The 110,000-nt window shown below is 36.5% G+C and overlaps 1 protein-coding gene across 1 annotated transcript; it reads right to left on the bottom strand.

Annotated features, from left to right (window-relative positions):
• Window positions 1-4,078: 4,078 nt before the first annotated feature.
• Window positions 4,079-101,755, bottom strand: GPD2 (glycerol-3-phosphate dehydrogenase 2 (mitochondrial)). The gene is made up of 16 exons (XM_008567581.1): window positions 101,644-101,755; window positions 83,058-83,229; window positions 69,279-69,403; window positions 67,909-68,006; window positions 66,812-66,975; window positions 36,690-36,854; window positions 35,713-35,857; window positions 29,000-29,193; window positions 17,557-17,691; window positions 17,116-17,291; window positions 16,435-16,566; window positions 15,354-15,512; window positions 7,959-8,071; window positions 7,803-7,881; window positions 7,321-7,419; window positions 4,079-4,316 (listed from the first exon to the last, which is right to left on the bottom strand). The coding sequence occupies exons 1-16, from the start codon at window positions 101,743-101,745 to the stop codon at window positions 4,191-4,193; spliced, it is 2,184 nt and encodes a 727-aa protein (XP_008565803.1). The 5' UTR covers window positions 101,746-101,755; the 3' UTR covers window positions 4,079-4,190.
• Between the last annotated feature and the right edge of the window lie 8,245 nt (window positions 101,756-110,000).

The raw sequence follows: 110,000 nt of genomic DNA, 5'->3' as shown, positions 1-110,000 counted from the left end.
ACAAACAGTTCATTGTTCCAAGTCTGTCTGGGAGCCATCGCTTTGGGGTATTCTATATAATTTCAAAGAACCTTCAGAAGCTCACACATGCCTTTGAGCATGCAGAACCAGGAAGCGGCACATCTAAAACACAAGCAGAGAATATGCTTCATATACATGTGTAAATTAAAACCTATGAAATAACAGGAGAATTATAAAATTTGTGTTAAAACTGATAACAGCTTTACTGATTTACTGACAATGAAAATATATAGCGATTTCTTCTGTCAGAGCATTTATCAACACTTGGCAACCCTGCACTAACTTGACATGTAAGATGATCAAAATGGATTATGTAATCTTTCCCATTCATTTCTATTGATTTTAGTTATGATAAAATTCATCAGTGTGCCTGGGAACGTTTAGGCTGAAAGGCTCTGGTTGACAAAACAAAAAAAAAAGGGAGGGGGGGAATTCAACTGAGTTGTAACAGGATGAATGTAATTTTAGAATAAGATTGTACAAATGCAGAAGTCATGCCCTAAAGGCTGCAACAACAAATTAATACAAATAATTCTGACAGTCTCATAAAATTAAATCTGTCTATGCAGATATTTCACTTTCGAGATAAAATTATAAAATTCCAAGCTAAAAGAATTAACATGTAAGTTTCATTAAAACATAGGTTGTGAAAACATTTTCAAACTTTTTTTGAACTTCAACAGTAATCAAAATTATTTGCCTGACTGCAAGTAACATCAAAATGCCAGCAAATGGACCGTTTTAATCAGTTTTATTGATTCATGCTTTCAGTCTTATTCAGTTAAAAAGAAGGCACATTAAATACATCCTCTTATTGCTCTATAAATGCATGCAGCTCATTCCGTATATCAAAAGTAATAAATAATAGCAATAAAACACCAAGACAGTTATAAAAATGACAACCCAGCCTCAAACATAGTATTTAACAGCCCAATCTAGAACAATAACCCAACACAATACATAAAAGTGCCACATATGAAAACATGCAGTGTGTATATTCACTCCAGTAGTGGTCTTATACTTGATATTCTTTAAAAACATGATAGGGCTTTTTATACTCCCTAAAAAAGTTTGACATAATGCAAAACAGTGCAAGTTATAGAGTCACTGACTTCAATATCATTACATTCATATGCCAAAAATGTTTAGAAATACATAAAAAAGAGGGAAATAAAATCAGTGATGACCCTTACACTATCTATATTAAGTAGAAGTCAGAATAAAATTTTTTATACAAAAGAGGAAGCTGCAGATTTTGAAACAGACAAAACAAACCCCAAAACTAAAGCAGAATAGGGAGCATGCTTTTAATAGTAGAAATCCTAAAGTTACACTCAGCGTAAATTGGTTGAAAGCAAGGATATTGCAATATTGCACAGACAAAACAAACCCCAAAACTAAAGCAGAATAGGGAGCATGCTTTTAATACTAGAAATCCTAAAGTTACACTCAGCGTAAATTGGTTGAAAGCAAGGATATTGCAATATTGCAAACAGCATGATGGATATGAGGCAGACAACCCTGGCTTAACAAATAATCCAGCATTATCACTGTTTTTATGACTTTGGTGGGGGCTATTTCAAGGAGTATCCAACTCTCCAGCAGAGAAGGAGGGGTTCCTTCACCTGAATCTGCTTAAAGGCTCTTGAAATAAATCACTTAATGATAAAAGGCAATCCCTGCACACCCACACCTACCCCAACAGAATCAAGTAATATCATGTTTATAAAAAAAGAAAAAAAAATTCATTTGTTTTTGGAATGGGTTTGAAGGAGCTTATTCCCTATTTCTTCTCCCCTTTTCCTGAATCAGATAAAGAAGCTGTACAGGTTTAATTAAGAACTTACACAAAAATGCTGGGGTGCTTTATTCACAGTAATGGCTTGAAACCGGTTCATTACCAAAACAAGTCTCTGGGATTGGTGAAGGAGTGTATGTTTTAGAATTTGCAGATTTTAAGCAAATGCAGATATATTCAAAAGAAGAAAAGTGCACTTTTCTTTGTCTTTAAAGGAACTTCACTCATAGCAAAACATGCACGCACAAGGCCTGTTTACAAACACAGATTTGCCCAGGCCAGTCACGTTCTAATCCCGGACCCTACTGTAATGGAATCAGGGAGGATACAAGTCATCGTTTCTTGATCTAACTAGAGAGAGAGAGAGAGAGAGAAAAGGAGAGAGCACAAATGTACAATATTGTGGCATATCATCTGGATGTTTTAAAGGACAGCTCTTCTACCTATTAAGTATCACTTGCTCTAAACAAACAAATTCATTATCTTGATAGAAAAACACTAAATTGCAAAGCCACATTTCCATTATTCAAAAAAAAAAAAAAAAAGAAAGAAAGAAAGAAAGAAAAAGCCGGGGTAAAAATTCAAACCTTGAAAGAAAAAGTTCACAGTGATACCTGGGAGCATCTCTTATTTGCTCTGTTTTAGGTTTTCTTTTAGGAAGTGGCAAGCATCTAAACTTCATTTAAAAACAAACTAGGATACTGTCTTTCCTTGTGGTTTTTGTTTGCATTGGTGTGGTGGGTGGAGGCTTAGGTGAATGAACCTCCAGTGTTCATATTATGACACACAGGTTCATAACCCACTTGAGTGAGGTATGAAGATATTCTACAATGTTGACATAAATAGAAATAACAGCACAAAACTGTTTTATGAACCAGTTTAAAAAACTGACTTCAAGGGCCGGCCCGGTGGCGCACTGGAGAAGGAAATAAAGTGTTATGCTTACTATTACAAACAGAACCTGATCTTAAAAAACGAAAAATAGGCAGTTAACTTCATAAAAATTCTGATGACGATTAAAATGCCAACAAAATATAGCAAAAACATCCCAAACTAGTCTTTTAAATTCAATGCATTACTTATAAATTTAATGCACACTGATTTTTGCTTGTTGGGTGTGTGTGTGTGTGTGTGTGTGTGTGTGTGGTTTTAGTTTATTTTGGTTGGCTGAGAATTTTCCCACTGAGTACAGCAGGGGAAAGGCTTTAAGTAACAAAAATGACCTTGGATACTGAAGTATTGTACCTTGCTTTACGTATAATTATAATTAAATTAACTTAAGTCTATTCTATGCTCTTTTACTATCTGTTGGCACATACCCCAAAAAATGATAGGCCAGGTTTGACAATATCACATACTCCAAAATTTAGGATTTGGGGATTGAAAATTATGTTATTATATGCCGCTATATAACCACAGGTTTTTAACCCTTAAATATATTACTGCTGTAAAGGTTGGAGAAATTTTTACATTACATCCAACTTGCCACTTACATGCTGGTTTTAAAGTAAGAAAAGCAAGGATCTTCCTGGCAAGTATAATAGTCAAAGAAAACCAGCAGTGACTAGGGAAAAAAATGAACTGCTGAGATGAAACCATCACTGTAACTCCCAGCAAATGTCAATGCTATCCTTGTCTTATACCTGTGATTCTGCAAGCTTTCAGTGTTTCTCTTTGAGACTTACTCCTGTAACCAGATTTAAACTTTTCTTGCCTTTCCAGTTTTGCCGGTCATGTTCTAGATATAAAATTGTGCAATACCTAGGTACTTCAAAAAGTTCATGGAAAGATTCATATTATCTTTTAATTCCGTCTTTCCATGAACTTTCTGAAGTACCACTGTATTGTCTGGTTGAGGAAGAAAGCCAAGCTGAAGGAGAAAGAGGCTGAGAAATCTCCAGAAAGACTATCATTTCAATAGGTCACCTTTTTTAACAATAAATGCAATCTTTAAGCTTAAAGTCCAGAGCTTTGTGCATATCACAATATTTTTCCAGTTTCTCTTTTCAATTTCTGCCAAAATATTCTGCCTCTAGAATTGATTCAGAATAAATGAATAAACAAAAAGGGAGCATGTCAAGTCTAACAGGTCACAAAATGGATGCAAAACATTAAATCAATGTGCATTGAAAATGAGAAAAAAAATGTCTAAAAACACTTTTTAGAAGCTACATTGAACAGCAAATACAAATAAATTATCAACAAAGAAAGTTGGTAAGTACACCAACATCCTAAAGTTTTGGAATGCTTTCCAGTGTCAAAAAAGGCAGCTCTCCTTATCCATTATTTTAGGGTGGTTTAAGTCATCTCTGTTTGTTGCATGGTGATTTGTTGTTCCTATGTTTGTTGACTGTGGATTTACTGCTCAGACTCACAATCCTCCACAGCTACGGTCCACTGGAATTGGGACTCTTCTGTCAAGGTTCTCCTCTGCAGTTTTCATTAGTATAGCAAGCCGACTTCCAGACACCCTTCCTTTTTGAATAGCACTCATCAGCTAAAGAGAAAACACACAACAGATTCAGAAGGCAGGCCAGCTTACTCCTTTCTCCATGGCATTTAAATAGTTACCTTTGTGACAGGCAGAAGAAATTAAGTGCTCCATCAAAAACCATAGCAAGTACTGCAGCTCAAATAAGAAGAGTAAAATTTTTGAACATCTCAAAAAGAGGGGAAGGGGCAGGTATTTTGACCACTGCTGCAAAAACTCCATCTATCTAGCAAATCAGCCGGCCTTTAAAAGCAAATCTTATGCACCACTTTTTGCCCCTTAATGTGCTCAGGACACTTTTTTTTTTCTTTTTCCTTTTGAGCAAAAACTCCATCTATCTAGCAAATCAGCCGGCCTTTAAAAGCAAATCTGATGCACCACTTTTTGCCCCTTAATGTGCTCAGGACACTTTTTTTTTTCTTTTTCCTTTTGAGCAACTTCAAATATTGGATTTTCAATTCCATTTAAAAATCTTAAAAAGGAATCTCAGAGACTGAACAAAGACAAACCATGACCTATATTTATCTACCATTTTTTAGTGTTACTGTACTTAATAACTTCAAGTCCCCTAAATCCAAATTCCTTAAAGACTTTTTAAAGTAATTTACATTTAAGTCCTTGAAAATGGACCCAGAGATCTACCTTAAGAATTAAAAGCACTCCACAGCCCAGATTTTAGCTAATTCATTTTTATCCAATGGATAAAATCTGAATTAGTCTCAAAATTACATGCAGTCAGCGGGCAAAGGCCTTTAATCTGGAAGGCACTTTGCAATTATGAGCATGGGGATTTTTTTCCTTTTCAAGTTGACATGGTTTTAACTATTTGCTTTTCTTGATCTCGCTTCCCCAATCTTTTTTATTTATTTACTTCAAAAAGAACAGATTTAGCCATTCATCAGAAAAAATATGTATGAAAATGCTTAAAGTATTTTTAGGGTTACAATTTTTAGCTTATAGAGATATATTTCTTAAAAACAACTATGAATAACAGTCAGAGGCATCTGCCAAGAGGCTGGATCAGAATTTCATGACCTTATTAAAAGCTGTTTCACAAGCTATTGCTTATTAGAGATGGACTCCTACATGCAAAAGTGTCATTAAAGCCCAAACCTAGAAATAAAGTCATGTAACCATGCAAAATCTATAGTGATCCTTCCAGAAGAATTATTTTTAAAACATATCTATATTGAGAAAAGATGCTTATCAGGATAAACATGGGCTCTTAATCTTCAGAAAAGAAAAATATTTTATTAAAAAAAAATCTGAAAACAGAATTTACATCTGAGGCATAGTATAACATAAGGAATGCCGACACCTGAAGACAAAACAATTTATTGCTCATTGTTTTGTCTCTGATTCCAGGAAGACCTGAAAAGTTTATCAGAGCTAACAAAACTGACAGAGCTAGAGGTTTGTCTTTTTTGTTTTGCTTTCTTTTTTTTCTAGCCATAAACAGTATACAATGTATCAACCTCTAAAACTCAAAATTTTCCTTTAAACATTACATGTATCTAGAAACCATATTTCAAGGAAAAAAATAACATTTGGGTGTGAATATATTTCATAAAAAATACAGTCAGTATTTTTTAAGTTGAAAATTACACTCTGCATTTGCACTTAGTAGAAGCATGAATAGTCTCTTTCATTTAAAATTGGACAAGAAAACTCAATTATTAAAAAAATACAAGAAAATCTGCAGATGGTTTAAATTATTTTCTATGTGTTTTACTCTACCTCATTCAAGAAAATTACTTAGAAGCCAAACCACATAGCATATCCATAAATATAATGTTTCTAAAATCCCAGGTTTTTCAACCCTAAATGCTGTTGTTTATTTACAACACACATGAAATGAAGCATAAGCCATTTCCTTGAAGAAAAGTTTTCGAAAATTCTGAGACAATAAAATATTCTCCAAAAAAGCCACACAAAAAATGCATTAAATGTGTTCCAATTCCCAAGCATAAATTTTAAATTCAATTTAAAATGTGCATTTAGTTAAACAGTAAGCTAAAGAGCTAAACATTCTTTTTTGTAATGCTGGACACAACCTGTGAAAATTTTCTGCATTTAGATTCAACAATGCTCTTATCTGCAGCTCATCTCCAGAGAGACAATTACCATTTCCTTTGCCTTGATCTTGTTTGTTTAACTTGACACAGTGAAGAAAGGGCTGACATTGACCAAAATCCCAGCATTAATTTATTTCATGTTCAGCATTCATCATTGCCATGGTGCAAGCAAGACCTGGCATTCATTTGAAATACCTGCCCAAGATGCATGCAGAAAAAAAACGAGGCTGCTTGGAAACTAATACATTCTTCATATGATCAGAGTCATATGGACAGCTACAAATAATGTATGGGTTTGTTCAATGTCTTTATTTTAAGGAACTTTTAAGGAATGATGTGTACCATGCAGTTTACAGTTAATGTAACAAAATTTATTTACTTCATAGTTATAAATACTAAACAACTGAGCCCTGTGTGAGTTAAAAATTGGAAATGGAAATGTGTAAAATATATGGTCTTGACCCCCGAGTATAGGTTTCCTTCCTTTTGATTTTCTGGTTCTTTACGATGTAAGAATCTAATAATTATGTTCTCAAATGAATATGATTTGTAAATGAACACAACTATGATTTTTTAAAATTTCCTCCATAAAAAATTACTTTCAACATTAGATATATTGTGTTGCTTCTTTTGATGTAGGTAGAGAATGGTCCAACAGTGATATTCCATGGCATACTTCTTTAAAAAGCATGCTTCTTATTCAACCCATTAAGCCACAATTAACTTGGATTTCATCTAAATTGCCCAATATAACAGAATGTTTCTTACAAAAATACAGAAAATGCACCAAGCATAGCCTTATCCTTGAGTGCAGATACATCAATCTTTGCTGGCTTCAAGCTTTATTCTTTTTCAGAATAAAGTGACAACTCTGTGTAGTAACGACAACTAAAAGATAAAAGCAAATACATTTCTCTCTTTTCACCACAACTCACCTGCAAAAATTCATTGAGCTCAACCTGTCCATTTTTGTTCAAATCTACTTCATTCAGAATTTCATGGAGTGTATTTTCATCCATTTGGACACTGATACTCTAAGTGAAAGAAAAGCACAGAATAATGAGATTCAATTAAAAATTTTGCATTTTCTGGGCCGGCCCCATGGTTCACTCGGGAGAGTGTGGCACTGGTAGCGCGAAGGCTGCGGGTTCAGATCCTATATAGGGATGGCTGGTGCACTCACTGGCTGAGCGTGGTGCAGACCACACCATGCCAAGGGTTGCGATCCCCTTACCGGTCAGAAACAAAACAAAACAAAACAAAAAAAATATGCATATTCTTTTACTAATGTTATCAAGCTTTCAAATAGTAAAACAAAAATATTACTTGTAGAAAATAGTAGTTCATAAAAAATTATCTAATATTATCTTTATATTCTTCTGCTATCAAAGACTCATACTGAACCAAAAAAAATTACCTCTAATACACGCTGAACATCAACAATGGTAATGAAGCCTTTTTGGTCTGCATCAAACTTATGAAATCTCTTCTTGTACCTAGAATTGAATAAAAGAAAAACATACTTACATAGGCCAAGAAAAAAGAGAGAGAGACAGAAACTTATTAAAAGTACCTGTCAATGTCTGAAGGCAGTAGGCTAATTTCAGTGCGATCTGTTAACTGTTCTGATCGAGATTTATAGCCCATTTCATAATAAAGAAACTTCTTGGCTCTTTCAAGTTCTTCCTAAAACAGATACACACAAAGTTCAAAGATTTATGGAACGAATTACTGATTTTTTTCCTTTTTTTTTTTTCCTTTTGGTCTTTGAAAAAGAAGCTGATCCTCACTTATCTGACCATAACAATTTTTTATTTCATCCTGTTTTATTGAAGCATAATTTACATTCAATAAAATGTACACTCTACCATGATCAAGGTAAAGATTTCCATCACACCGAAAAAGCTTCCTCTTGTCCATTTGCAGTTGATCCTTCCCCTGAACTCTAGTCCCAGGCAACCAATGATCTGCTTTCTGTCACCAGAATGTGCCTTTCTGGAATTTCATATAAAAGGTTTCATATAGTATACAGTCCTTTACATTTGACTATTTTTACAGAGCATTATGATTCATAGATTGATTCACGTTGCTGCATGTTTTATTATTTTGTTTCTTTTTACTGCTGAGTATTCTTGCACAGTATTGACCAGCAAAATCTATTGGACCGAATTCTTGTAGTTTGGTAACAAAAAAGTCAATTAAAAGTGAAGATATCTGGGACTTGAACTACAACTATGATGCAACATGCAGTGCCAAAGCAGACATTATGAGACCGGCTATGCTGAAATTTTGTGACTGGGATTCTGATAGTTGGGTGGAAGTTACAGAATCATGGGAAGAAATAAGCTGTCCTCAATAGTTACTCTTCCTTTTTTCAATGTCACCAGTCTCAATGGATACTATTGCTTCAAAAACTGTTTTTCTTAGTTTTCATCATGCCACTCACTCTCCCATGTATGAACCTCTAAAATGGCTCTATTGTAGTGTATGTTGTCTACAAATATCTCCCTTTCTTCATTTATACACACACATATATACGAGGTTACTTTGAAAAGTTCTTGGAAAGGTTTGTATTATTTCAATTCCAATTTTCCATAAACTTTTTGAAGTACCCTTGTGTGTGTGTGTGTGTGTGTGCGTGCATGTGTGCGTGTGTGTATGGGGGAGAAGTATTATATAATTCTATTTTTCCATGCACTTTTTCAAGTACCCTCATATCTCTCAACTCCATTGATATGAGCTGGCCACATGACTTACTTTGGCCAACGGAACATGAATGGGTATAATACATGTCACTTTTAAGTAAAAGCTTTAAAAGTAACTTCACAGTTTTGCTTAGCCACTCCTGCTCCTTTGCCATGAGAACGGCCTGTCTCAGATGAGATCTGATGCCAACCTGGAATACGGAGAAGAACCACAGAGCTAACATGCAGCCTTCGTGTAATATAAGTGAAAAGTAGTGAACAATAAATGCTTGCTGTGATAAACCACTGAGATTTTGAAATTGCTTGTTATAAAGAATAACCTAGCAAAAACTAATCCAAGTCTTAAATTCCCCAACTTCCCATCAGAGGATCTTACTATCTCCATGGTTCCCAAATTCTGGTCTGAACAAAGTGCCAGTGTGCAGTAAAATGAGGAAAATAAAACAATGGTACATATACTTGCATGAAATGAATTTACATATGTTCGCTTATGTCAGTGATAAAACCTGTATTCTTTTCTTGGGGAGACAAACCTTTTTTCTGAGATTCTTCCTTTCCTACTTTCCTTTCTCTTAGGAAATAGAGACTAGAAAGGTTCTTCTTTAATGTTATTACATAGCAAAATAAAAAGCCGTCAATGTTAAATATTTCTCTTAGTTTAAAAAATAAATTTAAAATGTGTATGTATAACATATACACAAACATGCACACACACATAAAATACATAAAACTTGTCTGTGAAGTCTCCATCTCCAAGTGCATTCTTTCCTGGAAGATTTCTCCACATAACAAAATCTACCAGTTGTCATAAATAAAATTATTTTGCTATTCTGCCGATTTTGCTCAGCCATTTTCTAAAAAACTGGCTTAAAACTCATCTCCTTGGAAATGCCATCTCTGGTGCTTCCCTCCAACAACAATCTCTTCCTCTGTTCACGGCCCTTCATTGCCTATGGAATTTGTCCACACTCCATCAAGCAAGGAATCACTGAATTTCAAACTGGAAGAGATTTTTCCCTAGAGGTCACCCAATGCTCCTACCTAAACCCCACACTTTATAACATTCCAAAAATGGAAGCATGATGCTTCTTCTATCTAAAGAGCTCATAGGGAGGTAACAATACCACTGAAAAAAAGTCCATAAAAGAATGGCTCCAATTGTTAGAAAGTTTTATGTTGAGATTAAATCCATCTCCTTGCAATTCTTCCAATTTATTTGGAATTTACAAAACTTTCCTATCTAATTTTTTTTTCTGTATCACAGAACAACATGTATTTGAATATAGTATCATGTACTTAGAGTTTTCTTTTAGTCAATAACTACTTTTCTGCACAAAACATGATTTCAAATCCCTATACCATGCTGGATAATTTCTTCCAGACTATAACTGGTCTGTCATAAAATACAATTATCAGAACAAAGCACAATACTCCAACAGAGATCTGGCATGTACCTAGAAGGGAATAACTATCAGCTTCATCAATCTAGATATATGATTTCTATTAATGCAGTTTAAGATCGCAATTGGATTTGGGGGCAGCTACGGTCCACTGTTAACTGCTATGCATTCACAGTTAACTAAAACCATATTTCTTTTTCACATGTGCTACTGTTAAGCCTTGTCAAATCTATCTTTAATGAATGAAAGTTGTTTTTCTACCTAATGCAAGATCTTCCATTTATCTCTATTAAATTATATCTAATATAATTTCACCTGTTATTTCAATTTGTCATCAAACATTCACTCTCCTTCCAGTTTCTTGTTATTGGTACACCAAAGTGCATGCCATCAACACTGTAGTCTAAGAACTTGAACCAAGGTAGACTAGGTCAAGACTGAGAACAGAGTGCTTATGATCTGCTACCAGAGAACTCTTCTGAGGCCAACATTGGTCATTTGACTAGTTACAAATCTACCAATTTTACAAAGATATGACAGGGAGCTGTATAGAATTCTTTATGAAATCCAAATACATTATATATCTGCAACATATCCCTGATCTAACAATCACCTTGCTCTATACAAAACAAAAAGAAGCCTGAAATGACTTTTCCTAAGTAATTCCTTATTAGCTTCCAGTGATCACTACTTCTTGCTAAGTGATGATAAAACAAATTTAAAATGCCATAATCTAGAAAATCACCCAAGACCAATGCCAAGACCGCTAGTTTCTAGGTTGCAAACTATATTTTCTTTCCTCCCCTTTTTGAAATTTGGTACCACATTTGCTCGCCTTCTGTCTACTGGTCCCGTTCCTATTTGCTACAGTATTTTAAAGATCAACAGTATTTAAATAATCCCAACTGCAAATTCTCTGAGAACTCTGAGGTAGAATTTTTCTGAACTGGCATAAAACTCATTTAGAGTAGCTTCCTATTTGAATACATATTCCCTCTAACCAATATTTATTTTGCTCTTTTCACATGAAAACCAGAGAGAGAAAGAGAGAAAAGGGAAAAAAAACCAAAACAAAACATACTGGTATTTAATTATAAGTTAAATAGGTCTCCCTTCTTTCCAGCATTCAAGATTATGGTGCCTGACACCTTAAGCAACAATCTAGGTTAGGCCTTACTTGCATATTTTTCAATTTTTAAGAGCTATTTTTGGTGCCCTTGGCATTTTCCCCCACACCCAGCCAGTTCCTGACACTATGCACGCACATCCATATTAGCACTGACATCCCTCCTTTCGTTGTTGAGCATTTGTCTGCCATCTGTTCTAAATTTGGTGTTTATCAGCTTGCTTTGTCCAGTCATTCGATTTCTTCACTTGCTTCCCCCTTTTCCTCATCATTGGAATCAATTTTGAAAAAAATTACTTTTGTGTGAGCCTCTCTCAATCCACTTAAGTGGTTTTCTCTTTACAGTCTCTCACTGAAAAAATGTTCCTTTTGTCTAACTGATATCAAATCTACCTTACCAAATCATACAGGGCAGCATTTTCCAAAGAGCAACTCTAGTCCCTTCCTGCCCAGCTCTCCCAAAAAGTGAGAGTTCAATTTATCTCCAGATAAGTTCCCTTTTGGAAATTGAAACACACATAAGCATTTTAAAGGTTCTAAATTATCTGCACTAAAGAAAAGAGTTTCATTTATTTAACTCAGAATTTCCCAAACTCTTTTGATCATAAAAGTAATATTTTCACATATATTAATTTATACCCGGTGGCAACAATTTGGCAATGTTACTTTCTCTAAATGTCCCTACCAACTCCTCTATCAATTCCAACTCCCCCAGACATTACCTTCCTCTGTCATCAGTTCTTCCAAATTGGTTGGATTTTGGTCCTGAGTAACAGTTCCTCTAAGTATTTATCCAAACCTTGGAAAATATACATACATTTCTGAGGTATACATGTGTTGTAGCCACCCAATTAGATTTCAAGATCCTTGAAACTATGAGCTATTTATTATTCTCTTAAAATATTTGGTACAATGTTCAGTATACAAGTCACTCATTAAGTATTGACCAGTAAAAGCAACCACGATTCATCTACAGAGAGTTATTTATCACCTTGTTCCTCTTTCACTTCTGCAGGTTAAATAATCCCAATGCTTTTAACCTTTTCTCAGAAGTCCAACTTTCTAACCTTTTCTTTTTTTCCCTTTTCCTTTGTTCTCTCCAGACTGTCCACAGTCCTCATTAATACTCCTGTGTCTTTAGGTCTTTTATTTGTGTTAGTTTGTTGAGGGGGATGGGAGAGTATTTCTGAGCATATACATCTGCTCATAAAATCTGAACTGAAATTAAATCTAGCTTCTCCGGGAGAACCGAACACACCAGTTTACAGAATTTCCTTCCTCCTTCCTACTTCCTACAGCCTGAATTCCTAACACAAAATATGTTTCTGCATATTGAAATCATTCCAATGACAATTTTTGGAAGAACACAGTATCCCCAAACATTCTATACGGTAAAAATGATTGGCAGTAGCACAGGAGTAAGTTTCATTATTGTGTTGCCTCTGTGTAGAGCTTCAGCTGACCAAACTAGAACTGAAAACTGGAATAGCTAATGCAGAGGCAAAAGGGCATGGTGGGGAAAGCTTTTGCTCTGGGATGAGAATACCTGGTTTCAATTCCTGTTCCATAATTTACTACTTGCATGAACTCTGACAGAGACTTACTCTATCAGCCTGTTTCTTCAGCTATAAAAGGCGGGTAAAGGTTATTCCCGACAGGGGTATGATCAGGATTAAGGAACTCTTTTTGACCAGTGACTTCCACCATTAGTGCACTACAGTCCACTGCATTAAAATTATTGGAGAATTTTTAAAATACAGGGGTCATGGTCTTCCCCTTGAAGACCCTGACTCTGATAGTCATAAATCAAGTTTCAAAATCTGCCCTTTTCCCCTACATTTCCCAAGTGACTCTGATACATAACCATCTTTGGAATCTACACCAGAATGAGAATACTTTAAGGACAGGCCTCACGCCCAGTCATTCCTGGCACCTTCAGCATATGACATAGATGCTCAATAATGTTCATTCACTTATGCCATGTAAGGACACAAAAAGAAGATGTCTGTCTATGCACCAGGAAGCAGGCCTCCATCAGACCCTAAATCTGCTGGTGCGTTGAGCTCGGAATTCCCAACTTCTAGATGATGAGAAATAAATGTTTGCTGTTTAAGCCTATGCTATACTACTCTATGGTATTCTGTTGTAACAGCTCAACTAGAAAAAGACATACTTTTTTCCTTATCTTCTGTGTCACAACTCCCTCTTGAGTCTTCTTTTACCTCCTCCAACCTCACTAGTTCTTTCTCCTGGATTTTTCCTTATCTCCCCAACTTCTAAACTTTGGAGTGTTCCAGAGTTCAGTCTTCAGATCATTTTCATCAGCTAACTACACTAACTCCCTACACGAGCTCATCCAGTCTGATGGCTTAAATGTCGACTTGAATTTATATCTCCAGCCCTAGCCACCCCTCTGAATTTCAGACTGACATATCTAATGATCTGGATAATGTTTTAATAGAATCACTGAAATCGGTAAAGCAGGGACACTGGTTTGGGGGATGGAAGCTATCACAATAATCCATATGAGAGATGCTGGTAGCCTGAATCAGGGTGACGGTGGCTGAATGTGTTAAGAAAGGGTTGAATCTAAACCATTATTTGAAGATAAATATGTTAAAATTTGGGGATGGATTTAAACAAGGTGTGAGAGAATGCATAAAGTATGATATTAATGCTTAGGCCTGAGCAACCAAAGGGAAGAATAGCTATTTACGACATGGAGAAGTCTGTAGGAGTAGTAGTGGGGGAGGCAAGAGCAGATCCAAGAGAGGTGGCATTCCAGAAAGTAAAAAAGTAGTTCAAGAAGGAGGGAGAAATCACTGTGTCAGATGTTGCTAACGGGCAAGTAAAATGAGGACTGAGAGCTGAAAAGTATGTTGAGCAACTCAATATATTTGTCAAGTATGTGGAGGTTATTCCCGAGTTTGACCAGAGATAATACAGCAAAGCAGGGTGAAAAGAGCCTAAATGGAATGCATTTGAGAGAGACTCGGGGAAAGAAACTGAACCCAATGATTCCAGACAGTACTTTTTAAAATAAATGTATGAAAATCCTTCATTAGCCTCTGTATAGCAGTATAATTTGGTTCAGTGCAAAAGCATGAAGATCTTTTGCTTATTGCAAGACCAGGACTCTATATAGATGAGGGATCTCCGAAAAGTTCACGGAAAGATTCATATTAACTATTAATCTATTTTTCCACAAACTTTTTGAAATACCCTTGTGTGTACGTGTGTGGGTGTGTGTGTGTGTGTGTGTGTGTGTGTGTGTGTGTGTGCATCTGAGCATCACTGGATTTCTTTTTTTAATTTGGATATAAATATAAAATCTCAAATGACTCAAATGATAAGGACTTGGTGGTCAGGCATGAAACCACTATTTCTTATCAATGGCAAATTAGCAGGAGTGTGAATTTCAGTGAATACATTCTAAGAGTGATTTCAATGAAAACCAGAAAAGGTTCTACCCCACAATCATTATTATCTTTCTTTTTCAGGAATTGCGACCACAAATTTCAGAGAATGTTTTATAAAAGATTTTCCAGGAACGATTAAATTTTAGTACAAGAATATCTTTCATCTCCCTAAGGCTTAGCAATATTAAACACACACACACATAGAAATTGGCAAGAAATCTAAGATCACCATGAAAAACTATGTTAGCCTCTACTAACAGATCACATCATTAGATGTTTGTAATGGGAACTGTGGTTTTAAAGACTTCAATATAATACCTCTTTCTTATAATCATCCCAATTCAGTTCTCTGCCCATCAGTTCAACAATCCTGGGTAGGGCTTCCTCTGCTGCCTGGACATTTAGAAATGCCAGGCGAGTGCGACGTGAAATCATATCCACCGCAGTGCAGGCATACTCCTTAATCCCATATTTCACCTGAGTTCAAATTTTTAAAAAAATTATTAGTTTAGACCTTCCTTAAAAAAGAAGAAATAAAGTTTTGCTTAAAGAAATAAATTCATGCTTCAGAAAGGCGACATTTTTCTTGATACTCTTTCGTTCTCTAGCAGACATGAGACAAATAGTGGCCTCATACAAGTCCTCCATCTGCCTGCCAAGGGAGGTTTGGAAAATGGGATAAATTGGACAAGAGTTAATGCCTTCTTCCTGAACAGAATCTGTTATAAACATGCAAATTGCATCACTTCTCATTAACCATCCACAGTAATCACTCACCTTTCTTTGCTTATACATAATGTGGATGTAAATTTACAGAGCTGAATAGGCAAAGGATGAGTATTAAAAAGTTAGGGTCTATCTCTTTAGGCTATACAGTTTCCTCTCATAGAGAAACCAGATGACAAAAACCCTGAATTCAATCAACAAATAAATGTTTACTGAACACCGAGATTTTAAGGCACAGTGAATTACAAATAAATATAAAACATGGTCTCTAGTTTCATAAAATTTGAAAACTTGATGAGAAACAAGACTTAACTCTTTAAGAAACTGTCACATCAATGTATATCATCAGGAAGGACATGAGTGGTACAAACTTAAAGAGCTACATATTCACAAAAAGGACAAACAACTGGGAATTAACAAGACTTGAGGGAGTTCCATGGAGAAAAAAAAATCCATATTTTATATTATCATTATTACCACTATCAACATCAGTTCAGAATTAAAATGAAAGTTTTGTAAATAAAAGGATCTGCACTAGAAAAACATTTTACTCCAGGTTTTAACTGACACAGGTACATTCAAACTAAGCTACATATAGTTTTAAGGAAGATAAAAAAGGAACAGATGAACGGTATCCCACAGACAAGAAATTCCTCTGTGACCATTCACATACCTCCGCTTCAATATATGGAAATTCTGACACAAGACGCACTCCAACAATAGGCCACCTTTTCCCAGTCACACTTGCCATTTTGGCCACCTCGAAAGCCTTGTCACCATAGGTGGCGGCAAGATGTTGTGCCACCTGGAGAAACAAAATTACATTAGGCAAGTACTTTGAATATCAATACCTGTAGGTACAAAGCAAAAAATGTACACGCTGATCTTGCCCGTTTTCTTACAGCCTGTAACTAATAGTTCTCAAAGAGTGCTAGATTTTTACTTTGTGGGGAGGAAACCATTCTGGCTTCAAATGCTGAGGCCAGCACTAACTCTACTACACATGCATCACTGTATCAGTGAATGATGAAGCTGCAGCTTCATTCTGCTCCTGATATCACTTCTGAAGAACAGCCTTCCTCATGCTTGAGATGGAAAAAAATTGTTCCTGTATACTAGGAACAAACCAAACAAAGTCCAGATTTTAAAATAGAAACTAAAAGGTACATTCTTTTTTTAGGCAACTCAAGCAAAGTAGGATCATCTATTTTCTTAGTTTAATTGTACAGTATACAGAAATGTACCCAGGAAAAAAAACTAAATTGGGGGGGCCATATCATGGTTGCCAATTCTGTTACTGGCAAAAATGAGATTAGGTAAACAGTAAAACAATGACAAGACAACACACACCCACCTCACTTTCAAGTCCATAATCCTGGACAAGCCTAATATAGAGCGTGGGGCTCCAATCTTTACCCCCCTGAAGGAAAAGCCCAGCTGTTCTACTTGGCCCTGCTTTCAAATTGTGAGTCTTGACAGCAGCATTGATGGTATCTTCTGCCATAGATCGATAAGTTGTCCACTTCCCACCTACAAAGAAGTTGATAAACAATTTGTTGATAAACAATTCATTAGGATGCCAGCCCTTATTTTTCTTATAATTGACCATTTATCAACTTATTAATAACAAAATTCACCTGTTATTTATAACAAACAGAGCAAGTCAAGGTATGGAACTTTACTCAATCATAAAAAGAAAATCCTTGTTCATCAGAGTTCAAAGAGATTCTGAGGGGATAATTTAAATCAAACCTGTACCTAAAGCACATCCAAGTAACGGGGTAATATCTCATACCTGCTATGGTGATAAGGCCACTCTCACTGATATCAACAACATGATTTCGGGAGATGGACTGGGTATCTGCAGAGTTTGGATCTGTAACAAGGGGACGGATACCACTCCATGCTGCCAGAACATCACCTCTTCTCACTGGGAAGGATCAATGCCAAAAGTTATGAGGATTACTCAAAAACATTTTAACAAAAGTGTAAAATAGTTAATAAGGAAAGAGTGTAGTAAGTGGAATACATGAGTGCGCACTTTAAAAGGGAGAGAAAACCCTAAATAGAAGAACTCAGAGAGTGGATAGGTGCAAGAAAAACTCATAAAGAATTAATTATTTTGTTACAAATATAATCTCCGTGAAAAAAGCAAAGAACTTGAAAATCACTGAGACTTGTATGAAAGAGGAAGCAAAATGACAAATATGTTAGCAACCCTCCAGCTGTGGCAAGTGGAGCAGTTGTAAGAAGAGAAAAGAAAAAAAAAAAAAAAAAAAAAACCCAAACAGACACAAAAACAATCCAAGAGACTTATGAACTGTTAAATTTCCTTCTAGAATATATCGTGCTATCTTTTCTCAAGAAAGACAAAGATCCTTATTAAATTAAACAAATGAGCCTTTAACAGGATATTTTCTCCCATCATCAATACCTTCCTCTTACTGAGCATTCACAGCAGGCCTAGCACTGTGCACAGCACTTGACATATACATCTCATCTCATTTAATCTTTCAAGGCCCCATAGCATTGGTTATTATTATTCTCACCATATGGATGAGAAAACAGATTGAAAAAGTTTAACCAAGTAGGGCAACCTACTTGCCCAAGGCTAACATCTTATATCTGATGGAATAGCATCAGAACCTAGTTCTTTCTGAATTTAAAGTCCATGCTCTTACCAACGAATATTCTGAACAACTAAGCTGTCTGTCAACTGTTTACAATTTCCAAACTCCACCTTTTTTTCTTTTCTCATCCCATTATCTTTATAACTGACACAGAAACAGGTATACTGGCTCCTCCCAGTAGGGTACATAACAATTGTGTTATACTGTATGGAAGTTCAAGATGCCATGAAATTATTTTTACTACAGGTTGAGCATCCCTAATCTGAGCATCCAAAATCCACAATGCTCCAAAATCTGAAACTTTTTGAGCACTCAAAGGTCATGCTCAGAGGAAACACTCATTGGAGCATTTCAGATTTCAGGTTTTTGAATTAGAGATGTTCAACCAATATGTATATGCAAGTATTCCAAAATCTGAAACACTCCTGGTCCCAAGCATCTAGGGTAAGGGATAGTCAATCTGCATATTCACCAAAATACAATTACCCATCTATACCAAGATGAGGTTTATGTTAGAATTAGACAGCTGCTGAATAACACTCACTACTAACCTCAAAATGGCTGAGGGAAGCAGATCTGCTGTGGTTCTGGTCTGCCATTAGGGGCCAGGGCAAGACCCGAAAGGGTGGGGTTTTCAGAATCTACTCTTTTTCATCTAGATTAGCTTCAGGGATGGCTTAGCTCATTTCCTCTCTATATCAGGGAGCTGACTATGTGCACCAATCCACCAGCTGCTTAACAATGTAGACTACGGGGAAGTGAATGCCAACTAGGTCCTGTTGTACTTATTATGCTAAGTCAGTTCATCCACCTGACTTGGGTTAATGTCCCCCCAAAACTTAGTCCCCACTGTGACAGGGTAAAGAGGATGGAAAGTCCTATTATGATAAATGAAAGGTGGAGCCTTGAAGAGGTAATTAGAATGTAGGACCATGCCGTAGTGAATGGATTAATAATGGCAGTCAGAGCATCGTTCTGAGGGCTTTAAAAGAAGAGTACATGAGAAGTTCTCTCTCTCTCTCTCTGCTCTAACATTTTCAGCCCTGTGAGACCCCTGGGTCACTGTCAACACCACCCAGACCCTCACCAGATGTGTTCCCTAAACTCTGGACTTCCCAGCCTCCAAAACTTGATGCAATCAATTTTGTTTTCTTTATAAATAACCCAGTTTCAGGTATTTTGTTATAAGCAGCAGAAACGGACGGATGCACCATCCCTGTATGCTAGAGATGTAGTGTAATCATGCTTCAACTGTGATTTGGGGTCATGTGTGACCTCCTTCTCAATAATACTCTCAACCATCACCCAGATTGATTAAAAAAAAATGACTGTATATAGTATTGAAAACTTCAAGACAATGGGAAAACTGGATCATGAAAAGGATGAAGTTGTACCCTTACCTTACACCATTTATAAAAATTAAATCAAAATGAGTCAAAGACATAAACCTAAGAGCCAAAACTATAAAACTCATAGAAGAAAACATACAGGAAAAGCTTTATGATGTTGGATTTGGCAATGATTTCTTGGATATGACATTAAAAGCACAAGCAACAAAAGAAAAAAAATAAAACAGACCATCAAAATCAAAAGCTTTTGTGCATCAATGGATACAATTAACAGAATGAAAAGGCATCCCATGGAATAGGAGAAAATATTTACTAATTATATATTCGATAGGAGGTTAAGATCCAGAATACATAAGGAACTCCCAAAACTGAACATCAACCAACCTGAATTAAAAATGGACAAAGGACTTGAATAGATAATTCTCCAAAGAAGATATATAAACGGCCAGTAAACACATGAAAAAATGGTAAACAGCACTAATCATTATGGAAATGTAAATGAAAACCACAAGATACCACTTCACACCCATTAGAATGGCTATTATCAAAACAAACAAACAAACAAAAACAAAAAACAAAAATAGTGAGTATAGGTGAGGATGTGGAGAAATTGGAACCCTTGTGCATTGCTGCTGAGAAGATAAAATGTTGCACTGAAATGAAAAATGTATGTCGGTTCTTCAAAAAATTAAACATCTAGAATTACCATATGATCAAGCAATCACACCCTGAATATACATCCAAAAGACCTGAAAGCAGAGAAAATGTGTACAACCATGTTCATGGCATTATTCACGGCAGTCAAAACGTGGAAGCAACCAAATGTTCATCAACAGATGAACAGATTTTTAAAAATATGTTATAACATATAATGGAATATTATTCAGCCTTAAAAAATAAGGAAATTCTGACACACGCAACAACATGGATAAATCTTGAAGGCACTATGCTAAATGAATAAACCAGTCACAAAAGGACAAATATAATTCCAATTACATGAGGTACTTAAAGTGCTCAAGCTCATAGAGGCAGAAAGAATGGTGTTTGTCAGGGGGCAGGGGTAGGGGGAATGGGGAGTTAGTATTTAATGGGCACAGAATTTCAGTTGAGGATGATGAAAAAGTTCTGGAGGTGGATGGTAGTTATGGCTGTACAACAATGTGAATGTGCTGAATGCCACAGAACTGCACATTTAAAAATGGCGAAAATGGTAAATTTTATGTTATGTATATTTAACCACAGTTTTTAAAAAATCAAGACAAAATGATAAGCTGATATTATCCAAGTCTCAAAATATGAAAAGATTAAGGAAATATTTTACATTTACTACAGAAATATCAGGACCTCTACAAGCACATACCATGCCCATGCTTTAGTACAAATTAACAAATCCCATGCAGAGAGCACAGTTTTGTGAGCAGAGAGCATATTGGATTGCAGCTCTCTTGCACCCCTTGGTCATGCACCCTTGCATAGTAAACATCGTGTATATCTATACACAGCACCACCTGAAAAGTATGTAGGTATACACCTAGCAGTCTCTGTCTAAGGAGTCACAAAAACTCCTTGAGATGATTGAAATAGTCCTAAAAAAAAAAAGTACCTTGCCAAGGATAGGGAAAAACCCTACAAAGACCCTGAAAACAAGTTATATTGGATATGACAGATAATCCCTCCATCTTGATCATAAATGAAAAATAGATTTCTGATAAAGATAAATTAACTAAAGTAAATCTGGCATATTTTAATGTAGCTCCTTAAAGCTACAGTCTTAACATGACTGTAATCTGAAAAAAGAGGTTCCTGTAGACCTCTGTGAGGGTGTTCTGTCAAACCCATATCTAAACATTGTAACTAAAACAAAGGAAGAAGGAACATTAATTAACTGGTGAGGAATGTTTAAGTCTTCCCAGTCTTGTTAACTGGAGACCATATGGGATCTCGGATGCTGGGATTCCATTCCCAGATCTGCCCCTCTGATATGTGCATTCCCTTAAATAGGTTTCATCCTGATGGCTTCCACGTAAAGGGGTTAATTCTTGCTTCACACAATTCTACAGGTCTTGTAAAGCCTCAAAACAAATCGTGCAAAGGGTCTTAATCTTTATAAAAAACCTAACCAGGAAATTACCACTATTTTCCATTAGAGTTCACATCACCCTTTGAGATAAAAATAAAACTTAGCCAACCCACTTACAACGTCATTGTGGTCACCACACAGTCCCTCAAGTGTCTGTAAAATTCCTTAGGTAGCCACACTGATCAGGAATTTGGTTTCAACTCTTGTAGCCCTCTGACTAATTTTTAAATTATCTGATGGAAAATTAGACTTTTCAGAGTAAATTTGAAGCATATGCAAATAATCTGTTGCAAATGCCTTACCTTTTTGGTTACAGCAGGCAGAAAAACACATGAAGTTGTATTACCTGAAACAAAATGCCTAAAGCATTCAAGTTTTTCACTCACAGAGGAATATTAAGTAAAACAATGTGTATATTGATACCATTTAATGCTTACTCCTGGAATTAATACTCAAAAAAAAAAAAAAAAAAAAGGAACTGAAAAGAAAATACTACTGGGAAGAAAGAGTTCATAATGTGTTAAGAACTTTAATTTATTTTGTTAAGATCTTTTTAGCCTGAGAATTACAATAGATGAATATTGGGATTGTATTTATTTACAAAGATAAATAAAGATTTAAGATTTAAGGATCACTACATTTTCTTATTTAAAATATGAACTAGTCTTCATGGCCTGCAGGATTTTTGTACTGTTAAATGAGAAGGTGGCTAGATCACGTTACCTATCAGTTCACTCCCGACCTTGAGATTTAATGGCTTTTATGGATTATTCAAAATACTATTTGCTGCTGAAGTATAAAGAGCTTGTACTTCCCCACCACCCAAATTTAGTAATGACTGGTCAGGGTCACAGGTATAATCTATGTCAGTGAAGCACAAAATAGCTACACGCCTGAGACATTAAATTTAACCTTTTGAATAAAGAAAAGCAACTAACTGAGCAAACAGATTTCTCTCCTTATCACCTATTTACCCACAATGGAAACCTTATACACTGTTAAACAAACCCTAATTAAAGTTTTCTCAAGAAAAAGATTCAAAAGAAGTAGATGGGTAGTCAGAATAAAGAATTATTAAGATATCTTCTACTCCTGCCTGGAGCTGTTGCAGCCCTGTTGCAACCATGGGGGAAACAACCCTAGGAAGAAACCTACTTGGAAAGTAGTGGAGTCCCCCAGAGAAACAGGGGCCACATATCTTAGACACTGCTGAATCACTAAATTAATCCAGTTTTACAAGATAATCAATTTCTTTATGTTATTTAACAACAACAAAACCCAAATTCAACGACTCTGCCAAATTGAGCATTTCCTTCTCTAGATTCTGAAGAGCAGCACTGTCCCATAGACTTTTCTCAGTCATGGAAAAGTTCCATACTGCACTGTCCTACTTGCTAGCCATTAGCAGCATGTGGCTATCAAGCACTTGAAATGTGGTTCACCTAATTAATGAACTGAATTTCAAATTTTATTTAAAATTTTAACTGATTTAAACTTAAATGGCCATAAGTGGCTAATGGCTACCATATTGCCCAGGGCAGCTCTAGAATAAAAAGCCTCCAAGCAGATCTCAGATTTGTTCTGGGAGATCATCAAGCTGGTTCCTTCCACCAAGACAACTTTGCCCACATCTCTAATGGGCCATCCTTTCCTTGAAATTTGACTATACTTCCTTAGCTCATGAGAATAAAATCTACTGTAATAGCCACTAAACATTGTCATCCAGGTTCCATGTTCATCATTTCAAACTATCCTCCTCTCTCTCTAATCTTATGAGTTCAAAGAAATAAAAAAAATTATTTTTACTCAATTAAGTATTCCTACCCTCAAGTACTTACTTAGAAACCAGTTATATCACACAGGTTGCAGCCAGGAGTAAGTAGTGAACATCACCTACTTTAATTTATGGTACAACGTGAAGAAGAGTAACTCAGGGCTTCCATGTTTCAGAGCTCAAGATTCATCTTGATTTTCCTGGTTCTCATACCACCAGGATAGCTACAGAAGATTTCATTACTGTTTCATCTCTTCCTCACCATGTTGAAAGTCTTCGGCAGTGTGAATTCTAGTATTTCTCAATGACCCAAATATTGTATAAAGTAAAACATCACATATAGTTATCAATTAATATTATGTGAAATATTAAAGCATTCTCTGAACTTTTTATATCAGACTATAATAGTTGATATTATAAAATCAAAAGCCTCTGAGCCAATAAGCTAGGCTTTACATAAGAATTCTAACAACTAAAAATTTAAAACTTCAGATATTCCCTTCCAAAATAAGTGGATGTTTTAAATAAAACAAAATGAAAGAAAACAAAACTACTATTAACTAAAGTTTAGTAAAATCCATCATTAAGGACCACTTATTAGAGTGGCTCACCCATATGGCACCAAGCTGATTTTTTAGGTGGTGTCAACTTCCCAGATGTTTAAAAAAAAAAACTATGGAATATCTCCAGTGTATATAAAAGCACTTGGCAATGTTTTCAAAAGGTAACGAGAACATAAAATAGTCCTTCTACCATCATGTGTAAGAATTATTTTTATTGAATCCCCAATAAATAACTCATTTAGGTTTTTGTATATGTAATATATGAAGAATAAAATGTATATAGTAAACAGACATTTTTCACAGCCGGTTGAAAAAACTTTGTATGATGTGAATGTTTCAAATTATAATTAATATTTTAATCTTACATACTTGGCAAGAAAAGTGTTTGTTTTAAAAAATTAATAGAATATGAAGCCCATAGGAAATGACAATTAAGAGCTAAATGTGTGCTGTTGCTTCACATTAGTTATTTAGGCATGTGTTTTGGGGTGTTCTTTCTCATGTTTGCCACGTTCACAAAAATCAATAAAACGCATGTGAAAATACCTAAATGAACACAGGGGAAATAGTGTCAGAAATCAATACTTCTCTACCAGCATGTTTAACCTGCTGAAATGAAGTGTTAATCACAGAAATAAGATACCATGTTACATTTATAAACTAATGAAACTAGAAAAAGCAAAGCGCATGACACTATAATTAAACAGCTGGAAGACATCCAAGCCTGTGTAAGTTGATAACCCTGGTACAATCTCTGGCAGTGAAAAGGCAGGTCTGCAGTGAGTTGATATGGCCAGCTCAGTTGTTAATTGAATAACAGGCAATCTATAAACACTACTAATTGCATATGTGAAAACCTGTGTATAAGAAGAGAAGCTGCCCAGAGAAGCACTCCAGAAAAACTACATGAATAAAGCACTGGGCAAATCTTCTGTCTCTCTCAATACCGTTAAGTCATGGCTTAGTTTCACCGCTGCATCCTTCTGATTAACCTCTACACAGCAGACTTAATGATACATTTTTCAAAAGATCATTTTTCTTCCTAACTCAATACGAACCGCAGAACTATCAATTACCCATTTCAGAAAAGAACAAACAAGTAATCTAGAAAATTCAGTCTGTGAATGGAAAGCTTTCTAAATTGTAAAAGAAGACATGGTCATATTCCCAACAGGCAAAATGCTTTTCAGAATTGTTCTGACGCTTTTTGCAGAAGTGTGGCAGCTGCTGTGAACAGCATGGAGTGTTAAGATTTGACACTTTTTTTTTTCTTAAGGATATAGCCATTTGGGGAGGCTAAGAAACTGTCAGAATTTTACTTCTCCATTTAATAAATCCTTTTAGAATGATTATTTCAACCCTGGTGAATGTAAAACATTTCAAAACTATTGCTCTAGGATCTAAACCAAACTTTTTATTTTTTAAATCTGTGGAGAAGACTGGCTGGCCCAAGGGATTAGTTATGAGATATGAAACCTCCTCTAGTTTAACATTCAAATTCAAATAAGGCCAGTAGAGAGCAAAGGTCACTGTCATTCTGAAGGTGTCTAGCAGTTTCCATGAAATGAATTGATAGACTTAATTCACTCCCTGGTGAATATAATATCACATCATGAAACCCTGAACCACCAATCAGAGTACTGAACGGTATTTAGAAGCACAAGTATAAAAACCAGCAGACTTACTTATACTCACATTATGGCTCCAACACCATCTAGTTATAAGCAGGAAACATAACATCACTCTGCCTCAGTTTCTCCAACTATAAAATGGGAATTACAAACTGAACCTCATAAGATTATTAACAGGAATCAGAGATAAAATAGGCAATATGCTTGCTTAGCAGAGTGTCTAACATAAAAGTGCTCCATAATGGTATGGTTTTAAAAAATAAAGCATACAAATGTAAATATTAAAATATGTGTAGCAACAGCATGTAATTAAATGACTGAATGGTACCTGAAGCTGACCTTGTCTCTCACATTTAATCAGTATAGAAAAGAAAATTGGGTTTCACCAACATCCCTTGGGGAAAAAATGTATTTGAATGTCCTCACTTTAAGATATAGATATACGTCAGCTAAGTGACACTCTTTATTCAAGATCAAAGGTAATTCCTCACTTACAAGAACGTGAAGAAGTTACAAAGAATCACTGTTAATTATTTTCAAAAGGATAAGTTTATAAGTAGAAAAGATGTGATAGATGGTACACACAGGCAAATAAATGAAGTCTATAACAGAGCTGTCATCTCTGCTTTTACCCTGGATATTGGCTACCTGGAGAACACAGAATCTCAAGACATCCACAGACCACCAGGAGAAAAGACCTGATTTTCAATGTTTAGATATTAAGGTCAACCACTTTTACCAAACACAAGAATTAACAATTAGTTTCACCAGTTCCCTGATGACAAAAAGGTTTGTTCATTGAAAAAAGCCTTTATGTACCAACCAGGTATTGCCAACTATTCTATCTACTTATAGGCAGAATGAAAGTGATCCAGTCTATGTTACAGCCCAAGGCTCATTTCACTGGTGGAGATCCCAACCTAAAATATGGGCACAGCAGCCTTCCAGAACCTATACCTGCTTCCAGCACATCCAGACTCACAGCAGTCAAAGCAGTTAGATTTCTCATCCTTACTGCATTTGAACCTTAAGATTTTGGAAACTGTCAACATAGAGCTCTCTGCTTTTCAATTGATTTTATGTCTTGCTCTAACAATCTAAATTCCTGATCTTAAGGCCCTAATATACATGTTCTTTTAACAAGTATTATACCCCTGTAAATGTGAAATAAAGCAGGATTCATTAAAAATAATACATTGAAATACAATCATACCCAGATGTTGAAGCTCCTCCTAGACTGCAAAAGGAAAAAAAAAAAAGCATCAGGCTAGAACTGCAATGCAGTTTGAGTATTTAAATATGGGTGTTAAATAGGGCATGACTATTTCCCAAATAACTGTGTGTCAGGGTGTGTGTGTGTGTGAGTATAAGCATTAGCCATACAGATTACAATTACAAGTATTTAATACATTTATACAATTATTGTAGATATCCAAAGAAACTCCATTGAGAGTGAAATTACATCCTTTACTTTAGATTAGAAGCAACTAAAACTACACAACATAGATTAACTAATTAAACTAGGAGAATCACCTAAGCTATTTCTTAAAGCAGTTTATTTTGTTTGTAAATATGTGACCACACAATGAAAAAAAAACCTTTAGGGAAAAAGCATTCATCTGCTAGTGAGTTTTATCCAGACTAAAATAGTGTCTGTATGCCCTTCCCTGAAGCCAACATTATAAGAAGATTCCTGATACAAACAGATGAAGACTATTTTTCAAAAATCTTGAACTTGTCTACTTTAACATAGGATTTTCAAACTGCTCCCAGTATCAAAAACACTGAGAGCACCTATAACTAACTCATTTTAATTCCAAACAATTATGAGTAGCACACTTATCTAATGATAAGCTTTGTAGTTGAACAAAGAATTCTTACCCTCAAGGAGTTCCAAGTAAGAATACAACTTAAGACTATTACATATGTAATATAATGTGATTTACTAGCAGTATGACCAATGTCCCATGGAAGTACAAAGCAAAGGTGCTTTCTGGAGTATAAATATTTTTCCAAGATGATAAGTTGGGAGAAAGGGCACCCCACAGCAAGGCTTCAACCTACAGAGGCAAGAAGGTTTAAAAGTTATGACCTGACTTGGAAATGATAAGTAATATAATAAGATTAAACCACAGAATGCATGGAAGGGGAGCAGTTGAATATAAACCTGCAAAGACAAGTTGTGAAAAGCCTTATACTCCATGTGAAAGAACTTAGAATTTTCCCTAAAGTCAATGAGGAGATATCCAGGGGGTATTTTTGTGCAGGGAAGTGATAATCACAATCACATTTTAGAAAGAGAGTTCTGATGGAGGGATCAGTCTTGGTGATGACAGAGACCTGACATAGGGAGGCAATGCACCTGTTCAAGTGAGAAATGGCACAGGTATGAATCAGAGCAATTAAGTGGGAAGGAACCTGCATGGTATTCACAGTGAGCATAGATAGGAGTTAGACTGGACATGGAAAGACAAAGGAGCATCAAAGATAAGCATGCTGTTTCTAGCGTGGGTGACTAGATGGATGGTGAGGCTATTAACTGAGATAGAAGATACAGAAGGATAATGTTGGGGAACTTCTGGGACCAACCTGGCTAAAAATTTCATTCTATAAGTTCATCGGAGAAAATGCTAAGATAGCCAAGTTAAAATGCCCACGTAAGCATAAAAAAGAAGTAAATTTTGGCTTCTTTCATTAAAACAAGCATATTTATCCTCCTTTGCTAAATCCACTGTTCAACACTGTACTTTACTTTCCGCATAGTAACAAACCATTAAGCTTCTTAGAATATGTACCTCTATCCTCCCATTTCTGTGCTATATTATTTCCTGTGAATATCCTGTACCTGTAAATCAGACCTTCTCAAGCTGTAGAAATTAGACAGTGATGTAAACATTTCATACTCTTCTAGAAGCTCGTGAATACTTAAGCTCATGGGTGGCACTCCAATCTCGCCATTAAAGATTATCAGAAAAGGATCACATGAGTTTCATGTGGCTGTAGAAAGTAGAGAAGAAAAGGCAATTTCTTTCCGTTGTGTTATAATTTAGTCCTCACACATTTTCTAAGAGAAGTGGGCAGCACATAAGCATTGCACGAGGCCAGGTGTGAAGATGAGTCAGACTGGAGATGTGCGGTTACCCAGGGAGAGCTGGAAGGGTTTGAGAGACATAAAGAGGAAGGGAAAAACTTGAAGAAATGCTTAAGTTACCTTCAACATCACAACTCAAGTAGTTACGCACTTCATTCAAAATAAAGTTGATATCTTCTTCTGAAGGAATAGGATGGTGTGTAATATCAGTTGGAGTATCCGTAGTGCCAGCTATAGTCATCTTTTGCCAGGGTAAGAAGAAAATAACTCTCCCATCACTGGTGGCTGGGTCAAGAAGTCCCATGCTCTCTGGGCTGAGGTGAAAAGAAGGGTTATTATTCATTTCTGAAATTAGCAGAAGTTTAATATTAATCTGCATTCTAAAAACTATTTTATTCACTTATTCTCAAATAAGCACACAAGCAAGACATGAACTATTACTTTTACTTCTCGTTACCTAATCTGGAAATTCCTAAAGAAAAAAAAAATTTGAAAACAAAAAGGAATGGAGCAAATGTGATGATGATAATATTCCACAGCAGAACCACCCCTCCCCACCTCAGCAATGCAAGGTTAATTACGAAAGTGAACTTCAACTTCCAGTTGTTTTGGTTTTTATACTCTTTGGACCATTCACATAGGATAATGTCAGCGAGATAAGTGTCTATAATTTCTTCTATAATGGTCAGTTAAGAATAGTTCTTCAACCTTTTTTCAAGTCTATGAAAAGTATTTTCCTGGGACATTTGACATTTGGCACATCTTTCAGTAGAAGTACTCAGAAATACATGAGAAAGTGAAGGGTCTAACTTCCTAGAAACTAAAATATAATCATAAAGTTCCTTACTCCTTTATGCCTAGACGAACTCATGCCACTTCACCAAATATGAGATTTCTTACTTTATTTCAAGGTTACAGAAATCTTAACAGGTGTATCCAGAAGAAAAGGGCTCACCTCAGTTTTCTACTACTACCTAAATAACAATGTCCTAGTTTAAGGTCAAAAGGGAGAGGAACGCCTTAGCAATGAAAGTCTTTTAAAAAGCCAGAAGACACTAGTGTATTATGCTATTAAATCAAGTTTCAAAGCTGTCTCTTCCTGACAGATTATATAAAATCTTCCAAAATATTAGTCAAGAATTTTCACTGACATATATTGAATATTCTAAAATCAAGTTATAAAACACATTTGAAGGATAGATAACTGTAAATAAACATTAACAAGACCCATCAGGTTTTGTTTTTAAATCACTAGAAATTGTTCTTTTAATGCATTTCATCAGCCATTCAAAGAAATTTGGAGAAGTTGTTAAGCAGTGGAAGGAATCCGAAAACGTCATATTCACTACACATCTTCAGATAGCTGTTTCAATTTGACTAAATTATCACACCAAGCCAGTGTTAAAGGTATGTTCTGTAAATATATTTTGGCTTCTATTAATGCAATTTCTTATACAAGAAACACAATTCTATTTGGTTTGACCAAATTTCAAGAAATTTACTCACACAAATTTAAAAAGGGCATAACTCAACTTCTCATGTTTATCATTCCCTTAATTTTTTTTAAATTATTCAAATGCATGAGGATGAGAGGCTAACAACTGTTTAAAAGCAAACCAAAATGATTTTTTTTTTTATAAAAAAATAAATCTACAGTCAGCTTAGCTAATGCATCTCCTTTATTTAAACCACAAGGAGTACTAGTCTTCTCTGCAAGGAACGCCCAGCCCCATGAAATGCCTGCCATGTCCACTCAGCCTTTGCAGAAAGAAATCATCGTTCATAGGCTACTTCAGAGACAAAGGAGAGAGTGGACCACAGTTCTACTAAATCCAAAAAGCACCACAGAAGTGTGTCAGTCATTTAGACCTTCAGCTAAGATTGCCACTTTCACTCAGGGTCACCAAGAGGAAATAATTTTACTTTTACTCTAGTTAAAAACTACGAGTATAGAGACGTTTTGGTCTCTAAATATGACTGTTTTTTCTGTGTATTTGTCCTGAAGCTACCTGAAAATCTTTGTAAAAAACTAGATAATCACATGTTTTGTAAACACTGTTTTTGATCCTGGGTTTATATGCCCTTAGATTAAATCAGTCACTTTGGGGCCCGCCCCCGTGGCTCACTCGGGAGACTGCAGTGCTGGTAGCACGGAGGCTGCGGGTTGGGATCCTATATAGGGCTGGCCGGTGCGCTCACTGGCTGAGCGTAGTGCAGACCACACGTGCCGAGGGTTGCGATCCCCTTACTGGTCAAAAAATTCACTTTGGAATTGGAAATGAACTCATTCAGAGTTCAAGCATTCAATTTGATAAACAGTACAGTACTATATTGAAATAAAAGGATAAACTCCATATTCTAACATTTGAGAAACATATGTTGATATATTTTATATACAGCCATCTCATAGACCAGATATCATATGATGTGCCTAAAATAATAAACCTGACCAATTTAAGCATAAAATTATAATATTTAGCAAACTAGATAGGAAATGTTAGAAAACCACAACTACTGAATCTTTAAAACCTTTCACTGCAATAAAGCAGTTTAAAAGGTGAAGGTGATGGTTACCAACACACACATAACTGGAACCTGTAGAGAATCAACTGCTTAAGTGAAGACATATGTGTCAAATATAAAATTAACAAGCACAGAGGGCAGACAAAGCTATTAAGGAATGGTATAAAAATTTAAGAATCCACTTGGAAATATCTTTCATCAGTTCTAAATTACCTAATTCACCCTCTCCCTTAGGGAAAAGTTTGTTTTCTTAAGAAGGATTAATTCTGCAAGGTCACATTGAAGTTTGAAAATGGATATCAACTAGATAGTATACACAATGAAGCAAGGCATAGGTCTTTTTTCAATATGTATGATTCATTTGACATCAGGGAAAAAAGCTTGCTGCTAATTTATGTGCGTGTCTAGGATTAAATATAATGAACATTTTTCTCATGCAGGCCATTGCTTTCCTGAAGAACCCTTAGTTAAACTGAAATCAATTTATTGTTAACTACTTAGCAATCAGTGTTAGAGCTAACAGTATGTACACGTGTTATAGAAAAAAAAAAATTGACTTTTGTCAGAAGTAAAAAGCATCAGTAGGCTAGAAGGAGGAGATGATTATTATCAAGTATTTTGGTCATTCAGTGCATTATTGCTGTTTTTGGAAAAGCATCTAGCCACAACTCTGATGGAAATTCCAGATTTGTTCTTAACATAATCTGAAGATTGGCTCTAAAAAATAATTTCTGTGTGTTGGGTTTTCTGAAGTTAAAACAATTTCTCCTCCCTACCCCCTAAAAAAAGCTGCTATCATGGTGTGAGATAATTCCACATGTGGAACATTATTTAGGGACATAACAAACTTAATAAGTGCCATAAAGATTCTTCTGAAAACTGCCCAATAAGGTACACAGCACACATGGTCTTCATTCTTCATTTCACAGCCTTCACTCAATAAATCAATGGCTACTGCACTTCCAAACTGATCAGGTTCTCACTAAAATGCTTGGTCTTAAGTCATTATCAGGCAGTTTTAGGGCAGCCCTAGAAGGTACAGACAAGTTCTGGTTCATCCCTGAAGACTTAGTCAAAACCCTTGAGTTACAACTGCTAAGTGTGTTTGACTAACGAGGCCAGAGAGTCATTTCAGTCTGAGATCTCCAGACTCCACCCAAGAAAATGACTTAATATGAAGAGGAAAACCATCTCTATGGGATGCCAGTGTTATCACTGCCTCAAGGACAATGCTATCATTGCCGCAAAGTCAGTGCTAACCCAGGCCACAATCCAACACCATCGGGCTTCTCTGCAACAGAGCCTGAATGGGAATTAAGCTGTAGACCATTGCTTTAAGGTTTCCAACAGAACATATAGTGGTGTAGTTTATGGTGCTAAAAATGGGGATATTAATTTCTCCCCAAGTAGAATGAGATCATTTACTGCATATGAGACTGAGACAGACCTAGCTGTTACCAACACCTTCATGATTTATGGTGAGGCTCATAGCTAATGCTAAATTCTTAGGATTAAGAAAGGTATTCTGTTTTGGAAACATTACATCTGGGTGACAAATATTTTTTATATCACACCTATCTACTCTGCTATTAAGTGTGCAAAGCATAGTACAGAACAATATATGTAGCATGAACACTTTCATACAAAATTTTTAAGAGGATATATATATTTGTGCAAATAAAAACATAAAATTTTATCAAAGAAATTAGAAGGGTTACCAATTACCAGGGAAGAACTGGGTGTGTGTGTGTGGTAGCAGGGCCCCTTTTCATTTCTTTCTATTCTTCTATAGTGACTGAAATGTCTGATCACACACCTAACATTATTTTCCTTTATTTACTTTGTCTATGGGGTTATCTGGGCAGTAAGATAAAGAATCATAACTTGTTTTATTATTTTAAATTCTCTACATTAAAAAATCTCTTATAAATGTTATATTAAAATTTTAATATTAAAAAAAGCAACAATCTCAATTTGGGCAAGTTATCACCAAAAAAAAAGTCAGTAGGATTCATCCAAAAACTATGCACTGGGCACTATTAAGTGCCAGACACTGTACTAAGAGCTGGAGATATAGTAATCAACAAAACAGAAAAAAGGTAATCAAAGGATCATTGTTAAACTTTATACAAGTTAGGTACTACCATGAGAAAAGGAATCAGAAGCTGAAAGAAGTAGCGTGCCCAAGGTCACACAGTTAGTTTTAGCAAAAGTCAAAGTGATGAATAAACCCAGGAAGTTCTATACCAACGTATCACCTTAACTTACTTTCATAATGTCTGTCTCCACACTCTGAATGAGAATGTTTTCCCATTTTAATGATGGAAAAACTAGGATTCACAAAATAAAATGGTTTGTTCCAAAGGATGTGACTACTAAGTGATAGAATTAACACGAGGCCTCTGGGGAATGATGGAGAGGAACGTGTTCTCTGACGTCATAGAACAATAGTGAACAATACACATGAGAATATGGTGAATTTAGTAAAATCTAAACAAACATAGAGATTATGATGATTACATATGTACTCTTATTACAGGTGTTAGAAAACAAACAAGCAAAACACTTAGGAACTTTCTAGCCTTGGATATTTTCCATCCAACACAAAATAAGCATATACAATTGTGATTAGAACTATTGTTGAAAACTTCTCTATAAACAAGAAACATATGGGACATTTACATATATTCACTTCTCTCCTTTCCTTTGAGCTAAGCTTTTGATTAACAGTTTCTAACCCTCAGTTAGGTACCGCTGCATAAATCTGTATTATAAAGACTAAAGGCACCATGTTGTCTCCAGTACAAAGTAAGAATACTGAAGACTGTCTACTCGTACACATCTCACGAAGACATTGAGAAAACGAGAAGGAAGACGTGGAACTTGGTGGACAAGAAATTCTCTAACAGTTTTCTCAGTAGAAGTGTGTTTGTTGCAAATTACATGTATCTTGGACTCTCTTTAGGAAGACTTAGTTATGAGAAGACCAATAATTAGTAAGGCAGTATCATCTTTAACATAGTAGGAAAGCATTCTAGCAGAATACAGGTATTAAAATATCATGGTTTCTGCACATCTATTTTATCAAATATTAAAAGCCTTTATTTCCTTTATGGAAAATTACTAACATACGAAAGGAAATAACTCTCAACTGTAATCACTTATTAATAGTGATAATCACCATTAATATTTAACATCTTTTCTTCCAGCCTTTTTCTGCATATTATTCAGATCATACTGCACATATCGTCTTGTGTCCTACATTCTAAACAAACATTGTATCATTACTGTTTTTGTAGGACATTAAAGTTATTTATAATTATAATTCTTAATGATTATATAATATTCCCTTGTGTGGATATGCCATAATTTATTTATCTATTTTCCTAAGGTGAGGAACCAAAGTGGTTTCTAATCTTTTTCAACTACAAATAATGTCATAATGAATACCACTGTACTTATATCATTATTTCATACAGAATTACCAGTTTGCCTATTTGATTTACCACATATGAAAATAGAAACAGTATACATGTTCTGTACTCTTAGCATGACCATACTGATTTTTTTCTACAGATGTCTTGAAATATACATTACGGGTAACCATTATTTAATTTTTAGCTAGAAGTGCACAAATTTTTTTTTAAACTTTGTTAAACATTTCAAACATATACGAAAACAGAGAGTTTAATGAACCCCCATGTACCCATCAACCAGCTTAAGTGATTTTCAATTACACTATTCTGGTCTCTACCCCTACCCATTCTTCCATCCCCAATTATCTTTGTTAATTTAATAGATTAAAAATTATATCTGATTTTGACATGTTATAATATTTTTAAAAACATAGTTCAAAAGTTATAAACCTAAGAATACCTGAGTGGCCCATGTTTTCAGATGCTTCATAAGCAAATTTGAGTATTTTGCGAAATTTATTTTTAATGTTTTAATTAAAATGGGCTTTATGAAAATTTTTGCAAAATTAATTTATTAAGTGTTTTATTAAAACTATAACTCAAAAATACTAATGCTTAGTCTCTGAAGGTGACTATACTGAACAAAGTACAAAAATAGACAGATCCCAAATCATTAACTCTTAGAAACAAGTCTTGGCTTAAGTGGTTAAGAAATTCCCAAGTATGGCTCGCATTTTGTGTTTTGGAAGAGTTTATTTATTTTTCCTCATTCTGAACAGCAAATTAGACCATGTATTATTAAGAAAGGTGTGCTACTACAAGAAGGAATTAAATACAGACCCTCTCTTGTGACCCTCTTTCTGGGGTGATGACCACCACGTTGGAACACAGTACCTGTAATAGCCAGGCATCACGATGTGGACACCAGCACTCGGCTGGCAGATAGCAGCAGAGCTCTTATCATCCATTTTGCGCACAGAGTCTGTGAAAGGTCCCGTAGCATTGATAACACATTTGGCTCTCACATCAAATTCCTTCCCTGTGAGAGAAAGCAGCATCAATCACACACCCCATTTGTCTCTCTGTTTACTGATGCTGTGGATTATTAATTCATCTATTAACTTAACCTATGGCAAAGTATATTGCAGACCACACTAAGTGACATGAGCAACCAGAGTTATTGAACAGCCAAACAAAAGGCTGGCATCTGAGTAAATTTACCAGAAACAAGTCCAAATCAAAGAAAGAAAAGCATGCCACTTTCTCGTTGGGGTTCTCAGTCGATTTTATAAAGTGCCCAGCATCAAGACACCAAACATGAAGTGGAATGAGTAAATAAGCCACTTTCCCCTTAAAACTCAAATGTGTAAAAAGCATTGCTGTGAGACAACATATTTCACAGTGCTGGTTTTGTTCAAGAAATGACGCAATTTTAAAACTGCATACACTGCCAAAGAACCAGGGTAAGAATGAAAATCTAACCAAAGTTAAAGGTGATTGATTTTAACAACATGCAAATGCACTGCCTGTGTCACCTAAATGATACTTTGAAACTTGGCTCATTCATTTAATCTTATTAATAACATGTTTTTGTAAAGAAAACTAAATGCATTCATAGCTGTGGAAATTTTGTGGGCCTTTATTATTATCATTATCATTATTGTTATTTAACACAAACAGAAAAAATTGCCAAGTCCCACAAGGGAAAATTTTCATGTTAAACTAGTCATTGTTGACAATAAGGAATATAATTAATATGACTCTGAAGTCTGTCTTAAATGAAGGAAAAAGGGCAGAAAAATCGTAATTCAGTCATTATATAAGCAAGGCGAGATGCTAAGAAATACCTCCTGCCCGGAGACGTGGCCTACCTGTGAGGACATCCTTGCACCGTGCACCGCTCACGCGCTCTTTGCCTGTTTCGGGGTCTGTCTTCTTGAGCAAGCTCACAACCTCCATGTAATTGGCTGTGGCAGCCCCATACCTGGCAGCAGTGAGAGCAATGGCAAGGTTCATCCGTGCATCATTGTGTTGTCCTGCAGGGGGAAAGCATCAGGGGAGGGACAGGAGTCACCTCGAGCCACAGACTGGTGGTACAGAAGTGTGTCACAACAGATATGTCACATCTGTCCCTGTCACCCAGAATATACATGATGGCTGGGCTCTATAGGGCACGATTTAAAAATACATGGTCATTCTCAGTCAGGCATTTACCTGCCACTTCAGCAAGTGCATTTTGTATACTGCAAAAGTAGTGAAAAATGTCTCTTTCCTACAGAGCTGACATCAATTATCTGAAAGTTAAGGAATAAGTAATTATTCTCTCAGTGTTGAAACATATGTATATGTCAGACTTTTCCTAATACAGACAAACGATAAGCATGAAAGTGAAGCAATTCAAAACTTGAGAATATTTGACACCCCAACTGGTGTTGATGAACAATTTTTATGAGTATGTGCTCTATCTAATATTCAAAATCAAAAGCTTAATCTTCCATAGAGAATCTCTCAGTATTCTACAAAAGGATTTTTCCTGGTTTGAATTTTGATCAGGGCTCCTTAAAATGTAACATTTTTTTTTAATCACACATAAAAGGTAAGAAATTAAGCAGGGCAAAATTTAATTACAGAACAATCCCTATCTGTATTGTTAAAGATTTATTGCTGAAAAATCCTAGTTAAAGAAAACTAAGGGGGAGGAGAAGGGGGGGGTAGATGATTAATCACTTTAAAATACTGGCATCACTAGAGACTTTTTCTATTTATTATTGCCAGTGGAGTTAACGCTGACCAGGAAGAATTACTCTACATTGCAGGGGCCAGGTTCTCTGTGCCCTGAATAATTAATTATCCAAGGCCAGATGTATTGAAGCAGAGTTCAAATTCCCACACATTGGGATCAGTTCTATCAAGATAATACTGATAAAGGGATGAATTTGTAATGGATATTGTTGTTGATTTATGTTGCCAGCATACCAAGCATTTAGTATAAATGGTTTATGTAAAGTTTCTTCCTTGTGATTCAGTCTGTGTGGGGCTAGCAGCACTACAGAAGTAATCTGTTCCAGCTAAAAGGGCAAAGTTATAAAGAGAGAATCAATGACTGAAGATTCTGCTGCCCCTCCCCACTAACATCTTATTCTAAAACCGCTGAACTAATACAAGCGGCCAAGAACATTTCCCCCCAAATTAGACATTCTATCAAGTAGAGAAAATACATTAAACCTCAAAATACATTATTTTACCCAGAAATTAATGAAATAAAAGTAGGAGAAGAAAGACAACAATGACAACAGCAGCAGTTGAGCTATAAGTGGGAAGAAAGGGTAGTGATGCTATCGGTTTCAACTTAGCATGAACCTAAAGTTGCTTTACATAGTCAGTACATATACTTAAAGTTCTAGAAACCAACTTTTATTAATGTAGGGCCCCTTGTTTAAAATTGGAATATGCTCTCCAAAGTTAAATGCACACAAACATACCAAATAAAATAATAAAAAATCCATTATAGATCTTCTCTTTAAACTAAGAAGATTACAAAGTGTCCATGCCACCCAATCATTCTAGTAGATTTATTTATACAGCAATGAAACACCCTGCCCAACAGAGGTAAGTATTCAGTACTATAAGAAATCCAAGTCATATTTGCTCTTACCATAGGCATATGGTAGGGAAACTCTCGCCCACTCAGTTGTGCCTTGATTTACAGACAGAAAAAAATCTCTGGAAAGCTATGTGTAAATCAAACTATTTTAAATCCTAAATGAAGTCACTGTTCAAAGAAACGAGGCAGAAATTCCATTAACTAAATGATAGATTCCTTTGTAAAGTGTTATATTCATTACATAAGCATCTGACTCTAAGCTGACTTTGAAAATACAAAATTTCCTTTTAATATATTTTTAAAATATAAAATTTCATTGGAGCAGTATCAGTATAGTTAGTTCATTGAGCTCTGTTGCTTCCATATCAAGAAATGTCTCCCTAATTAGCTTCTAAGTCCCAATACTACTGAAGATAAACAAGATCAACCTCCGTTAAAAATGCAAGGTGGAAACAAGTTCCTTTGGTCCTTGTTTTTCCACATCCACCTCCACTACCCATACCACCCACCTTGACTAGAGTCAGGCATGTCACTTACTGACAAAGGGCCTTCACGCTATGATCCTCACTGTCACAATCTTCTACTCCCACTGATCTTACCACCTAGTATTGCCAAATTATTTGCAGCTCCTTGAACATCCAAGTCATTTTGCAACTTCTTGCCTTTGCCCACACTTATTCTTCTGGCTGGAAGCTCTAGAAAAACCTCTGTTCTAGAAGCTCTAGAAAACCTCTGTTCATCTCTCATAATCTGATTCAAATAGCTCCCCATGAAGTCACCCATTATCCACATCCCTGCAAGGCAAAATTGTTCACTCCTTCCCCTGGGTCAATTTTAGATCTTGTACATACCTTTTCTATAGCCTTTATGATATTATATTCATCCATGTACCCACCTACTTACAAAAACAATAAGATTTTGTTGAGTCAGGAACTGTGACAAATGTAAGGAAGATATAAGACAATCTCTACCCTCATGAACCTCCATCCCATTGTAATTGCTGTATGATTCCTGAGACTCAGGGAAAGGCAGGAAGACATACTTGTTCATCTTTTTTTCTTTCTCTCATAGTACCAGGCACAGAATTGGTATCCCAAGTGTTGAGTTTGGCCAAATTTCATTCAATGTGTTAAATAAACAGGTACTGAAAGCCTTACCTCTAACTATGGAATGGAATGCTTTATCTCATTTAAGAAATTTTAGACAGAAGTAAGTTGGTGGCAGGAAATTAGAGGGGGACAAGGAAACCACAGACAATGTGTAAAATCTTAACCTCAACCTAGCCTTTATATTTAAGTTGAATAAGTGGAAAGAAAGGAGAGATGGCTATGAATAATTCCCTCAGGACTTATCGCACAAGTTTCCCCTTGCTCTGCAGAGGAATGTAAATACAGCTATCATTAGCTCTTAAAACGTAGGAGCAAGTGATTTGACTTCCCCCTAAGCCCCAGAGCTCACACCTCTACCCAACAAGCTTCTTCTTTCCAGACATTCAGCTTAATCCATTTACCTCCCTGGATTCAGGGTAAACCTCCTCTCCTACTCACATTATATTCACTCTTTACCAGAAGATACCCAGATGCTCGCAGTGTATGCTTCCTGGGATATAAGTAATATATTTTCATTACTCTTAACTAAATTTCTCCAACTCTCTTTCCTGACATTTTGAAAGGTATCTCTATGCCTCCTATAATGTTATTTCCGCAGAAAAAAAGTCTTTGACAACACTGCCTGTCATGGGAATGTGATACAATAATCTCAAATCCACACCTAATTGATCTGCTTATTAAGTTTAGATTTTCAAATTCATTTCCTTAGAGCCAGGCAACATTATACCGTGTTTCACTGATCATTGAATAGCTTTACATTGGCACAAACACAGGGACCCAGACGGGGACTGTGAAAATCTGTTTCCTCCTCTGTTCTCTTTTGCACTTGAAATCTTACATATGTGCGCATACTGAGCTTACAATTTGTAGGAGAGGAAGCACATGAGAGGTGGAATTATAACTGTTTTCCCTTGTTTAGAAAAACAAAATATAAAATCTACACACCAAAATGAATGAAGGTTGGTGGTGGTAGAAAAGATTTTGTCTTAATCCTCAATGGTCTCACACACAGAATAGTGGCAGAGATTTCAAATGAAAAGTGTGTGGCCATACATATTTTAGGATGTAACCATCTAAAAGATAAGCCTTAAATATACATATTTTGGAGACATAGCAATATTGCTCTCTTTGGAGTCAAAGTTTCACAACTAAGTTAAAATACAAAACAGATGAAAAATAAATAATAATTGAATGTATAAAAAGTATGAAAAATAAATAAATATTTAAAAAATCCAGGTAACAAATTATCTGGCATTCTCCTGTTCCTTCAATTCTAAAATTCTGATGCTTTGAAAGTCTACACACAATCTACCTTTAATAGAGCATCCTTTCAAATGGTCCTTTACTATGCACAGACCTAGATATGCACAAACCTACCCAATCTGATATGTATGTACCAGAATAGAAAGTCTAATAATCAGAAAAAAAATTAGATGTTAATCAAAATAACACATTCTCCATAAAACCTCTTCATCAGTAAAAACTGCTACTGTTGAAATGTTGAGAATATTTCCTAACCTAGATATGCACAAACCTACCCAATCTGATATGTATGTACCAGAATAGAAAGTCTAATCATCAGAAAAAAAATTAGATGTTAATCAAAATAACACCTTCTCCATAAAACCTCTTCATCAGTAAAAACTGCTACTGTTGAAATGTTGAGAATATTTCCTTCCATCTCCCTGTGCTTTGACCTGATTCTTGCTAGCACGGCAGAAAAGGATGCTTGAAAGCAGGAATACCTTCTCTAAAGCTTTAAACCCATTTCTAACAAAATCCACATAGCATTCTTCATTGTCTCAGACTGACTGTGTCACAATGACCACTCTGGCAGCTTCCCCTTCACAGTCTGGCAAAGGTAATTCAAAAGCTAACCTACCAAACTCAAGGTGATTTAATATAATCATAATATTTAAATTCCCTTTCCCTGATGGGAAGAAGACAGGTAGAGGCAGAGCAAAATAGGTGCGTGTGTGTGCATACGGGGATTATTAATTGTGCTTTAAGGCTTAAAAAGGAGAACTTGACATGAGAATATACTCTTCAAGGTGAATTGTAACAATAATACAATTTCCAAAAGTAAGTCATTTATAGGAGTGATTATTTGTGTGAGGAGTGACAGGGATCAGGGAGGCACATGGGGCAGTAGAGGGAGAAAGCACCTTACCAGATATGGTGGAGAAGGGCTCTGGGCAGTCTGGCAAAGGTAATTCAAAAGCTAACCTACCAAACTCAAGGTGATTTAATATAATCATAATATTTAAATTCCCTTTCCCTGATGGGAAGAGGACTGGTAGAGGCAGAGCAAAATAGGTGCGTGTGTGTGCATACGGGGATTATTAATTGTGCTTTAAGGCTTAAAAAGGAGAACTTGACATGAGAATATACTCTTCAAGGTGAATTGTAACAATAATACAATTTCCAAAAGTAAGTCATTTATAGGAGTGATTATTTGTGTGAGGAGTGACAGGGATCAGGGAGGCACATGGGGCAGTAGAGGGAGAAAGCACCTTACCAGATATGGTGGAGAAGGGCTCTGGGCTTGGAAAGACTGGGTTGCAACTTTTGGGTATGTCACTACCCTGGTTGGGGGAATGTGAGTGACACACTGTACTCCTCTGGGCTTCAGTGTCCTGCAAAAGGAGAGGACTGGGTATCTCTGGAATTATATAGTGCATGTGACAGATAATCTTTAATTGTTACCTATCTCTTTCAAGACTAAACTTCCACCTTTTCCCCATTTCTGGCTTTTCTGACTTTGACCCAGCATATCTAAAAGAGACTGGGCATTAATAAAGACCAAAAGACAGGTGCTTCATGAAGGAAATCAGAAACCATACTCTTCCATTAGATCTAGAATTGTAATTAAATTTAGATTTGATTAGCTTTTATAGGCTGTAATAGTATATTGCAAAAATTGCCCCAATTCTTCACCTCTCCCTGTAGACATGCCCTTTGCCATGAGTCTTCAGGGTCCTCTCCCATTCTGACTCTGGAATCAGCCATGTGAAATTGTTTCGGTCAATGGAATGTTAGTAGACAAGATAAAAACAGAGGCTCAAAAGAGCACTTGAGTGTTTCTGCTTGTGCTGCTGCCCTCTGCAAATGCCATGAAAAGGACATGCCCAGTCTAACCTGCTGGTACTAGGAAAAGGATGAGATGCAAATGGCAAGTCCCCCCAGTCATCCCAGCCAAGGCCATCCTACATCAGCTGACAGCCAGCCAGCAGCTCCACACAGGAGAGTGAGCTCAGCAGAGACCAGGGAATCACCCAGCCAACACCAGATGAGATCAGAAGAGCCACTGAGATGACCACTCTAATACATATGCAATAAACCCTAATGATTTTTATGCTACTGAGATTTTGTGATTGGGTGTTAGGCAGAACTATGGCAATAGATAAGCTGCACAGTCAATACAGCCAATCTTCTATTAAAGTTAGTCCCAACTTACAAGCAGGTTCTATCTTGAAAACTGTACTCCAAAATGGTTGTTTAGAACTCAATTTATTTTCCTATAGAAATGCTATAAATAAAGAACTATTAGTTATTCAGTGCACAGGGTACCTGAATAAGGGAACTGATAATGATTCCAACAGCCTCAATGCCCACCACCCCTTCACACTCATTCTGAATTTCCAGGCTGGCCACAGTGCCCAACCTCATACAAAACTTTGCTTTTCCACATCTATGATCTTTCCTTATGTTGTCACTACTCCATGGCACATTTTACCCAAACTGGTAAACTATTCAACTTTTAATCATTCTTTCATGAAATCTTCCCTGACTCCTTATAGGCACGATAGCCTTCCCTCTTTTCTGTGTTTGCATGACACTTTGTAGATACATCTATTACAGCATGATTTTCTAAATACTTGCATTCAACACTCATTTATGGAGCAAATATGTACCGAGTGCTTTTAACATGCCAGAAATTGTGCTAGCAACTGGGTTTATAATGGACACCTGAATAGACATAGTTGCAAGCCTAAGGAACCTCAATTCTAATAACACATTCCTAAAAGAACAAAGTGCATCTTATTCAAATTTGCTTTGTCAGCACCTACCATAGCACTTGCTACCTAATAGATATTCAACTATGAATGAAAGAATGTACATGACTATAAGCATAATCACAGGTCACAGACTGCTCGAATAAAAAAAAAATGTGTTCAAGGCTTAAAAATTCCAGAAACAGTCCCAAACCCCTCAACCCCCATTCCCACTATAGCTATGGTATCTCTGGGATCAGGGGAATTATTCTCTTTCTACCTAGCTAGCTACCTAGCAGACAATGGAAATAGGATGTCTTCTATCACAAAATCTTTGGTGAATACACAAGCAAAAAGAGGATGCCAGTGATAAAGCTAAAGCAAACAAGGGTTTGATGTATGATTAAGACAGCAAGTGGAAGATGCATTACTCCCTTTAAAAAATATTTATTGAGCACATATTATGAGCCAAGTGCAGCATAATTCTAGATATGAAGGAGCCACTGAGTAGGGAGAATAAGGCTACCTTGGTCTCCACTTTATGGAACCTCATTTTAGTGGCAAAGATAGATAATATCAAGTAAATAAATTAGTAAGACAATTAAAAATTGCAATAATGGCAATAGAGGAGAAAAGGAAGACAGGGAGAGCCAATCCCCAGAGCAAAAGCTATACTTTAGACTGGGCAGTTAGGAAATGGGTTAAGACAAGCAAGTGGAGAAAATGCATACAGGAGGCAACTAACAGCAAGACCACTATAAACTTAAATCATTGCTAATTTGCAATTACATCCAAAGCTTACATGAAGCATAAAGTAACAGATATGCGTCTACGGTATTAGTACAACCTAATGTGTTAAGTAGTGTTTGCAAAGTGATTTTTCTCTTTCCTTTATACTTTTAAGTATTTGCCTATGTTTTACATATAGAACATATTTATCGGGAACTAAGTTTAAAAATCTTCCTGAATTGAGGAACATTTTTGCAAGAAATGTCTTCTAGTATAGACTGGTAAAATTCAAAATAAAAGCATAATATTCCCAGTTTATGAATTGGAGTAATTTGCTGTCACCTATCTGCACTAGAGTTCTCAAGAAGGGACACCTGTTAGTACTGAGCATGTAATCATTTTTATTATTAAATACAAAGGTACAATTAAATGCAAGCACAGGATGTGACCTGCATCATAATTCTGCCTGGCCTTTGTCTTCACAATATCTTTTTCATTATTGTGCGCCTTTTATTCCTTTACGTTTCTTTTGTCTCACCCTAAGTTCTCAAATGAGCTATTTACAATCTGAATAATTAGCAATCAGGGTGTATCTGTGGTCTTTGGCCCTATGTAAACGAAACATTGTGAAATGCCTTAACATGACATATCTAAGTACATAAAGTTTCTATACCCTCAGGAGTTTCCTTTCTTGAAAAAGTTTTAAATGAACCTAATGAGTAAATTTTCTACTTTTCAGACACTGAGGAATCTAGCTAGAGTTGAACAAAAATAAAACCACGTTTAAACTGCAATGCTTTGGGTGTTCATTAGCTATTTTTGTACAAAAACTGTTCTGTACATTAGTTTACAATGAAGTCTCCCTATGCCTACTCCAGGACAATCGCTTCTCTCTAGCACAAGACAGAAATAATTTTTTGGTTTCTTTATATATAGATATAGATATAGATATAGATATAGATATAGATATAGATATAGATATACTTTTAAGGAAGAAAAAGGGAAAGGGAATAATGTGACAAAAATTAATTGAAATGAAGTTGGAAAGTCAGGAAGCAAGACATTCTATAGATTCTTTTATGGACCATACAATTATGTGGCCTAAAAACCCTGGGTAAGCTTCCTTGCTTGTGAAATGCTCTGAATTCACTGATAAACCTTCTTGGAATGTCTGACTTTGGGGGTAAAGGTCTTTCCTTATGAGATCTGCAGTCTAAACAGCATGATATCTATCCTACCCTGTGAAAACTGTCCTGAGAATATTTGATTTGTATTTCTTTTGCAAATATTTATTGAACACCTACTATGTGCTGGGCACCGAGCTAAGTATCACTGTGAGGAGCAGAAGTACCCTGGACACTGAGGTACAAGAGCAAGTTTGTAGTTTAACTTGGAGAAGTCACATGCTCCCCACAGTCTTTCCTAATACACTTCTTTTCTCTTTCCTCTGCAGTTTTCCTAAAATATCACCAAATGCTGTGCTTGAGACATAACCTTCTTTTCTCTCAAGTTACAGGAAGATGTGCAAAAGCTTCTTTCACCGGCATGTGTGCTCAAGTTCAAGGTCCATCTCTGCCAGCTGTGAAACATCATGATAGTTGCTTCACCTGAGATTCTACTCCCTCATCTACTCAATGGGAATGATCATGGGACTGACACAATCATCATCGTGAGGAATAGCGTGATAGGTAATGCATGCTATGACATAATATTTCTCAATAAGTATTAACTTTATAAAAAGGTAAAAAAAAAATTACCGAAAATCCAAGACTACTTTGTACTTTTAATTGCAAGATATGGTTATTGCCTAAAATACTTAAAAAACAAAGAGAAAAAAAGCCATAAATATTTTCCAGTTTTAAATGGTTTTAGTGCTCATTAGTTTGGCAAACTTTCCCTGAAATGTGTAACAACTAATCTCCAATCCCTCTCTACTTTTTACAACTGACTATATATATGTGTGTGTGTATATATATATATATATGTGTGTGTATATATATATATACACACGTATATATATGTGTGTGTGTATATATATATACACATACACATCATTTTTTTCTGTACATCACAAACGATAGGAAGACAGGAGAATGGTTTTCAATTCAGAGGAAAACAGTGTTGGCAGGACAATAGATTGCTTCAAAATACTAGAATTTTCAAATTTTAATCCAGAAGACTTCATTTTCTCTTAAAAACTAGGGAGCCTCTGTCAATTTTTACAAAGGAAATCAAAACTAGCTACAAATTTCGTATCCTGGGAAAAATCAGAAAACCCAAATTCTAATCCCTTAAACAGCTACTAACTAGGTATGCTTCCCTAGGAAATAAATGTCTGGTGTTTTGTTTTGCTTTGGTTTTGATTACTAGCATATCAAGACCTTTCCCCATCTTACAGGCCTTGCAGAGAGGCAGTCTACCCTACTACAGGAGAGGAAGCAAGGCCCACTGGAACACAGGCCCCTGACCCGCCTCCACCAAGCAGATGCTCTCAATACAGACTTCTGTCTAGATCTAACGCCTCAAAACACCTCCAATCTGGAGGTGGAGGCCGTGGCAGCAGTACCATCCCATTTCTAGAAGCAGCAATGATAGAGATGTCAGAGTGGGGGCAGAGCAAGATGCAACGTGCAGTAATCAGCAATAGTCTCTGAGGCACTGGTTCTAGGACAGGATTCTGCCTGTGGCTCTGGTTGCTGCAAATCGTTTTGGGTCCCTTATTTTTGAAGCTAGGTCTTTCTTCTCAGCATTTCTGCCTGCTGCTCAATGTCCTCTCAAAAAATTCCTTTTCTCCTTAAGTCTGCCAGATTTATTTTCTTTGTCTGCCACTAAAAACCTGGGCAAGTCCCAACTCCTGGGCCTCAGTTTCCTCATCGCTTGGGCCGCAGAGTAGAATGTGATGATTTCCCAGGTCCTTCCCAGCTCTACTAATTTCATAAACTGCAATCACAAAATTTCAAATAAACCAATCGAAAACTCAAGAATCTAACTGTAAAGCAAGTTGGAAGAAGCCCTTTGATGTAACTAACCCACCTTTCATAAAAAGACTGGCAAAGTAAGTGGATCCTTGCACCTGCACAAACCCATCCTTTCAGCCCCTCCTCTCCTCATTTGTGTGTGAGGATGTGCACACAACTTTTAGAAAATGCTGAAATGGCTCCAGCTGCCTCGGGTGATTCCGAGCGTGAGCTATACATGGAAGCATGTGCTAGGGACCAGCTGGGGAATTCTAACTGGAAGCAGTCTTTTGAGAACCTTTATCTTTTTCATGGAGAGTCCTGTATCTTATCAGATTTCTCTCTCTAATCACATAAAGATTCCATACGTTATCAAATTGTTATCAAATGAGTCTGACCCAACGTCCTGATTGTCTGAAAAGAATGTGTACTAGGGCATTACATGAACAGCAGGCTAACTCTCAGCCGCCCAGGGAGAGCACTGGGCCTGAAGACCCAGAATAGAGTTCAAGACCCAGCCAACCACTGACTAACTTGGGTTCTGGGCACATTCATTTCCTCATCAGAGTCTGTTTTTTCAGCTGTAAAGTAGGGCTAACACCAACTTCTCTGCCAATCTTCTAGGACCACTGAAATGAGCAGATGTGAGCATATGTAAAAACATTTATAAACTGCAAAGCATTATAGGAATGAAGCAATTATTCTTAACAAAGACTGCCCTCTACTAAATTTACCTTCTCCACCAACTTCTCTGCCAATCTTCTAGGACCACTGAAATGAGCAGATGTGAGCATATGTAAAAGCATTTATAAACTGCAAAGCATTATAGGAATGAAGCAATTATTCTTAACAAAGACTGCCCTCTACTAAATTTACCTTCTTTCTCCTTTTGTTGGAGATAGCCTTTTATTTAATATCCAAATCATAACAATTCCTCAGTTATCTGAGGAATAATATCTCTCAGCAACCCAGATTTAATGTTTATTGGGAAACTTTATTTGGGGATTGAAACTCTAAAAGAAGACAAAATGGAAAGTCAGAATTCAATTATCTTTTTAACTACAAAAGCAAAACATTCAGATTCACTTGACGAATATATCTTTTAACAGATATTGTTTCAAGCTCTAGTAAGAACAGCCAATTGCTTCTGCTTGAACTGTATAGTAACTAAGCAAAATACTGATCTTCATTTGATTATTCAAATAGGTTTGCCCTACTGGATTTTTTTCTGAACAGCAATCTGAGTCATCTGATTTACATGGTTGTTTCACTTCTCATGGGAATAAGTAAATTAAGGGCAAAAACTTAGTTCTATCCCCCATCATGATCTCCACAAGTTTATCTCTAGCAAGAACAACAATATCTGGCATGTAGAAAGGTGTTAAACTATTTGTCATCTAAAGTAATCAATTTATAATTCAATAGGCTATGAGTTGGGCTAGTGCCAATCAATTGACCACAGGCTGATCACCCTAAGAGAAATGCTAAAATAGCTATTCTGAACATTTACAGTCAAGGTCACGTGCTGAGGCAGAAGGTTGAGGTGCAAATACCATGAGAATCAGCTTAATATCACTACCTCCTAACAGCTAGTAGAATATCTGATATCTCCCAGATAAAAAGACATGAATAGGAAGTTTATATATAATTTGTTATCAATAAAATTATGCCAATATTGCAGCCACATATATCAAACACTACGCCAGATGCTATAGCCATATTTTTTAAGGCAATGAATTTGTCAATTTAAAACATGAAAACAGAACTTACCTTCTGGAGAGTGGGCAATGAGGGGGAAAGGGAAATTAACTATAGATGTAATCAATGCCCCCTGTACTTAAGACATTTCCAGTATCCTAGACAGTATGATTTGAATTTGCACATGATAAATATAGAAGAGCTTAAAAATGAAATAATTTAATAAATAGGCTACAGACTCATTTCTGGTAAACTATTATATAAATTAAAATTAAATAGTACCACAAAAATAGCTCCTTCACCAAAAAGATTTCAATGAATGTCAAAAATTTTCCCTTTGTCTCTGAAATGCTGGAGCATGGTAACACGCAGCAAGACTCAAACGTAAAAAACAACCAACCAAAAACTAACCACACTCTCATACTTTTACTCATTTCCTATAATTAAAAAAAAAGAAACAAATAATAAATTTAGAAATTAAACAATGTCACACCAAATTGAAAATATTTCAATTACATTCAACTTTTAAATACAAGTCTGGGACATATCATGACCATTACTTTTGTTTTGTAATGAAAAGTAAAAAGAATCAAATACCATGCTTCAGTGAGAAGAGTCTTGCCCATATTCCCAGAAACTCTCAAAGTCTTCCTGGAAATTCTGGTCAGTGGTTATTGTCAAAGAAAGATCCTATTAGTTTCTGAGACAGTCAAGGTGCCCTTGCCCTGTTGTAATTACTGGCAGCCTTCAAACTGCAGGCTCAGCCCCGCACAGTCCCTGAGTCAATCCTGAGTCAATCCTGACTGCACCTGGCAGTACAGAAGGAGTCCCATCCCTCCAGAAACCGTTATCTGTCCACAGACTTATCTGCCTTGAGAGAACCTAGACAAGGGAATCCCTGGTGCTCACCAGGCTGCAGTCCCTTCCACCATATGCACCAAGCATCAGAGTCCCTTCCCCTACATCTAGTTTGCACTCTGTGTCCCTACTAGGACTAGAACTCTGCTGTCATCTCAGCTTGCTTGGCCAGAGCTCTGAAATTCTGCCTAGCCTTTCCCTCAAGGACTGGCTTCTACTGTTCTATTTCTAGGGTATGGCTTGTGTCCTCCATAGACCCTCCCCTTCTCCCAAAGAATCCCCAAGATACTGTCACGTATTTGATTCCATGGATCACTTCACTATGAAAACTGCTGCCCTGCCTCAAAGCCACGGTCAGATACCTGCAATCTGATGAGAAGTGGGATGGGTATTAAGGCTGCCAAATCAGCTGGACCCTCCCCTTCTCCCAAAGAATCCCCAAGATACTGTCACGTATTTGATTCCATGGATCACATCACTATGAAAACTGCTGCCCTGCCTCAAAGCCACGGTCAGATACCTGCAATCTGATGAGAAGTGGGATGGGTATTAAGGCTGCCAAATCAGCTGAGACAGGTGGTTTGGACGGCTAGCTACCCTCCTTGGATGACTGCTCAAAGACAGGCTAGACCTTCAGCTCTACTTGTTTCTGGCTCTCTTCTCTGACTCTACCAACCTGCCTTAGGAGAGCCCTACCTTCTAAAGTTATTGAAGGGTGTCCACATTTTAAGGACAAGAACCTTTTAGCATACATAGTCAAGGTTTAGTGTTGACACATAGAGCTATATAAATAGATTCTGTGAATGTCTTACTCTCTACAGAAAATAAGAAAAAGAGTCATTCATCTACTCTTTATCAATATCATAGCTCAGGATACATATTCAATGTCAGTTTTACTTTCTGAGTTTTCAATTCTTCTGGTCACAAATAAAAAATTTAAGTGTCAAAGTGTTGAATTCTAATTTAAAAAGTAAGCCTAAGAATCAAAGATTCAAACAGACTATAACAGTCTATTCACATTAAGGAGAGAGCAAAATTATAATATATTACTCTATTAAAATACAACTTAAAATGCAGCATATTAGTCTTCAACTTAACACACGCCTCAAAACTTCTGAGGAGCACTACACAAAGATGCTTTTGTAAAACAACCTCACAGCACTTTGATGTGACCGTATGTTCATTAAAAGGAAGTATTACTACTTACATACATAAGGTACATAATGAATTCAGTATGTGTCTAGAATTGGCTAATGCCATTAAAGCACATGCCAAAAGCACAGACTATAAATCAAAATGCGTTTTGTCAAAGTAAGATCTTAATATGATACTGGTTAAAAATAAATAAATAAACCACTAATGTCCCAATATGGGATTGGTGAGGGGAACTAAGCCCAAACTGAGACCAGGTTGCAATTGACATGCCTTTGTTCTATCTATAACTTTGGCTATTCCTCTCCCTCTTCCACCTGGATAAGTACAAAATTAGCATGCACCAGGCATTCTTCACTCCCCAGAGGGTTTATATCTCTAACACCGCTTTAGAGACTGATATTCTTTCCAAAATGCTGACATAAACCAGTTGGGCAATCACAGATTTTCTTAAAGCCCACATGACTGAAGTTTTAAACAATCTACATTATTCTTAAACAGGATTTGAAAACACTTGACATTAGTTTATTAATTCACTTCCAAACTGAAGATTTAACAAAAGACCAAAAAGGGCAGACATACAAATAAACAGGCAAGCCACAAAGACAACCATCAAAAAAACAGGAAAATCTAGGTAGTGGATACCGGAGTTGTCCAGGAAATGTAACAACATATATTGCTCCATGTATTATATCTTCTCTTTCTTATGTCTTCACTGCTCTCTCTGGCATGGGTTTCCTTCACATCAGCATAAAGTCTCATCCAAGACTCTCCCATTAATCATTCACATACATTTCCTGGATACTGAATTCCCTGTATCAAATGCTGTTCTCACTCGTTGGATGCCCACTGCCTACAGAACTCCCACTAAACTCCTTAGCATGGCATACCTGGTCCTCCATGATCCAGGCCCTTTACACTCCTCCTTTACTTACCCTACTGTCAAGCTCTAAACAACTGCTCCCTGTATTCCACATGCCTGCATGCCTTTGGCCACAATGTCCCCTTCAGTGTACTCCCCCACTGACTTTATCTTGATGTACTACACTTCCTTAAAATTTAGCATGTTACTTACTTAAAGCAGTTTTCCTAGATCCCCACACACCCACCTAGGTACATACCTCTCATAGAACTTCTCAGACGCTACTGCAAATCATTGGTTATCTTGTCTGTCCCTCTACTGTCAAAGAGTTTTTTGAGGAAAGGCAACATTTTGTGTTATTCTGTGTATCTATAGTCCCTCTCATATTGCCTGACTTATAGATGGTGCTAACATATTATTGCTGACTAGATACATAAATAAATAAAATTACTAGTCATAGAAAAAGAAACAAAAAACTAAGAATACTATCCTATCTGGAAAGATGAATCTACACATGATTAAAACTTACTACGTAAAATGTTGCTTCCTCTGCAGTCATTCCAAGCATCCCAAGATTAATACATTAAAGTCAATCTTGAAGAAGAATAGAGTACAGAATTAAACAAAAGAAAATCTTAGAAAGTGTTTATATTCATTTTTAACATTTACACAGATGTAGCAATGATACAACATAAGGCTAGACCTATAGTGGGCACACTTCAGTTCAGAAGTATCACAAGTCACCATTCAGTCAAAACTTCAGGAAGTTCAGTGGTGTATACATGAAAGCTGTTTTTTTCCCCATCTTGAGACTTTTCACAAATTTCTGGATGGCAGATTATCAAAATCAACTAGGAATGATAGTATCCAAGCCTGAGGCCCTGTTGACAGAATCAGATTCTTTAAAGAACTAAACAGCAGCTGGATGTTGAGGCGCCGGTTAGTCAAGAAGCCCTGCAATTTTGGGAGCTGCAGCTTCAGCAGTGGCAACGTGAGGCTAAAATTCAAATATTGTTTTCAAGGTGTTCTACATTTCTCCAGAAAATCTCACAGCTCATGAGTTGATGGGGATGAAAAAGTCTGACCAGCTTTTCATTATTTCCCTTTAAAAGATTAACTGAAGTACATATAGAGAACACCACGATCTAGGAAAGAGCTCCTCAGGGGTGCAATGGTACAGAATTTTCTGGACATTGCTTGTTTTACTTTGGACACAAAGAAAACTGAAAGCAATGAGAGTGGTTACAACCTACCGAATAGGAAAGAAGCACTCCATGCTCAGTGGCTGCTGCCTCCTTCAGCCTTTGGAAACTCCCCTTTCATGGAGGGTGAGGATCATTTCAAAAGTCTGGGGTAACGTAAGGCCCTGGAGGCAGATTAGGCCTCACACGCTGTGTTTGCTCATTTATGACGCAAAGCCCTTCCAGCTCCTTCTTTGCATGAGTTAGGAAAACCTTTCTGGCAACTTGCTATATTTGTGACTGTCCAATACTAGACAAAACATGATTTTTATTAGAAATACAGGTCTTAGAGGTGGAAATTAGGGATTTTCTTTTTCCCAAGCCCTCTACTACTCAATGGCCTTCTAATTTCTTTTTACTTTGCAGCTTATGCTTGGAATTTCTACTTGGTTTCATCTGGTTTCTGGGTGGCACTGCTCTCAACTAACTCCTGTTGCAGCTAGCAGAATAATTTCAATGAAAGAGATGCTAGGTAGGATCAGCCCCTCCTGATGTCTCTAAAATTTCAAGTTCACTAAATATATATTTTTTTAATTTCTAGTTCTATGTTTGTGAAAAACAGCAAAAAATGTCATAATTCAAAGGAATTTAAGAGGGGTAAATAGTCTGAAATTTGTAGCTGAAAAAAACCTGATGGTGGAGGACCAGTTGGGGAGAAGAGTAGGGAAAGTCAATCATAGACAACACCTGGCACACAGAAGGCCTCAATTATACCTAGGTGCAATCAAAGGCTGTTGAACTAAGATATGAAATAATAAAAAGGGGAGAAGATAAGTCTAAATTAAAATGTACAAAGTGAATTAATTCTATTCACATTTGGGGTGGAGTAGGGAAAAGAGAGGGACCAAGGTTACATTAAACAGCAAATGTAGCAAATTAAAATAATTAAACTTTAGTGAGTGAGGTGTTTAATTGCATCTAGGTATTTATATTACTTTAAATATTACTCTAAATTATGTGTGTTTCATTATGCTTGTGTTAATAATGTTTATGCTTAGCTTTTTAAAAATAGGGTCTTTTGCTACTTTAAAAAAAAGGACATAATTGAGTGGAGAAATATGTTTCTATTTATTCATAGTTAAGAATAATGATGACACCAGTTTTACCCAAAGGTGTGATGAGAAAAAGAAATACACAAGTAGAGGATAAAGGGAAAAGGTAAAAATACATACTAATATTGCTTTACAGGAAAACATATCTTTTACAACTAGCATGCACTATTATCTCTTTTTTAAAATGCTGTTGGAAGAGGCAATTACTAAAAGAGATAATTTAGGCTTATCTTATTCCATTACAGAAGAGTAGTGAATTAATACAATTTGTAAATCCTGACTGTATTCAGATTATTTTTTAATGACAATGTATTTATGCCTCCTCTTTTACCAAAATGGATTTGAGGTAACTATTGAGGTAGTGCTTTGCACACAGAGAATTACTGAGAGAGAACTGAGAGCCTCTTCGCAGTTACCTTTCAGTAAGACTTCGACCTTCTTAAGGTAAAGTAAAACATGAATCACCAAGTCCACCCATTATAGTATGCTTCAAGTTAAAAGTTAAGAAAATGTGAAGCTCTTGGCCTAATAGATTTACTGATAGGCTTTGGCATTACCTATCCCCAGCTAATTTACAATCATACGTGGGTGCTTCAAAAAGTTGGGGAAAAATACAATTAAAAGATAAATTTGAATCTTTCCATGATTTTTTTGAAGTCTCCCTCATATGTTAATCATTTTTGACATAAAATGCTACAGTAGAAGTCATTGGATTTTGTTCTTAATCTGGTAGTTGCTTTCATCTAATTATTGTGTACTTTTATAACTTTCTTCTGAATAGACAGCAAATTATTTATTAGTAATACTTTTCCAATGAATGCAAGAACACATATTTGGTTTTAGAAAGAAAAGGAGCAATAGTTATATAAGTTACGTGGGAAGTTAGTTGCATGTGTATGTGTTTTTTAATGTGCAGCGCTGAGCTTTTTTTAAAAAATAGGTATGTGGTTCACCACTTTCTGTGGGTGGATTTACTAATGTAAAGTGTGACATGAGTAAGTATTAATAGTAATAATGAAACTAGCTTGAAAATTCACATTCTAAAATAGTAATCTATTTGGCTGCAGAGAATATAATCTACCAAGGTGTTAGTTATATTTATACGAACTATATACAGTTTTTCTACTACATTTCCAGGGTTTAGTTGTAGAATTGGTAACTGAAACTAAGGTATGGGGCTTTTTAAATGAAAGGATATTTTTATTAATGCTATTTCTTGTGAGGGTAGAGGCACAGACAGACCAGACTGGCTTTCCGTTAACTAAGAAAACTGCTGTGCATCATCTACAAAACAACTCCAAAAATACATTTAATTATCATTTTTTCTCTTCCTTCCTTTTTCTAAACAATTTATCTGGGCAGACTCTTGATCGCCTTGAAAGAATACCAGAAAACATGTTAAGAGTGGGTAGAGTGGAGGGCACCTAGGGACCCTCCCAATACGTACATGAAGCATTATACTGTTGTACAATAAAGTAGCAAAAAATTTAACTCCTGAAGATCAATCGTAGAGCCTTTTATCCTATGTATTTCCCCATATTCCCATGTCAATTATTTTCTTCTCCCCTTCTTTGCAAATATGACCTAAGATTTTATTTCTGAAGAACTATGTTGAGATGAATTTATTGGATAGTTACTTTAAGCTTCAAAATGCAGCATTTTTAAACATGGCTTATCCTTCTTAGCCATGTGTTTTCCCAATGTCACTAAAACAAAAGCAGAATGTCCCTCAGACCTTTAAATCTTAACCTTAAACTACAATTAATTAGCTTCATATCTAAATTTTTTTAAAATGCACCTTTAATATGAAGCATACCAAAATAAAATTTTATCAAGAGTATATAATTTCACATATAAGACAGACCCATCTATTTAAAAGAATATAATTAACATGAGCATTTAGTCTGACTAAGCAGATCGATATTTGGTGCAACCAGATGATATCAACTAGGTTTTACAAATTTTATCAAGAGTATATAATTTCACATATAAGACAGACCCATCTATTTAAAAGAATATACTTAACATGAGCATTTAGTCTGACTAAGCAGATCGATATTTGGTGCAACCAGATGATATCAACTAGGTTTTACCAAATTTAAACAAATCAAGGAATATTTTACACAATGATAATAACAGCATTTGAAATTCACAGACTAATTTTAAGCTCTCTATATGGATAAAACTAGTGGATGTGCCATTGTTTGGTGGTGCCCAAAGAAAACAAGTAAGATTTTGCTTTCACTTATAAAAAGAAAAATAACTTAAAATTGTGGTTTATCGATGGCTAAGGCTGTACTTGTGGGTATATTTTGATCTAATCAGTTAACATTGCTATAAAATTTAATTCTGTGAAATTTGGTTCCCGAATGCTTTTTTAAATTCCCCTTTTTTTTTTTTTTTTTTTCTTTTTTCGTGTCCGGCAACAGATCGCAACCCTCAGTGTTGCTCCCACACCTCGCTCAGCCAGTGAGCGGGAACCAGTCTGTATATGGGATCCGACCCCTCGGCGGGAGCGCCACCGCGCTCCCAAGCGGCGCACTGTAGCAGTGCGCCACCGGGCCGGCCCTAAATTCACCTTTTAAAACTCTGTGGAGTCTTATACTTATGGAAAGCAATACCCACTCTCTTAGGTGAAAAAAGCAAGGCATTACTACTATCTAAGAAATAACAGGGAGAGCAAAAACAAGGGTACATATAATATACCCATATGCATACACATCATGAAAGGATATACCAAAATTCTAAAAATTTTTAAAAAGCCATTACCTTTATTTTTATTTTTTTTTTTTTGTAAAAAGCCATTACCTTTAAAGGGAAGGATATAATAGGGTGGAAGGAACAGGGAGAGCAACTAACCTTGTTTGATAGTCTTTGTTTTTACTTTTTACTCTGAAACCCTGTATTTTACACAATTATAAAACAAAAGCACAGCTTTTAAAAATAAATCCTTAATGATCTAAAGCAAAATGAAATTGATATACTGTATTAAGTTGGTGGAATAACCACACTTATAGGAAGTATTTCAAGCAGCTTTAAAAGACAGTAATTTGTCTATATATCCCCACTGGCATATATCCTAAGAACAACAAAACAGAAAAAAAAAAAAATAAACCATTTTTAGTAATAATATCTTGAAAGTATGACTGGTGAAGTTAAATAAAAAGCATGTACTCCTGAATTTGAAGTGGAATTATGTCTAAGAACTCATGTTTTTCTTTTTTTACACAAAATTTTTCCTAATTCTTTACACAGAAAGGCCTAGAAATAATGACTAACCAGTAGCAACAAACAACAAGACAAATAGATTATGGTCTCTAATTACCATTTTCCATGCAAGGGAGTCAATGTTTATTAGAGAAATGGCTGCTTCCTGGGCTGGGGCAAAAATGTTTCAAAATAAGCCCAGAATATCTTGTCATAGCAGATAATGAAGTAACCATAGACTACTGACAGAATATCAAAAGAGCTCAGGAGCCAACTTGAGGAGGTGCCCATGGGCTAGAGATGGAGCAATTTGAACATCAATGACTTTAAAAGATTGACACACATAAAATGCATTTAAATTTATGAGTTTATGTTGATAATTCAAAAAATCTCATTAATTTGGAGGATACTAGAAAACTAATTTATTATTTTTGAAAACTAGTAAAGAAATGGAAAGAAGCATTAATCCAGACTTTCCTATATACAATGTGTGCCTTAAGGTAGGCAAAGAGTTGATACAAGAAAATTATAAGTAGCCCAAGCAATAAGTGAAGAAGGAAAAATAGAATCAGAAAACTATCATTTTGTGATCCCTTAACCTCTAATGAAATACTGTAATTATCTAGGCAATGATCATAATGAGTAATTTTTTTAAAAGGTAAAATCACTTCTGATGGAAATTCACACCACCACCAATAAAGTATTTTTGACAGACAATTTCATACAGCCTCCTTGTACCTAGTCACCAAAGATGTCTCAGCTCTCCCCAATAAACTATGCTTCCTATTTTTCTTACTGTTCTGATGTGCTGTCCCTTAAATCTAGATGCCTCTGTGATTCACTTTAATTAATAGAATGTGGTGAAAGTGACACTGTGTGACCTCCAAGGCTAGGTTGCAAGAAGCCTTGCATTTCTGCCTTGGTCTCTTGGTGCGTTCATTGGGGTAAGCCAGCCACCACACAAGAAGTCTGATTACCCTGTGAAAAAGTTCAAGGTAGCCATACAGATAAGGCACAGGGAGAGACAGATGCCAGACCAAGTCCCAGCCACTCCAGCCTGCCCAGCCTACGCACCAGACATGTAAGGAAAAATGCCTTCAGGAGACTCCAGCCTCAGCTGCCATCTCACTGCAATCACGTGAGGTATCCCCAGTGAGAAACACCCAGCTGAGCCCATCCATCCTCAGAACAATGAGAAATGATCGACTGTTTTAAACCACTGAGTTTGGGTATCGTTTTTTATGCAACAACAGATTAATGAAACAAGTCTAACTACCAATGTACAGGAAATACAGAGGCCCCGTTAACTGAAACCATGAGGAAACAAAGGAAGGAATGGGAACCCTATCAGTTAAAAAGAATGAATCAACTTTTATGAACCTTAACTAGGGTTGATTTTTGAAGCAGGAGCATATTGAGATTATAAGACTACAGGGGACATGTGAACATGACCAAATATTTGATTTTAAGAAATTATTGATAAATGATTAGGTGTGGTTGCTTTTAAAAGAGAGTCCTTAACTTTAAAAGACACAGACTAAATATTCATGGATGTTCATGGATGGAAGTTTGTTATAGGGTGAGGGGGGTGAAGGAGATAGGAGTACAGATGAAGTTTGACCATGAGTTTATAAGTATTAAAATCAGAAGTTCATTTTATAATTCTCATTCCTTCCGCATATGTTTGAATTTCCCATGATATAAATGTGCATACTTTGTTGAACTTAGCTAGTTTTGTCTTAAGTGAGTGGTAGACTTAAAAATCAATGGTAGCTGAAAAATGTTATAAACATCATCTTGTAAAGTTCTTTTTTAAGCCCCCCCCCAAAATTACTTTCATATCCCCATGTATCCAACATACCAATCTAGATATTTAGCTGTGATTCCTCTTCTTTCCTATAAAATAGGAATCATAATATCCCACCCCAACATACTATAGAGCTAGAAAAACTAAGATAATTTATGAAAAAAAAAAAAAGTATAGAAAACTACACTCTGCTACACCAATGTAAAACACTGTTGGTAGCAGGAACCATGAATTTGGCAAAATATTTGGCATATGATGTAGTGATCTCTCTCAAAACCTGCAGGCTCAGAACTCTATCTTTAATGCATTTGACTCTAATGTCAGGCACAATGACTGGTGAATAGTAGAGTCTCCATATGTATTTCTTGGATGAATGAGCAAACTGGGGGGGGAAGAGTGGACAGATATTTTTAATGTGATAGCCTTTACCTTTGATCCTACATCTTTTTAAAAAGGGCCAATTGAGCAACAGAGGGTAAAGATAGATAGCTTACTGTGTACAAACTAGAACTACTTGATCAAACAACTTTTACACATATCCTACTACTGGTAAATTTTCAGCACTGTTTTTAAACTTTTATATACAGAGTACAATATGGATGAGTATTTTCTCGATATGCTACATCTGATCAAATCTACTTCTGTGTTCTTTTGATTTTTTTTTAAAAGAAAACTAATTATAAGAGAATGAAAGCTGGTATTTAATACATGCTGGTCAAGTGAGCAATAAACAATTGTAAACTTTCCTGGGGGCTATTTTGCTGTCTCATCATCAGGAAGCTAAAGCATATGTTGGACGTTAGCCTGGGTGGACACAGTGTGTCCTATTTATTTAAGGTTTCCTTTGAAGCCACGATTTATAAGTTTTGTTTCTTAGGGGTACATGTCAAACTTCATTTAGCATTAGCTGGTATCCAGATACACTGAATAGCAAAAAGGCAGCATTCGGGGGCAAAAAAATATGCCTGCTATATGAGCAATAATGTCAGTTTCATTTATGTAACTCACAGAAAACAAGAAGGGAAATACAATGGGAAAGCCGACAGTAGGAAATCAAGATTAAAAACTATTCATTTAATTTAGAAGTGTAAAATTGCATATGGACAGGAGAAATACTAAAACAAACATGTTCTCAATCAATGTCTAAGAAGTATATAATTTTAGAGGAAGTTCTTTTAAAATATTGTAGTTTTTAATCCTTAGCTTTAAAGATCACATACATACCTGGAGGATGTTCATATGCACAATATTTTTTCCTTTTTTTCCTAAAAATATTTGGCAAATTTTTCTGGAAGAATCTTCAAATTTTAAATAAATAAGGGGCATACCTGTGGAACTGATGCTTCACTTTGGAACATTTTCAAGAAAAATAGAAATTTGGTGGACTATAGAGTACCCACGAAATTGGCCCAAATTAAAGAATTAATATTTGAATAATGTTTTGAACTTATAAAGATATTTTACATTTATTAGTTCATTTAAATCTCAAAAGAGCCTAGATTTGTAGATGTGCAATGGGGGCTCAAAACTCAGTTACATTTGTAAAACCAGGTCACCTACATATTTATATATTGCTGATTGTTTCAACTGCACCTCTTTGAAAAGTAGCTTTTTAATACAATGTGATGCCTATAATTGTGAAACAATTTATCATGTCATCTCCAACATCATTTTTCTAAGACTTTTCTGTGCTGTTCGGTTTAGTTGTAGTTCATTTATTTTCAATGCTGTTTCACTCCAGTATGTGAAATAGACCGTAAGGTATTTATTCATTTGTCTCTTGGTGGATATTTGTATTATTTCCCTTTTTGAAATTACACTGTTTCAATTATTTTTTTTTGTACATATCTCCTGGTGGACACGTGCAAGAGTTTCTCTGGGGCATACATCTAGTAACAGAATTACTGGATTACAAGGTATATGCATGTTCAACTTTACTGGGTGTATCCAACTGGTTTCCAAAGTGTTTATATCAACTTGTATAACGCATCATATAATACTTTTACAAAGTTTAAAAACAAAACTAAACAATAGATTATTTTAAAATATATGTATACATGATTAGATTGAAAAAAAGGAAGAGAAGAATCTTAATAACAAAATTCAGAACAGTGGTTATTTTTAGGGAGAGGAAGGGAGGATGAAATGGGGAGTAGTCACAAAATAGTTTGAGTGCACTGGTAAAATTCTAGGTTTTAAGGCCAATTGTGGATCCCAGGGTTTTTATGATTAAGCTTCACAACTTACATTATGTGTTACATGTATTCTTTTATATGTATCAATATTTACATAATTTTTAACCTTGGTTTGTACAATAATAAGGATCTAAAAAGGGTTAGGAGCTTCGGGAATGTTTGATAAATAGAACTTCATATTTTTTTTTCCCCAAAAGATGACCGGTAAGGGGATCTTAACCCTTTGACTTGGTGTTGTCAGCACCACGCTCTCCCAAGTGAGCCAACCGGCCATCCCTATATAGGGATCCGAACCCGTGGCCTTGGTGTGATCGGCACCGCACTCCCAAGTGAGCCATGGGCCGGCTCAGAACTTCATATTTTAAAAAGTATTTATTATATTTCTATTTTAGGATGGAAATTGAAATAAAAACAATAAAGACAAGTTTTTAATGTATCATGCCAAATTTTGACAATTTTGAGGTCCCCCAAATAATACACCCTTTTATTCAACAGGTTGTTTGTTTGTTTGTAGCCACCTCAAAGTTCATAGAAATTGGACCTAGGGAATCAAGGAAGGGATTTGGCAATATTTACTCTTCTAGAGGAATTTTTCCTCTCGCTGAATGCAACCATCTTGAGAACGTTTAAATTAGCTAATTATGAAAGAAATAAAATAATAACAAATTATTAATCCAGTGGCCAAAAAAAAGAAAAATTAAATTGAGCGTTCCAAAAGTAAAGTGAGCGTCAGCACATACCCCCCATGAGTGTATTTATTTATAAATTACCTGCATGTGCTACTGTCCTTATATATTATAGACATTTGAAGCATTGTTATACAAAGCAGATATTTATAAAGAATTGATAAAAATAGATCTAAGTAGAAGTCCTAATGTGTTCTTCCTACACCCCAGGGGATGGTCCCATGCACCTCACACACCTCTGTGAAGCTCACACACTCCATACTTCAGAGACTACCATTCCAAATTACAAGAATTACATGATGAAGCAGGTAACCCAAACTTGCATACTGGCTCTGCTGTTTTGTTTGTGAATCTACATTGTTTCTATTACTCTGAAGAAATTAATGTGTCTTTCAGATTTAAAGTAGATAATACGCAATTAGTTCAACAACTATGTTTACAAACAGTATAAATGAGGATGAAAGGCACGATCTATAGACATGACTTATGTTCCAGGAACTCGATGGAAAAACATAAGACCAAAAAAATTGCCTTTGTAGTACTAGGTAATTGATTTTTTTTCTTTTTTTTTTTTTTATCTTTCAAAGTAGATAAAATCAACACCTTAAAAGACTTGTCTTTAACCCAGGCTTTCTTTTATTAAAGTGTACAATCGCGGATGCATGCCTAAAGGAGTAATAGTTTTTTCCTAACAAAAGAGTCTGGATTCCACAATATGTCTTTTGCCAGAGGCAACGTTCCCCAAAGCACACAGCTAACTGCATCTCCTGCTGTACCTGTAACAATTTAATTGTGTAAGTCAGCCTAGTGAAGCATCTCCAGCTCATGACTGGGAGACATGAAATTCATTGTCATTATTGTCCCTGTCATTTTGGATCATTATATCCTGCTGCAGAATTTTCCTCACTTCAGTGCATTTTTACCTCCAGGAGCCAGGGATTATAGCCGAGGTTGGGGTGGGGGCAGGACCGTGAACTACATTTACCTCAGGGGAGCCAGAGATTAAATTGGCTTTGCTCTCTCAAAAGCTGAATTCATCTATTTGTAGGCTGTGAGTTTTAGGTTAGAATAAAAATGAATATTCTAGTGAAACCTGTGCTTTAATTCCCCCTTTGAAACATGGATGTAACCAACTTTTATTTACATTAGGAAAGCCAGTGTAATTTCTTGTAGGTTGCTACTTTCACATGTGCATGAGGAATACTTATAGGTATGAAATAACAGACATCTCTTTCTGTCAATGTCTTGACTCTCAGAAAGGAAGAATTTAAAGCTATAATTTTGTTCTCCAGTTTCATTTTATAGAGACTTAATGGGGGTATTTAATGGTTTTAAATATTTAATGATTTTTAATTACATCTCATTTTCTGTGCACTGGATTGGATAACTGGAATCCAACTACAATGGCACTAGAGATCCACTCTGGGAACCAGATGATTGAAGTAAAGTTGATAGGGAAAAACAAAGTAATTCCTGAGGAAACCAGCTACCCCCAGCAGCTGGTTTACATAATCTAACAGGCTGCCAAGTCACCCAAGCACATCATGCCTTAAACACCTCCTTCTGACTTGGGAAAGTTGTCCTGGCCACCACACTCTCTTCCTGGTAATCCCCTTATCGGTAGCAATGGCCATGGCCAGGGTCCAGCTGGTAGATTTCTGCTAGGAGCTGTCAAAGGGCTAGACAGAAAACACTAGGACCTGTCTTGGTCAGAAAACCAGTGAGCTGACAGCATGTTTTCTCTAACAGAATATAAGAAGAAAATATAACTGGAGGAAAAACCTGGTACGTTACTTCCTATCCCAACTTTTATTTCATATGGATTTTACTGAGAAATCTGACATTTACTCTGTCTGCATAAAAAAGATGGTAGTTATTCCTCCATATGTGTGAGGGTTTTTTTCAGCAGCTAACAATAAAATATGGCAATGGATCATACTTATGCCATGCACAGAATAGCCACTATAATTCCTACATTAAAAAAAGTATGTGAATTTATTTTATTACCTTTATGGACTTTTGTGGAGGAATAGATTTTGCCTTAATCATATGCAATATACATCAGAATTTATTTAGGATGAACTGTGCTTATAAGTAATTTTACGTTTGAATATTTTGTACTTCAGAGGGAATGAATATCTTACAACCCTAACATCTCTGTGTTGAAGGGACCTTAAAAGTTATCTCAACCCTTTTCCAAGTTAATGGCAATGTTTACTAATCTGTCCCACTATATTTTCACACCATTGTTTCACTTTTCGCTGGTGCTGAAATAACTGCATAACACTTTACTAGTAAAAGTTTTCAGTTAGTAAACTTCTTGTAGCAGTTAAAAGTTCATTCAATTACTTATGCCACTTTTTCATTCGAATCAAGATTTTCTGTAGATGAGAGCTATAAAAATTGTTATGTATGGTCACTTTAAAATGGCATTCCTTCCTTTTTCTAAGCATGCATTTACTGCATTTCATTTCTTTACCTACATTCTCCTCTCCACCTTATTTCCATGTTGATATTTAATTTGCTCATTACACCGTATTAGGTAAAACAGGAGTTGCCCTATCTGTGAATACAGAAGTAAAACCATAGAACTACACTGTTTCACATTCTTATTTTGCCTAACCTCAAGTATGACATAGATGGTCCTATATCATTTCAAAACAAGGTCAAAAAACAAATTATTTACTTTAAATGACTAGAATATAATTATTTTTACTCCTTTGGTTCAAGACTTAAGACTTTACAACCAATTTCCACACACTGATTTGAAATTATTACAAATAATAATTTTTAAATATTTCATTAATCTTTACTAAACTCATAATTTTGCAACCTATAACAAGCTATAAAGATCAATCCTAGATTAAAGAAATTCTTTTTCCTTTTGATCCTAATAGAATAATGTTTCTTCTGCATTGCATAACATATGTTTCCCTTGGTTTCTCCATATAGAGTCAATAAGAATCTATAGTTAATAACAATACCAAACCAACATAAGACAGGATATCGCAAATTCAGGTATGATATCCACTGATTCCTATTAAGGATATTCAGATACATAAAGCTAATACATAAAATTAGTTAGTGCCTAATACATCACACGATCCTAATAGAATAATGTTTCTTCTGCATTGCATAACATATGTTTCCCTTGGTTTCTCCATGTAGAGTCAATAAGAATCTATAGTTAATAACAATACCAAACCAACATAAGACAGGATATCGCAAATTCAGATATGATATCCACTGATTCCTATTAAGGATATTCAGATACATAAAGCTAATACATAAAATTAGTTAGTGCCTAATACATCACACGGTATAGAAAATGAACAAGTATTTGAGAGGTTTTGTACAGGAGGGATTAGTACTAAGAGGCAAAGGGCACAAACATTTCCATGTCAGGATGGGCAGGATGTTATTTACAGAATGCCTTCTTATTCTTCCTGGACCAAAAAAGAAACGTCTTTACTATAATCACTCAATAAACTACAATGGATTAACATTAAGGGTCTGATGCAGAGAAAGCAAATTCACAGTTAAGATTGTCCTTTAACATGTAGGCTCATTCAAGGGCACCAAAAAAGTAGTTAAGTGGCCCCCCCTGTGGTGTTCAGATGCTAGAAGGCACTACAAACCGTGAATTTTCTAGCTTTTAATGTTTGTCTAAGGCCCTTAACATTTTTCTAATATTGTTGCTCCTAGGAGATTTTCTTGAGTTTGGTTCTCATTGCCCCTTCTTCACATACACATTTTGCATTTATATACGAAAGCCTGACAGCTGAATTGATTGAGAAACTTAACACTGGAAAGAAGAAAAAAAGAAGGGGTAGCTTTGACAACATTCCATAATATGAAGTATAAATATCTAAGTTTCCTGAAAAAAACAAAACAAAACAATAACAACTAAAAAAACCCAAAACAACAAAAATATTTCTTCACTGACATATAGAGCCTAAGCTGTCTTTTGTGTCATAAAATTTCTAAGACTTTTTGAACACATACAACTATCTGTGTCCAGCTATTTCCTTGTAAATGGACATCATTGGACTATATTCCAATCCCACACACACTTTAAAACTACTAGTAAAATTTCACAAATGGCTTTGCCTGTTTAGTTTTGTATTGTTTTATGGTCTGTCTGGAGATATATTAAGTGTTTAGCTCATTCAAATAAAAGTGTACAAAATTATATTGTACACATGCAAAAAAAGAATAAACATTGAACATATGGCAAATGGACACCAGGTAATGTCACTGCTAGAAAAGATCTAACGACAATAAAAATAAGCAATAAAAACTGAGGGTTTGTTTTAACAGATGCAATGTTCACCTACCTTCATCACATAAATTATATGTTCAAGAATTGTGTCCTGTGCAAAATACAAACATGTCAATTTCAGCCCAAGGGGCATTTTTCTCTAGGTTTATAACCCCTTGAAAACAGAGGTTTCATCTAGAAAACCTAACAGATCTCAGCTGCTTCCAACACTATAATATATTCACAAGGCAAGTATTCACTGGCAAAAACATAACAAATTAAATGGCATTAGGGTAGGCACCAAATTTGCAATGATGAGAAATGGACCAAACCAACCATGAGACACAAAGTAGAAATCAAGGGAGAAAAGGAATATGTAAAACAAGCAATATTAAAAGCAAAACATGATGGGGACTTTTTCAGCCAATATTAGAGAAAATGGTGGGGGGGTATGCATATGCATTTGCGCTTCCTGTAAGATTAGCATTAAAAGTAAGGATGCAAAACTGTCTCATTAAGAGTATACAATAATGATCATGAGTGAAAGAAAAGTATCTTGTAAAAAGAAAAAATCACATACCATCATAGTAGACAATTGCTCCTACCAGTTTGTCCTTCTGGAGCATTGGGAAATGCTCAAGGGCTCTTGATTTGCTGAGGACATAACTGCTTTTCAGGCAATTACTTCCTGCAACCAGATCATACAGCTTGATTCCTACCCAGTAGTAAGGTAATTGCCACCACCTACAGCATAAATAGGGGGAAAGTTTTCTTTAGAAACAGTGTATAACATTATAGAATGTCACCTTATATTACACAATACTTTTCATCTAAGAAAAACAAAGCACATCCAGAAGTGGACTGCAAAAGAAACAGGAAACCTGCATAACTGTTTCTGACACCAACACAGCTAAAGTACAAAATGAATCAGCAAGATTTTAAATGAATCTTCTCTAAGGCAGTGATTCTCCACCTAACTGCATATTAGAATTCTCTGAGGAACATTAAAAATAAATACTGATTCCTGGGCCTCTCACATGTCCAGAGATTGATTTAACTAGACTAGGGTGGGGGTCTGGGTGACTGTAATGTGCACGTAGGGCCAGAATCACTGGTTTAAGGAGTCCTAAGCAATCTATGACAAAAGATGGACAAAATTATAAAATCTGTTTCTAGGCCATCATAACACTCATGTGGCTAAGAGTTATATACATAATACACTTTTTCATATAAACTGTTTTCCAACTTGGACACTTAAAATGACCCAAAATGGTTTGAGTTTCGAGCCAGTACATGGTAGATTCAGATTTTGCAGCCAGATGCTTTTCAGCTCTGCATTTTACACTCTGCAAATGATCCTCTTATGTTCCTCAGTGCAAATGCAGTTGTTCATCTCTATACTCTCAGAAACTGAAGTAAGACACTACTAATTATAAATATAGAACGTGACCTCCTTTGCCTTCAACATTTGGTCCTTACAGATGCGTCAGTAGAGAGTAACTTAGGAAAAGTCTCACTTTAAAATACAACAAAGGAAAAATATTTGAAAAAGATTAAAGATTAGGACCAATTAAAATCACATTAAGAAATACACATTGAGGGATTATTTCCATTAAAACTATTGTTCTATTGACCTCAGACAAGCAAATAGTAAGCAGGTGACACCAAAAGGCTTACTTGTAAACTGGAAGCATTATAGGCAATGGAGCTGATAAATGAGGAGCAATTTCTAGTAGGTTGGCACGCTCATGAAGGGCTTCTTTTACCATTCTATACTGAAAAGCAAAACAGAGGAAATTAGTTTGGCAGTAACAGATCATAATATTTTCAAATGGCAAATAGACACCCTGCCAACTGATTGATACACAGAAACCTTCTACCTCTGAGCGAGGATAGCTCCCCCCTAATCAAATTTCTAATAATACATCATGCTGTCAACCTCAAAGATTTTTTAGAAACCTTAACTGTATTTGCATAGGAGAAAAACATGCTGTCAGAGTTCCCAGGTGTAAGATATTTTCCTGACTTGAGTTACAAGATTATTGTAACCATTTATCTTGCATTCTCTGTATTGTCCCCCTTCCTCAGCTCCCCATAATATTTTCTCCGTGTAAGAGATAATAGATTGTTCAAATTCATGCTAAAAGTTTCCTTCCTGCCTTCACTAAACCAAGCAAATACTTAACAGTTGCACAGTATTTTACAGATTATAAAATGGCTTTTGTCTTAACTCCTGCAGTCCTCTTATGCCTCTCTAAAGAGCCAGCATTAATATTTTAATCCTAATTTCACAAATGAGAAAACTGAGGCTCATGGATGTTGAGTAAATAAGCCAGAACACAATACAAGTAAGTCGATTCTAAATCCTATGCTGTTTTCTGTGCATCCATCATGAATGATGCTGAAGAGAAACATAAGAAAAGGGGACAGATTAAAAAATGGCTTGTCAAGAAAAAAAAGGGGATAGATTCAAAATTTGACAATGTCAAGTCAGTGCTGCTGCGCTTTTCATGTACGAAAAGCAGATAGGGAGTTCAGCTGATTTTTTTTACCCCTCTGGGAAATGTCATCTTCCACACTGCCTTGGCAGTTTTCAAATGGTGGCAGACTGGACACAATAAAGTGTGACATAAGAAAAGCATGACTCAGATCATCTTTTCCTGAAGAATATGTCAGGAACAATATGAGTGTGTGATTGCAGTTGCAGTTAAGAGGATCAAACTGGCACTCCCCCTGCATTACAACACAGCTCCCCTGAAACTGCTGGTGAAGTAGCAATTTGGTGGCCCTGGGCAAAAACCCAATAGCAATTGTTAAAAGGCAACACATCCATGTATAGCAAAAGGCTCTGATTACCCATCAACATAATACTACAGGAAGGAACTGACACACCTCTCCTGGAAGATATTCCAGCAGAATACATTGAATAGGTATTTCAAACAGGAAGAAATGTTAAATGCCATTAAAAGGGAAAAAAAAAACTGATTTAATTGGGTAGAAGAAAGCATAGTCGCAATTTTTGTTTAACAACCAGCATACACAATTACCTGCTCAATATCCAACTTCATGATGGCCTTCTGAAGATATCTCACACCACCATGGATCAATTTAGTGCTTCTGCTGCTGGTCCCTGATGAGAAATCATCTCTTTCTACGAGGGCTGTTTTTAGTCCTGTGTAACCAGAAAACCAAATTAACTTCTTAAATTACACAATTTGTATGTAATTCATTAAAGGCACTTCTCCAGGGTAGAGACAATCACAAGAAAAATTACTCTGAACATGGATAAATTTGTATTCAAAGTGCAGTACACTGTCTATATTATAATGAAGAGATTTTAGGCTCTTCCTGGGGGAAAAGTCAAGCCAGAACCAGAGGCATATTAAACTGCGAATGAATCCCAACTAGAAAATATTACAGTGGAATTTCATGGCAGTAACATAGTCTGGTGCATTCAGAGAGTCAAAGGAGAGCCTGGCACCCATCTTTTTCCATGCTGAGCTAACTGAGTGTTGTGACAAAGCCTTCTAGAACTCATGTTCATCCCTCACTCCAAGTCTAGTCATGTTCAGCCCCTCATCACCCATCTACTCCACTGCATCTCCAATAAATCTACACTGGACCACCTATGTGCTGACTCCTATTTAGAAATGTGTTTGGGGTAGTGTTACAGTGGGTACAAAGTTGGAAAAGATATCCAAGATATCTAAACAGAGGGAGAAAGAAGAGGAGTTTACAGTCTAATTTAAAACATTCAAGCAGGGCAATATTATATAATTAAAAAGAAATACAAGACTGAACAAATGAACACAGTGCAAAGTATCCATGAGTAAAGGAGAGAAAACATTCTTAATAAGGTGAGTCCGAGCAAAGATAGGTCAGTTCTAGAAGTCACTCCTGCTCCCTTTATTTGAGAGTTGCTATAAATCTCTTAAAGATAAAACTAGTTTTGTTTTTGTTTTGTTTTCTTACAGAGACACACTTCTGCCTCCGCAGAAGTGGAGATCACCAACAGTAGTACCAGTGTCACACACTAGTTGAGAGATGAGAGCCAAAACCTCAGAAGACCCTAAGTATACATCAACACCAAGCCATGAGGAACTTGCATGGCCTGGTATACTCTTGGGGGATGAGAGAATGTTATAGAATCCAATTACAATGAGAATCTGTAACAGGAACAGTTTGGGCTCACAAAGCTCATATAGGAGAACCTGTGCATGTATTTAATTCAGAGGCATTTATTACATTTAATACCAAAGGGTCGTTTTTATAACTTTCAACGGTTTAAATATCGTACCCAAATGTCATCATAAAATCAGGGCAAGTCCCTTGACTCAAAAGGACAAAATATTTGGAAACTTGGAGAGAAAAGTAGAGAACTTTAATTCAAAGGCAAAACTGCTAATACCCTAACTAACTAGCAAAATAACATACAAATTATAGGTAGCATAGACCCAGGTCACTCTTTTTAAGCATGTATGCCAGAGAAAGATCTGTAAAATTCCCAACTATTAAAACCCTAGTAATGCTTAGTAAATTTAGTACTGAACGTATTAAAGACACAGAAAAATATACCAAGTTAGTACATCTTTTTTAACAGAATATTGAGAGCCAAAGTGCTGACGTTGGAAATAAATCAGGCATAGGCCAGGCTGTCAAATAGCTCCCAGCTAAAAGAGAGACAAGTAAACAGTGCAGCAGGTTTTAGAGGGGTCACATTTGAAAATATAGAGGACTTTCATCTTATTCCAGGTTAGGAGCTAAATTCAGGATGTAAATCTGAAACTGCATTTGCAAATTTCTTAAGGATGCACTCTCAGTGAGCTATATCACCTTTTCTTACTAAGTCCAACCCAGAGAGTTCTTCTAGCACTAAAATAGACAATTTTTTCTTCAGTTGAAGATCAGACGAGGGAGTTGACTTTCAAATGGTATTTAAGAGCTAGATTATTTAAAATATACCTCTCTTTAAGCCCTGGAATCACAGTCATGGCATCAACATGCCTGTACCATCAGAGGCAGAGAAATAAGACTGAGGACAAGCAGCCTCCAATCCAGTCCAGGGCTTCCTCATTTGGCCTGTTCACAGGTGTCCTGCAGGCTGGGGTACACAGACTTCATAAACAGTCCCCAGTGATCCCCATTTTCGAGTACATAACTCCCTGCCCTTGAGTGTGGGTTGGACCTAGCACTTCTCTTCTAATAAGCAGAAGACAGCAACAGTGCCGGCAGGTCACTTCTGTGATTAGGTCATGAAAGACTGAGAAGTACCCTCTCTCTTGCTTCTTTGGATGAAGCAAGCTGTCATGTTGTGAGTCCAGGAATTCAGGGAGGCCCTCAGACCAAAACCATGTGAGTTACTAGGAAACACCGCGGACTGCGAGAGACTCAGAGCCATAGTACCCAGCTAGGGCTCACCCAGATTCCTGACCCACTGAAACCACGTGATAGTAAATGTTGTTTAAAGTCACTACATTTGGGGGGTAGTTTATTGGTGACACAATTCCCTATGTGAAGAGTAACTGCAGCCAAGATGGGAGTTTTTAATCGTACCTGGTAATGGGGTCTTCAGGAAAGGCTGGGTCTACAGGAGTATGTGTTCAACAGGTGGAGTGGAGGAGAGGAATTATCACTGGCAAAGACCAGCTTACGGAAGAGAAGGCAAATGCTTGAAATGGCCCCGCTTTTACAGGGGCTACTTGTCACTCAGGGGCTGGAGTGCAGGGAGAGAGGGATAATGTGAAGGAGAACCACTAAGAGGAATAGGCAAGTGTCTAGCTCTTAATCCTGTTCGTGATGCCAATTGTAAAGCTAGGCGACCACGCCAGTCATCAGGCTCTTTTACCTGCTGGTAATCCTGCACGACTGGGCCGATTGTAAAGGTAGGGCTGGGTCTGGAGTTCCCAGATCCCTCAAGCCCATTTACAGACTGGGTCACAAACCCTTCACACACCAGGCTGGGCCACCAGACCCCTCACACTCCAGGCTGGGTCACCAGACCCCCCTCACACAGGTCCATGAGCTAGGCATGCGGGCCAATGTATCTTTTTAGTTTTGTTGCTATTCTTGCGTTCTACAGACAGAGAAAGAGGAGAGAGGAGAGAAGAGAGGAGAGGAGAGAGGTGTAGGAGAGAGAGAAAGAGAGAGGAGTTTCAGTGAAGCAGGCGGGTGGGTGTCAGCCTCGGGTGTCTGCTCCACACAGCCATGCTTTACAACCTATGACTCCAGGGACCTTTTGGCTGGTTGCCTAGCTCATGGACCTGCGTGAGGGGGTCTGGTGACCCAGCTTGGCGTGTAAGGGGTCTGGTGACCCAGCCTGGCGTGGGAAGGGTTTGTGACCCAGTCTGTGAATGGGCTTGAGGGGTCTGGGAGCTCCAGACCCAGCCCTAGCTTTACAATCGGCCCAGTCGGCAGGATTAGGGCAGGTAAAAGAGCCCGACTACTGGTGTGGTCGCCTAGCTTTACAGCAAGGCAGAACACAAGGACTTTTCATCCACATTGGGGCGTTTGGATCCTGCCCTGTGGTGACTGTTTCTCATCTGGATTCTCCTCAAAATGAAAATGCCTCTGAGAATATGGCTATAGGTCCTGGATCAGTGTGAGAAACAAACGCTTCATTAGAAAGAACAAGATTTGGCATCCATGACACACAAGCATGAATATGATACTTGGTTACAGGGCTTCCATTCTGAGGAAGTAGGGTGTGCTTGTTAATTTTTTATCATTATAAAAAAGGAATAAAATTTAAATTTATTTTATTTATTTATTTTTTTTGTCTTTTTCATGACCAGTAAGGGGATCGCAACCCTTGGTGTGGTGTCGCCCGCACCGCACTTAGCCAGTGAGAGCACCGGCCATTCCTATAGAGGATCCGAACCCACGGTGGGAGTGTCGCTGCGCTCCCAGCGCCACACTCTCCCGAGTGAGCCACGGGCTCGGCCCTAAAATTTAAATTTATTCCAGAAGTCCTCAGATATTGGTTTGAGAAACACTATTATGATGCCTGTCAGGGAAACCATCAAAGTGTTTTAAGCTGAGGAATTAGGTTAATGTTCTGGAAGAATTTCTAGACTGTGGGGTGGGGGTGGGAGTGGGGCTGGAAGAGAGGGGCTGGAGGCAGGAGACCATTTGGAGACCAGTGCCACACAGCATGAGTGAGGCAATGAAGAATCCAGCCTCACAAGGCAGAAGATGGTACTGGAGAGCCACACAAAGAGAGTATTCTATGGGCTGTGTTGTCAGGGTAAATTTTTTTTCTTTCCCAAACTGACACAGTGTGAGGTGGGAAACTACTCTAGGAATTAGCAAGCCATCTCAGGAGGATATTTCGGGATACTGAAGTGAAAGCTAACACCTTAAAGCTCTCAAAACTGCTTTTTCAAGTACTGGACATTTTAAAAGTTATTCACATATGTTTATGTGAGAAACCCTAGTGAATAACAACAAAATTTAAAATGGGCCTCTCTGTCAAACCAAGCTACTTTTCTTGTCCGATTATTTCCAAGGTCAAATCATCAAGCTACCCAACAGAATTTCTGGAGAGAAATGAATGATACTGCTCCCTCCAGAGCAAATACATAAAAATTTTTGTCTCCAAACTTATAGCTAAATTAATATGTTAAAGTATCATGCTAAATTAATATGTTAAAGTATCATGGAACCTAAAAATATTACTAAATGTTTTCCAAACCACAAAAAAACTCTAAAAAAAGAAAATATTTTAAATTTTTCAGCTGCTATTATATGTTAAATGTTCTGAATTCCTCATTTTTGTTGAATAAGAATGAGGAAAATAGGAAGGAGGAAAGTAAAATGAAATTAAGACATTATTATAAGTTATAACTACTGCTCATTTATACCTTAACTGATTACCAACTGCAACAAAGACAGTGAAGTTTTTTAAAAAGACTTTTAATGTTTGTGTGGTTTTGTTATCCAATCCATTTCTTTCTGTTTCACCTCTCAAAAATCCAAATTTTCCCCCCCTCAAAAATTAAGAAATTTAAGCTCTGAAATTAAGAGCTTAGTTTTCTGATACATTAAGTATAAGTCAAGGAAGTGAAAAGAGAGAGCTATTTTATCCTCTTGCAGAGAGTGAACAGTATTTCTATTCTGTGGTCTTAGGTAAAATAATTAAGTTTGAAGGATGTAGAAAATGATGTACCCAGGACTCAAGCAACTATTCATTGCTATGGATTTGAGGAGGTTGGAAGATCTTCCTTCAGAGTATAAAGAGTGATTTCTGCACATTCCAGGCAAGGAAGGGCTAGCCATTCCGCATTTCAGGTAATTCACTAAACTAGTCCATAACTTTATGAGGAATGGTTTTTTTCTTTCTGTTTTTTCTTGTTAGCAGTTACTTTTTATGGAAAGCAATAAGCTCTGTCAATTTTGAGATGGATCAGAATATTTGGGAGTATTATCATTATTTTATTTTTTGTTTTTATTACTGATTACTTTCAGTAGGCAGTCTCAGGAATTTCATGACTGTGATAAAATATTAATATTTGCAGTAAAGTTACTCTGAAACCTTAGGCAGAATAACATGATTAGTTATAGTAAAATAAAGTCAGCTTGAAATCTACCTTTCGCTCATCTTCCTCCCATCTCTTAGCAAGTTGAAACTGTTATATTCTGGGTGGGGACAGGGGTTTAAACTAAAAACAGCTCTTTACAGCTCTGTCTTTTCTGACCTGAGTGAGAATGTCCAGCAACAAAACCAAGTCACGGATCAAAAGACAGTTGGATGAATATAGAGGGATAATTACAATCCAAGGGGAGAAATGGTATGACATTTAACTTTCACAACATGAAACAGAAGTGTATTTTAATACCTTTTACTGATTATCTTATTATGCATGAAAACATGCTCAATATAATAAATGCAGAGAAGCAAAGAGAACAAAATAAAACTCTCCTGTAATCACACCACTCAGAGATAACCACAGTTGACATTTGAGTGTTTAAATGTTCACATTCTCTATGCATGTGTATAATAGCATATGCACATTTTTACAAAAATGACATCATGTGTTATATTTGATTTAATTTTTTTTCATTTAACACTGTTTATTGTAAACTTTTCTCCATGTCAATAGATATTTTTTTCCTATAATTTCATTTTTAATGCATGGATAGTAGTATACTAAATATTTACAATGATTTATTTATTCAATTCCTTGGTTTTGGATATTTGGGTTATTTCTTTTTTTTCACTATTATTGATAGTACTGCAAGATTATATTTCATTTAAACTCCATGTATCTTTAATTATTTCATTAGGATAAATTTTCAGAAATGTCATTATTAAGGTATTTTTAAATAGAAAGAAAAGAGTAATTGCTATGAAGTAACAATTAGAGGCACCAAGGTAATAACACACAAAACAGAAAATTTAAGACACTTTGTACATAAACACCATAAAGCATAGGATTAAAGCCACATGTGCTATGAGAGGAAAATGATGTAGTTTAAGGAAAGATGAGTTTATCTTTCTTTGGAAAAGCTTTGGGCACTTAACTTTGAATTTTAGATAGCCAGTGCCATTAATAAGAAAAGAGACTAACCCAAAGGCTGAACACTTTATATGAAGGATCAATTTCTCTAAAAGATAACACTCCTGTAAAGCTGCAAAGTATCCTTGCTTATTAATCCTCATGATCAGGATCCTAAGCTTTGAGCTGGCATTTTCTAACAATGAATGTTAGCATTTTATAGAAGTATGTAAGATTAAACTGGCTATTTGATACCTATGTTTATGTTTATATTAGGAAACAGAGAAGCTTTTATTAGGGATACTATGATAAGTTAAAATATCAATAATATACTTTGTGTTCCTTAAGTACACACATGATTATGGAGTCACAAAACTGTATAAAGCTATAAAGTCAATTGTAATAATACAGTTTGAGGGGAATACAGGAGTTGCTGTTGTTTTCTCTTTTATTTTGTTCTAAAAGTAGCCAATGTTCAAAGAGAAGGAGACTATCCAAACAATATAAAAAGATGAAAAGAGAAAATCATGATAATAATACACCTCAGGCTTCCTAGGTGCAAAATCCATAGTTAACCAAAGTTAACTATTAAAACTGTCTCATGTGCTTTATCAGAAACTTTCTATGCTTATGAAAGTGCACAACCTGTGTACCATTTTGCTTTAGAAACAAATGAAATTAACATTCATTCTTCACAACTTGCTTTTTCAATTTACAGCACCTTAGCCATTTTCGCTATAAATACTTATACAATTACCTCTTTTCAATAACTGAATATACCCCAAATTATTAAGACAGACCCCAATGTTTTGCTATTATAAATATTGCTATAAATAAAATTCTGATCAATATGTCATTGTAAGCTCAGCTTTGAACTCTTCCTCTTCTCAAAACACAGAGAAAATTATTTTTTAAGGGACATGGTTGACTCAAAAATAAGATAAACACTCCAAAGACCAGAAATGTAGCAGAAACTCAGAGCAGAGTGTTTAGGCCAAAAGCTTCTGTCTCGCTGGGCTCAAAGTCTAGAAAACAGGCAACAGCAACCAAGACTTCAGTTCATGAATGGTAAGAAAAATACAACTTTCCATTGTGAGGAAATGTAAAGAAGCCCAATGAGCATTCGAAGGCTGGGAATGAAGAAGCACTCTGTCTCCTGCTCATGGAGGTTGGCAAGCTTCTCCTAACCACTGTCTGGGGCCGGGACATGCCCAGGAGTCAGGGAGACAGACACAGCCTGGACACCAGCACCAGAGCCACAGTGCCAGCTGGCTCAGTAGTTGGACTGCAGGGTTCCCACAATCAACACAGGGCAGGAGGCTCAATCTGGTTCTGAGAAAAGTCCCTAATGGGACTTGCGGGTGGTGGCAACTATACCTATAGAGCTTAGGGCATGTAATACAACAATGATAATTACGAAGGACAGAAAGGAGGGAAAAGAAGGAAAGCAAAAAGATGGAAGGTAAAAAATACAAAATAAATGCACATGGAATCAAAATAAATGTAAGTAGATTAAACTCACCCATGAAAAAATATAGTCTATCTATTAAGTATAAGAATATGTAAAAATAAATAAATGGAATTCAGTTATATACTGTTTATCATAGACATACCAAAACAAAATGATATAGAAAAGTTGAAAACCACATGAAACAATCCCTGTCTGTTTGGTATGTTACAAATATTTTCCAGACTTCATGTTTTTCCTTTATTATAGTTTTGCCATAGATAAATTTTAATTTTTATGAAATTGAATTTAGTAGTCTTTTCCTTTATGGCATTTTTGGTGTTAGGCTTAAAAACACCTTTCCTACTCGATTTTTTAAAATTCACATACACTTTCTTCTAATAGTTTTATGGTATGTTATTGTTAAATCCTTGATCCATCTGGAATATGATAAGCAGAAAATATATATATATACAAGTATACATACATTCACACACATACATATAAATTGGGGGGAGTGGATATCCGAACATCATTTATTAAGTAACAAATAATGACAGATTAGAAATGCTGTCTTTACCATAGTCTAAATTTTATGTGTTTACATCTATTTCTAGACTCTCACTTTTGCTCCCCTATTACTTTTGATCTCCCTATTCCTTTACCAAACTATTTTGATTATAGTAGTTTTAAAATACACTTTAACATTTGTTAGGTCTCTACCTCCCTTATCAGTATTCTTTTTCAAAATTAATCTAGTAAGTCTCAGACTTATTTCTCTGGATAAAGTTCAGCACAATTCCTCAAGTCCTCCCCCATCCCTGACCTCTTCTAGAGGAAATCACTATATTAATTAAAATTATGTTAAATTTCCAGGTTAATTTTAAGAGGAGCTTGCAATTTAGTCTAATTAACCATGTCCAGCAAACAGCAAATTTTCATCTGCTGCAATTCTACCTCCTGAAATGGGATTTTCTCCTGCTCTAATGGCAGAGGGGTGGAGACCTGTCATTCTCAAAATGTGCTATCTCTAAGGCTCTACCTTTTCTGCATTTTTTCAGTAATGCACACACTTTCTCCCTTTCCCAAACCTTTACTTATGGAAAAGAGTGATATTATCACCCTCCACTAATGCCTAAAAAACTTGAAGCTCTCTGTAAGGTTAGGATACTTGTTGAAGGTCACAGAGTTAGTAAGCAATGAGGTCAAAATTTGATGCCAATTCATTCATAACCTGTACCCTTAATTTTTCTGCTATACCACCTTAGACTTGAAGGAATCATAGTGAGACTTCAAAAATCGCTAGCCAGATAGCATTTATAAACTAAAAGTATATATACATATATATATTATTTTGTTTGTTTGTTTGTTTAAAAACAAACTACAATTGATGTTTTTCTCCAGCAAGAGACAGTCTTCTCTGGAATTCGAACTGAAGCCATAAATGTTAAGTTTTATAAATCAGATTTTAAACCAAAAATGTACTCAGTTATCCCAAATACATACAGGTAAAGTCATATAAAAGAAAAAAAAAAAGGACTAAAGAAAACATTTTGGAGAATCCTGAGGGAGTGAACATATTTATCAGATTCTCCTCATTCTAGCTTCCTCTGGGAACAAAGTGCCCACAACTTGGTTCAGGACTGTGCTTCTGCCCAGGAACTGGACACAGAGGTGTGAAATGGTGCAGCAATTTCTACTGCTCTTAGAGACCTGCAGAAGAATGTGAGGAGAATTGGGTGTACTATGTTTATAAAATAATATTCCCAAATGAAACAAATGAAAATTGATTCCTGAGAAAATGTGGAAGATAAGAATGCAAATAAATGTTCATTACGAAGACTCCATGACTTTTCTCTTCCCTCTACAGTCTTTGTTTATCCATAACCAAAATTGCATTTGGGCATAGTATTTTATCAAAAAGCTTGTGCAAACATTTTTATACAAGCCCTTTAACATCTCGTGGTTCCCCCAAAACTTTGATGTCCTGAAAAATCTAATTAGTACTGGTAACTTTAAAAGATCACAGTAATTTATTTTTGTCAAATGTGACTAAAGATTAATGGATACAATCAGGAATAATTTGGTAAAAACATATCAAACACAGAGAAAGCAAAATTTGTTGTTAAGTGAAGCATCAAATATAATAAAAGAGCAAATTCCATGAATGAACAGCAACAATGCACAATTCATTAGCCAAATGCCCATGATTATTTCACACTTCAGAGGGCTACTGATATGATCAGAAATTGTAGTAAAAAGATAAATATGGATTACCTTCAGCATCTCTTTATACATTACACACACACATAAATGTCCTACACAGATAACAAGCTTATATTTTCTAGCCTCAGAAAGGAAAGCCCCATTCCCTGTCACATTCTCCATAAGGCAGTGGAAACCTTTTCTACACTAAAGATCATTAATTCCACCCAAAAGTAGAACATCTCACTTTGTTTCATATCCTAGAATCTTCATCCTTTGTTTCTGGCTCCGAGAAAACATATCTCTTACCTTCCTGCCAAAACCAACATACACCTTCGATATTCCTTTCCTTATACTTTCTTCACAAGACCTTGTTCCACATGTTTGTCTTTTATCACTTGCCTATTAAGGTTCTCCCCCAGGACTGCCTTTTTCTTCTAAGTCTACAGAACTACTCAGATTACTCCTATCTTTAAAAAAAAAAAAGAAAAGAAAGAAAGAAAAAGAAGGAAAAGAAAAAAAAAATCCTTGGATAGACTGCCTCCCTTCTTTATATCCTATTACACCATCAAGTTACCTCCTTTCTGTTTTATTTGGCTCTAGATCTCTTGAAAGTCTATGCGCATGCCTGTTCCTTCATCACCAAACCTAATGCACTACACTGTCTCAAAGAAGCCTATTCAACAATGTCCAAAGACCTTCTCCTGGCATATCAGACCCATCCTGCCATGCCAGTCTTCTCTCACATTCTCCCTTATATGGCCTCAATGCTCCAAAATAAAACATGTGCTGTCTCCCACATGCATGGACTCCATGGTATTCCTCTTGTATGTTCCCTCAGATTGGAACACTTTTGGCAAGCAATGTTTGCCTATTAAAATTTTACCAATGCCATCTGTAGTTGTTTAAGGAACCTCCATAATGTTCTCCAAAACAGCTGTACTAATTTATAGTTCTACCAACAGTGCAGGAGGATTCCTCTCTCTCCACATCCTTGCCAGCATTTGTTATTCTCCATCTTTTTTATAATAGCCAGTCTGATTGGGGTGAAGTGATATCTCAAAGTGGTTTTGATTTGCATTTCCCTGCTGATTAGTGATTTTGAGCATTTTAGAACTTCCATATGATCCAGCAATCCCACTCCTGGGGATATATCCAGAGGACTGGAAAAGGTTGAAGGGATACCTGCCCTCCCATGTTTATTGCAGTTCTATTTACAATAGCTAGGCGATGGAACCAACCTAAATGTCCATCAATGGATGACTGGATAAGGAAATTATTGGTATATATACACAATGGAATACTACTCAGACTTAAAAAAAGAATGAAATTCTACCATTTGCAACAACATGGATGAGCCTGGAGAAAATTATCCTAAGTGAACCAACCCAGGTACAGAAAGAGAAATACCACATGTTCTCACTCATAACTGGAAGTGGAATCCATAAATAAGCAAATGAACAATAAAGAGAGACAGAGAGAAAGAAAGAAAGAAAGAATCACAGTAATACATTGAACTTGTAGAAAACTAGAGGTGGAAAATGGGAGGGGAGAGGGGCTAACGAGGAATTGGTCAACGACACAAAGAATGATTGCGTATTGTAATGATGAATAAGCTAACTATACTGATCTAAGCATCACACATTCTACACAATTATTGAAAATCAGTGCCGTACCCCACATGTATGTATAATAAATAAATAAATAAATAATAAAAAATAAACTTAAAAAATTTACCAATGCCAAATAGCTTTCCTACTCCTGACCGTTCTATGTAGATATGATTACCCTTACCTTTATACATCCATAGTTCCCCTGAGCCTTCAAAAGGCACACATTCCTTATTATGGAATTTGGTCTATGCAAACAGGCACTATAGAACTGTGAGCATTCCAAAGTTACCAACTCTATTAATAATCATCTTTGTATTCTCATGTAGTACCTTGCATGCTGCCTCATATTCAGTAGGCATTCAGTGAATATTTGCAGAATTGAGATAAAAAGAATGGTTGTATATTTCAGTACATAGCATGAAAATAACTAGAGATGCCAAGAAATATGTTTTCCTGAATCCTACCAGGGAAATGATCCTCTTTGATATAGAAAATGTCACCTGGTAAATTCTAATCCCTGGGAGGGTAGTCCAAAACAAGACTTGCCATTATGTTGGGAACGTGTCCCTTCTTTCCAACATCCTTCCCAGGCCTCTAGGGGAAAAAGCTGAGTTCAAATTACCTTGAGAAAACTATAAACGTTCTTCCCATCTGCTTTAACATGTTCAAGGATAATCTGACTCAAATTATATTCTATGGTTGGAGATAAGAGATTATATAAAAACTGGTAACAACATGGTAACAGAGTAGATTCCAGTGCCTATATTTTGAAGTTACCATTATTCAGAGTCGACAAAAAGGACTTAGGCTATGATGTGTGCATGGACTAAAACCTAAGTGTGGGCCTTTTGAAATCACAGTAATCTAGGGCACGTTTTGTTTATGTGTGCTTAAATCTCATTAAATTCATTTCATTTCCATAAGAGTACATTCTACCAGGTAACTAAGCCTAGGGTGGCTGTGGTAGTAACTTAATTGATCTGAGAATAATTATTCCATGTAATAAATTATTACCATTGAGTATGAAACTGTAATAAATACTGAACATTATGTAGGAACTAAAATAATTCAGAGTCAAAATTCCTTGCAGCAGTACCCAGCTCAATTTGATACCACAACAAATTATTTCTCCAGGACTAGTTCGAAAAGTCTTTTACCTTCATGTTAATAATAGCAGTTAAAATACTATCTACAATTTATTAATCTTTTACTTTTTGTGACAAGCACTGTTCTACATCTCTTTATGATCAGCACATTTCACCCTCACAACATTCATTTGAAAGAGAACCTTAGAGAAATTATGTAATTTGCGTGTGCACACACACATATCCCTAGTATAAGAAGCTAAGTTAGGATATATACCCAGATTTCCTTGACTCCAAACACCACACTAATACCCACAGGCAAAAAAAACCAGATTCTGTTACTAAATACTTGTATATCATATGGAAGAGCATTGCTGATCCATACCAAAATTTTTCTTTACATGTCATGTTTCCATTTTTAAGGAAATTTTCATCATGTCTTTCCTAAAGCTGACCGATAGTAGACAGGGTGACTGAGACAAAACTAAAGGTTAGCAATGGCCTTTTCCATTATTTATTCATATAAAATAGAGTGTCCCAAACTGTAGTCTGTATTTCACTGGAGAAGATCATTCTAAGAGGTACATAAACAAAAAGAATTATTTTAAGAGATTATTTCATTTAATAAATCTTTTCTACGTTTGACTGGCACACATGTGATTTCAGGTGACATACAAATATTTTTATTTCATATAAATGTCTTTACCATATGTTAGAAAAAATTCACCAGAACATTAAATCAATGAATTCACAGAAATATAAAGTTTTCTTTTTAAATAACTGAAGTGAAAACAAGTTATATTTAATTTCAAAATTGTGCAAGTGCTTATATCTGAAAAATTGTGTAAGTGCTTCACAAAGGATGATTAGGAAACATAAACAGAAATGTGACTTCACTAGCATAGAGTGCGTACATGTATTTATATTGACGAGGGAGGATGAAACCTTCACCTGTGTGACAGCCATCCACATCAGGACTTACCTCTGGTGACAGCATCCAGCGCACAGCCACTTCCTGTTGCTCCTCCTCCAATAACAAGTATATCAAACTCAGCGGTGTTTTGCAAAGTCAGTAGCTGAGCTTCTCTGGAAGGAGGCTCCCTATTAACAGGTTCTGAAATGAAATCTGCAGCTTCAACGTAGGCCAGGTTCGCCTGATATAAAAGCAAACCATTTTCAGTTGTTCATCTGGAAGGCCAATTTAATAAATTTTACAATACACTAAGAGAAGAGATTTGTAATGCAGATAAGGAATACCAGAGCTCGACCATTGTCCACAGTCCACGTGGAGTTATAGTACCAACTGCCTTGAGGGAAACAAAAATGTCCTTAAAATTCTGGGTGTGTTTCTTTTCATGATTCACAATTGTGTAGCCACAGAATGCCTGGTTTCAGATTTAATATCTCAACTATTTGTTTTAGTTTACATACAGCCAAGTTCAAGTATTTCCAACACTGTACAATAATTCCCAAATACCTTATCTAAGACAATTTATAGGGAAACATAAGAAAATGTTTTACCCAGTAGCGACAAATTCATTCAGATAACATTTTAAAATGCTGCAAAAAGGAGGAAAAACAGTTTATATCTTTCTGTAATTTCTTAAAAGTATGTTTTTCAATCCTCAATCCTCCTGACAAGAATATATTCTAGAGTTTGGGGTCCATAAATTTAAGTTCCTATAATTAAAAAGAATCTGTTTAACAGATGTTATCAATTTAAATAATCAGCTATGTCCAATGGGAGTGAAGTTTTTCAAAGATTTTAGTCAAAGTATTCCTCAAATATTTTAAGATAAAATTACATATTACATATATCTAATGTACACTATTTCAATTTTTAAAAACTTTAAGAATAATATAATTAAAGCCAGGAATAGCACCTTTAAAGGATAATGATCTTTCCTATTTCTAGTTGTTTACTGAGAATGTAATTTATAACCCTAAATCAAAAATGATACTGCTGTTTTTTTTAAAAAAAAAAAAATGCAGTTGCCAAAAGCCAGAAGTCAGACTCAAAAACCTAGAAAAATAAGTATCTATTTTTTCCAAAATGCTAATACTAGGTCCATTCACTCTAGTGTGTGTGTGTGTGTGTGTGTGTGTGTGTGTGTGTGTGTGTGTGTGTGTGTGTGTGTGTGTGTGTGGAGAGAGAGAGAGAGATAGAGAGAGAAAGAGAGAGAGAGCATACACACACACACACACACACACACACACACGTTCTGAACTACCAGGCCAGAAATTGTTCAAGAACAGGTGATCTTAGTACTTACTAAGAGATTGTTCTGATCACCCCAAATAAGTAATTTTTTATTCATTTAAACAAAATAAACCAAATCACCCCTTACACTTGGATTTAATTATTATCAGGCTATTTGGATTTTTATGAAATTAAATCTAGAAGCCATAGGGTACAGTGAAAGAACTCTGGATTAGGGTCAGAGGGTCAGAGGGTCCCAGCATGGGTCTTAGCACTCATTTACCAGCAGTGTTACTTTTGACACATTATTTCTCTGGGCCACGGTTTCTTCATTTGTAAAATGGGTATAAAACTGATGTCTCTATCTCTGCATCTCTAGGTTACTGTGAGTCTGAATGGAATAATGATATGAAGGTCACTGATAAACTACAAAGTACCAGGAAAGAGTTGTTGTTGTTATTGTTATTAAATAATTAGATTCCTTATAATAAACATATAATAAGAAACTTTCAAAATATATTTTAGTAAGTATCATAAAAACAAAAGGTTATAATCAGGTACCATAATTTTTCAGGCTATTAATTCAGATGCCAAGCCACAAAAATCTTATTGTTCATATAACTCCTCTTAATTATTTGCTAATAACCACTTCCCTATGTTTACCTTTACATACATCTAAAGTAACAAACTAAACAAATGTAACTGCTAGGTGCTACGGAGAACATAGCATCTTTCAGTTATGGTATTTTCCTTCCATCATCTAATGAGAAGAAGAAAAATATATATACATATATACAATAACAAGTGTGTGGAAAGAACAAATGCCAAAGTAGAGGGAAAAAACACCAGGCTATGACCATTCAGATGAGGGAGGGCTCATCTGAGGGCTTCAACTGTGCCATGACAGATGGGCAGGACTTGGACATGAGACTGACAAGTAACTAAACCGCCAGAGCGTTTTCACACGTCAAAAGAACTGCTGACATTTTCCGCTTGATAAGTTTTCTAGAAGTACTTGAGAAAGAAGTATAAAGACCATATTTTGATATAGTTCATTAGAACTTGGTCATACTAAAAGCCCCAATTCTATTCTAACTACGAATACTAAACTCGACTGGTTGAGTTTCCCCAAACACTACTCGTGCATGGAAAGCTACCCTGTCTCTCCTGTCTTCATCCCCTGCCTCATGCTTCTCACCAGCATGCTCTAACCTGTCTCACCTTAACAAATAATAAAAACCACCACTTACAGATCTTTCTAGCAACCACACTAAAAATTCCTGAAGCACTTGTAAACCCTTGCTCTCTTTACTGTCTTACTCCTGACTCACTCCTTCATCACTCCACTCTGGATTTCCACATACACACCAGCCACCATCACCACCAAGACTAACTGCTGCCCACTAGGCTACTAAATCCAATAAGCACACAGCTGACAGTCCCCTCACCTAAGCAACTAGGGGACAACTCTCTCCTTCTCCAGCCTCTCTGAACCACTCTCTCTTAGCTTCCTCTGGCACCAAACTTCTCTGAAGTTTGTCCTATTTACTCTTCTCAAATAACTAAGAACTCTCTCTCAACTATTCCATATGATCAAAAATCCTTTACACCACAATGACTTCTAATTTTGTTCCCCTATTTCAGAACCCAGATATCAGACTTCCTAGCTGGCACCTCCGTCTGGATGACTCACATATATCTCAAAATTGATCTGATGACCTTATCTCCTCAAACCTTCTTCTCCATGTGTCCCTCATCTCAGTAAGAGTCCCATCACACATGTAGTTGCTCGTGCCAGAAATTTTGGAAGTATCCCTGACAGCTCTTTCTCTCTTAAGTCCGATATCTGACCAATCTCTGTGTCCTATCAATTCTACCTGCTAAAAAATTCTCACAACTAGTCATTTCATCTTCACTGCCACCTCTCAAGTCAAGGTATCTTCCCTCTCCCCTGTACTAATGTGATATCTTCCCAAAGTCCTTCACACATATACCCTGTCTCCTTCCCAACCATTCTCCATACTGTAGCTGGAGCAACCATTTTAAAACCCAAATAATATCATATCTATGTATAAAACTCTTCAAGAGCTTCCAGCTTAATTTAGGTTAAAGGTTAACATCTTTATTCTGCTGAGACTCTTTATAGTCTTTTACAGCAGCTAAAATTAAAAAAGAAAAAGGACAATACCACGTGCTGGTGAGGATGTAACACAACTGGAACACTTACACTGCTGGTGAAAACACAAAATGATACACCCATTGGGGTATCTTATAAAGGCAAACATACACTTACAATACAACCCAGCAATTCCCCTGTGCAGTAGATTGAAGTATGTCCCCCCCAAACTCACTGAAGCCTGTATTGTGTCCCCCAAGTTTTATGTATTAGAAACTTAGCCCCCACTGTGACTGTTAAGAGGGTTGGAAATCCTATTATGGTAATTGAAAAGCAGAGCCTTGAAGAGGTGATTGGATTGTAGGACCCTGCAGCAGTGAATGGATTAATAATGGTGGTCAGAGCATAGTTCTGAGGGCTTTAAAAGAAGAAGAGTCTGTCTCTCTCTCTCTCTCTCTCTCTGCTTCCACCTTCTTGCAATGTGAGACCCATGGGTCACTGCTGCCACTGCCAGCTAGACTTTGCACTTCCCAGCCTCAGAAACTGTAAGCAATAAATTTTGTTCTCTTTATAAATCACCCAGTTTCAAATATTTTGTTATAAGCAACAGAAACAGACTAATACACCCTCCTACATAATTACCAAAAAAAAAAGAAAGAAAGAAAATCTGTGTTCACACAGAAACCTGCAGGTAAATATTTATAATGGCTTTATTCATAATTCCCCCCCAAATTCAAATGTCTTTCTCTTGGTAAATGACTAAACAAACTGTGCATGGAATCATAATCAACCATAAAAAAGAACAAACTACTGATACACAACAACATGAATGAAATCAAATGCATTATACTAAATCAGGGGTCAGCAAATTATGGTCTTCAGCCCAAATTTGGCTGCCACTTGTTTTTGTAAAGAAAGTTTTGTTGGAACACAGCCACACCCAAACATTTATGCATTGCTCATGACTCTAACAGCAGGGTTGAGTAGTTACAACAGAGAATGTATGGCCTGCTTGCCTGAAATATTCACTAGCTGGCCCTTCACAGAAAAGTCTACCAATCTCCATGCTAAGTGAAAGAAGCCAGACTCGGAAGTCTACATACTACATGATTCCAATGATTCTGTTTATGTGACATTCTGTAAAAACAGAGGTATAGGGTCAGAAAACAGATCAGTGGTTGCCAGGGTCTGGGGATGGGGAGAAAAGGATTGACTACAAAAAGCATGAGGGAATGTGTGAGGACATTTCTATCAAGAAATGTCCTATTGCTTGATAGTGGTGGTGATGACATAACTGCATGGACTTGTTAAAACTCAGAACTGTATGTATTATAAAGAGTGAATTTTACTGCGTTTTATATTAGACCCCAAATTATACCTCAATAAACTTGACTTAAAAAAATAATAAGCAAATATGTGTATAACACTTACATGCCAGACACTATGATAAGGGTTTTGCTTTTTCTCTACTCATTTAATCTTCACGATAACCCTATGAGTTAGGTACTATTATGATGACCATTTTTCAGCAGAGGTAACTGAGACATGGAGAGGTTATGTAACTGGCCTACGATTATACATCTCATTCACGGTAGTGCTCAGAATTGAACCTATACAGCCTGGCAACAGAGACTAAGTTTTACATTACTATACCATACTGATTCCACATACAATTTGAGCAAAAATAAAGAACTGTACTAAATAATTTTAATAGGATGAGATTTAACCAGTTGCCAAATGCAGAAAGTTGTTTTCATTTTTGTTTGTTTGTTTTTTGGTGTGGTTTTGTTGGGGAGGTTTCACTGAACAGTTCCTCCAAAATTTTTTTTAAATATAAGGCACTATCAAGGGTAATTTATTTAATTTCTGACACTACTTTTAAAATAACATTTTATTTTTGTTTATTTTTTTCATAAAAGCTGGAAAGTGATGCAACTGAGAAGCTAAGCACCATATTTATTTTAGAGGCAGTAAACACAGCCTAAGGCCCTACTTAAAATTATGACAGAAGAAAGACTCGTTTGGGCTTCATATGGCTTTGAGTCACAAAAACACATCTGCACTCTACCTTCCGTGGAATTTGTTGATTGAGGAGAAATAAAGAAGAGAAATGAAGCAGGAATAAAATAGTAGTGTCAAGTAACAGTACACTTTAAGAAAGAAGACTCTGTGCTCCAAATCTTCCCAGACCTGCTCTTTCCTCATCTGCCTTCCTAAAGCAGTTTGATTAAACAGGAATCTGGGAGGTGTCGTTGGTGGATGGGTCCAGAAGTTCCGGGTGAAGCCTTGGAATGGCGGCATGCCCTAAATGCCCTAAGAGACCAAAAGCCTCATGTGTCCTAAGGACACATCTCATCACTTACTTTTCCAGTCAATATTTATTGGAAGCCCTCAAGGATTCTATAGACTAGGGGACAAAACAAAAAGATAAAGAGGCAACTATAATATTGCTTATAAGTGTATTTAAGATAGGGGCTACAAGAGCCACAAGAGGCACCACTTATCCAGACCTGAGAGGGCATCCTGGAAAGAATAGTTAAATCAAGAAAGACTAATCAGCATTAGTTGTGTGACAAAAACCAGGAAAGGAAGTGGGAATAGCATATGCTAAAACCAGAACTGATGCTAGCATGTTTTCTCTACTTTCTTAAAAACTGAGTGACACATGCAATATTTTAAAATTAGTATATTTCATATAAAAATCAGGATTCTATATGAGATAAATCAACAAAAACTGAGTAACAGCTGCCACCGTTAGGCAGGACTTGGGTCACTGGCTTCACACTTTCAGCTCACTAGTCTGTCCCCTGTAGGTATGAGTTTGCCAGCCCTGGCCTAAAGATAGAAACAGGCCCAGCAGTACCAGATTCAGGATCAATTATCGAATTCAGCAATTGAAGCTAGAAGAAAGGAGAGCTCAAGACACAAAGCAAATTGCCTTTTGCCTAGCATAATCCCAGCAATAGCTCACAAACAAAAAATCCTTCTCATGGTGGAATTAGGACGATATCTAATATTTATATTACTTCGATGTTATATCTGATTATATATCATTATAATGGAGGGGTTAGGTGTTTTTTTAACTTGTAAACTAATTTTCATCTACATTTTAGAAAGACAAAATTCCTCCAGCATTCTGATAACATACAGTTTTTGTCCAGAGACAAAACTACTACATGAACACCTGCAAAGAACTGAAAGCCAAGTTCATAATCTTTGAGAGTTTACATCCCAGAGAATATTCACCGTGAACAGTATTCAGAATGTTATCCATTTTACTATGTCTATGTACTATTAGACTTGCAAATTTAAAAAAAAAACAAAAACTAGACATTTGCAACTTCGGGTGAGACTGAAAACAAGATCTAATAATTAGGGTCTATTTCTGAAAGAAGTGTATATTTAAAGACCACAGGCAATTAACAATGAGGTTGTCCTGTAATCATGTACAGTACTAATTGGAGTATAAAATAGGGTTTCATGCAAATCACCTCAGACTGTAACTATCACTCTCACTCTCTCCCATATTATGTGATTCAATCAATGGAATCGTTAGATTTAAAGGAAATTGTTTCCTGTTTTGTTGTCACTGAAAAAGACTAACCAAATGTGTATATTCCTAAAAGGAAAATGCAACAAGCATCTCCTTACAGTGACTCTTCAGATGTTTTAATGGCCTTCACTCGCCTCCTGAATCACTATGTGATTCTAAACACTGATGTTTTTTCTTGTACTTACATGACAGTAAGCAAAATTTCTCAGTGTAAATATACTCAGTGAGGGATGCATGATTACTCTCAAGACAGAGTTACTAATGGGTGGACCGTCACCTCAGTTGGGGACCAGACAAGAGAAAACAAGATGAGCCCATCCATGTGGGGTGGCTGAAAATGGAGCTCTAGTTCATCTGGAAGGTGCTGTCCAGCCTTTAAGTGGCTGCGATTCCTTTGAGAAAATCACACAGAAACTCTTTTAGCAACAATAAGAATATATCCAAACAATTAAATTATCAAACGTTTTTACAGCTGAAAATTGGAAAAATCCCCTGGCTGTCTGAATATACTAAAAATAAATTAACATCATAATTGATATATGATTTGAAGTTTGAGGGATATGTTTTATTGGTTATCAAATAAATAATCATAAAACAAGGAATATATGCTCAGACGTGTCTAATAAACTTGACATTGCTCTTCAATTCTAACAGCTTGCTGAGAATTAGAGAATCTGGAGAGTAAGCCTGGGGACAGGGAGGGGAGAAGAGACAAAAAGAACTATTACTTGCCTATTGCTGCTAACCCACACACTCATAGGTTATCTTAGTTCGCAAAGTCACCACAGAAGGGAGGCATCTTTTGACAAAATCATCGCAGAAGGGAAGCATCTTTTAACAAGTGAGAAAACAAAGTTTAATGATCCCAGAAATTAAAATAATCAGAATTTGATCCCAAGTTTGACTCTAAATCCTATGTCCTCAGCTCTGCTAGGTCATCTTTGCCTATATATGTGGGTTACTTGGGCCAGCCTCTCTAACACCAACAATGCAGAACTGCTTGCAGAAGTCTGAGGAATCTGCCTAACCCGTGGCCAGCCACACCTGGCAGTTACGTTGACATGCAGAGTTCTAGGAAACAGTGCTTTTCCTTAAAAATCTCCCCTAAAGTGTACATCTCTGGAAGTAGATCCAGAACTGAGAGGGCTCACACATCCCCATCCCTCTCAGGTGAAAATGTTGACCCACTCAACCAAATGACCAGTTCCAAGCTTTACAACCAGATGGCCTGTAGCTACACTTTAACTCTACATTCAAAATAGTTTTTGGTCAAATTTGTGATGCACACTCTCCATTTCTCTGTAAATTGTTTGATCAATATAAATATAACTTTTTTGATTTATACTATCATATAATCAGAAATCCTTTATTGAAAAATCACAAATTGCAAAATAAATAAAGTAAAATTGGGATCCCTAACTTCTATCTAAAGCATTTATTTTCTTAACTTACAAAACTACCTAGAAGCAGTTTTTCTGTCATAAACATAATTTAACTATTAAGCTAGAGGAAAGGGAGAAGAAAAAGGAAAGCTAAAGGACTCTCCCCAAAGCATTTATAGAAAGTTTCTTCAGTCCCACAATATCCTTTAAAAGTTTCTTAAAGAGGCCTTAAAATGAATAAATAGTTGAAAATGAAATGCAAAGTCAAATCAAAATGAATGTCAATGTTGCTCAGTTAGCAACAGCCTAGCAGCTCACCAGCTGTCAACGCTAATCATAGCTCAGTCGTTGACTCACTGGGTGACCTATAGAAGTACAGTTAACCTCACTGATTTTGTATGCCAGCAACAAAATAGCATCAAAACTCCTCGAAAGCCTGATGTAGTTATAACTCAAAGATATTGCCATGGCCCCACTTTGGGGGCTAAGTGTTAAATAAAAACCAAAATTATAAGAAAGATGATAGGATGCTCTTCAGAGAACATTTCCAGCTCTGTCTGCATAATTTTAGTGCTTTGATGAAACATGCCTCTGAAGAAATAGTTAACCATAAAGGGTAGTTACAAATGGTTTCAACTGGCCTTATACAAAATCCAGTGTTTTCAGAATCCTCATCAAGCTTTAGATTATCAGACACATTCCCAATAAATTGACTTGTATTTCTAGGAGAAAAATACTTCTTCCAGGATTCTATACACAGGATCTAAATAAGAGAAGCAAATCAATGATATAGTCTTTGGCATTAACTCTAACAATACAATACTCATCAAAAGAAATACAGCTCATTTATCAGCTAGCTTACAAACTAAATTCAGGACACATTTGTAAAGGCTGGATGCTTAACAAAACCTTCTCTCTCAGAGAACACTGCTGGATTGCATTTCCCACCCTCCCATACAGTTGGGTGGAAATAATCAAGTGAGGCAGCGAAGGCCTATAGCACGGCAGAGCCACTGGAATAAAGGGATATAGGTCCCTGAATGACTCCAAAAATAAGCTCCCCATCTATCAACATTGGACTGTAATATGAGCAAGAAATAAACCTTCATTCTGATAAGCCACTGAGCTTTGGGGGTTGTTTATTACACCAATTAGCTTACTCCAGTTAATACACAACTATGAGATGTCCTCAGCATTACAACCCAAGATTTACAACTTGCCCACTTTGTATACGGTCCATACATAGTTCTGAATTTTTTGATGGGTGAGGCCCCATCATTTACAGAAAAATAAATGCATTAAATAAAAGTTGCAAAAGGATAGATAATCAAATGTAAGCCCCAGAAAACCATGGTGCAGACATTTCTATTTTATATTTGACAAAATGCTGATGCTGATGGTCCTTTAAGCAGGCAGGTAGAACTGAAAAGCCTACTAATGAGCAAACTGATGCCATTTTTGTTGATTTTAATGTTTAGGTTGGAATTATAGTGTTAGATAACATATGAAGAATGTATTCACAATGTATTCACAATAGCTGAAACGGACAACCTATATGTCCATCAATGAATGAACGGATAAAGAAATGTGATAAATAAATAAAGTGGAATATTATTCAGCCTTTAAAAAAGAAGGAAATCCTGCCATTTAGGACAAATGGATGGACCTCGAAGACATGCTAAATGAAATAAGCTAGACACAGAAAGTCAAATACTGCATGATGTCACTTACATGTGGAATCTAAAAAAGTCCAACTCACAGAAGCAGAGAGTAGAATGGTGGTTACCTGGGGCTGGATCTAGGGCATGCAGGCTGGAAGGAGATGTTAGTCAAGGACTACAAAGTTTCAGTTATGCTCAAGGAAAGAAAAAAAAAGAAAAAAAATGAAGACTATTTAAAGAAACTGCTGGATGCTTCATACACCCCACTGGATCTGAATTAACCCTGGTTCAGCCCACTTCCTCCTTAACAAGAAGGAGAAGAGAGATATGGTCATTTCTGCTGTAAAAATGTCTTACAATCTTTATAGTAACAAATGTATTCGGCTCTATTTGTTACTTAGAAAGCAGAAAAATTAATTCTAGAATAAAATGTATCATTATAATTATTTAATAATAAAAAATAAATAAATGGAATGCAGATTGTTTAGGAACATTTGTTTTTACAGCACTTTCACAGTATGATTTTTTAAAAGAAAAAGGCTGGTTATAAACCTCTAAAAAATGCCTTTAAGAATGTGATGGAGTTTGGATGTGTTGTCCCCTCCAAAACTCATGTGGAAATTTGATCTCCAATGTGGCAGTGTTGGAAACTGATTGAGTCATGGGGTGGATCCCTCATGAATGGATTAATGCTCTCCCTGGGGGAGGGGGATTAATGAGTGAGTTCTCGCTCTATTAGTTCCCACGAGAGCTTGTTGCTTAAAAAGACCCTGGCACCTTCTCCCTCTCTTGCTTCCTCTCGCCATGTGATCTGCTTGTACCTGCCAGCTCCCTGCCACTTTCCGCCATGAGTAAAAGCAGCCTGAGGCCCGTGCCAGATGCAGCTGTCCCAGAATCATAAGCCAAATAAACCTCTTTCCTTTATAAATTACCCAGTCTCAGATAATTCTGTTATAGCAACACAAAATGGACTAAAACAGAATGGAAGATTATTTACTCCAGGGGAACAAACAAGTCTGGTAGCCTGAATTGACTCGAAAAGTTAAAAGCAATCTGGTAAACACAAAGCAAATGTGTCACATGATCATTTCAGTTACATCAATGTTCAGGAAGACTTATACTGATTTCAAACCCCCATGTACTCCTTAGCTTAGATAAAAGAAGAATATTTCTAACTAAGGTAAAATTTTCAAAGATGTTAAGGGTGTTCAAAAAATAAACAAATTGTTATATTCAAAGATATGGCTGAAAAGTGATGTTTAAGTGGAATCTTTGTAATTTAAATTGTCTCTTAACTGACATCATGTCCTAGGTGCTGTGCTTATGATTTTGTTTTCTCTTCAATTGATACTCATTTGAACTTCAATTTTTTTGAACCTCTACCAGTTTCTCTGTCTAATCATTAGTACAAGCAAAATAATGCTAACCAGATATCTTTCTTATTATGCCTGACAAGGCTAGGTTTATTTCAAATATTCATATCCTATATTGGGGGAAGAGAAAGAAGAATAACAGGTAGTAAAAACTTGCTACAGGCCAGGTATTACTATCACTGACTTGTATATACCAACTTAGTTAATGCTTGGCAGGGAAGAAAGCCCAAGAGTAAAGTGGCATTATTATTACTTTGTGAAGAAATTGGAGTTCTGAACATTTTCATAACCTATGCAAAAAAACACGTTCACCAAAACCCAGCCACACTCATGTATTAACAGACACATTCAAGAAGCTAAATGTCTTTTCACTTGGGGATCCATTAAAATAAAACCTAAATTAAATCTAATTTTACCTAGAGTTGATCATTCTACTTTTTGCTTCTTCTCAAATCTTATCTTTTGCTACTGAGTTAAAAACTTTTGTGTCATTGGTACTACCAATAAAAAGTACTGCTTTATTAGAATCTCTTTCAAATAATGTATTGAGAGAAAGAAACTGAAATTACAAGTTAAAACAATATTCTCAAATGCCTGTGGGTTTTAATTATCCATGCATCACTTTGCCTCTCATTGGCATAAATATTTTTCCTCCTGGATTTTGATGACACTAACAACTAAGGTAGTACAGCTTTACCTGTATTTCAATTCACCCAATATCATCATTATCATTTTCTTCATGTTCCCTTAATTAACACACATAACAAAGTGGACTGTAGTATTCTGTAAGCCACTCACAAGAATTGCTGTCTCTTACAAAGCATGAAGCTATTTTGCAAAGCATGCAGACCCTGTCATCAACACTATTACTACATGCTCAAATATCAATGACTTATAGAAAAGAAGAAATAAGTTCAATTATATTCCATTTCAAGCAAAAATGATACATGAAAAGTCAGGTTTACCCTCACCCCCCACAAAAAATTTAGAGCTTTTTTTCCTAATTCACCTGTTTTTTTATTTTTTTATTTTTTTATCCATTCCTTTGGATATATTCCCAGCAGTGGGATAGCTGGGTCGTATGGTAGATCTATCTCCAGAATTCACCTGTTTTTAAAGATGTTTCACCATAGAATTCCAATTAATAGCATTTTACTATATATTAGTTCATCAAAAAGATGATTTCATGCATATTTTTAGGAATATATCTGCCATATACACCAAGCCTGCCATAATTTATACAAGCCTTAATAGAAAAAGAAAAGAAACAGTGAGAAATTCAAGGAATGAATTATAATAGTTAAAGAGTTTAAGTCAATAATCAGGGTTGCCCACCTTACTCATCCTCAGATCAGGAAGTAAGAAGAGAAAACAGAAGGGTGTTTATATACCTGTTTTCAAGCCATTCTCCTATAACTTCAGGTGAAGGATAAACAATTTGTTACTAATCTCAAAGTCTTAACAAGGTACAGTATCCCAGAATGTAAGGGTCCCCCATGACAAAAGCAACTCTCTTGGTAACTACAACCACAATTTATATTCATATCACCTGGGAATCCCATAATAGTTAACACTTTTTGAAAGCTTACTATGATCCAGAACTCCTCCAGGCTTTACAGCTCTTCAACAATCCTATGAGGGAAATACCACTGTTATCCCATTTTACAGAAGGGGGAAAATGAGGCCAGAGAATTTAAGAAAATTGCCCATAGTCACTCAACTGTTAAGAAGTAGAGCTGGGTGTCGGATACAGGCAGTCTGCAAAGACTGCTCCAAAGACCACATTCATAGCCCTTCTGTCATGTCTCTTAAAAAGGAAACATCAATCAGTGAGAAGCATTCCTGATTCTAATAAGATCACTCCTCACACGAAAAAGAGATGTTAATTTCCATATTCTAAAACCCACTCCCTGCCTATATATATGGTACAGGAAAAAAAAGAAAATAAATCTTTCACATCTGGGCTTTGAGAAAGCCCTCAGTAGTTCTCAGGCTTCACCTCAGAGTCAGCTCACAAAGCCCACCACACCTTCACTGTGGGTAATGGAAGGAACCAACCTCTCCTGTGTTATGTGAGAGGGCCCACCCTCAGACTGAAATAGATCTGTATTACATCAACCACACCACCGCCACTGGGGTTAAAAAGAAGCCCACACCATCACATCAGTTTTTCCACTTAGGACCTAGAAGGTATGAAACAATAAATGTTCAGTTAAAAAAACTAAAAGAAGTTTTGAAAAAATACCCTTGGACTATAACGAAAAGAAAAAATACTAGGGGAGCCTTAGGTTAAATCCCTGTACTTCCACCCTATTTTTGCTCCATTCTCCCTGCCCCCTCCCCCATTCTTCCCATCCACCGCCAGAACCTGGATGCAGCCCAGACCTTAACCATCTCCAGTTTTGCTCCTCATTGAGGTTTACCTTCTCTGAAAGTAACCCAAGTCCCTCTTTCCTAATTTAAATTCCCCTCATCACCTACTCCATTCTTCATCCAGCTTGGAATCAGAAAAAGGAAGCTCCCCCATGAAGTGATAACTTCTTTTCACTAGATACCAGACGGGATAAGATGACCTCTAAGTGCCTTCCAGGTAGAAATTTATTATTAAAGCAACCTATACTGTACAGTGAATCACATTCAACTTGCACTCGAAAATCTCCACACCACCACAGAGGTGTGTGCTTGCTATGTCCCTGGTGGAATTTAAGATAGTGGTAGCATGCTCACATCCCACTCCTCAGCCTCCTGTCTCTTGGCATATGGTTGGCTTGGGGAGAGGAAAAGTTGAGACACCTTTGTGAAAATTTAGTCACATACTTATTATTGAGGAAATAAAATGAGGGGGGAAATGAAAGTAATAGGAAGCCACTCCGAGACCACTAACCCTAACCCTAACCCTAACCGTAGATGCATAACTGAAGGGGCCTGGAACGTGGATGCCAATTGTGGAGACAAACCCCTTTCCCAGCAGGTGGACAGAGTCAAAAGAACTCAGCCAGCAGTCATCTCCTTTCCCACATCAGCTTCCTAATTGGAATTGAAGATTTAGGCTGCCCCAGTTCCAGAAGAAAAAGAAGAATAGCCCTCTCCTAAGGCTATGATAACCCTGGCATTTCCCCATCTCTTCTGAATCTGACCTATTTACCTCAAAAAAAAATGTCTCTAGGTTTCACTTGGGTCAACAGTGGGCACTATTCATCACTGGTAAACATAAGATAAATGTTATATGAAGAAAAGCCACACTATGAAGTAAAGTGAGACAAAAGAATCATTGCTACCACCTCTAACTCCCACCCCGCCCCCAGAAATGCCAGTCTTCACAAAAGTCTCTATTTCCTCACATACAGTAGCGTTGATTCAAGCAACTGGGTTAAACATAAGTAAAACCTCAAGTTATTCAATTTCACTATGCTTTCTATTTAGTTAATTTTTTAAAAGTAAACATAATCACTTTCCTTCTATTCTTTTCCTTGCAAATACAAGCTAATTTAACTGTGTAGAATTGACTTATCACCTAAACACCCCTATATCACTATCTCATTGCCAAACATATTTTAACAGTTTACAACTTTTAGAAACAACCACCATGTATTTAGAATACACCCCTGGCCTGTATTTCAGGAAGGAAGCTTTGTTCTGGGAATACCAAATGAGCACAAGCGGGGGACCGGGGAGACAGAGTGTGGGAATGCAGCAGAAAGTGCCAGAACTTAATGTCAACAGACGGCTTTCTAGGACCATCAGTGTCTTTAGGTTTCAACACCAACTTATTCTTAATGCAGGACAGTTTATCAGTTAGAATCATCTTAGAAATCTGGAAAAAATATAAAAACACAGTGGGCAAGTATACCTGTACAATAAGCCAATACTTAAAGCATCACTCTGCAGAAAAATGAAGCATACCTAGTCACATATAAGGCCCCAGCTCCTACAAACAAAAATGTAGCCAATTAATGTGTCTCAAGGGGCAGACTTTTCGTGACTTCAAACTCCCCCCCTAGAATGGCTCTGATTGGCAGATATTTACTGTGAGAGGACAGATGACTTAAGGAAGGCCTGTGGTCATTTTATGTCAGTGGTTCAAATAAGTTGTTTCCTCTCTCTTATTCTTTATTTCTTTCTTCCTTCCTTTTTTTTTTCCTGCCAATCCCTATGGCTACATCACACCTGCTACCCTCAAAATATATGCTCATAGCAGCATCTTAAAGGGACAGGAATCACTACAAAAGATGCACACAGTTGGATTTCTTATGCAACTCGTTGATTGAATATGCCTATAGTGATTTTTTTCAGCAAAAGTTGTCAGCTTAAAATTATAAATGACTTCAAACTGCTGATATTCATTTCATTTTGCTTTTAGGGTGGTCAGGGTGTCAAATTTAATGACAAAATGTGCCAGGAATCAACAGGCTTTTATTTTGCCTTGATTTTACTGACTAAAATCCATCCCTAACTTGATTGTTTGGGAGCAGTGCGACTTCAAACTGCTGATATTCATTTCATTTTGCTTTTAGGGTGGTCAGGGTGTCAAATTTAAAAGGATAAAATGACAAAATGTGCCAGGAATCAACAGGCTTTTATTTTGCCTTGATTTTACTGACTAAAATCCATCCCTAACTTGATTGTTTGGGAGCAGTGTCTTCTGTTTGTTTTATTCTGTGAAATCAATTATTAGGGAGAAAAATAAAAATAGATGAAACAGTATTACCTAGGTACAAAATTAAGCTATAAACTATTAAGTAGAACATGCTTACTGTAGTTAAAAGACATAAACCACATATAAATTAAGCAACAACTCATCATATTAGATAGTGACCTTTGGCATTGGCATTTTCCAGTATCGTTTCAGATAGCACACGTAAAGATGGCAAAAGTAATTTAATCCCTTCATGCCCACGTCCCAAACAGAAGTGCACTTCTGAAATAGCCTCAGCAGAAGCAACATATTTTCACACTTACATTTAAGGGACTAAGGCAATCTTGTAAGTGAAATGGTGTATCAAGCAAAGTCAATGGATGAAGAAGAGTTTCAATAGCAAGTGAGTCAATGAATAATACTTGCGACATACATACTTGGGGAAACCTTGAGTATAAAGTGCTCACAGTTCAGAATGAAAAAGAAAGACTAGCACAATGTATTCAAAATCATCCATCTTTAGGAGGAAGCACATAAAAATGAGCTTTTTTTGTTTGTTTTTAAACTATAAGCCAGCACATTGATTCTAATAACGTGTTTTAGCACAATGTATTCAAAATCATCCATCTTTAGGAGGAAGCACATAAAAATGAGCTTTTTTTTGTTTGTTTTTAAACTATAAGCCAGCACATTGATTCTAATAATGTGTTCTTAAAGTGGTATTTCCCATTTAGGATATGAGATTTCAAGCAATGTGCCTGGCTTCACCGCCTTGTAACACACAAAAAAACAGAAACAATTATGAGACGATCCATGGCATAAGGGACTCAGAAAAATGTAGAAAATGAGCAGCTCATAGATTGCCCAGTTACAAATAGTGTACCAAATTCCTTCACTTTCATCTTTGAAACAGGAATGCACACCCAGCTGGTATTACAAAATGCCCTAATCACATGGGATGGGAAAACAGGAGATTAATACTGATGACTGAGGTGGTTACCAGCATTTCAAGCCTGAAAAGAACAAAACCATTCAGCAAAATTATTTCCTGGCATCAATCTGAATTATGGGAAGGCACAGTTGTACTGCAAAGAGAAAAAATAAAATGAAAATAAAATGAACACTTTAAATTATTTGGAAACTTCTACCAATCTCATTTTCATGGTTTTCCCCATTAAAATTTTTACCTAATAAAAGCTAATACCTAAGTAACGAAATCTTTAAGAAATAAAACCAGAATTCAAAGTTGGGCCTTTTCTTTTCATATCCTTTCTCAGCTGTCTGCCTTCAAATAAGACAAACTTTTGGCAGGAACACAGAAAGTATCCAGACATTTCAATGAATTAGACAAGGGAAGTCTAAATGAACAAACCCTGGCACTCGTAAATGAAGCAGTCTTTTAAAAAACAAAGAGCCAAAACAGAGGCTAAATAATGCTTCCTGAAAAAGAAATTCCCTTTTTAAAAAATGAGATACACACAGTTCTAAAAGATCATTAAAGCAGTATTCTCAATTAGTTTCTTTTTTTTTCCCCAAGTTAACCAGTTTCCTTTAATTAGCAGGATAGCATGCTTCTGATTTTCAGAAAAAGAGGAAAATCACAAAAAAATGAGCTGACATCTAGTATTTATTTTTTTAAAAGTCTAAGAAATACCCTAGGGCAATATTAATTCAATTGTATCCAAAATATCTTTTTTATTTCCTCCAGACTCTAATAATGAAAATTATCATTTACAATCCGCAGGGCCAAAATTTTTTTTAAAAGTGTATGTGTGTGTGCATGCATGTGTTGAGGGGGGGCAGATACTGACATCCAGGCATCCAGCTAAGATCACTAACTCCAGTGTGGAGTTTGTATGGGTGGGGGTGGGGGTGGGGGGATGGGCAGCGGTAAGATAAGGAAAAAGCAACTAAATATGGGCAGAAGGCCCTGAAAGTTGCAGTGGTAAACACTAATACCTACTTAACAGGTGCCACACAAGCCGTAAATGTTTTCTTCTATAAATTCATTTGATCCTCGAAATATAAATTAGTTTCTTTCAGATCAAACTGAGAAACTTTGACAGTAATTTCTAAATAAAACCATTAGTGTAGACATGACCTATATACAGTTCTTTAGAAGATTTAAGTTGCACATTATAATCGATACATGTACAGTCACTGTAGTAGCCTAAACTGAAGTGACTCCATTTTGTTAATTCTCCTCTAACCCAAACCACAGAGCCTGCAGCTAATTGCCAGAACACAACGACTCAAATAATTAGAGAAAAATTGTTAACCCAGATGGCCATTCTTGACTAGCTTACTAACCTGATCTTATTTGAGAAATAACAGGAGCTGAGACATGGAGAACAAAGTATGACGCTGGACAACTCCCACCCGGGAAGTTCCCTGGACAGTTATCTGAAACACTCAAGCATGTCTGCAGGTCCCCACTTGGTCACCATGAATCAGCTTTCCACCACAGACCCCTATAAATCCCTTTGGCAAACCTGGGAAAGGTGGAGATGGTCCTTGAGACATAAGTCCACCATTTCTCCAGGCTGCTGGCTTCCTGTACCTGTCCTTACACCAACTCTTGTCTCTTGATTATGGGCTATTGAGTGGCAAGCAAACAGACCCTTGGGGTCTGGGTAACATTACTTACTTGCTTCCTTCTGTAATGAGCAAAATGAGAGAGTCCTAAAACAGTTGCAAGAGCACCTCCTCCAACAAGAATAGTCCCTTTCACTGCCTTTTGAAATGCCATTTCTTAGCCTAAAAAGGAAACAAAAAGAAGTTAATTGAGATTTTTACTGCATAAGAATCCCCATGATAAAAGAAACTATGTAAATTATAAAACTATTTTAAACTAGAAATGAAAACACAAAATTTGGAAGTTACTAACATGCCAACTTGTATACCACAATTCTAAATCTATAACCAAAAGTAAACTGTATAAGGGAATTGATTATGCAAACGTTACTTTCTGATCTAACAGGAATTAAAGAAAGAAAAGCAAATTAAGAGATAACTGAGGATATTTAAACAGTATAAAGTCAAGAGAGTTGTGAAAAGAAATGTCATTGTGTATTTGACAAAACTGCATGCTGTACTGGCAAATTTATTCAACAGCTAATCCCCTCTACAAGGAGAACTAGTAGAAGTCTCAGGACACTCAACATGACAATAAACCTCTGGCTACTTCAGGTTCTTTGGCAAGTGTTTAAAATTCAAATCTTGGTACAACTCACTTCCCAGGATTTTTCCCTTCCTCATGTTCTCACTAGAGCCAAAAGTCAACACGCTCACATTTCTATCACTGAAAGAGTCTACACTTTACATATAAAAAGTTGAAGGATATCATGCCTCCTTGATCCTTTCACAAGTTGACAAACTTGGCCTATTGTAATTCCTTTCATTAGAACTTAAAAAAAAAAAAGAGGTTTTCTTGTAGCCAGAGTTGCATGACACCACAATTTCAAGAGGAAACCCTCCAGATAGAGCACTCTTTCATGTTCACTGCATATTTCTAAATAAAGTTCTGCATTGCGTTAGCTGTTGACTTTCTTTCCTCTCACTTGTTTTCCACTATTGGACAGACAGAATTTTAAAAATTTTTTTGAGGACTTAAAATTATTCTTTTACTTTTTCAGAAACAAACAAAAAAAACTGTGTAAATATGAAAATTTCACCAAAAATCTTCTTGTCCACTTTTATTCTGTTAAACATGAAAAGATAACACTGTGTGATCACCTAAAAAAAATTCTGACTTAAAGGTGAGTAATCTGAACTGCCGAAGACTTTCCATTCACAAAAGCAGCTGGCACACCCACATCTTACAGAGAAGCCACTGTCCCATTTTCCTGTTTGTGGAGGAGGTCTGACATGTCTTGACAACATACCTTATATGCTACTGACATCTCATAACTCAAGAATGTATTTATTATAAAGGCAATTTTTACTTAGGATACTAAAAAACATATAGTATATCAATGTAAATTATGATTGTTAAATATTTGAGTCCATATTGGATGGATAGTATCTATTATGATACTATCCTAAATTAAAGAATTTCAGTATAGTTGGTAACTATGATTCTACAGAAAATTCATTTAGGAATACTATAAATTACATGCTAAAAGTTGGCATTTCTTAAAATTTTATTTCTTCCTTTCAGCTCAAGTACTGGTTCCCGCAGGAAGTTCCCCCGTTTTAGAAATAAGCAAAGGACAAAAAATTAGTTCTGGCCCAGGCATACCACCAGCACCTTGGGGCCAGCCAGGGGACCCGAGTCATGGAGAAGCGGACCAGATACCCCTCCAACAACCAGACATACCACACTGCACCAGCACCTCGGGGCCCACACAGGGTCCCAAGGCATGGATCCAATGACCGGACACTCCCCACAACCAGGCACACCCTGCCAGCACAAAGGAGCATGCCAAAAACATCACCTCCATGTGGGTGGCCCACCACAGCCACCACTATAACTAACCATGGCTGCCATAAAAGTGTCTAGATGCCACAACCACCACACAGATGGTCTGCCAGCCCCTGGAGTGCATTGACACAGGGAGAGTCACCAGCAGAGATAAAGAAAAGAAGAGGGCGTCTTTCTCCACAAAGCCCATTTCAGAGTGACAAAAGAATCATCTGCTCTATGATAATATTGGAGGACCTGATCACACCTCTCAGCATTGGACAGATCATCTAGGCAACAAATCAAGAGTAACCATTATTCTTTCAGAAGGAGAGAAGAAATCTAGGGTAATTGGGGGGGAGAGGGGAGGGAGAGGGTGATGAGGAGACATTGCACAAGGGGCATAAAGAATAATTATGATTTGTAACAATATATATGTTAGTAATACTGATTTGATCAACATATCTCAATGTTGAACCCTAAAAATGTGTATAATCAATTTTGATTCAATAAAAATTTTATTTCTTTCTCTTATCTCATTCTTCCTGACAAACTCCTAAATTCTAAGACTCATCTTTTTTATTAAGATTCTTACCAGGAAAATATTTCACATGCTTATGTACTCTACTGTTGGAGGCTTCTTCTTTACTGTCCCTTCTCTGTATCAACCATGCCCTCTTTCCTAAATTACACAAGACAGTTGGTGTATGCTGGCGAGGGGCCTCCATTCATCATTCAGTCACCCCTAAGCAAAACCTTGTATCATAGATTGCTCTGATAGTAAAAAACCACAATTTAGTGGACACCCACTTGTCATAGCTCATCATCACCATTCAAGGTACTGCTGTAAATGTTCTCCTGGCTGCCTATCACATAACAAAGGAAACCCTAGCAGCCGACAGATAGCATGCTATCTCAAGGCTAACTGGATTCCCCTGACAACTGGGGACAGAGAATAGAATCCTAGTTCTATTTACCTAAACAACATATGTGCCTGCCCCATATAGACAGCAGCCTGGTGGTCTGTTGGATGTGAGTGCTGTGGCCGATTGACTTTAGCTTATCACTGTTTCAGTCTTGCTGATAATGGCATTGATGACCTCACAAAGGATGCCACACATCAACATGGCCAATTGAGGGATGTTATACATAACACAGTCAATAAAAATGTCTCAGTGTCAAAGATGTTCATTCAGCCAGTTAAATTTGGAGCTACTTTTTCCAAATGTGTGGGTCTCCACATTCCCTGCCCACCTTATCATATTGTTTCAACTTGATTTGTCTGAGACTAAAACTTGCAAAGGTGAATAATGTCATGTATTTTTCTCGATGAGCCACTAATCCTAATAAAAAACTGTATTCACATACTATTATGCAGAGCTAGCAATAATATTGCCTATAATCAATAGTTTCCTTTTTCAATGATTTCATAAAACAACCTATGCTTAAAGGATCATTATTTCTACTGTGATCAAATCCTTCTGTAAGATCATATAGCTGATTGTAGTGAATAAACCACTCTTCCAGAAAATTAAAAAACAAAAGTACAAAATCAGTCCCTTTCACCTAGCTCTCTTATGATTATCATTTTTATCACTGTTATTATTGTTATTATGAATGTTATAATGACAAGTTGCCATTTATTATTTGGTAGGTAACAGGTACTGTGCTTTTAATTCTAATTATTTTAATTTTTAATTTTAATTTTTTTTTTAAATTCTTCACACACATCAGCTCATTCACCCTCGCAACATCTAATTTCACAAAAAAAGGCAGTTGTGGTTCAGAGGAAGTAGTCACTCTCTAGTAAGTGAGAAAACCATGACTGACTTTATGCTCTTAACCACTGGTGGTTCTGCCCTGCCTTTGGCCTCAAAAAGCAATTTCTCCCCAAGAGCTACACCATATTTTGTTGTTACCACCAACAGAGGCCCTATTCTTAAACAATCACCCAAAGTGTACAGTCTCTTGGCATTTGGATTTCTAAGGCAATGAAGAAGCATCTGGCAAAGTGTCTACTAGTAACCTTCTGCCAGAAAATGTAAGAACTTTGTTTTAATGTTGAAAGAAAGAAATTTAAAACCAGGTAAATATAAACCATATGCTATGGACCACATGTATCCATTTACATTACACTGTAAGAAGGAAAGTTTTCATAATAATTACAAAGAAGAAAAGATAATTTCATTCTATATAAAAGCTACAACTAGGAAGTTAGCAAAGAAGGGGACCAGAAATATTGACAAATCTTTATCTTTTGCAATTAAAAGTGTGAGAAGACTGGAAGGAGAAAAATTATCCCAAAATAAAATTAGCTTAGTTATTATCATAGCTTAACATCCATTTATTACAGCCTATTACTTAAATCACATATACACTGACTCAGGAAGGGCTCCCGTGTTGGCACAGACCAGCACTAGTGCTAGCTAGCGCTCTAATTCTTCCAAGAACACCAGATTAACTGGGAAAACCTAAACAAAACTGTACTCAACTAAACATATCTGGGTGTTTATCAACTGCCCTCAATGAGATCACTATCTATTTGTAGGATTAAATATCAAAGTCGGTCTTGTAACTCTGTCTTGTAACTAGCTGTGATACACTGAATGTTATAAATACTCTGATAGAAAGAAAGCAAGGGGCTATATATCATTACAGTGGAACAAGAGACTGATTCTGACTAAAAGAATTAAAGAAGGCTTCAAAGAAGACAGGATACTTGAGAAGGATCTTAAAGAAAGAAAAAGATTTGGAAGTGAGTGAGAAGGGAAAGGTCTGGATAGAGAAAAATGATTTTGAGGAGAAAGAAGAACATCACAGTAATGCTCCAGAGGTATACAAGTAATGATAGTATCTGGTCTGGCTGGAGATGATGTTTGGTTGATTTAAAAAGAAGTCCAGGACAAGAGAGAGGAAGTCTCTGTATATGTGAAGTAAGATATTTCTATGAGATTCTATTGGCAATGAGGAGTTGAGGCTGTAGATCAAGGAAGAAAGATATTTCATCCCATAATATAAACAGTGTTTGAGTAGATTTTTGCATTGAAGCCTATGATGAAGACAGAGAGACCAATTAGAGAGCAATGAAATAGTCCCCATGTGAGAGGATGATAGCCTGGTTTAAGGCGGCATTGGAAAGTGCAAATGCAGAGATTGATGCTTTGCAGAAATCTCTAATGACAGCACTCAGTTAGAGACCATGACAGGACCTGACAACCCATTACAGCAGGAAACCCGAAGAGACTGAACACAATAAGGGGTTTTAGCCTGGGGAACTTGGGATTGGCCCCAACATTACAATATTAGGATCTAGAAAGCGACGCAGGTCCAAAACAGGAGAGGAGCTCAGTTCAGAATTAAAGAAATTTGAGATCTTGAAAAAACACCTACTGGGAGAAAAGAGCAAACAGATGGATATGTGGGTCCAAAACTCAAGAGAGTAATGAGAGCTAAAAGTGTGGCTTGGGAAACTTCTATCTAGAACTGCGGATCTAACTGCTACAGAATAAAATGTACTTATGGCTAGCAAACGAAAACTGGATTTGACACTTCTCAAAGTTTGCTGACCCATGTTTCTGGCTGACTACTACAGCTTATCTGGCTCAACTGAATTCTTAGCTGTCCTTTTAGGACTCTACCTAAAGCACTCAACAGATAGAGTGACTTCAAATGCTCAGATCCTATTTCATATAGTCCCTGAGTGTTTACTTTTGCCTCCTCCGATTCAGAGGCAAAGCTACTCTCCCAACTAAATCACACATTTGAATGACTTACCCACACACTTTAGACTTTTAAAAGCAAGTAATAACTACCTACTGAAAGAGGCAGAAGGTCCCCCCAGCAACTATCCATAAGCAAATTTATTCCAGAATAAGAACACATTTTGTGGCCCCCAAATTATCTAAATAAAGGACTCAAATTCCTCCTCCCATGTTCTTGCCTTATCTTCCTTTTCCCAGTAGCTTTACTTATCAAAATGTAAATTTAGCGAAAGTAAGAATACACAAAAATGGATTTATCACCCTGTGAAAGAAGCCGTGGGTCCCTTCTTGTTTTACAAAAACTCTCCTATCTTTCTGGCCTCTTGTGTAGAAATAGCAATTACCTTTCCAGTCTCCATGCTCTCCTCTTATTTAAGAAAAAATGGCAACTTCTCAGGTTTTTGATTCTTATGCCAGCACAGGAATAAGCATATTTTTCCCCAATCCTTACAAGTGTGATCAGTAGGGAGGAAAAAGTAGAGCTCAAAGATTATTTGCAGAAGAGTAATTTCAGCCACCAGGCTTGCAGTCCTTGGGTAATGTGTTCTCTAGCAAGATACAAAGGTGTTGCATGCTCTTCTGACCACCTACACTGAGAAGTCCAGACGTACAAGGCATTTCAAACTTAAAATAAAACCCCCAGGATGTAACCTAGAGGTAGCATGTGCAACTTCAATAAGCTATCTACCTAAGCATATGCAGGTCCAAAGCTTGCAAAAAGCTACATATAATTCAATTGCATAGCCACCCCCAACTTGTACCTGTGTTTGGAAAACCACCCCCCTCATCTATTTTGAGTCATGTCAAATTGTCACACCCATGGAAGGCACAACTCAGAGTCAGGCCTCATGATCCACCTATATACAAATCCAGTGACACTTGTTGGAAAAAGGTCTGTGAATCTCACAAAATAAGGGTGCAGGATCTCCTTAGAGGAAGTGCAACCCTGCAAATGTATAATCGTGGGCCTTGATAGCAAGTCCACAGCAAAATGAAAGAAGAGGGAGTAAGCTCATAGTTTTAACCATAAAAGTCAAGATTTCTGGGTGCTTTGAACTAGACATGTTTTAACAAAGCAAAGTCTTTATTATTCCAATTAATGTGATATCAAATGCTTTGTACAATTGCCTCTAAGGAAGTATCTCATGGTTCAGACATACCAAACACACACTGATAAAGTGCTTATACAGACAAGTAACAATCAAAGCCCTCCATGTACTCCCTTCTCTTTCCCCAAGGTTTACTTTACAGTAGGGATAATGATTGGCATTCTGCCTGCAAACACATCCCCCCCAGCCAAGCAGAGTCACTTCTACACACATACATCTCACACAGCAGCATGTGATTCCTACAGAAACACACAGAGAGCCCTCGAGCATGCTTTTTGAAAGCTGTCAGACATAAGTGAACAAAATAGTCAACATCAGAGGCACATCAGCCTGTTTTCTGGGAAGAGAGGAGTCCTAGTCCATACACTGAAGATGAATGGTCTTTTCGGTGCTTTAAAGATTTTTATAAAGGATTTAGGCCAAGACTGGGTAGGAAATAAACCCAAGAGTAATTTACAAAGGATGATCCCAATGGAAAGAAGTGAATGTATCAAGTCCTGAGAAATAGCAGACACTTTTATCCTTTAATCACCTTCTTCTCTAGCTATTTCTCTATTATATATATATTTTTAAAAAGCACACAAAGCAATAACAATGACAACCTATAGTTGTAAAGAATATATACACTGAACAAGATATCAAATGACAAACAAAAAGGCATCTCTGAAGTCACCAAGAAAAGCATTCTCCTGATAACACAGGGTAAAAGAAAAGTCAGTAAAAGACCAAGTAAAAGTCAGCAGAAAAGTTAGAAAAACAAATCCTCAGATTCTGGATGTACAAAATGTTGGACTGTGGTTGATGAGGGAGATAAAGCAACAGACTCACACGCTGCCGATACAGCATCCAAACCCCAGCTTTGTCCCTGACTTCTGCACCTAACAGAAAGCAAGACTGCTTCAGGGAACAGCATGTTCCATTTCCAGTCCATTTCCCCAGCAATCACCCGGCCATAAGGACCCAACCTAAAAGATGGGGAAAAAAGCTTAACAAAGGGAGAGTATTTTAATAAAGACAAAAGAGAACAAAACACAGGAAACAGAGAAAGTGAAAGGAAACAAAACACTATATTTATATTGACTCACATAGTTTCAAGCCAGAAAGTACTTTGGAAAAGCTTCCTACTAGTCTTTGTGGGTCACATTTAGGTCAGACATACATTTTAGGAGCAAATGGATGACTAAGCTATGGGTCACTAAGAGGTTAAGCCCAGAACCATTTCTCAGCCTTAAATGAGGGCAGGAGCTTGGAAGCTTGACAGGAGAAGTTAGCAAAGAGAAGGGTTGAGCTGGTTTCAGAGATTCAAACCAAAGTTCAAAACATGTAAGTCAAAGGTACGTGGGGGGGGGGAGGGAATAAGGGCAATAACTATTTTATTTTATTTTATTTTATTTTTTGTCTTTTTGTCTTTTTTTTTCATGCCCGGCAACAGATCGCAACCCTCAGTGTCGCGCCCGTACCGGACTGGGACCGGCAACGGGATCGCAACCCTCGGTGCTGCCCCCGCTCCTCGCTCAGCCAGTGAGCGGCCAGTCCGTATGTGGGATCTGAACCCTCGGCGGGAGCGCCGCCACACTTCCCAAGCGGCGCACTGTAGCAGTGCGCCACCGGGCCGGCCCCGGCAATAACTATTTTAAATGAGCCAGATAAAAATCTTTGCTTATGAAAAGATTGTCTCAAGCTTTTTGATGTGCTATTTTTGGTTTTTTTAATTTAACATACAATGTCATAA

The sequence above is a fragment of the Galeopterus variegatus genome, unplaced genomic scaffold (assembly GCF_000696425.1).
Source record: "Galeopterus variegatus unplaced genomic scaffold, G_variegatus-3.0.2 Scaffold332, whole genome shotgun sequence".
Taxonomy (NCBI): Eukaryota; Metazoa; Chordata; class Mammalia; order Dermoptera; family Cynocephalidae; genus Galeopterus; species Galeopterus variegatus.
This window is presented reverse-complemented; position numbering and strand designations above follow the sequence as displayed.

What these genes read in the sequence shown, in the direction of transcription:
- GPD2 (XM_008567581.1), bottom strand. Translation starts at nt 101,745, where the DNA reads ATGGCATTTCAAAAGGCAGTGAAAGGGACTATTCTTGTTGGAGGAGGT. An exon ending in CTCATTACAGAAGGAAGCAA is followed by an intron (nt 83,230 to 101,643) that starts GTAAGTAATGTT and finishes CTTTTATATCAG; the next exon opens with GCGAACCTGGCCTACGTTGA. An exon ending in GTGATGCCTGGCTATTACAG is followed by an intron (nt 29,194 to 35,712) that starts GTACTGTGTTCC and finishes TTTTCACCTCAG; the next exon opens with CCCAGAGAGCATGGGACTTC.